The 144,179-nt window shown below is 40.0% G+C and overlaps 2 protein-coding genes across 2 annotated transcripts; one reads left to right on the plus strand and one right to left on the minus strand.

Moving 5' to 3' along the window:
* Positions 1-1,543: 1,543 nt before the first annotated feature.
* Positions 1,544-42,906, plus strand: ik (IK cytokine). The gene is made up of 20 exons (XM_051680593.1): positions 1,544-1,698; positions 5,184-5,250; positions 6,145-6,237; positions 6,386-6,445; positions 7,414-7,581; positions 8,168-8,282; positions 12,786-12,856; positions 12,930-12,976; positions 16,674-16,837; positions 19,424-19,532; positions 30,122-30,161; positions 30,255-30,438; positions 30,593-30,611; positions 33,927-34,004; positions 36,120-36,201; positions 39,597-39,654; positions 39,753-39,841; positions 39,926-40,034; positions 40,590-40,624; positions 42,270-42,906. Exons 1-20 carry the CDS (start codon positions 1,683-1,685, stop codon positions 42,295-42,297), a joined length of 1,632 nt encoding a protein of 543 aa, XP_051536553.1. The 5' UTR covers positions 1,544-1,682; the 3' UTR covers positions 42,298-42,906.
* A 688-nt stretch (positions 42,907-43,594) lies between these two features.
* Positions 43,595-113,130, minus strand: LOC127430648 (arf-GAP with Rho-GAP domain, ANK repeat and PH domain-containing protein 1). The gene is made up of 23 exons (XM_051680573.1): positions 113,091-113,130; positions 112,343-112,431; positions 112,182-112,243; positions 105,346-105,625; positions 105,086-105,196; positions 103,845-103,970; positions 99,584-99,644; positions 97,891-98,005; positions 96,935-97,092; positions 87,949-88,055; positions 87,532-87,817; positions 84,170-84,352; positions 83,912-84,086; positions 78,453-78,497; positions 76,837-76,960; positions 76,325-76,424; positions 76,038-76,230; positions 75,903-75,948; positions 74,234-74,382; positions 73,885-74,094; positions 47,559-47,664; positions 46,054-46,201; positions 43,595-43,696 (listed from the first exon to the last, which is right to left on the minus strand). Exons 2-23 carry the CDS (start codon positions 112,429-112,431, stop codon positions 43,655-43,657), a joined length of 2,916 nt encoding a protein of 971 aa, XP_051536533.1. The 5' UTR covers positions 113,091-113,130; the 3' UTR covers positions 43,595-43,654.
* Positions 113,131-144,179: the final 31,049 nt, after the last annotated feature.

A 144,179-nucleotide genomic window follows, 5' to 3' on the forward strand; every position in this document is an offset into this window, starting at 1 on the left:
TTTCTTTCTGAAATTGTAGCACAATATTTTATGATGTCTGTATAGGGCCCCAACAATGAGTCCGGCCCTGACCACATGGTTGTTTATTAAACAACTTTTGGAGCAGTAAGTGTGCGGCTCTCTTTTTTTCTGTTGATCAACTGAAGCCTTATGTAACAATTCAAACATGGCAAAGGAGGAAGCTGGGACCAGTGACCAGCACGTAGACATTTAATAAACAATCTTCAGTGTGTAACAAAACAAAAAAAACACTCACTGCTTTTCAACCAGCTACGTCTGAACATAAAAAGACACACACAAACAGGCTTCATGCATCTCTCTCTCTATAGAGAGATGCATCGCATCTCTCTTTGCCGCTATCTCCTCTCCTTAAATATTCCCGCCGCCCCTCACTGGAACGTGAGACCAGTGCCACACAGGTGGAACTCATTCACCACTTATCTTCCCGGCCTCGCTCTGCCCAGACACCGCTCGGCCCTGCCCTGCTCGCCAAACATTATATCAAGCAAGAATAAGAAAAATTCAAAATGGGAAAATTTGTGTCCTCAGTTCCCAATCAATTGCTGAGTGATGTTAAAAGGAAAGGGGATGAAACTGTGGTACACAAGCTCTTGTCCCAATATTCTGAGATTTGTAGCAGGGATCAAACTGTATTTTAACAGTGATGTTGATTAGTTAAAACATACATTATCTTTTCTTTGTGCTATTTTTTTTTAAATTTTATTTAATGCAAGTAAAAAAGCATGTGTTTTTTACATTTTACAAATTTTCAACATTTTTGTAAATGAGGTTTGCATTTTAGTAACTGTCACTATTATTACAGGCATTATTTTCAACCCCAATTCTGAAAAAGTTGGGACAGTATGGAAAATGCTAATAAAAACAAAAAGGTGTGATTTGTACATCCTGTTCACCCTGTGCTTGAAAGCAAAATACATTATTTGATGTTTTACCCTGTGAATTTAATTGTTGTTTAATACACTCATTTCAAATCACATGTTTGCAGCACGTCCAAAGAAACAACCATTTATTTTAATAACAATCACCTTTGACTTGCTCTCGTGGCCTAAAGACAAATAATGTTATGGCATGATTTTCAGTGACGTTTTTCCAATGTAACTGCTCAATGAAGACTAAGACATTACAGCATAGTTTTCTGTAAATCTGCTTTGAAACGATGTGTATTGTGAAAAGCGTAGCAAACTAAAATGACTTGGATTTATTGCAAATCATGCTATAATGTATTTGTCTTTAAGCCCCCCATGAGCAAGCCAAAGGCGACTGTGGCATGGAATAAAAACTCCATTAGATGTTATTTAGTGGTGGGAAAAAAAACCTTGGGCAAAACCTAAGTTGGAATATTGACTTGAAATATTATCTCTCTTCTGTTCTATAAACTATATGTTTGTATTTTTTCACAATAAAAAAGGCAAATAAAATGCTTGGTACTGTTTTAGGGCGACTTGATATGGAATGTAAAATCTGTTTCTTCTTAAAGTAGAACTCAGAAAAATCTATTCTCATCCAGCTCGACAGGTGGCGGTAAAGTGCTTGGACTCAAGTTAGCGAGAGACAAGTGGAGCGGAAGTGACGTCCGCAGATGCGCTCTCACTCTGTATTGAACCCTTGGTGATAAAGAGCGTCATTCAGTTGTGTTTAAGAGCGATTTGTTAGATCCCATCATGCCTGAGCGCGAATGTAAGTATTGAATACTCTTTATTAACTATGAGTTCAATGTACGAATGAAAAAGTCTCTTAATATGTTAAAATATGCGCTTTTTGTCGCGAGCGAAGCGACCCGCCTGTAATGAGAAATGATTCTATCTAAACTGCATTTTGTTCGACAAATATAAGATATATAAATGTACAAATATAAAGTACTCAAGAACAGTCATTTGTTCATGTCCCTGACATAACTCAGACTGAAACGCATGAACGCATGCAAATGCTAAACTTCTGCATTCAAACGCAAGCGTTTACAAATGTGCAAAGTCGGGAAATATGTATGTGCAGAAATAATCGTTTGGATGATATAACATACTCTAAATTCTCTTAAAAGATGACTTCGCAGGGCACTTCTAAGAGAGAACAACAACGATAGCGTGCCAGTATTCTGCCTAACATCTTTTTCAATTAACATTTTTTGTTGATTCGTACATATAACAAAGAAAAAACACAGCATATCAACATTTAAAGCTAGGGTGTGCAATCTTTTCCAGAAACATTTTTTGTTATACTGGTTGAAAGTCTCTTCACATCCTGATAGCAATCAATAATTTAAGTGGTCTAAATGTTAAAATATATATATATATATATATATATATATATATATATATATATATATATATATATATCTTTTGTGGAAGGGACAGGACTAAAAAATTATCGACCAGTCATTGCATTCGGTCCAAATGTAATGATAGGGTATCCTTCCTATCTGTCAATCTATATTTGCATACAGCCGCGTAACTTGTTCGCGCAGAAAATCACACGTCATCAGCGCGGGTTCCTTGACGCTGTGCAAAGCAAGCATCGAATCCACCAAAACATCTCTCCTCCTGGCACTTATGCTGCGTTCCATTTGTCTCGGAAATTTAGACTCTGCTCTGTGTGTGTGTGTGTGTGTTCATGTATGATAGAGGAGGCGTGGCTTTGGAGACACCTCTGAAGCGAGGGCGGGCTCTATGCTTTCAAAGCTAGATTGCTAACTGCTAGCCTCTCTGGATTACACACCCTACCTTTAACATTTAACCCCCACTATTACCCCTCCCCAATCACCAATCCCAACCTAACCCCCAACGAACACCCCTGTGGTCACAAATAAGAATACACACACACACACACACACACACAAAAAATGAAAATATAATAATCATGTATAATTAAAACTAAATTTCTCTCTCCACAGCTCCTACCCAAGAGTCCCCCAAAAACACGAAATAATTGCCCCATTTCCTATCAAACAAATCCTGAACCACCCAGCCTTCTGCTTGACACCTCCTCGAAAGCCACCACCCTCCCCATCTCCGCACACCACAACGGAAATGAGGGTGCTCTATCCAACTTGCATCCCCTTAAAATAATCTGCCTGCCAATCATAATACTGGTCAGAACTCAATTATCCCTGAAATTTATGATCGCCCAAAACACAGAGTCCAGGTAAAAATTTAATTTAAGTGCCCAAAAATCACATAAAACTCTGAACCTTCAACCAATATTCTTGGACCTTAACACACCACCAAAAAACATGGGTTGTGTCTCCATCTTCTGATTGGCATCGCCAGCAGGTGGGTGTGTCTTAACCAAGCCTATACAATCTAGAGGGGGTCCAATAGAATCGATGTAAAATCTTGAATTGCATAAGGTGCACCCTTGCATCTCTAGATGCAGATTTGAGAACCCTCGCCCACACTCCCTCCTCCAATACCAAGTTTAAATCTTTCTCCCATAATCTCTTGATAAGAAGTTAAAGCTCCATCCCCCAGACTCTGATTTAGCAGGGAGTAATACACTGATGCCTCATGACCTTTTCCAAAAGCAGTAATCACCTCTCCCAGAACTGAGATCTGGGAATTCCAAAATGTTGAACCAAATTTTCAAAAGAGCTCATCACTCCACTCTCATATAGGTCACATAGTGTTGTAACCCCCCTCACAATCCACTCTGACCAGCAGAAAGGGGACTTATTAATACATAATTTAGGGTTCAGCCATATGCTTGAGGCAACATTTAAATAAATGTCCAAATTAAACACTGTGGACACTTCTGTCCATACAGAGTGCAAATGCGAGATAACGGGGTTTAACTTCTCCGATTAGTTTGATAGAAAGGCTTTGTAATGGCAAAATAGGGGCAAGAACTTCCTGTTCAATACAAAACCAGTGTCATTTATACACTGTCATTTTTAGTTATACAGATCACATCATTTGAAGCTATAAAGGGTTTACTTTTATTTCAGAGCCAAAGATTCGGATTTAGACCAATTGACTCTGTATCCTGAGAACTTAGAAAAGGAATTAATAATACTGTGGAGGCAAGGTATAGATCTAATGAGGTAGGTTACAAATAATAAAATATCATTTGCGTAAAGCAAAAGCTTATGCGCCATACCTCCCACCACCACCCCTGGAAAATCGTCTTCCCTCCCTCGTGTAACACAAGATCTTTATTGGATGATCTCAGAAATTTGGCCCCAATTTCTGCCTGTCTCCCTCAGCGGATCTCCGAGCTGGAAATCTGTGAGCCCGCTCGAAACTTCGACATTGTTTGCCGCTGCTGTGAAATGAAACCACTATAAAAAAATCTCCATAGAGCCAGCAGAACTTAGTCACTAGCCCTTCATTAAGCTTAACAACAAGCAAGCTAATCAGGCGTTTGCTCAAAATATGCAGAAATGCCCCCAAAATTAAATATTTGAATTGCTCCTGCTTGAGTTGTTTTTTCATATTGATAACATAACATAGTCAATCCTCTGTGGTCACCGGAGGCGCCAGCGCAATCACCTGACTTTTTCCGTGATAACAGCAGAAAGAAATACTCCGTCATTTTTGGTCATACAGATAAGAGTAAGACATCATTTGAAGCTATAAAGGGTTTACTTTTATTTGTGTACATTACACTCACAATAACAGCAAAATGTTGTGGTTTTGTAAAATACAGAAATCATACAGGATGCACTTTCTGCCATGAACTTCTGTCTGGAGCGCGTCACGAAAATGAACCAAAACTCAGCGTATACTTGCCTCGCAGACATGAGAAATATGTGTATTGAAAGCTTGAATTGTCTACTTTTAAATGAATCAATTTAAATCGAAAACAAATATTCAGCTTGAGCACTTGTCTTTTAATGTCTCCAGAGCCTGAGGATTTTGAATTCTTTGACATGTTTTCTTCCTAGAACAGTTATGTATCAGGGTGTATCAAATCTCACCGGTTTATATCATTAAAAGTATCAAAACTAGCAAAGTGCACAGAGCTCGCCATTCACACGTCCGAACCTCGCATGGTGTCACGTGACTCCTGCCTAATATCGTCTTTTGTGTCCCATGGCAGAAAGTTAGTTGATGAATGATGAAAGAATTGTAATTTTGAGTGAACCAACCCTTTCATGTAGTGTGTGGCACAGAGGAGAACATCAGGATATATTGGAGATTTATGGCTCAGATATATTGTGTCTTTTTCAGCTGATGTGTACTCGAATCCTCTGGCTCCAGACGGCCATGAGGTGGAGGACCATCGGTCAGCGCTGCAGTAAGTTATCTTCACCTTCATTTCATATTAAAATTGGTATTAATTCACTTCTGTCCACATACAAATTGCTGAATAAAATAAGAATTATTTTTTTGTGGTAATGATTAACATTACGCAACAAATGCTGTCGATTGAGCTCAACTTGTTGAATCATAAATTTCCTTTAACTTTAACATGGAATACAATAAAATACATTTTTTATATTTACAAAGACCATACTCATTTTGTAAAATACACACACACACACACTAAAATAATGAAAAAAAACACTACCAGACAAAAGGTTGTCCACTCATTCCTTATGAGTTCTATTTTTCCCACATCTTAGAATAATAGTACAGCAATTAAAACCAATAAATAACATGAACGGAAGTGTGGACATTATGCAGTGACCAAAATAATGCTAAAGAATCAAAACTCATATTTTAGATTTGTTCCTTATCTAGATTAAGGTTTACGGCATTCTCTTTAGCAACACAGTAAGGCAGTGTTCCCGGAGGCAACATTTATATTTGTCTATAAACTAAAGTGAAGAATCTAAGCAGAAGCCTTTTGATCAAAGCTTTTAAGTTCATAAAACATCAATTCAGTCAAGTGTGTCCAATCGTGCCCAATGTGTGAAAAGTTTAATCTATTTGCAAAGAATACAGTATTTTGTTGCTAAACAGAATCTTTAACATAAATTGAAATTTAAGTTAAACTCTTTAAATGTTATCTAATAATTTACATTGTCACTCATTGTAATGTCAGTGATGTTACCACATTGTAAATATACGTACAGGACGATGTGAGGAACTTGTTTCGACATGTTTGCGAGTTCTTGAAGGGCTATGCTGTTTTGTCAATGGTGTTACCCTCTTAATGAGTTATGTCTTATCTGTTTTTGATACTCAGATCCAAGCTGACCAATGATGACTTCAGGAAGCTTCTGATGACCCCTAGAGCCACCCCGTCCTCAGCGCCACCCTCCAAATCACGACATCATGAGTACACTCATTTACATTTGGCAGCATTTTATTCAGATCAGTCTTTATTCAAGTGTTGTTCGAGTTTCTCATTGATATGTGGAGTGTATGTGTGCAGCTTATGTCTGACCTGTCTCATTAAATCAGTTTTCATGTGATTAATTTTTTAGGATGCCACGGGAATATAATGAGGATGAGGATCCTGCAGCGCGAAGACGGAAAAAGAAAAGGTTCGTTGAGGAACTGTCATTTAACAGTGAATAAAGCATCACTTTGTCTAAGGCACTTTGATTTCTGCAATGCGAAAAACTTGGACAGAATTACAGAATTTTGTCCTAAAAATGTGTATGAGAGAGTGAGCGCACTGTCAGCTAAGTAAAAGTGGGAAAACGACACCTTTCAATGCAAAAATAAATTATGCACTACTTTTAAAAGTAATGTTCCCAAACTCTGAAAATAAATAATTTAGCTGTTTCCCCAGACTTGCAGTTGTCCATAAATTTTTATTTATTTATTTATTTATTTTTATTCAGTTAAATGCATTAGGGAGTTTTTATTATGATATAATTGTATAAGTCCATGAGTCAAATTTCACTTATGCATTACAATATTTTTTGCCAACACTATTGTTTTATTATTTTCTTTGTTTCAAACTTTTTCTATTTAAACTATATTGAATGTACTAAATATTAAATCATTCTTCAAAGGCAAAACATTAGAGCATGATTTCCATAAAGTTTTCAGTGAAGCTGACTGTTCACTGGGGACTTCACAACTTTTATACATTGTGCTTTGAACATTGTGTATTGAGAAAGCACAATAAAAATAAACATGACTTGTATGATTTGACATGCAGACCGTTCCAATGGTCTTCATTGCATTTTATTGAATATATATATATATATTAGATATATAATCTACCCAATTCTATCGAAAGGCAAATGGAAATTGTCATTGTATGAAACATTTTTAAACTTTACTGGTGTAATATTAGTTTGTCCCATATGTTTTCTGCACTAAAAGTATCTGTTTGTACTAAAACATTTGCTTACTGTCCTTCTTGTTAGTTTCCAGTAAGAAGTTCACAATGTATAAAATTCCAAATGTCAGTCATAAGATAGATGTTAAATGACAAAATATAATACAGAATGTAAAAGACCATGTTTTTTTTTTTTTTTTTTTTAACTTCTCTGTGAAGTTACTACGCTAAACTGCGGCAGCAGGAGATGGAGAGAGAGCGTGAGTTGGCAGAAAAATATCGTGATCGTGCTCGAGAGAGACGTGATGGCGTTAATAAAGATTATGAGGAGACGGAGCTCATTAGCACCACTGCCAACTACAGAGCCGTGGGGCCCACCGCAGAAGCGTGAGTTTCCATGCATTTATTTGACATATTCTGCACGACATACATGCAGCACAATGGCTTACAAAATGTGATTTTATTTCTATTTTCTATTATGAATTTACAATCATAATTTGTAAGTTTTTCTTTTGAGTGTAGATATGACCAGACTGTTCACACAAGATGCTGTATTGGTCATTCCAAACTTACTCATAAGTTTTTATTGAAAGGTGAAGTGCCACCAACATGTGATTTTTGTCAGACACTGTCTATAAAACACATTTTACTGGAATGTCCTACTTTTAATGCCACTAAGCAATATTTTTACTCAAAAGTTTTTTAGTGGATGTTTTCAAAAATGTCTCACCAGGGAAAAAAAAAAATAAATAAAATAAAATAAAAAAAATTCAGATATTGAAATGAAAGGTAGTATATAATGTTCATTGTGTATATTACTGTATTATATACTGTACTGTGTATATTACCTTTTAAAACTACCTTGATCTTGCCATGAAAATAGCCAGTGATGCTGCTATGGCAATAAAAATAAATAAATAAATAAATACAATTATTATTGTAATCTGTGACTTTTTTTTTTTTTTTGGTGTAGGGACAAATCTGCGGCGGAGAAGAGGCGTCAGTTGATCCAGGAGTCCAAGTTCTTGGGTGGTGATATGGAGCACACTCACTTGGTGAAGGGTTTGGATTTTGCACTGCTGCAGAAGGTAAGACACCATGACTGCTATCTAATACATTTGTAGGAGTCAAGTTTCTGTTAATTTAATAAAAAAATTATGCATTTAATTATGCCCCTCACCTCTACTTTAATTCAGTAATAAGGTTTTTACAGTTTAACAGTTCAGTACCATCAAAAGAGTTCTAATGTAGTAGTTCACCCAAAAATGAGAACTGACAAACTTTTGGATATTGGTTCATATGTCTCTCATCGCAAACCAGACTTTGAGTTCCTCAATGCCGTTGCTTTACAAACACTGCATCGGAACCCTTTGTCCAACCGCAACCTCGAAAGCTGAAAAAGTGTAGGAGGGCGGCGTCCTCGTCAGACTGAGACGCCGCGTTAGCCGGTCCCCGCTCCACAACATTTTACTGCCGAATGTTGAGTCATTGGACAACAAACTTTGCGAGCTAAGGGCACAAATCTCCTTCCAACGAGAGACTCCGGAATGCCTTGGATGTCGGATGATCACGTGGACTGGATGTTCTGGTCCGCCTCTGATGACGACATTGAGGTTTACATAGATTCTGTAATGTGTTTCATTTGGAAGTGCATAGAAGACATGGTGCCAACCAAAACAATACAGATCTACCTTAACAGAAGACCGTGGATTAACAGCGATATCCGTGCAGCATTAAATGCGCGGACCTCAGCTTTTAATTCCAGGAGCAAGGAGGAGTAAAAACAAGCCAGTTATTCCCTCTGAGAACAGGTATAACCATCAGAGCAGCAAAACATCAGTACAGGGACAAAGTGGAGTTACAGTTTAACACCAGCGATACTAGAAGCTTGTGGCAGGGAATCAATAACATCACAGACTTTAAGAATAGACACTCCCAAAAAAATCACCACCGCCGCCTCTTCTGGATGAGCTTAACACCTTCTACACTCGCTTTGAGGTGAACAACTCCTGCGGCCGACACAGCAGATGTTATTCACTTACTGTCTTTGTAGCGGATGTAACCTGATTACCCAACAAGGCCGCGGGTCCAGACAGCATCCCAAGTCGCGTCCTCGGAGCATGCACGGGCCAACTAGCAGGTGTTTTCACAGACATTTTCATGATCAATATTTCTGTTTCAGGGCTCCAGACTGCAAAAAATAATTGATTGCGACAATTTAAAATCTAGTCGCCATTGGCGACAGTCGGGTTGTGTGCGTTCATATGCGGTTTCGTCAGATATCATCTTGTGAGTTATTGAATACATCTTTAGAGTGCGCATCACCAGTGACACGTGCCGCTTTTCACATGTTCTGTTTCTGATGTGTCCCTATACCGCATACAACAACAACAAACCCAGTGCGAGAGTGTCATGAACAAATGACTCTTTTGAACCGGATCTTTTTCATGAATCACCCTCAGGAGCTCAGGTTAGCACTTTTAATCCGATTCACTTTTTCAGCGAATCAGCCGCCAGTGGAGGGATGGAGTCCGGTGCTCTTAAGCAGGTCAGGTCTACCCCAAAAACTCTTTCAATTGTCTATAAATCTTATGCTATTCTCTGGACACCACTCTGACATCCAGTCATTCAGTGACACTAATCTACTATAAACCTCATCACCACGATGAGCAGGGAGGGGGGCCAGAGCACATTACAGTGTCTGACATCCTTTTTGCAAGTTCACACACCTCATTAACATTATCTCTAGTGATCTCCGACTGGCAAAGCATCATTATCACTAGAGCATCATTACATCATTAGTGCTGACATGAATAACAATTTTAGAAAATCTACATTTATCGTTAGACAGCACTTGCAAAATTGATCTGAGGCCAGACGCCCAAGCCCCCGAAATGCATTTAACAATAGTGGCTGGAGTCTCTGTTTCCACGTTCCATACAATAGAATCATCTATTACTAAGGCTCTTTCTACATGATTCTCAGTAGTTGCATCACTGTGTGGGGAGAATCGATTGGAAACCCTAACAGGAACAGGAGAGTGGTGTCGCTTTGCTGAGTGAGTGTGACGCCAAGACGTCACCCAAATGCCCTGCTGCAGGGGCTCTAGAGCCAGAACCAAAAGTGTGTGTTGCTTGTTGTACTACCCGCATCCGAAACAGTATCTACTGGTTTCTCTTTCTCACTGACCTCTAATACCATTCGGATACGTGTCTCTAACTCATTAAACTTCTCCGTCAGCCTGACTAATTCCTTACACTTATCACATGTGAATCCCTCACTGCTGATGGAAGAAGCTATCATAAACGTGATATGCAGTGCAGGAAGAAATAACATGAGCGGATGCCATGACTTACCGCAATTGTTTGTTGTTGTTGGTTGTTCCTGAGGGGTGAAGGTTTGAGATCGATGTGAATCCCTCACGCAATTATTTGTTGTTATGGTTGTTCTTGATACGCGGTGCTTTGAGATCAATGCAATAATCCGTGTAACACAGAGGAGAAAAATGGGTAAGTGCTGTAAAATGCACGGTTTAATCGCTAAAAATATAGAAAGCGTATGCACATGGAAAATGCACGCAGTTGAATCGAGATAAGAGAATAATGCGGGGGAAACCCGATGCATACTGAAAAATGGCAGATGTTAAGGATTAAAAGCTGAAAACATATAGATAAGCGACGCTAACAGGCTACAAACACAGACTCGAGCTAGGCGCCAGCAGTAACAGGTAAAATACACACGGATGAAACAGTAGAAAAGCGGGAGAAAAAACCCCGAAACGCAGTAAAATGTGAAGGGATAAAACAGTGAACGTATGAGAATAAGCAATGCTAAGCAGGCTAGCAGGCTACAAACACTCGTGCAGCGTGCCGTCAACTACAGGAAGTCCCGTGACGAAAGCGAGTACAGACAAGTTCAGCGAGCGTCTACGAACATCCCAGCACATCATTGGAGGTGTCCCTCCAGGACATCTATACCAGGCGATGTGTAAGGAAAGCACGGAGAATCATCAGAGACTCCAGCCATCAGAGCCTGCACCAGCAGTTCAGGCCATCAGACTGCTGAACTGCTAACAACATACCTGAACACTTAACACAGGACCTTAGCACTAATTTCACTGGACTCTGTGTGTGTGTGTGTGTGTGTGTGTGTGTGTGTGTGTGTGTGTGTGTGTGTGTGTGTGTGTGTGTGTGTGTGTGTGTATTTATTTATTTATTTATATATATATATATATATGTGTGTGTGTGTGTGTGTGTGTGTGATTATTTATTTATTTATTTATTTATTTATTTATTTATATATGTGTGTGTGTGTGTGTGTGTGTGTGTGTGTGTAATATATATATATAATCACATATCTCATCTATCATTATTTTTAATTTTTGGGATTTTTTTTTTTTTTCCCCTTTTTCACCCAATTTGGAATTGCCCAATTCCCAATGCGCTTTTAAGTCCTAGTGGTCGCATAGTGATTCACCTCAATCCGGGTGGCGGAGGATGAATTCCAGCTGCTTTCACGTCTGAGACCTTCAACCAGCGCATCTTATCACGTGGCTTGTTGAGCGCATTGCCACGGAGACAGCACGTGTGGAGGCTTCATGCCATCCACGCACAACTCGCCACGCGCCCCACCGAGAACGAACCACATTATAGCGACCATGATGAGGTTACCCCATGTGACTCTAGCCTCCCTAGCAACCGGGCCAATTTGGTTGTTTAGGAGACCTGGCTGGAGTCACTCAGCACGCCCTGGGATTCGAACTAGCGAACTCCAGGGGTGGTAGCCAGCATCTTTTACCACTGAGCTACCCAGGCCCCACATCTATAACTATTAATATCTACCCTTTCACGCACATCTAAGAATTAATGGTAACACAATGGTATATGCCACACATCACTGCACGTTATGTATACTGCGCTTAATTCAATTGTGCCTCCTAACTGTTCAGTTTGTATATTGTGTATTGTATAACATGCAAACTGTGTAAACATCTGCGTTTGTTATTCTGTATAGTGTTATTGTTATTCTGAATATTGCTAATTATCATTTTGTATATTGTTATTCTGAACATTGGTATATTGTTATTCTGTACATTGTTGTTCTGTTGAGCGTACTTATACTTACTGTATTTACATGTATGGCTGCAATGTCTGGACCACACAAGCTTTTCACACATCATTTCACTTGTGTAATGGTGTTGTGACAATAAAAGTGAGTTGAGTTGATATCATCCTTTTTGAACACCCTTGGATGGAAACACAGCTTTATTTGCACATTGTTTTTGCGATTTAAAATGTTTTTTTGCATTTAATTAAATTTGCAACTTGAGTGGAAAGATAGCTAATAAGAATCTTGATGTCGTTCACAGAGGGTTGTGTTTTCATGAGAAAACGTGTGCTGTGTACAATGCATGTTTTCGCATCAGCACTCGCGACTGTGAAAAAGCTTCTCTAAAGGGAAGAGAACATGACCCATGGCATCAAGAAAAAGTAGTGTGGTGTTGTGGCAAAGATGTAATTGATAGACCTATCAATAACACCATGACACGGTTGCATTTTTAACTTCATGTAGTTCACTGTTTTTATTTTCAGGTCAGAGCTGAAATCACTAGTAAGGAGAGAGAAGAGGAAGACATGATTGAAAAAGTGCAAAAAGAAGTCAAGTAAGTTTCAGTATAACCTCGTCTCTTCATTCAGCTCAGTTCAGCGTGTCTTTAACATGTTTGTGTTTGACAGGAAAGATGAAGATCCAGAGCAGAAGATTGAGTTCAAGACTCGTCTGGGTGAGTTCATTGATTATCAACACTTTGAGAATTTTTCCCATTTTATGAGAGCACTAAAGGGCACTTATTATTGGGGCGAGGGTGATTGGGATTGAGACACGTCCATTCTGGTCTCATGAAATGTACATGAACATTTGCAAGACAGAAATTGCATGCTTCATTACACGTTTGGCTGTGAAATGTCCAGCTGGGGGTCCCAAAACTAAGCGAATTGAGGTTGTAACTAGAAGATGTTTTAAGGGTGAATTTTAGATGGAAGTTTTAATGAGTAAAATGTATGTCCCTAACCTAAAACTTTTCCCTAAACCTAACAAATAGTGTCCTGAAAGATAAATGAGAATTTAACAAAACGGACATCCTTACCCTTAACCAACACCTAACCCTAACTGAAAATGTTTTAAAATGCAAATTCGAAATGGGGAAAAAAAACAAAACAAAAAAAAAACATTTACGGAAGCAACCATGTCAAATGTGTGTATATATAGTAACATTCATTTTAAGAGACCATGTTGGACACGTCACGGGTCTTATTCAAACCTGTGAGGATCAGCATGTCAAGAGAATATGCTAGTTCTGCCAGGATTTCGCATCACCTGTTCTTGATTACTGATGCCCAAATTTGGCTGAATTTGCTGCGGCTTTCAACTGATGTTATTTGCTGTGTTTTTGTTGTTTTGCACAGACAAAAACATACAAATAATTGTAGTTCAATTGTCATTTGTTTTGTCAAATGTTGTACAGAGAGCGAAATTCTGATTTTAGATGTTGTGTAATCCGGCCTTAAAGCGCTTCATCTGAGCATCTAGAATACTGGACAATAGGCATCATGTCCTGGACTTGGTCATTTCAACCAAAATACTGGATAATCCTGACTAATACAGGAAAGTTGGCATCCCTGTGTTGAGATGATAGAATGTTGGCTGTGCAGTTGAATGTGTCTTGACTACATCAATATTTTGAGCATTTGTTTTGCTGCTGTCAAACATGGAGTAAATGGATTACCTCAGATTCACGATTTATGCAAAAAAAATTCAAACTATTGTGAATAACGTGGAGTGGTTGAATTTGCATGAGTCCTTGTGATTGTAAGATCACAAAATCGTGGAGAGACTGATCTGCACTATCTGCTGCAACACAGCTCTGACAAATCGTTAGAAGGTTAATGATGACATTGATTGCTCGGAAAGTGAAAGGTGAAGTTTGTAATCTGTCAGCAGTGCCAGTCTGACATAGCAACTTCTAGATCAACCAATGGCAAAAGTCAAAACTGAAAATTCATTAATATTTCATGGTGGGTTAATGTCTCGACAATGTCCTGCCTGCTGCATTCTCTATAAGCAATTTTTACCCAAACAACCTTCCCTCAGAACAACTTCACTCACTCAAACTTCACAGCTGCTTCTGCTTCACATGCACACTTTGTTGAGAACGCACAAGACGGAGGCTCCTGATTTTTGCCGACAGGACTTCATTCAAGACAGGTTTATTATAATTCATGAAGACAAATAAAACGGTTGGATATTAACTGGGTTTGCTGACAGGTTAAAAATTGCCATTTTGTTAAGGGGCAATTCCAGCATTACTGACGTGATATTAGCAGTGAAATTGCCAGTATGTCAAATCATTTGTATGTATAATCATAAAACCCTGCAGACAGAGTCCAGACCATTGATCTATAATAAATATATATAATCAACATTAGAATATGTTCAGTCTAGACAAGTTTTTTAGGTCAGAAAATGAACTGAGTTTCGGATGTAAAAAAAAAAAAAAAAATGGAATTGAGTTTTTGGGAGACATCTCTCTGTAAAAATTGTGAATTTAAATAAACAATCCAGAAATGATACTAGCCACATGATGAAGAGGGGTGGCACTCCTAATGACATGCAATATAACATTTTTGTTTATTGTCACATTCATACATTTTCACATTATTGTGGAAAAACCAGCAATAAAAACAGCACTTACAGTTCATGTTGAGGGAAAATGTTGACATCCAAGATATTGGTATGCTAGCCATTATGGAGCAGTATAGGTTGAATTAAAATTGAAACCGCAATATTCCCTTGCGTAATTGGTAATCAATTATTACTAAACCGCCTTTCAAACCGTCTGCATTAACTGCTTTGGTCAGTGATGCACAAGCTAGTGGCGCCATCTAGCGGCTGTGTGCGGGAAAACACTGAGCAGAGCATCCTATGAGATTATCCAGTGTTTGTCATATATCAATCCAAATCATGAAGTTGTCAAAATGATCCATTACCAAATGTTGGCTGTAGATTTCATAACTTCTGCACTCTATTTAGGTGGTTTTGTGCCTATATAATGCCTATGCTTATATAAATATAGTATGTGTTTGTCAAGAATTAATGGCAAAACTTTACAATAAAGTTCTATTTGTTAACCTCCATTAATTCATTTTAAGGTTAATGATTTATGTGTTGAACTAACAATGAGCATATATATTTTTACGACATTTATTAATGTTTGTTGATGTTGGTTAATGAATATACAATTGTTCATGTTAGTTGTGCATTAATGTTAATATATACAACTTTTTATAAAAAAAAAAAAAAAAATGTAATATGTTGAAATTAACATTTAACCAAGATTTATAAATGCTGTAGTAGTTTAAATTGTTAGTTCATGTTAACTAATGTTGATAACGGGTTGGGGGGTATTTATCTGGCACAAAAACAATGGACATCTCAATAAGGGTGACATTAAACAATTAGGGTGCCAAAAATAAATTGTAAAAAAAAAAGATAACTCAAATGTTTACTAAATACATCTTTTACATCATTGCTCATTTTTGAGCCACAGGTTTTCTTGGGGTTTTCCTATGGGTTCTTATAATGTCAGTGTTGGATTTATGAGTAAAATAAGGTCTGTGGTAGACATTACTCGAAGATCATTGGTCTTTTTGTTTTACAACATAAATTACATAGCCATACACCAAATGTGAATTTTGAAGCCTCCTTGTTTTTATATATATATATATATATATATATATATATATATATATATATATATATATATATATATATATATATATTAGCTAACAAGTTGCTAAATAAGGACCACAACAGTGTTTTGTTTGTCAGGCACGTTCACTCACATGCTCGTGGTAGTTGTAGTCCTTTTTTTAATATATAAACACAGTGGCTTTAAAATTCATGTTTGAGGTATGACTGTGTGTAATTGATGTTGTAGAACAAAACGCATCTTCAAGTAATGTACCTTATTTTATTGTCTATTTTTCTTAGATGGACCAACCCTGTTATAAAAACCCATAGGAAATTACAGAGAGAACCTGTGGTGAATTAGCTAAGAATTGATTAACTGATTCACTAAAATTAATTGGACTTCCCAATGCTATGTGTAAGTGAATTATTTAAAAATTTACATTAACTGCCCAAAGAAGCCAATTCGCTGTCTGTTTTGGACCTCCAATGATAAGAGAGAGGACGGTTTTAGGTAAGCATGTTTGATTACTGCTTCGATTTACTTGCATTTATTTCTGCGTGCCCAATACAATCTAACAAACAGTCATGTAGCTTTAGTAGTAATGTTGTACCATTAGCTGTTGTTAAAAGTAGCTTGTTATTTGAAAAGCAACACTATTGTGAAAATAGCTGAACTACTGTGACTTTGCTAGACTTGCTTGAGTTTTTACCAGGATTATTTTGCTCTTTAGGAAGGAACATTTACCGCATCCTGTTCAAAGGTCGTCAGATGGAGCGAAACGAGCTGTTCCTACCAGGTCGTATGGCGTATGTGGTGGATCTTGAGGATGAGTATGCAGACACGGACATCCCAACCACCCTCATCCGCAGCAAAGCTGACTGCCCCACCATGGAGGTACAAACTCACAACACACTTTAAACTGTTATCACAGAGTTATATTCAGAATGGAATACTAATGTTTTGCTTAAGCAGTATTTGTTTAAATAGTATATGAAACAAAAAAGCAGACTGCAATAACCATAGCAAACAGAGAATTTGATTATTTACATACTGTTTTTGTCATTTCTGTGCCACTACTCTTCATCAAACGGAACTGCAAAATGGATTACCGTTTTCAGGGTTGCTAACCTTGGGCCACGTTCACGGTAGCAGAATATGGTTGTCAGTCCTGTATTTGAGTGCTTAATACGGTTATGTTCACACACCGTTCGGTTATTTACGAGAGTGACAACCACGTTCTACAACCGAACTGACAGCCGCAAATTTTCTCCACCGCATTTTCGGTAAACCTGTATTGTGTGACTTGACAACTAGTTGTTAGTCACGTCATATAATGAGAGAGCCACACTTCACTGTACACGCTATGGCTGCACAATATAAAGAATTTATTGGAATATCGCAAATGTACGTATCACGATATGTATATCACAAGGGCTTGCGATAACAGCATGAGTTTAATACGTTGAAAAGTAACCTTTATGGCGATGCAGAGAACAGAATGGGCGCGCGATTGTCACTTGGTGTGTACGTGTAGTGTTCGTGCAGTGTGCATATGAGCAGACAGTACAACATTTGTGCAGATAATGAGACCAAACGGCGGGTTGAAACTCAAACTTGGCTTGTTTAATGGCCACTTTAGATATATGGATTGTCCCTTGAAATCATTCCTCTCAGTGCAGCTGCAGCGTCGACTGAGAACAGGTACTTTAAACCAACGCGACTGTCTACGGCAAGCGCTTCTTGACAGCAATTTTCAAAATAAAAGTCCCACAATGAATGAAATAAATACGAACATGAATTACAGTGTAAAAATTAAATAATTCATAACCCAGACTATTTTAGGATATCCCATAATATGGTGAAATTAACTTTTATATTCATATGCTTTTTAAAAATAAAATACAAATATTTCAATATGAATTTTAATATCGGCTATATAGCTAATGGTAAAACTATATATTATACAGTCTAAATACTATTCGGAACAAAAGACAAGTATTTTTGTGATCACTGGGATAGAAAGAAATTTCTTTTTATTTGGGTGGTGGGGGTTATGATGTTCCGTGCACTCCGATGACGTCATTATAGGAATATCGTATCACATATTGAATATTGCATTATCCAACAACTTATCACATTTTTTCTCCATATCGTGCAGCCCTAGTACATGCACATGTCTCGTGTGTTTTATGTGGGGATTTGTTTACTCACGGAGATGGAGAAATGAGCTGTGTGTCACCTAAAGATACAACCACTGTCTACCACCAGAGCTGTGCAACACAAAAGCTGTGCTCTGTACTCTGTTAAAAATCATTCAAAACCGCTCTCGGTTAATTATGATCTGATGGATGAACTCGTGTTAGATTCTGACATTGCTCCGTCTGAGTTCTGAACACTGGCTGGAATAAGGCAAAACATTTTGCGCTGTATCTGACAGGGTCTTGACACTGATGTACACAACAGAACACAAGTGATTAAGCAGGGGGTGTCATGACCCTTTTATAATAATAGAAAGTAGCTGCCTTGAGGGGTTGCGAATATGGCCGCTAAATGACCTGACAACTGTAGCGAGTGTGTCAAAATGAAAACAAGGCCAAACACATTTTAGGAAATTTAGAAATTTTGACAGGACACTATAAGGTCCAAAAAAGGATGTGGACGTGCTAGAAAAAGACATGGTCACCCTAGGAAAGAGGGCACACACACTTGCGTCTCACTACTGGTGTTTCTTCTTCATGTCCAGTAGATGGCTAGCTCCTTTGAAATAGTCACATTATCAAGTGAAGGAAGAAATTTGACTCGTGCAGAACCTTGCTGCTTTCGACTGGTCCAGTCAAGAATGTCAGTTTTAGAGCCATCAAGCATCATGTTGGAATATATCCTATGAGCAGATTTGTAGCTGTGTTTTATTGATTTTTACATTTAAATAATATTGTACATGAAGTTGTGGTGGGACCAAATGCGTGAGTGTTTGCAAGTCTGCTGTTTTCAGTCCGGTTCCCTCAAACACCCAACCTGAACATTGGTTGGACAAACAGGTAGGTATTCCTGCCCTATACTGATAGCATTAGATGAGCTGCTATTGTCTGTGTATCCAAACAAACAGGAGAATGTTTTGAGAGCGATTTTACAATGTTACAAATGGCTCACTTGTCTCTCCACATTAAACCGGGAGACAACTAAGTTTTAAAATGTCACAAAACTACATCAATCAACATCTAGATATGAATTTGGGTTCTTTTATCCCACTGAAAATCAAGCCAAGTTCTTGACCGAGAAGGTCAAGTTCAGGGCAGTATTCTCTGGTTTTGTACTGCACAGTTTGGCAAATGTAGTAAGTAATTAGTAGGTATCTTGCATACAGAATATATGGTATACCGCAAAAATTAAGAGTGGTATGCATTCTGAACAAAGCTGTTTTAACTCTCCCTTACCATAAGTGTCCTGCGTTGAAACTCTGTGGTGTGATTTGTTCCTCAGGCTCAGACGACGCTCACCACCAATGACATCGTCATCAGCAAACTGACGCAGATCCTGTCATATCTGAGGCAGGGCACACGCAACAAAAAACTCAAGAAGAAGGACAAAGGTAGTTGCTTAACTGACGTCTAATGCTGCGTTCATATGTGTTAAAGGAATACTCGGATTGCCTTTGTTTTATGTAAGATTTTGAAACAATTTAGTATGAGATATACACAAAAACAGAAGAAATCAAATACTTTTTCACAGCACTGTACAGTAGATTGGTTTGATGTTCGGATCTTTCAAGTTAATTAATAATACTTTAAAAATGCAATTCATACAAAACAATTACTTAATTACACCTCTACTATTATTTGCTTACGCTTATGTTGGTTGAACAATATTACCAGTCGAGAATAAAAATGAAATAAATGCCACATCCTAGGTTAAGTGAACAAAATATTATTACACTTATGACTTGTCAGTGTTAACAACATGTCAGTGAATGCCTTTTACATGCACTTTAAAAGTCTTATTTCAGTCATATTAAAGCAATAATGTTTTTTTTATTTTTTTTTTTATAAATGTCATGGAAATGCGTTAGTCCTACTGAAATCGTACCAGTCCAGTTTTGCTAAATCAAACTAAAAGACCTAGATAATGTGATTGTAGATCGGTTCCATCTAGCATGTATACACATCAGTCGGTCCACAATAGGCCTCGTTTTATCCGCATGCTCCGAAAAACAGAGGTGCCACGCTACATGTATTTAACACAGAAGTCAATCACAACACAAAGGAGAGAGGAAGTAGAGCAACAACAAAACAGAAGTGTCCTTTTTCCTTCAAATACTTTACCATACACTGCGAGAGCTGAAAGGTGTGGGGCTCAAAAATAATGTTTATTCAGAACTCACCTTTTACAGGGCTCCAGACTTAAAAAATAAAAAATAAAAATAAATAAAAAGAGAAGACTTTGGAGCCACTGGCTCCTAAACTGAAACATTTAGGAGCCAAATGGCTGTTTTTAGTTGCCAAATCACAGAATTGCTCAAGTTTGATTGTTGTTACAATACAAGATAGAAAGCCGGAGAAAAATATGAACAGTTTGTTTTGCTGTTACGTGCCATTGTGTTACCACAATAATAGACCATTTAAACGTTCTGTGTATCAGAGCCATGGCAGATGCATATGAGCTCAAAATGTTGAATTACTCACCTGTTTCACTCTTCCTCTCTCTCCTCAACAGTTCCCTGTAACTTTTAACTGTCTTGCCTAATGATAAAAGGGCAAATATCAATAAAACTTCTATCAGATACCGTCTGCAAATATGCTGATACTTCATTTAAACAGATGTAACTCACGAGCCTTACTAAAATCCAGCGTTTTCTTCCTGTCGAGTGCTCAAATAATATCTTTCTCTGAAGCGTCTATCAGCCAGGATCAAAAGTCAATTCCTCTGGTTTACGAACGTTGCATGATGGTCAGTCCGTGACAATCCAGGCCGGCAATTCGGGCCATGTAAGCTTTTAAGTGTGTGTGCGAGCAACTTCAAAGTAAAAACACTTATTGTGCGCTGAGTAAATGTCATGTTCACTGTGCACTGTATGTATAATTGGTTTGATTCGGTCTTTTGAGAAAATACAATTACTAATGCGAAAATGCCATCCATGGTTGCTAGATGATTGTGTGCACTGTTATTTCCTTTTTTTAAATTTTTAAAAAAGAAATTTTATCCCCTTTTCTCCCAGTTTGGAATGCCCAATTCCCACTACTTGGTAGGTCCTCGTGGTCCGCGTCAATACTCGCGGAGCAACCCAGGCCACCGTTATTTCCTTTTTTCTAATATCTTCTAAAATTGGATGACTAAACAGAAATAAATTACTATCTACCATTTAAAAATGTATCTTATTTTATTTTTTTTAAAGATTGTTTTTACAAAGTTAAAGTTGTGAGTGAAATTGAGTAAATATAGTGCTAAAGATTTATTTTTTTTTAAGCAATTTTATGTATACATATGTTATTTACTATATTAAATTGTGTGATTATTTATTTATATATATATATATATATATATATATATATATATATATATATATATATATATATATATATATATATATATATATCGGCATTATATTGGCAACTGTGCTCTTTAGATATCGGCATCGGCCATTTAAAAAAAAACTCATGTCGGTCGACCACTAATAAATATACACATGGCGGCCAAAAGTTTGGAATAATGTACAGATTTTGCTCTTATGGAAAGAAATTGGTACTTTTATTCACCAAAGTGGCATTCAGCTGATCACAATGTATAGTCAGGACATTAATAACATGAAAAATTACTATTACAATTTGAAAAAAATGTTCAGAACTTCTTAAACTACTTCAAAGAGTTCTCATCAAAAAATCCTCCACGTGCAGCAATGACAGCTTTGCAGATCCTTGGCATTCTAGCTGTCAGTTTGTCCAGATGCTCGGGTGACTTTTCACCCCACGCTTCCTGTATCACTCGCCATAGATGTGGCTGTCTTGTCGGGCACTTCTCACGCACCTTACAGTCTAGCTGATCCCACAAAAGCTCAATGGGGTTAAGATCCATAACACTCTTTTCCAATTATCTGTTGTCCAATTTCTGTGTTTCTTTGCCCACTCTAACCTTTTCTCTCTTTTTTTTCTGTTTGAAAAGTGGCTTTTTCATAGCAATTCTTCCCGTAAGGCCTGCACCCCTGAGTCTTCTCTTTACTGTTGTACATGAAACTGGTGTTGAGCGGGTAGAATTCAATGAAGCTGTCAGCTGAGGACATGTGAGGCGTCTATTTCTCAAACTAGAGACTCTGATGAACTTATCCTCTTGTTTAGTTGTACATCTGGCCTTCCACATGTCTTTCTGTCTTTGTTAGAGCTAGTTGTCCTTTGTCTTTGAAGACTGTAGTGTACACCTTTGTCTGAAATCTTCATTTTTTTGGCAATTTCAAGCATTGTATAGCCTTCATTCCTCAAAACAATGATTGACTGACAAGTTTCTAGAGAAATCTGTTTCTTTTTTTTTGCCATTTTTGTCCTAATATTGACCTTATGACATGCCAGTCTATTGCATATTGTGGCAACTCAAAAACAAAGGCAAAGACAATGTTAAGCTTCATTTAACAAACCAAATAGCTTTCAACTGTGTTTGATATAATGGCAAGTGATTTTCTAGTACCAAATTAGCAATTTAGCATGATTACTCAAGGTGTTGGAGTGATGGCTGCTGGAAATGGGACTTGTCTAGATTTGATCAAAAATGACTTTTTTCAAATAGTGATGGTGCTGTTTTTTTACATCAGTAATGCCCTGACTATACTTTTTGATCAGTTGAATGCCACTTTGGTGAATTAAAGCACCAATTTCCTTCCAAAATGGCAAAATCTGTACATTATTCCGAACTTTTGGCCGCCAGTGTATATATTTTAGATTTAGTGATTTCATTTGTATGCTCGCTTAACGTAGGCATAGGACGCCACACATATTTAATAGAACAGACTCTAAAATAATAATAAAAAAAAAACATTTTCAATCTCCACGATGCACATCATCACATATTTGAACGTGATATATCATGCCATGATAAACACCCCTAGTAAACATTTTACAGTAACTTCATCTGATATAGAAAATCTGTGTGCACCGCGATTGGTACACACGAGTAATGTTCGATTCACTAAAGCATGACAACCAATATAAGAAGCTTCAACACTACCATAAAACATATACAAGCATTTAAGCAGGTAAACAACTTGGCCAAACAGTTTAAGCTGTTACAAATCCATTAGGGGAGTGATATTATTTTATTTATTTTTATTCCCGCATGATTGATTACAGCAGTGGGCGATCATGTGCTTGGCAATCAAAGTGCTACTGAGGCAGATTGCTTGATTGGTTACAGCCATGGCTAATACCGTGCTTGGCTACAGCATAGTGACTTTGCGTCTGACAGGTATGCAGCGTGAAGGGCTCTGAAGAAGCAGTGCTCATGAAACTTCTCATTCAGTCTATTATTAGGCCATTATTGTTGTCTTTTCTGATTTAAAAAAAAATAATAATAAATAAAAATCTTGCTCAGCAGTTTAAATACTAATTATAAATCTGCTTTGTTCTTATAAATCTGCTTTGTTCTTATAATTCTTAAACATTCTACTGAAGTCAGTAGATTTGTAGACATGCACATTTTAATAAGAGAAAGGTAAAGATGTTCTTGAAACTCATTATTATTAGACTATTGTCTTTTGGATGAAAAGTCATGCTTAGCAGTTCACAAACTAAATTAAAATTATAGATCCTCTTTGTTATTATAATGTTTAAACACTATAAAGTCTCTTAGTAGATTTTGGTTGTAAACGAGTCAAAATACCACAACAAAATACCCCTTATTTTTGCAGCTAATTCTGCACAGTTATGCTAAAATTGCTGGAATTGGTGCTTTTCAGCTTATTCGTAAAAAAAAAAAAAAAAAATCCCAGAAAGCACGTTCGTGGACCAGTGATTGCCTCTCCTTTTTCGCTCCTCATGAGTTTACATCCCCAGCACACAAGCCGACTGCCACCAATGGCGACTTGATTTTAAATTATTGTCGCAGTCATTTATTAAATGCAACCATTTTAGTCTCAGCCTGGAGCTCTGTTTTAAGTCATTTATTTTGGAAATTCTTTTTGAATCGATCTTACAGCATGGCTACTATGATCTCCCTTCAAAGTGCCCACTGGAGGCTAATTTATCTCATTTGTAATGCAGGGACACATGGCGAATGCTAGAAATTTTCATTTTTGGACATTGTAGTTTGTAAATCATTCACACCTGTGATACATTGATGTGCCTCTAATTACTATTCTTTTGTCCATTTGACTAATCCTCCAATCTGTCTGCCATATTAACACTCATAGAAATGTATATCACCCAACGTCAATCTTTTCCGTAGCAATAAATGTATTTTCTTAAACAAGTATAAAAAAAAGATCTTGCGTTGATTATTAATATTTTCACACATTGCATTATAAAATAAAATAAGAGGAAAACAGATGCATACTATGGCAAAGGTTAGCATGCTAGAATTAGCAATATGAACACAGGATGTAAACATTACAAATTACACATTATCTATTGCACGTATCTTTCAAGTATCAAGTTGTAATAAGGGCTTCTTTTACTGATCTCGTGTGGATTCCATTCATAGAATGAAGCAGAAAGAATTATTTTTTTGAATATGCAGTCACAATAAACACAATGGATAACATACATCTGATCTGCACCAAAATCAACACATAAAGAATGTAAGAAATGCACGTGGCTATAAAGTTTTCCATGTTGTTGTGATTGTTGTGTGGGTCTTGCTGTAGCTTACTTCGTTGCACTACTATTACGCAAAAGGTCAACTGGAAAATGTCTACGTCACTTCCTCAGCTGACGTCCTTCACCTATTCAGTTGTGCATAGTGTCATTTATACTTGGACGGAGAGGTGAAGACTGCAGCTTGACAATGCAAAAACCTGCAGAAGTTTGATTATAACTGCCCATGTAAACTTAATCAGTGAAATATCTAATTAAAGGTGCAAGATGCCTCTGTGGCTTAGCATGGCAATACAAACCACCAGCTTCTGTGGGTTATTATATTCAATTCATTGTAGGTAAATTTCTGCTATATAAAATACAGTATTACTGTACTATAACTAAAATGGACATAACCAAACATTAATGTAGAAAAATATGACGTTCAATTCTGATGACATTTAGGAGTACTATTTTTGTGTTTTCATAAGTATGTGAAGCATTCATGTAACTGTTGCCAAAAGCTTTTCTAAAAGACGTAGAGGCCGTTCGGACTGAACACGTTCTTGTGCAAAAAAATAAATACAAATAAATAAATAAACAAGATACAGTGCTGCAAACAGAGCACAACATAGGGGTCTTGAGATGCATGTTTAACAGTTGAAGTGCTTGACAAAATAACTTTTTGACACTGAAAACAGCTACTGTATACATGGCGCAATGGTCAAAGATGTCCGTCTAGCACATTTACATAGGAAAACAACTGAGACAGCATGTGCAGATGCAAAAACACAGAGGCACAAAGCACCAGTTGAAGTACCTTAAAGTGACCTCTGGAAAAAGTAGTCTCTTGTTTCAAATCATTGTCAGTAAATATCCACTTCATCCCGCAATGTTCTTCGAAATCCTGATACTGTTTTACTAAGTGAGAAACCGCTGCAGATGATTCGGTGAGATAGCGATCTGAACAAATCAAAATGTATCTTACACATTGGGCTAATTTACTGAAAATAATAGACTCAAAAGAATGATTCGTTCCTGAATTCGGCATCACTAATTTTAATTTCACACAGCCGACACAGAAATATGGGAAACCATCAAGAAATCAAGCCATCAAAAAATGTTTTTCAGACAAGTCCGAGTGCTCATGGTAAATGGTATAGGCCATTTCAAGGACTTGAACATTTCTTGCTAGTAGTTAAACTCATTCAAAAAAACAGCGGGCGGCACTTCATTCATAGTGACTTTGACACGATTAATGTTACTAACTTTAGAACGACTGTCATATGATTATTAAAATGTGGACCATATTGTTTGATGGCTGGATGATCTCTGGATGCCTGGAACTAACAGAAATTAAAGTGTTTAGATCTCCGAAAAAGCAAGCACAAATGGACGCATTGAAGCTTTGGACACTGCAGTGAAGCAAGAGCTGGATACATGCACTAATAACAACTGTAACAAATTTTATCTCTGGTAGGTGAATGACATTTGTGCAAAATAATTATACGTTTGAGAGGTAGAGTTCTAAAAGTGACTAGATTGCCCTCATTATAATGAATGAAGCGGTGTAAGTAATTTAAATTTACATTTGGTCATTTAGCAGATGCTTTGTTACAAAACAACTTACAAATGAGGAACATAAGCAGTTTGTCAAACAAGTCAACAATAACTGCAGTATCAAACTGCTAAGTTCTCAGAATAGCTGGAGAAGTACATAAGCTAGCGCAGAAGCAAGAGACAAAGTATTTTTATAATTAAAGAAATCCTAACCTTGTCTGCAGGTCATGCATACAGCTTTATTGAACGGCTTCATTAACTATAGTAGGAGCTATCCAATATTCCTGATCTTTCCGCTGAAGAAATAATTGTGAACTTCTAAACTGTGATACAATTTCATCGCCTCTCTCACGTAGATGTTTGTTACCAACAACACATCTGGATAAGTCATTTCAGGTAAACGTTTGATGTTCTTTGAGAAAATATGTTGACTCAGACTTTTTTAAAGGATCCCGTTATGATACCGAAAATGATTCAGGGTCAGTAGCGTTCTAATTCCTTTGTTATTGTTTACATACTTATAATAATTACATATAGTCCACACTTGTTCGAGTCTGAATCAAGACGTCCAAATGCTCCTGAGTCCGTTAAAGTTTGTTTATTGACTTTTCAGCATTATTACAGGTTCTTCAAGACGTTAGTCAATGAAGAACACTGAATTATTTTGCTGTTACAATAAAATGTTAAAACTAATTAAACCACAATTTAAATTTTTTTTAAAAACATACAATATTAAGATATACAAATTACTAATCTAACACCCCATTTTACAAAGGTGATTTCTAAAATCCACAATCATTTAGAAGTCTGCACATATAGGGAATGGGTGATCTCTGATATCTCTCAGTTCGACATCTTGGAATTGTCAGTTTGAGTTCCTTGTCTGGTGATCTGTAAGCTCCTCTCTAAGGGGGTGGGGGGGGGGGTAGCCATTCTCTGAAACTAGACTTAAATAGCTTTCTAGCAAAGTCAAGACTGTTAAATTCGTCTCACTGCTAGGGTGCACAGTCCAAGGAGACAGAGCATCTGAGTACCCTAAATACCTTTTGACCAAGTAAAATTTTACAGACCCGTTTCTGCACACTTTACAGCCTTTTAACTTGATCTGCAGTCAAAGAACTGTCCCAAACAGGAACTGCATACTCCAGCACAGGGCACATATATCCTAGATGGTAGATGGTAACCAGTTCAGGGTCTCGGACACCACATTTCTTTAACCGACGGAGAACAAAAAGCTTTTTGTTGGCCGAGGTCAACATGTGATTCACTTGACTATCCCATCTCAAATCGCTCTGGATGGTGACCCCCAGAACTTTAACAATGTCACGTACTTCCAAGACGTTCAGTTCAATAAATAGTAATGGCCAAACCGGTACCTGTCTCATACTAGTGACATGTAAAACCTTGCATTTCTTTGGGTTGAGTTTCATTTTGTGCTCCTATACCCAAACATCAAGACCATTCAATGTCTGTTGGAGGGTACAGGGTAGTTGAGGATTCCACCTCTGAGCCATAGTCATCATCCACATATTTCCAGTGGTCTATTTCATCCTGGAGTGCACTGTTGATCAGTGCTAGGAAGATTATGTAATATAGTTCCCTGTGTGACTCCACATGAGGGGTATTCCCAATCAGAAAAATATCCCTGATAACGCACTTTCTGACGATGGTTGGTCATAAAACTACAAATCCATGGAATAAGGCAAGGTCTTACTCCAAGATCAAGAAGGTAGTGTACTGCTACCGTATGGTCTACAGCATCAATTGCCTTGGCAAAATCAGTTGTGATTTAATGTGCACACTGAACACGACACATCGCTGGCCTTATACACAAAATCCATTATACTGACTAGATTGTGTGTTGTGGAATGGTTTTGTCGACTGCCAAACTGCATAGGATCTAGATTTGGTGTAATATCATTCAAGATCCACTGCGCAGCAAATTTCTCAAACATTTTTGAAAGCTGAGATGTTAGTGAAATTGGCCTCAATTCCTCAATATTCGGGGGGGAAAGATTTTGGTATGAGAACGACAGTAGCCTCTTTCCATTGTCTAGGAACAACCCCTTCCACAAAAATGCTGTTGATGATGTCACAAATAGGATTGCTGATTTCACATGCAAACTCCTTCAATATTCTTGGGAATCATATCTGGGCCAGGGGATTTTTAGCAATTAATAGAAGACAATCTGCTGTATACATCCCAGACTGGAATAGTGACAATGGAAAGGACGGAAGACAAGAAGGTAAATCTGTACATTTAATGGGCGGAAAAGACTGGTACACTTTAACAAACTTTGTGTTAATTACATTAGCAATTGTCACAAAGTCCTGAGGATCAATTCCTGGAACATCAATTTGATCCGCCTTTTCAACTGATTTACATATCGATTAAATTCTACCGTGCCAAGCTCTAGGATTCCCTTTTGTCATGCCTTCCACTTTTGATTTGTAAAAGTACTTTTTTGCCACATATATTTCCCTTTGGACCTTGTTTCTATAAAACTTGGTCAGGACACTTGATTTTCCAGCCTTAAAGGCTTTTTGTCTCTTTGGATTAAGCGCTTAATCTTAGGAGTGATCCATGGTTTATCTGAAGGATAGATTTTTACTGTCTTCATAGGGAAATGTTTATCAGTTTCAGGCACAATAGTATTATAAAAGACATTGGCTTTTTCATGGTACCGATTGCTTAATTTACGTCCTGCCATGAATGAGTAGTAATCTATCGACCAAACCCATTCAGGCTAGACTCACTCATAGGTCGTACTACCCTCTTATTGCACTGGGGTGGTCTTAATTGTGCTTTAAGGGCTCCAAAGGACACAATTATGGTCACTTGAACTAACTGGGGTGGGGGGGAGAATTTCAGGTTTCATCTACACTGATTTTATATTGGTGATAATCATGTCAAGAATCGCTTCATCTCTAGTGTGTTTTGGACTACTTGGCAGAGTTTATCTAAACAGATATCATGGACTCTGAGATGATGATTAAAATCTCCAAGTATAATAAGTCCAATATCTTGGTACATAGTACGAAGCAGATCAGATGAGGCTATTAAATGCTCAATGAGTTCATCCTGATGTAATGACTGTGGCGGTGATTACACCACACACACACACAGCAATAGCTGATATATGCCGCAGAAGTCTCAGAGGTCTCACCTTCACCCACAAACATTCAAGATGGTCTGGAACACTAATACAAGTTAAAGGATATGATGGGACACTTCGTGTGGTTCGGCATTTAGAAAATAAAGTGTATCTATCGATACCCAATAATTCCTCAGGCATGTGGGGAGTAAACCAAGACTCTGAAATTGCAGCCACATCCACATGGTTTTTCATCAAGATGACTTGAAACTCATCAGTCTTATTTACAAGAGATCTGGGATTCGTCATCATAAAAGTTGGTAGCATAGCATGATTAGATGGTCTTTTATGCTCTACCATAACTTTAATCAGGCTAGGTTCTGGTTTGTCCCCATTCCTCAATCCAACCAATTGTGGTCTAATGCAGTCAAGTCTTCTGCCATCAACATCTTGCGCAAAATATTCTTACACCCTCTGCATCCTCTTTTTCTGGTTGGTATCTGTGCTACTACTATTCTATTTAAGATCTTTCTAAGCCAAGGGCTTGGTAGTGGAGCAGATTGCTTGAGCCTTTTCAAAAATTCCATAGAATACTTCAAGACAGCTTCCATTTCTCCTGTTATCGAAAAGATTACCCCAAACTGAGACCAAGACCATAACAATATTGTCTCAAGACTGAGACTGAGACCAAAACAGAGTACTACCACACTGCTGTGCAGTATAAGACTAATCTGGAATGTGTTCTCTGTGTTCAGGGCGTTTGGATGAGAAGAAAGCCCCAGATGCAGACCTGAAGTGAGTTTATACATGATCAGTTATTTAATGATCAGTTATTTAACCGTTTTATCTCAATGGAGCTTCTAAACAGTCTTGAATGTGTATCTGCAGCATTTTTGATGACATCGGAGACTACATCCCCTCTACCTCCAAAAGTAGCAGAGACAAAGAGAAGGAGCGCTACCGTGAAAAAGAGAGGGAGAGAGAGAAGGATCGTGAGCGGGAGAAGGAGAGAGAGAGAGATGAAGAGAAAAGACGACACAATTACTTTGAGAAGCCTCAAGCTGATGAGGAGGTCAGCTAATCATTTGTGTCCACCTTTAAAGAAAACATTCACATCTACTCAAACTATTTATGCACATCTATAAATGTGAAGCTATGAAGATCTATAAGGAGTAAATCTGTAAATGTCACTTTAATGTGTGATGATTTTTTATTTTTTTTCTTAGGCCATGGACATTGATAAAGGTATGTGTTCACAATCACATTTTGGTTTAAATATGGTTGAATTCAGTAACTTCAGTGTTTTGTGAGAACAAAAGTCTCAAGCATACAATACTCACCCTGTTTAAAGCTCCAGTCTTTATTCATTGTAATTGCATGAAAATGAGCTATATGAGCAGTGTTACTCAAAAAAGGTCATTTACTACAGATTACTAGGGCTATCGATTTAACTTGTTAATTCTGTGTGATTAATTTATATAAAAAATATCTATGTAAATAAATGTCTCCAGACCGTAATAAGGAAAATTCTTACTAGGGATGCACCAATATGGAAATTTTGGCCGATACAATAACCGATAATTCAGTGTATTTGGAGGCCGATAACTGATATATTTGCCGATAAATCTGTATCTGGATATAAATCTACATTTTGTGTCTGATTACAAAAACAAAAGCCTTACCTTATAAAGCCACATTAGAAACACTTCTAATGAAATCAATCATGTAAAGTGGATTTTTATTTTAAAACTTCAATTGCAGAAATCAAGGAATCTGCAAGAAACATCTAAAACTTTTAAATAATTTACCAAATGTAGCCTAATTTGAACCAGTTAAATAAAGACATTTTACATTCCTATGGCCAAATTCCTTTTATTTAAAAAGAGCATAATGACTCTGCAATTTAAAATTACTTTGACGAGTGAGCTACTTTTATAAATGCAGTGCAATGCACTTGATTCAAACCTGTGAAAAGATCAAACTAAGGAATGCAAACAGGTCTCAAACTCACTGTAAACACAACAATATGCTTTAACATACAAAACAAACAAAATGCATGTGACAAATAAATACTGTATAATGGAGTGTTTACTCAGATCCTGTATGATCCTTTAAAACAAAGCCAGAAGACACCAATCAAAACCCACATGGCGAGTAGCATGTGCCTGAAAAAGCCATAATTTATTGGTTTTAATATATATCGGCCAAATGTTCTTATCTGACTGATAACCAATAACTTAAAAATTCACATTTATCGGCCGATACCGATATGGCCGCAGATATATTGTGCATCCCTAATTCCTACCATCAGAGCAATTGAAGCTTGAAGTACCACCCGTTTTCTCCTGGGGACAGTAAGTGAAACTCCAGCTGTTTGGTAGTGATGGGAAGATCGTATCATTTTACTGACTTGAATCTCTGAGTCTCGTTCAGCAAAATGAACAAATCTTTATTCAAGTAATTCCGTTCATTTGAGCAGAATTAAATAAAAATGCTACATTTTCAATAGCCAAATCCCCCCCAACACGTCTACTTATGCAAACTTTGATTATAGTCCCAATAAGGAAAAATTGATAATGCAGCCAAGGACAAATTATGAGAAACAGAAATGATTAGTTCACCTCTGGAATCTTGTCAGAGTCGTTCATTCTTTTGTCACGTGACAGCCGTATGTGCATAGCGTATTCGGCTGTCACGTGACAAAAGAACGAACGACTCAGACCAGAAGACTCGAGAGGTGAACTAATCATTTCTGTTTCCTGTGTGAGCAATGCATAGCGTATACAGTTTTCACGTAACAAACGAACGGAGGTTGCGCAATGCACGTGCACGGCCAACACAAAATGACCGAATCACTCTGAGACTGCTCGTTCTTCGAATCGTTCATGAACGACCCATCACTACTGTTTAGGCAACACACATCTTATACAGAGAACAAACCACACTTGCCCATAGCAGACAGCACAAGATGAGTCTCGTTCTTGGATTCAAACATTTTAATTGATTGACAGCCCAACAAATGACTAATTACCACTCTAAAATTGTTATCAGATCACTGACTTGATTGCTTCATCAAAGTAATCGCATTACTAATTACTTAAGTTACTTTCTAAAATACTTCTCAAAGAAAATCTTTTGCTTTTCCACTCAACTAATTCAGCAGTGTCTATTGTCCTCATTAGGTGGCACACAACCTTTAGACTCTACTGAAACGCAAACAGTTGTACAACCCCAATTCCGGAAACGTTGGATATATGGATAAATGCTCCTTTAATGCTAAACAAAAAGGAGTGATGCACGCTCCAAAAAAGTTGGGACATTCAAGTGTTTATCACTGTGTAAAATCACATTGTAATAACACATTAAGCTTTTGGGCTCTGAAGACACAAGTTTAAGCTTAGCAGGCAGAATTTTCCACCATTCAGGTCTTTAGCTGCTCAATTGTATGGAGCCTTCATTGACGTATTTTTCATAATGCACCACACATTCTCAATTGGTGACTGCTGGCAGGCAGAGGGTCAAAATCCTGGCAGCAGCATTCTGAATAAGCTGCAGGTGTCTAATGGTCTTGATTGGATATAAAACCTCTAATTCTCGTTATAGTTTTGAAATAATAGTAGGGTGATTTAGCTATTGCTTTGAAATTACTACTGATACTAGGGTCTGACTCCAAAGTGACACCAAGATTCCTAACTTGATTTTTTTTGTCTTTAGACCCTGGAATCAAGGTATGTATTCACCTTGGGAATTTTGTCTTTTTCAAATACAATGACCTCTATCTTGTCTTTGTTTAACTGAAGGAAGTTTCAGCACATCCAACTGTTAATTTTGTCAGTGCACTGGCACAGAGAGTCTATGGGGTTATAGTCATATGGCGATAGGGCTAGGTAAATCTGGGAGTCGTCTGCATAGCTATGGTACCCTGTTTAGTTATTTTTCATAATTTGGCCTTGTCGGAGCATATGCAGGTTGAACAGGAGCAGTGCAAGAATTGAGCCTTGTGGGACTCCACGCGTCATGGAGACCCACTCAGATTCATAGTTGCCCATGTTCACATAGTAACCCCTCCCTTGTAGATATTACCTGAACCACCTGAGGATTGTCCAAGAGAGCCCAACCAAGTTTTCCAGTCTGTCTATGAGAATGTTGGGGTCAACAGTGTCAAAGGCAGCACTGAGATTTAGTAATACCAGCACTGATATTTTGCCTGAATCGGTGTTTAGAGTTAGGGTTAATATATCATTAAGTATCTTGATGAGCGTCGTCTCTGTGCTGTGATGCTGCCGGAAACCAGACTAGAAATTGTCCAAGTAGCCGTATGAGTTTAAGAATTTGTTCAGCCGATTGAAAACAACCTTTCAATGATCTTGCCAATGAAAGTAAGATTTGAGATTAGTTTGTTATTGTTTAATATTGTGTTATTCATGTTACTCTTTTAGGAGGGGCTTAATAACTGCAGTTTTCAGGGACATTGGAAAAGTGCCTGAAAGGAGTGCGGCATTTACTATTTCTAAGAGATCGGTTTATAGACACTTATGCTGTATCTCCGTTTTCTTTCAGGTCCAGGCTCCATGAAGGACCAGATCAAGTTGATCAATGAGAAGTTTGCTGGAACCGCTCAGTGGCAGGGACAGGAACCATATCCTTCACATGACTGCTCATGGCAGCATTCACAACTGTGTTCAAAATATCAATACGACGATACATAGTCACATTCTCCTTTACTATGCGCATAACGATTAGGGGTGTAACAGTTCTCGGTAAAAAACTGAACCATATGGTTTGCCACCCACAGTTCGGTAAGCATTTGCACCGCGGTTCATCTCAAGTTTAATGACGCATCTGAATCATACATACATAAAGTGCCAAATAGACATGTGCACGTATAATCTCTGCTGATGCACCTGTATCGCTCTGTGGATGGAAACGCTCCACCTGTTTTTCACCTGGGTCAAATTACTACAGAGAGATGCTGTCCTATTAACTGTTAGTATGTTAAATCAGTTGATGACATCACAGTTCTGCACACGTTATTATGTAGTTGAAAATGGCAAGCGGAGAACACAAGCTGCAAGATAGAGAAGCCCCTGCGTCATTCAAGTCTCCTGTCTGGGAACTTTGTCATTTTAGCAATCACAACAGCGATGCTCAAAAAACATGACAAAACAGGCACTGTTTTAAGACGTTGCTTGACACGCATGCTGTATACTGGTAATACGATATTTGATTAGCTATTTATGCTGCCATAACCCGGGGATAGAATGCGAGCGGCACGCACAGAGCCTCAGTTGAGACCTAAACTGCACACACTGCCTTCCGTCTTTAAGCAGGCACTTGGTGCTAGTTAGGACAGACATGAAACGGTAACTAAAGCACTTGGGGTTGCCCTTCTCTTTTGATGAAAATGTGGGATTTCCATGTATGATTAAAATACTTAAGTCACGTTACGACATCCATTCTCGCATTCATTTTAATAGCAAGTGTACTTTTTCTATAGTGATGAATGTTGAATAAACATTGAGTTGAATTTGAAATGCGCTTTGAATGTAGCATAATCATTCAGTTATTAAATTAAAATGTTGATTTAGAAATTTTATTTATTTATTTTTTTTTATAGTTAAGGACCCTAGCGATAAATAACCATGGTTTTATTGTAGTAATATTGTAGTAACCATGACTGTAATAAGGACTGTTGTTACCATGGTTTTCTTTGCAGAAATAATGGTTTTGTTACTATTAACCATGGTTTTACTATAGTAATATTGTAGTAGCCATTACTGAAGTAACAATGACTGCTGTAACCATTATTTGTTTGGCAGAAATCAGTTTTTATATAATTAACCATTGTTTTACAATAGTAATACTGTAGTTTCCATATAGTAAATATGTTTTTACTATAGTATTGTAACCATGACAGTAATCATGTTAATTTTGTGGTTACTGTGATTTTTACTACAAATACCATGGTTAAACTATGGTTAACGTTGTTTAACCATGATGATTTGTAGTGACCAAATCCATGACCCTAAAACCATGATACAAACTGAACCATGAGAAATGTGAACCTTTACACCCCTAGTATCGATGCAGCTGTTTTCATATCGATATTAGGCAGCACTTTGAAAGTTTGAGAGTAGCCGCATCTATCACGCATCGCAAATTGGTTGTTTCAATTACTTAAACTGTATTAGACCACCTAATTTAAACCAAATGACAGATTCTTGCTATTGCCAGCTAAACTACCATCTAAAATATGTGCATTATGGCATTTTGCCAAAACCTGGCAGACTGGAGTTAGGCATTACTCATGCGATCTGAAATCTTGCAAAACTATAGCACTGGAGTAACACAACGAACCTCCATCTTCCAGTATGTCAAGATAAAGCTGGCTATTTGCAGTTCTTTTACTCACAACCAGGGTATGAAATTAATAGCCGGCAAATTTTGAAGAACAGACGAAAGAAAAGTCTTCAATGTGCATGTCTGATTCGCTGTTTGTTGAGGGGTTGAGAGGTGGATACATCAGTATTCCACAACAGATGGAATAATATAACTTATGATCAGTGGCTACTGATATCCATCTATACACCACCCGTAGTGTCTCAACTACTGCCTTGCATACCTGTAGAGTTTGCATTATGGTTATGTTGCCCATGGAGTCATGTGCCCTTAGCATCCTGATAGTAATTGTCCTGCAATTGTGAAGTGTTCCTGTGACACTGCAGATGTAGTTTTTGTCTTTAACTTTGAGCACTGGAAACAGACGTGAGGAAAAGAAACATCTTGGAGATTTCTTTGGGATGTCAAACAGTTATGCTGAATGCTACCCTGCCACGTGAGTTACACTATATTTGTGCCTATCAGGGCCTGAAATTTAGTGCAGGATTGCAAGTATTGCACACAATATTAATAATTCTCGCAAGTTCCATGTTCAAAATGTGGTGAATTCCCATGCACATTTATTCACTTTAACATGTAGGAATTCGTAAATGAATCCACACAGATGAACAAACTAAATGAGTACTGGTAATTCTGTTTCTATGAGACCGTTATTAAAAGAAGTCTGCTCTCTTTCATGAGTTGGATTGAGCAGCTCTTCAAATGCTTGAGTTAAATGTGGCCACGCTGTGAGGGGAGCCTTAAGACACTGTAAGAAAGCTGTCCAGTAATCTGGAAGAAAATTTGCCATTGGTTCCCTCTGAATTTTCCTATGGGTTTTTATAACAGCAGTTTTAGATTTTGAAGATATGTTTTGTTCTACATAACATAAATGCATACTTTCATCTCTCAAATGTGAATTTTAAAGCCATATTGAATAGCATACTTTTTTTAAACACGCAGTGGCTTCAAAATTAATTTTGAGGTATGAAAGTGTGCAACTTATGTTGTAGAACTTGACGGTTGAGCGTGACGGCTGAGCAATCTAGTTTTACTGCTTGATACAGTACCACTTGCTCATAAAACAGAGATCCATCTGACGTATACAGGTATTTTCTCTGCCTTGCGAATCATTTTAATAATAAAATGTAAGGATATATAAACAATCATTATTACATTTATTTAAATAATATATATACTTATCTGTATGTGTGTATATACAGTTGAAGTCAGAAGTTTATATGCACCTTTGCCAAATACATTTAAACTCAGCTTTCACAATTCCTGACATTTAATCGTAGAAAACATTCCCTGTCTTTGGTCAGTTAGGATCACTACTTTTATTTTAATAATGTGAAATGTCAGAATAATAGTAGAGAGAATTATTTATTTCAGCTTTTATTTCTTTCATCACATTCCCAGTGGGTAAGGAGTTTACATACACTTTGTTAGTATTTGGTAGCATTGCCTTTAAATTGTTTAACTTGGGTCAAATGTTTTTGGTAGCCTTCCACAACCTTCATGCAATAAGTTGCTGGAATTTTGGCCCATTCCTCCAGACAGAACTGGTGTAACTGAGTTAGGTTTGTAGGCCTCCTTGCTTGCACACGCTTTTTCAGTTCTGCCCACAAATTGTCTTATCGGATTGAGGTCAGGGCTTTGTGATGGCCACTCCAATACCTTGACTTTGTTGTCCTTAAGCCATTTTGCCACAACTTTGGAGGTATGCTTGGGGTCATTGTCCATTTGGAAGACCCATTTGCGAACAAGCTTTAACTTCCTGGCTGATGTCTTGAGATGTTGCTTCAATATATCCACATAATTTTCCTTCCTCATGATGCCATCTATTTTGTGAAGTGCACCAGTCCCTCCTGCAGTAAAGCACCCCCACAACATGATGCTGCCACCCCCATGCTTCACAGTTGGGATGGTGTTCTTCGGCTTGCAAACCTCACCCTTTTTCCTCCAAACATAATGATGGTCATTATGGCCATACAGTTAAATTTTTGTTTCATTAGACCTGAAGAAAATTCTCCAAAAAGTAAGATCTTGGTCCCCATGTGTACTTGCAAACTGTAGCCTTTTTTTTAAATTTTTTTTTTATGGCGGTTTGAGCAGTGGATTCTTCCTTGCTGAGCAGCCTTTAAGGTTATGTTGATATATGACTTGTTTTACTGTGGATATAGATACTTTTCTACCTGTTTCCTCCAGCATCTTCACAAGGTCCTTTGCTGTTGTTCTGAGATTGATTTGCACAGAATGTTTTTCCTTCCTGAGCGGTATGATGGCTGCGTGGTCCCATGGTGTTTATACTTGCGTACTATTGTTTGTACAGATGAACGTGGTACCTTCAGGCGTTTGGAAATTGCTCCCAAGGATGAACCAGACTTTGAGGTCCACAATTTTTTCTGAGGTCTTGGCTTATGTTTTTTAATTTTCCCATGATGTCAAGTAATGAGGCACTGAGTTTGAAGGTAGGCCTTAAAAGACATCCACAGGTACACCTCCAATTCAGTACACCTCCTATCAGAAGCTAATTGTCCAAAGGCTTGACATCATTTTCTGGAATTTTCCAAGCTGCTTAAAGGCGTTAACTTGGGTGTTTGTAAACTTCTGATCCACTGGAATTGTGATATAGTCAATTAAAAGTAAACAATCTGTCTGCAAACAATTGTTGGAAAAATTACTTGTGTCATACACAAAGTAAATGTCCTAAACGACTTGCCAAAACTATAGTTTGCTAATATTAAATCTGCGGAGTGGTTAAAAAATGAGTTTTAATTACTTTAACCCAAGTGTATGTAAACTTCTGACTTTAAGTGTGTGTGTATGTCCTACCTATGTACCTATTATAATCAAGTATAATACATCAAAATGATTTAGCAGCAAGGTCCCCACTCTCAGGATTATCTGATTTTTAATATCTGCACAAGTATAACACATGATTGCTTTCTCTTGCTGAGAAACAAATTACTAAAGAGAAGGGCCTTAATATAGGCTATATGCGTAAAACTGGAGGCAAGTATTTAGAGATTTGTTTGCATTACAAAGTAAAAATTTCTGTGAAAGTATAAAACTTTTTATCACCAATTTCAATCAACTTTTTGCCTTTAATTCAAATGGTTCTGTCGTGTGAAACATTTATTTTTAAAAGTACAAATATTTCTTGTCTTTTATTTAATTTGAGTTAATAAATGGTGCATGCAGAATAATTATAAAGTAATTAGCAATATGCTGTTTAAAATAGTTTTACATGGGGTATAAATTGGGAATATATTCCCAAGTTGACATTCTGTTATTCAAAAAAAAAAGAAAAAAAGAAAAAGAAGTCTCTGTTTCTCAGGTTAAATCAAAGTTCTCTTCAGTCATGTACAGTTAAAGTATGTTTCATCAAGAAGTTCATAATTTATTTCTAATTTAGAATATAATTTAGATACAACTCTTAGTACTCAAATCACAGAGTCCTGATAGCCTTAGAAACAATGAATGTGTTAAGCTGAAATGTCTTTTATAATATTATTGTAGGGTCACTTATTTATTCAGTTTCTAATGAGAGTTCTTTCAGAGAAGCACAAATGAGGTATGTTATAATTCGATCTGGGATAGGTTTGGCAAATGCAGCCTGGATCGTTTTTTTAGAATGGTACACTTGGCTTTACTCAAAGACCTTGAGAGTGTGCCTTTAAAGAGCGTTGTGCAGAAGGATTTGTCTTGCCATGTATTGTTCATTTCCAACTGTGGGCACACGCTCCCCCATTTAGAATGATCAGAATTATGTGCAATTATTAGTGAATGTGACCGATTAAGAATTTGGACTTTGGCAGAAAACAATCTTTATTTGATGTTTTGTAGAATGGATGATCTTGCTGTGGACAGTGATGAAGAGGTGGACTACAGCAAGATGGACCAAGTGAGTGTTACTTTCTCTGGATCAGTGAATTAATTTTAGTTGTAATGGAGTTGTTTCTCTGATCAGTCATATGCACGAGCATGTCTGCCTGTGTGTAGGGTAATAAGAAGGGTCCTCTGGGCCGCTGGGACTTTGACACTCAAGAGGAGTACAGCGACTACATGAACAACAAGGAGGCGCTGCCAAAGTAACACAAACACACACTCTGCGTTCATCAATGTGTGTTTGTTTTGAGTGATGATTGATTCTAATCATTGTTTTTTGTTTGTAGGGCTGCCTTCCAGTACGGTATCAAAATGTCAGAAGGCAGAAAGACTCGACGCTTTAAAGAGACCAATGAGAAGGCCGAATTAGACCGTCAATGGAAGAAAATCAGCGCTGTGAGTTCATGATCTGTTATTATTCATTATGCAAGATATAATGTCCAGCCAGCTGGTTATCACATCTGTTTGTGTTTATATTTGCGAAAATGACCATCTGACTGTCAATTATCCTGCTGATTACAAGAGTTCCTGCCATATAAATAAAGTAATGGAAATTTACTTTGGACTTTTAGTTGAATTTATATTATTAGTTTACTTATAGAGGATGCATGAAGGCGGAAAGATAACTTGCAGTACCCAGATGACCGGTATGATATCACTTTATCCCCAAATGTGTGGTTATGCAGAAATATCTGAATGCTAGATGGCACGATTTGATGAGTCAGAATCGGGTGTTCTAGAGAGTCATGTAGTAAAAATAGATGATTCTACTCATGCTAAAAATGGTTGAATAATACCCTTTACAAACAATGATTAATAGAAGCTGCAAATAGTGTTTGCCATCGGTGACTTTTTAGTTCATAAACAGTAATTTTATCACACAAGAATGTGCAGGAAATGTTCAGCTATATGAACGTTCTCCAGGACTAACATGCCTTCATTATGTTTCAGATCATTGAGAAGAGGAAGAAGATGGAGGCAGATGGGTGAGTCTCAGCATTTACTCGCTCTCCAAGCTAGTCGTTATGGTGGCGCAGTGCTGCCACAAACTTTTTCACTCAGTCATAAAAACGTTTTTGTTATAGTTATATTTTCTAATAATAACGAGATGGTTATGTCGTAAAAATGATTTTTTTTTTTCGTAATAATCAAAATAAGTTATTACACTTAGTGGCGAATAAAATGTCAACCAAAAACAGTATTTTATTATTGTCATTACATTGCCATTGTAGTTTTATTTGTTTAAATGCCCGATAAAACATTAAATTACATTATATATTTATATATTTGTTGTTTAAAGAATAAATAACGTTAGACCAGTGCTCGAACGATGAACAATCTCTCATGAACATGTTTAATATATTTTTCATAGGCCTATGCTATCATGATCCGTTTGATAAGTGACCGATGAAACTCTTGCATTCTTTTCTAATTGTCATTACAATAGCTGCTTTTACAATTTTACACTATCATAGCTTTTTTTTTTAAAGATCAATTTGTGTTAGCCCGACATAGGTTTATGTATGAATGTTTGGCAAAACTCCCAAGGGTAACACTTAGTCTATTTATATATTATTATAATTTGATTAATTATATTAAATTCAATATAAAATGTATATTATATTCTCGTTCTTTTTGCCAATACTCCAAAATGTCTTTGCCTGCAGTTTACACGAACATGGTTAAAAAAAAAAAATCCTTGTCCAGCATTATTTTTGAATATTTTCTTCTAAAACCTTGCGATTCCAGAGAAAGATCCCCAAATCCATGCTGACTTTAAAAAATGTTACAAAATAAAAAAAAATGTATGTGTAGGATTTATTTACCGCCGAGTATCCTACACTTTATTTTAAGTACAGGTGGGCTGGGACATAAAAAGTGACACGTAGTCTGTTAATTGTCAGATGCTCAAAACATCTTGCTAAAATGACAGATTTTGTCATTTTTCTGACATAACAGTCTCATCACAAGAAATTATGGCTTTTTTTTTTTTTTTTTTACAAAACATTATGCCTTGAGAAAAGATAAATAAATAAAAATAAGTACCTGGCAGTATTGTGCCACCGTAAGTTGTCATACCAGTTTTTAAAATACTTCATTATTCTGGGGTGTTTCGTCTTTAGAACGCTTTAACACAAGTGTGATGAGTGTGATAATGCTTCTATTCAACAGTTCAACAAATAAGTAAATATTGAATAACGTGCCTTTTAGACAAAAATTGACGTCAATTTTTACATTTCTTCTCTGCCAGCAACAAAAGTAGATAATCATAGTGCAATTATTAAAATAATTGTTAGTTTCAGCCCTACATTCCATATTAAAAAACATAGCTAAAATAATAATATACAAATGAAACGTTGTGCCTGTTCAAAATCAATTCCAACCATCATCATGTTGGATCAAATGATCAAAGATGTGGGATCCTGGGAAATCACAGCACTATTCTTCAAACTGTCTGTTTGGACCATTATATACTTGTACTAGCCCACACAGTTATTTAATTTCTTAATTGGACTAGATTAATTTACACAGTTTAAGACTAATCATGATTAGAAGTCAGTTTGCTGTTATGAACTGAAATTACTGTAGTCATTGAAAGTAGACTGGTGACTTTTTTTTTTTTTCTTACAGGGTGGATGTCAAACGGCCAAAATATTAAAGCTCAATTTCATCATTACGCTGCATGTATATGATGTGTATTGTGTGTGTGTGTGTGTGTGTGTATATATATATAAAACAGTAATGAGTTATCGTATTAGTTATGAGTCATAGTATTGTGATTGCATTTGATTGATTGAAATACTTTATTAAACAGAGTCTTTGTTTTTTTCATGGTAAAATGTGACATCAGGCTGTGGCTTGTACACTAATTTGAAAGCCCAAAATAACCCCATTGTCTGTTTCTGTTCCATCTGAACTGTGGCTTTATTTCATTTTATATTCTCTAAATAACCAAAAAAGTATTACTGGTACCATATTCTTTTAGTATTCAAAGAGCTCTTGTATGTATAATCGGTGATTCCAGGCCAGGAGTATTTCTTTGAAATATGGTGATTTTGTTTGCTTTGCTTATTAGAAACAGAAACATTCAACTTGTTTAAGTGTTGTGGATTTGTGGCTTGTCTGTGGTATTTCATACTTGAGCTTTGATGATAATTGAATGCCTTTATAAAAGACTGCAAAGTACTTTTGTTAAAGCTAAAGTGTGTGATTTCTGCACCACTAGTGCCACTTAATGTAATTGGAAAAAATAAACATTTTCAAAGAGCTTTCCGAATACGCCCCCATCTGCTGTCGAACAAACAGTGAGTTCTGCCCTCCAAAGTCATGCATTGGTTGAGTCCAGTGTTGTGTGGTGATGGACAGGCCACAAAAACAAACAGGAATTTGTATAGCAACGTAGAGACAGTGTAAATGGCTTTGCCTGTGAAGTTTGCATATTAAGCTGAGACAGGAAAAAGGATTTTAACACCAAAAAGTTACACTTCAGCTTTAAATGTCCCATCTTGATTTATTCTTTCTCAAAGAAAATTTCTCCGTTATTTCCATTTAAACTCACAACTTGTAAATAGACAAACAGGTTGAGGATTCTTTTTTTATGGGCAGAGGAAGTTGTGTTTAGAGTAATATGTTAGCAATGATCAAATTTTAAACTAAGTAATAATATATTAATGATAATATTATATGATATGCAGTATGACTTATGGAAAGAACACATTTCTTGGTTGTGTCGAGGAAGGGGTTCGTGAGCCTTACTGATGGTGCTGTGGGGGTACATGATAGAATAAAATGTTGGGAAGCACTTAAAGATTATATCTGCTCTTAAAGCAGTCATTTTCGATAACAAACTCAATTAACAAAAATACTTCTAATAAAGATTAATATTAGTGTTAACAGGCCATTTGCAAGTTATCAGTTTATAGGGAGGGCTGCTGAAACATCTGGTTCAGCTGTGATGTGTAACACTAATGAACTCTGATCCATCCATTAGACTGTGCAGAGAGATGGCGAGTTCTTCACAATACGGTGATGATTGCTCCGTCTCTCTCCTCATGACCCTGTACACAGTATCAGATAAAATGTATTTCCAATGTGACAGAATGAGATGCCTGAGTTTAAACCAAGCATTTTATACATTAAAGGAATGGTTCACCCAAAAATGATAATTCTCTCATCAGTTTCTGACACACTTCATTTTTGAATCCATGTATGTGATACAGAAAAATGTAGAACAGTGAAATTCCTCAACATTATAACTTCTCTGTCTTGCCTGCACTACACACCAGTATGTCACAGAGACAGATGACGTGAGCTCCGCTGTCTTCACTCTCATTGGTAGTTGCTGCTTAATGCTGCTTGTAATTTGCATAAAGTTACATTTTTCTCAACTTTGTTGTGCTGCTCACTGCCAATCTTGTCGGCAGAAGTCACTCTCATTGAAATTGAATGAGATTGTGTCTCTTTGTCACTGGTGGTGTGAGCAAGGCTTAATTGAGATTCAAATCATGATTGTGCCTCGAGACTGTGAGGGCAAGATGTACAGTGAAAAAGGAGTTCAATTTTGATCTGTTCTCCCCCAAAACTGATCAGATGGCTTCAGAAGACATGGATTAAAGGAATAATTCACCCAAAAATGAAAATGTGCTGATAATTTACTCACCTTCAGGCCATCCAAGATGTATCTGAGTTTCTTTCTTCATCAAAACAGAATTTAAGACTTTTAGGATTTCATTTCAGGCCTCCTCCTCTAAACAATGCAAGTGAATGTCCTCCATTTTTTGATGGTCTAAAATGCATATTTAGGGTGCATCAAAATAATAAATGACTCCAGCTGACAAAGTTCTTCTGAACGCAAACTATTGATCATTTTTAGAAACAAAACAATATGTATATACTTTTTAACTGTAAATGTTCACTTCCATACATCTCTGTGATGTGTGCTCATGAGAGGGATGAAGTAAGCTCGTTGGTAAGGTCACGTGTCAAGTGGAGGAGGAGTCAGGAAGCGCCTCATTGTTTACAAGAGAAACTTGCACCGTTCACAAATCAAAACAGTCCAAAACAATTTCAAAACAATATAAAATAAAACAAATAATAATTTCCAAATAATAAAAAAACAATGTAAACAATGACGTGCTTCCTGACTCCATGTGACGCATGACCTTTCCAACAAGCTTATGTCTTCCCTCACATGAGCGTCACAGAGATGTACGGAAGCAAACATTTGTAGTTAAAAAATTTAAGTATTGTTTTGTTTCTAAAAATAATCAATCGTTTGGGTTCAGAAGACTTTTATTTGTCGACTGGAGTGGTGTGGATTATTTTGATGCACCCTAAATATGCATTTTGGACTGTCAAAAAATGGAGGACATTCAATTGCATTGTTTAAAGGAGGAGGCCTGAAATGAAATCCTAAAAGTATTAAATCCTGTTTTGATGAAGAAAGAAACTCAGATACATCTTGGATGGCCTGAGGGTGAGTAAATTATCAGCAAATTTTCATTTTTGGGTGAACTATTCCTTTAAACCACTACAGTCTAATGGATTACTTTTATGCTGCCTTTGTGCTTGTTTTGCATTGTGTGCTTTGAAATATTGGTCACCATTCACCATTTGAATTGTATATCTTCATTTGTGTTCCATTGAGTAAAGAAAGTCATACGAGTTTAAGACAACTTAAGGGTGAGTAAATGATGAGAATTAAGTGCCATGCACACTTCATACAGAATGAAAGAACAAATGGGTGACATCATTTAGAACAAAATCTGGTGTTTTTGTGTTCATTTCGGTTGTTTAAAACTGCTTGCCAGCATGAACTTTCAGGATAGCTCCGTACCAGCTGCTAAACACCTTCTTACTGCCATTGGCCTGGTGTGACCTGGAGCTCCACCTACTTAGAGGCCGACAACTAATTACTGTTCAGTCAGTTAAGATCAACTACACATCTGCTCAGTGAGATTTACATCCCTTTTCATTATTCTTTTGTTCTGTATTCTGCCCATTAACACTCTTTTACACACCCATATTTGCAGTAGTATCAGTCATCATAAATTACGATAACAGTGTGACATCTGCGCATATTATGTCCATGCATTAGCACCATAAATGCATAAGATTAGCGTTACAAATGACGCGTTTTCTACTGCAAATATATTACTTTAAATCATCGAGTTATTAATACAGCTTTACTGATCTCGTGTGAATTCTACTCAGGAATGAGTCATGAAGTCAATGATAACATATGTTTTACATGTAGTCTTGAGCATCCTCAAATGTACATCTAAACGCCGCCTCCAGCGGTGTGGCCAGTGTCTGAATGTTGGCAAACATTCAGACACGAAGAAGCACTTCACTGAGAATGTGCCAGTGCCTTTATCATTTTGGGTGAACTATTTCACTTAAGATGACTGCTCACCGTGAAGATGTGTGTGTGATGTATGATCAGCTCTCTGGTGAGGTGTACCATGGTTGTGTTCATGGCGAGCTCCTGAAACAGTGTGGCCACAAACACCACAGCCAGATTATAACCAGTCATGAGGTTGATCTCACTGTGCAGCTGGACACTGAGAGCATAAAAACACAGATTCAGAAGAGCTGTTTCACAACTGAAGATGTCATATACACCCAACTTAACTCTGATATTTTCATTCACAGTTCATTTCCTGTTAAAAGTTTGACAACATTATTTAGTCTTTGGTTAGCTTAAACATCCAGGCAACTGTAGAAAGCAAAAGTGGCTTCCTTTATTATTTGGGGCTATGCAAAAACAATTGAAAAAAATCCCCAATATCCAGTTGAAATTTGAGGAACATACAACTGTTTAAAGTAACTAACTATAATAGTTCACCCAGAAATAAAAATTCTCTCATAATCTTCTTGCTGTATGGCTTTCTCTCTTCTGCAGAACACAAACCAAGATATTTTTTGGACCCCACTGACATATTGTATGGTCAGAAACATCTCACATACATATCCAAAATATCTTTGTTTGTGTTCCTCAGAAGTAAGAGAGTCAGACAGCTTTGGAATTACATGAGAGTGAGTAAATGATGAGAGAATTTAAATTTCTGTAACTATAATCACATTTTGCAGTAGCAGGACAGAAGTTCATCTGTGTTTAAAATAGCATAGTTTTGAAATGCTCACAAAACAATACACCTACAAACATACTCGAAACTAGATGACTGTGCAAAAATACTCTGGTGCTGGTGCAGTTTCACATAGAGACGGAGAGTTTTTCCAAATACAGAAATGCATTTCGTCAGGGGGGTTGCTCACTGTCTAAAACTTAGAAAAACCCTGGACTACATGTCTTCACATTTATTTTGAATGCAGTAAGTGACTTGTTCAGTATAAATCGGCTGTTCTGTTTGAATTGCCTACTAAGTCAAATATTATTTGCTGTATGTGGACCAATAATTTAAGCTGTAAAGATGCATATTGCATGTCTGGTGGTTTTCATTTTTATGTCATATTTCTCAGGTTGATGAATATACATCTTCACACGTTTAACACTGAAAAGCAGTCACATGTCTAGCAAAATCATACAGGCATATTAAACCAATTTAAAACTGGTTTTGTCAATAGTTTAATAGTTTATAATTAACATGATCAAACACTAACATATTATAAAACTGCAGCGCTGCTCAGTATTCACCATTAAAAGCTGCTGCTCTGAAGAAGCCAGAAGTACGTTTGCCTATGGTGTGATGTCAAAAAAAATATATTTTTTTTTTAAATGCTCTAATAAACATTCACAGGAGTGAAAAGTGTCACAGCTAGCCCCGGTCAACCCTATATAGATATCTTTTTTTGTTTTTGTTTTTTTTAATGGTATCAGATGGAAGCACACAGAATATCGTATGGTGAAATCCAGCTTGATTGAAATGTTGTACTGTGATATTGAGTTGGTTGTCATACGTGTGTAGGTGTCCACAAAGAGCTGCTAGTGTCACACGATTATCAGGTGGAAGTTGATTCACCAGTCTGTGGTATGTCCTGTGCCTGTCCATTTCATCTGGCAGAGCTGAAGAGAAATATGAAGAACAATTACCTGCCAGTCTATTTATTTTATATAAATTATATTTTATAAATGTATGACAATTTCTGCATGTCATGTGGCGTGTTCCAACACGAAGCAGCAAGTCTAATGTCACACTTATTTCTAAAGTCAGAAGATGCACCGTGCCGAGGGTTTCTTCCAAGTTAAAACTAATGATATGGTAATTCAAAATGTTCGTTATAAATTAAGTGAATAATCTTTTTTATTTACAATGTGACCTTGTCCTTGAGCATGTCACCTGTGAGGCAATATTAACAAACAGCTCACACCACACACAAATGTTAAATAATGAAATATTTACAGCCAAATCGGCTGATGATGATGATTCGTAAACACCTGAAGATGTGTTCACTAAACTATCAGCTGTCAGTGCCACATTAAGCTCATTTTAAAACATTAAAGGAATAGTTCACCCAAAAAATTAAACTTTAAATCTTACATTTAAAAAAATCATTTTGATTCTGGTTTTAAATTTACAGTAAACTTAGATTAACTAAAATCTTCATTCTGGGTTAAATGCCCCAGAGAAAAAGAAAAGGAAGGGGAAAACAAAACAAAAAAGGGCAGGTGATTATTTAATGAGAAACACAAATTTGTGTTCAGAGACCTATTGATGTTACTGTATCAACAAAGGCAAGAATGAGATTACAGAGTTTACAGAAAGAGTCGACAGAATCTCTTATGGTGTGGTCGAAGTGAAGAAAGGACATTAGGGGTGTATATATGGAGCATGTCACTGTCTTAGAAATATGCCTGCCATAAAACAAGGACAGAGTTAATGCACAAAAGAACATAGACATAAATTGTCCATATTTCTATTCTTCTAATGCACTGCATACTGTAGAGGCTTTCCTATAAGCCTTTAAACACAGGTGGTAGAGGTGTTCTTTATGCGTATAGAAATAAACATGACCACACCACGATGTCTCTGGGTTTGGTGTCCCATTTAATGAAGGTGATGTGTTTTACATACATATAAAATGGTACTGTCCATCGCAATAAATTACTTAAGAAAACAAACAAATTGCATGGCTACCGTAAGAACCGTATTCTCCCGCCAGCTGTACCCAGCTGATGCCCTTATCACCTGACACAAACAGATGACTTGCCCCATAATTTTGATATTGTGATTGGACTGTTTACTAATAAAAGGAGCCATTAAAGTTTTGTAGGTTTGTCCCAAGATATCTTCCTTGTTCGCTTTGGAGTATGGTCTTTTCAATTCCTCTTCAGTGCTCTGCTTCCAGCAGCAGACAGATTTTGCATACAGACCTGTCCAACTGACCTGTTTTTGTTTTAAGCTGTACTGAACGAACAGATCCATTCTTGTCTGGGTATGTCTTGATTACCCTACCCATCAGCCAGTAACTATGAGGAGCTACAGGATCCATGATGGTGACAATGTCTCCCACTGTGAAGCTTCTTCGTGGCTTCATCCATTTCTGTCTTTCCTCACCCATCTTTTCCATAAAAATGTCTGCCAAATACTGCACATGTCTCCACCTTCTCCTGATGTGCAAGTCTCTTTCATGAAAAAGTCCAGGAGTCATAAGTGGTTCAGATTTCAGGAGAAGAATATGGTTAAGAGTAAGTGTCTCAAGATCATAGGCATTATCAGAGGCCTTGGTGATGGGACGGCCATTGAGCATTGCTTCAATCTCACACAAAAGAGTTTGAAAACTCTCATCAGCCAAAGTTTGTTGTCTGATGGTAAAATACAGCACCTTTTGACAAGATGAATAAGCTGCTCCCAAAACTCCATCCAAATGAAACCTAGCAGGATGGTTGAATGTCCACTTTAGACCCTTTGGTAGCAAGGTGTGCTGGATCTTGTTGTGGTCTAATCCAGCTAAAGATTCCCACAGCTCTCATTCGGCTCCAGTAAAGTTTGTACCATTATCAGATCTCAACTGGGAAACTTGATGACACATGAAATGATGGATGTCATTAATGCATGAGTCTCTATCTAGAGTGTAAGCCACCTCAAGGTTAATTAAGCCACAACCTTTCTTGATTTCATTTGGTCCGAAGTAATCAACGCCCACGTTTGTAAATCGTGGCAAATCAGGTAGGACCCTTTCTGCTGACAGGTCAGCTATTTTCTGCTCTCCTGCCCGTCCTTGAAGACGACGACACTGGACACAGTGCCAATTCTGCCTGTTGAAAAATAATCTATGACAGTATCCAGTAACACTTTTGGATGAAATGACAACATATATAATTTCTCCCTGCATGGCCCAATTGTTGATGTGTCTTCCTTAAGATAAGTTGAGAAATGGCTTGTTCTTCTGACAGTATGATTGGACACCTTTCTTCCTCAGGCATAGCAGCCCTGGCAAGTCTCCCTCCTACTTTCAAAAGACCATTTTCCAATAAAGGATCAAGCCTAAAGGTGCTACTACTTCTCTTGATAGTAGCTCCTGTCTTCAATGCAGCAATCTCATCAGGAAATCTCTCTTGTTGGTAATGTTGAATGATGACAGTTTCTGCTCTCATAAGACCATCAGGAGTCAATGACTGGCCACACATTTCAGCCTTTGTCTTCTGTAACACAGCATGAATTTTGTCTGCCTTTATGCCTGGAACATCATTTCCTGCACAAAGAGATGTTTGCAAGGTCTTCCTCTGTCTCTCAAGCTGCATAAGTATCTCCTTGACCTTTAGCATCCATGCCACCAAAATTTTGAGTCTCCCAAAATCAGAAAAGTATTTTAAAAACTGATAGCATTCTCTAAAACAGGCAAAGGCCTTTACAATGCAGTCCTTTTTTATCTCAGGGTCATCCAATAATATGGAAATCTGATCCATGTTCAACCTGGGCCACTCTTCTTCCACTTTTAAGAGAAACTCAGTTCCCTTCAGCCATCTCTTACATGCCAAAAACTCTTCAGCACTCAGACCTGTGGATGCCTCATCAGCTGGATTCAAATTTGTCTTTATGTGCCTCCACTGCACAACATCTGTCGCATCCCTTATAACAGCTACCCTGTTCATCACAATGGTGTGAAACCGATTGGTTTTATTTTGAATATACCTCAGAACAGTCCAAAAAACTGATGAATCCAGATTGATATGCAACTCCTGCTTGAGCATTTTATCCACTTGAAAGGCCAGAACGGCAGCTGTAAGCTTCAACCTAGGAATTGTCGTCTGCTTCAGTGGGGCAACTCTGGATTTTCCCAGCATAAATGCAACACTAACCTTTTTTCTGTTGTTTACCAACCTCAAGTATGACACCGTCCCATTCCCATACTCACTGTTATTTGAGAAATAGACCATTGTTGAGAGAAGACCTGAGGGATATTGTCATCCCAACCAACGTTGCATTTGCACATTTCCTGCAACACCCATTTCACAGACAGAGTATTGGTGAGTGGAAACCCAAGGGATTGTAGATGGAACTTACCACAGACAACATGCCATGACTTGTATGAGGGTGCTCCTTTATGGATAACCTAAAGATGAATGTGTCTGCTTCTGTACACCAGTGCAACCCCAGCGCTCTTTCCACTGGCAGATCATCTTTATCCAAGTTGAGCTCCTTGGTTGCCTTTGATTGATGTTCTTTTGGAATGTTGGACATAACAGAGCAACTATTTCTCATCCACTCTGACAGCTGAAATCCACCCTTGGCACAAGCAACAATGAGATTCTGAACAATATGGATTGCTTCAGCCTCTGCAGGTAGAGATGTTAAACAATCATCCATATAAAAGTTCTGAAGAATGGTGTTCAGAACACTAGAGTCAAAGTGGGCTTGTTGGTCCTGTGCGATCTTCCTCAAGGCATAGTTTTCACAGCTTGGTGAAGACACTGCCCCAAACAGGTGAACCTTCATTCTGTGCTCCACAGGATCTTGTGACATATCACCACCAGGAAACAACAAAAAGTGGAAAAAATCCACATGCCACATCTGGGTGACCTTTACTTGATGAAACATGGCTTGTGCATCCGCTATCACATACTGCATTTTAACTGCAGTACTGATATAGTCCACTGCAGTACAATTGCAGATCAGTGTAGTACTTCTACAGTTCAGTTAAGTATATCTTCCACACTGGTATAACTGCAGTACAATGCAAAATAATAGCAGTTCAGTGTAGTACAATTTCAAATAAATGCAGTAGAGCTGTAGTTTGTGTAGTTTACCTGCAGTTCAGTGCAGTTAAACAGCTGCACTGCAGTACAAATGGAGCTGCAAATGCAGTTTTCACGTTGAACAAAACTACAGTTCTAAAGTGTCTAAACTAGGGCTGTCGAAATGAATGCATGTGATTAATTTACAATGTTTGATGCATTATTTATTTATTTATTTTGAATGCGATTAACCTAATTACCAATTTGACATTAGATTCTGGCTTTCTATTCAGGTCTGTTTGAGAGCTAAACAATGGTTGCAATAGGGTGGAACCTTTGCGATGTAACCGGGGGGCCTTACACAGAGACCCACATATCACAAACAAACACACAGCAGCAATTCAGAATTGGTGATCAAAGTGAAGGAAAAAGGACCTCTTATCTGTATTTTTTTTTTTTGTACAAGACAAATCCAGACACAGCAAACTAAAGCCACACTCATATGACTCGTTGGAGTGAAGTGGCCAGCCTTTCCTCTGCACCTCGTTGTGCTTCCATCTTATTCGGATAGAGTATCATAATGTTGTCAGTATTAGTGCTTAAAAGCAAACAAAGCCCTATTCAGATGGTCATTGTGTAACAGGGTTTAAAATGGGCAAGGAGGTGGTGGGAACCGGCTGAACAGTCAAAGTAATATTTAATGAAACAAAAAGACAAACATAAACACACACGGCAGCTGCGTGTGGCTTTCTCTCTCAAACTGCTGCATCTGGCTCGGCTTTATCCCTCTCCTCGGCTGATTAGCCCGATTGGAGGCCGGCCGTGCGCACTTAAGGATTTTGCTTAACTCTAAGTAGAGTGAACACGGTGCACTTTGCTCATGCTTTCATTTCTCACATGCTGAGATGAGAGAACATCATCAGTTGCACGTACGCGCTCTCTCTCTCTCTCTCCAGCAATCAAACACAGACACAAGTGCGTACAGAGAGAGAGAGAGAGGAAAGCCGCACATATACCACGTAAAGAAAATGTGGAAAATTTTGGGAAAAGTAAGGTTAGCGCTACCTCTTTTTTTTCTACTTAAGAGCTCCCACTCATTGTGGTGGAGCAGGGACACAACTTTATTAATGTGAATAATTTCCAACATTTCTACACATGCACATTACCATAGACCTTGATAAATAGTAACCGTACGGCACTTGGCAGAGGTCAAAAATAACTTTTGGTTTGATTCCTGCTTTTAAACTGAGAGAAGTGGATTCAGATGGAAATTTAATTACCACATGACTTTGGAGGTGTTTTTAAAAAAACAGTATGTACTTCGGCCGGGAATTTTCTCATGGGTGGAGTGAGAAAAACACAGACATTTTGGATTTGGATGGCAATAAAATCACTGACTAGCCCCAGTAAATGCTGGAATTACAATACATCCCCATGTAAAACAATTAGCGTCCCAATATGGGGCTCAAGACTCAGCACTTCACATGTGGAGTTCAAAGCGGCGCGAATCATGTGAATGCAACTTTGCGATTGTGGTAGCAAAGTGGACAGCCACAGCCTGTCGGAAGATTAATATTGTGAAGGATGAGGGTTTAAGATATTTAATGTGCATTGCAATGAATATTCAACCTATGTGGACAAGTTCTTTTAATTTGTGTACCTCTAACTTATACTTTGGGAATGTTTTATGTTACTTGGTGCTATTTTAGTGTGTTTCTATCTTTATACTGTGAAAGGCTTTGTTTGGAAAATATTAATAAAACACTGTTGCATATTGTTTTCTTTTCTATTTTAGTAGGAACTAAATGCATTTTGACAGGAAAAGAAGTATATATAGTCATATTTCAGCATTTAAAAAATCTGTGATTAACTATGAACATCATACGATAAATTGCAATAAAATATTTTAATCAAACGACAGCGCTAATGTTTATACATTAGAAATTTTTTCATGTTTATTTTATACTTTATATTTGTTAGTGAATGTTTAATTTGAAATTTTGCGTTGCTGATGCACAGATGTCTTAATGGCCAGGCACATTTTTAAAAGCTTTTAAACCTTTTTAAACATTTGAATGTCAATAAATTGCTGACTGTTAATAACCTGCATTATGTTTGCAGTCTTTTTAAAGAATTTAGGGAAGTACAGAAAATATATTAAGTGTAGGAGTGCAGAGTGCAGTTCTAGAGAACAACAGCAGAACTGCAGTACAAGTGTGGTAATTTGGACAGAGTATACATGCAGTTTCCAGTACTGTACTGCAGTACAAGTGTGGTAATTTGTATGCAGTATTTCTGCAGTTTCCAGTACTACAGTAAGTTTGGTAATTTGGATGGAGCATACATGCAGTTTCTAGTACTGCAGTACAAGAGTGGTCATTTGGATGCAGTATTTCTGCAGTTTCCAGTACTGCAGTACAAGTGTGTTAATTTGAATGCAGTATTCCTGCAGTTCCCCATCTGTCACTCACTCAACGTTGTGTCGATGTAGTGACACTAGGGGTCACTCTTGGGAGCCCGAAACACCTCTGGTCTTTGAAAAAAGGCCAATGAAAATTGGCGAGTGGTATTTGCATGCCACTCCCCCGAACATACGGGTATCAAACGAGCTGGTATGCAACCACTCATTCAGATTTTCTCTTCGGAGCCGAACGGTCGATGCTCACTGAGCTGAATTCCCACGGCTGTTCATTCACCTCTGCTGGATCTGACGGCGCATTTCAGTGGCTTCTCCCCCCTCTGCACTGGTGCACTGCAGAGAACGCCCCTGGGTGCTTCGGCAGAAATAAAAGTGTATATTCTAAAAAAAAGAGTATATTTCTCTAAAAGAGCGGAACACACGGAACGTCTTTTTAAAGATGCCCTTCCGTTTGTGTGTTATTCCTGGTTGCAGTCATTATCTCTTGCCTGTCTTTCGTGTCTGGGGTGCTGCCCACACGGAGATAGCATTCGTGGATGGGTCATGTGGACGCGTGGCTTGCGCTTTCCAACCCGTTGCGATGGCTGGTCCGGACCGTCCGACTCGGCTATGCGATTCAGTTCGCCAGGCGTTTGCCCAGGTTCAGCGGCTTCCACTTCACCTTGGTGAAGGGCGAGAACGCCGCTACCTTGCGCGCGGAAATCGCTACCCTCCTACGGAAGGATGTGATAGAGCTTGTCCCTCCAGCCAAGATGAAGAAGGGGTTTTACAGCCCCTACTTCATTGTACCCAAGAAAGGTGGTGGGTTGCGGCCAATCTTGGACCTGCGTATACTGAACCGGGCTTTACACAGACTCTCGTTCAAGATGCTGATGCAAAAACGCATTCTAGCGAGCGTCTGGCATCAAGATTGGTTCGCGGCAGTAGACCTGAAGGACACGTACTTCCACGTCTTGATTCTACCTCGACACAGACCCTTCCTGCGGTTTGCATTCGAGGGTCGGGCGTATCAGTACAAGGTCCTCCCTTTCGGCCTGTCCTTGGCCCCTCGCATCTTCACGAAGGTCGCAGAGGCAGCCCTTGCTCCGTTAAGGGAAGTGGGCATTCACATCCTCAACTATCTCGATGACTGGATAATCCTAGCTCACTCTCGGGATCTGTTGTGTGCGCACAGGGACGTGGTGCTCTCGCACCTCAGCCGACTAGGGCTTCGGGTCAACTGGGAAAAGAGCAAGCTCCTCCCGGTTCAGAGCATCACTTTTCTCGGCTTGGAGTTAGACTCAGTCTCAATGACGGTGTGCCTCACGAACGAGCGCGCACAGTTGGTTTGAATGCATTCAGACAGAAGACAGCGGTTCCACTGAAACTGTTTCAGAGGCTCCTGGGGCATATGGCATCCTCAGCAGTGGCCACTCCGCTCGGGTTGATGCACATGAGACTGCTTCAGCACTGGCTCCAGACTCGAGTCCCGAGATGGGCATGGTGCCGCGAGACACATCACGTGGCCATCACGCCGGTCTGTCGCCGCCTCTTCAGCCCTTGGACCGACCTCACATTTCTACGGGCAGGCATTCCCCTAGAGCAGGTCTCCAGGCACATCGTGTTTACGACAGACGCCTCCAAAATGGGCTGGGGCGCTGTATGCAACGGGCACACAGCCGCCGGCTCCTGGATGGGCCCGCGGCTACGTTGGCACAACTGCCTTGAGATGTTGGCAATTCTGCTCACCCTGCAGAGGTTTCGGCCATTGATCCAGGGCAAGCATGTGTCAGTTCGGACAGACAACACGGCAATGGTGGCATACATAAACCGTTAAGGCGGTTTACGCTCCCGTTGTATGTCACAACTCGCCTGCCGTCTCCTCCTCTGGAGTCAGCAGCACCTCAAGTCGCTGCGAACCACTCACATCCCGGGCGACCTCAACACTGCAGTGGATGCGCTGTCATGACAGGTTACCCTCAGGGGAGAGTGGAGACTCCACCCTCATGTGGTCCAGCTGATTTGGAGTCGATTCGGGCAGGCACAGGTAGACCTGTTTGCTTCCCGAGAATCCTCCCACTGCCCGCTCTGTTACGCCCTGACCGAGGCACCTCCGGTATAGACACGCTGGCACACAGCTAGCCCCCTGGACTATGCAAATATGCATTACCCCCAGTGAGCCTACTTGCACAGACCCTGTGCAAGGTCAGGGAGGACGAGGAGCAGGTCATCCTGGTAGCACCCTACTGGCCCACCCAGACATGGTTCTCGAACCTCACGCTCCTCGCGACAGCCCACCCCCCCGGCAAATTCCCCTGAGGAAGGACCTTCTTTCTCAGGGAAGGGGCACCATCTGGAACCCGCAACCAGACCTCTGGAATCTCCATGTCTGGCCCCTGGATGGGACGCGGAAGACTTAAGTGGCCCACGGGGGTAGACACGGTCACTCAGGCTAGGGCCTCCTCTATGAGGTGCCTGTATGCCTTGAAGTGGCATCTGTTTGCTAAGTGGTGTTCTTCCTGACGCGAAGACCCCCAGAGTCGGATCGGTGCTTTCCTTCCTTCAGGAGAGGTTGGAAGGGCAGCTGTCCCCCTCCACCTTGAAGGTGTATGTAGCTGCTATAGCGGCACACCACGACACAGTGGATGGTAAGTCCTTAGGGAAGCACGACCTGATCATCAGGTTACGGAGAGGCACCAGGAGATTGAATCCCTTCAGACCACGCCTCATTCCCTCATGGGACCTCTCTGTAGTTCTTCAGGGTCTACAGGGAGCCCCCTTTGAGCCCCTGCAGCTGAGCTTAAGGCACTCTCTTTAAAGTCTGCCCTCCTGACTGCACTCACTTCCATCAAGAGGGTAGGAGACCTGCAAGCGTTCTCTGTCAGCGAAACGTGTCTGGAGTTCGGTCCGGGCTACTCTCATGTGATCCTAAGACCCCGACCGGGCTATGTGCCCAAGGTTCCCACGAACCCTTTTAGGGATCAGGTGGTGAACCTGTAAGCGCTGCTCCAGGAGGAGGCAGACCCAGCCCTGATGTTGCTGTGTCCGGTGCGTGCTTTACGCATCTATTTGGATAGCATGCAGAGCTTTAGAGTCTCTGAGCAGCTCTTTGTCTGCTTTGGTGGACAGCGGAAAGGAAGCACTGTCTCCAAGCAGAGGATCGCCCACTGGCTCAATGATGCCATAGCAATGGCATATCACACTCAGGACGTGCCACCCCCGGCAGGGCTACAAGCCCATTCTACCAGGAGTGTGGCGGCCTCCTAGGCCTTGACCAGTGGCGCCTCTCTAACACACATTTGCAAGGTTCTACAATCTCCGGGTGGAACCGGTTTCATCCCGTCTAGTGGCAGGCACTTTTACCTCCCCTGAGCTGAAGATGTGCGCTGTTGACTCCCAGTAGTGTTCACAAACTGTGTTCCCTGGATGACTTCCTCCGAGCCCTGTGGCAGAGGAGTTTGCGGAGAAACTCACTGCCGGCTCAGTACATGTGCTAACTAAGCCCTGTACTGGGGTAGGTGCTCTGCATGTGTTGGTTCCCCATAGATAACCCCATGCGACGTATATCTTCCGCTAATTCGTTTCCCTGTTGGTAAACTGCGTCTTCCTTGGGCAGAGGCCCCTTCCTTTTTGCAGAAACTCCTCCCCTGTAGGGTAGGACCTACCATGGGACTTCTCCACATGACATACTTCCGACAAAGCTCGCCAAGACCATGTGACATATTTCCACTCAAAATACCCCCCCTCTCTCTGAGCGGGGTGTGGTCTCCATGGTATCTTCCCCTTGGGAGTGACACCACCCCCCCCCACGTAGACCTGGTGGCCCCAGTCGGTTAACAAATTTCACTCTTTTTTGTGGAGAGAAAAAAAAAGAGAGGATAAGAGGCTACGACTGGGCAAGCCTGTCTCTAACTTTTGGGCAGTCGACTTGTCCCCGAAGGGCCGTTCGACACTCATAACAGCGTTGGGGGAGGTTACATGTCGGCCTGGTGCACTGGCTACGAGGCACACAGTGGTCTGCCCGTCACACACCGCCAGTTCACGTAACACAGTTCAGCCAGTTGTGGTGTTTCGTATAGGGACCCCTAGTGTCACTACATCGACACAACGTAGAGTGAGTGACAGATAGAGAACGTCCTGGTTACTTGCATAACCTCCGTTCCCTCCTGCCACAATGCTGGACTACCCGCTGAAATGGCCGGGACCTTGTCTCGGCTCCTCGGCATAAAACCTGAATGAGTGGTTGCATACCAGCTCCTTTTATACCCGTATGTTCGGGGGAGTGGTATGCAAATACCACTTGCCAATTTTCATTGGCTTTTTTTCAAAGACCAGAGGTGTTTCGGGCTCCCAAGGGTGACCCCTAGTGTCACTACATCGACACAATGTCTCATTCCCTCCATCAGGGAACGGAGGTTATGCAAGTTACCAGGACATTTTCAGTACTGCAGTACAAGTGTGGTAATTTGGATGCGCTATTCCTGCAGTTTTCAGTACTGCAGTACAAATGTGGTAATTTGGACGCAGAATTCCTGCAGTTTCCAGTACTACAGTAATACTGCGTCCAATTTACCACACTTGTACTACAGTTAAAAAAACTGCAGTTATTTTTGTAAGGGTAGGCTCCTGTCTAAACCTTGTGAGAACTCCCATTAGAGAATTGGTGAGGTAAGGACCCTGCAGCAACTGGCAATTAAGGGAAGTCCCTTTATACACTGCACCACAGTCAAACACTACTCGAAGTGTTCTCTTTTTGGGGTGATATACACCATGATGTGGTATATATCAAATGTTATCATCTGATCAATTCAACTGATGAGGGGGTACCACCTCTGCATATCCTTTGTCAATAACTTCAGACAGGAAAGAGGTGTACTCTTCTTGATATTCTCTGTTCTTCTTAAACTTCTTTTGCAAAATCAAGACATGCTTTTCTGGAATGCTACGATTGTTTGGCATGATGACATCAGGAGACTTAAAGGGCAGGTACTACACAGTAATGACCATCTTCAAACTGGATTGAATTTTCCATTATTTAAATGAATCATCTCTTGACATACTCGCATCATCATCCAATAACTTCTCATTAAAATCCTGGTTATACTGGGCAAACAATAGATCTTCTAGCCTGCCAATGGAGATCCTATTGGCCATGACTACAGGATGGCCAATCTTACCTTTGTCACATTTACCACCTCTTAGTGGTCCATTCACGTCTCACCCCAATAGGGTCCTCACAGCACAGGGTCCCCCCACCTTGGCTGTTAATTATTTCCCATGGTTCCATAAGATGGAAACTAAACTTCTGCCTTAATACTGGGAATTTTGATACCCTCCAGATATGGCCATCCCTTCAAATAAGAGTGAGAATGTTGTTCTTGCTCACAGGCATTGACCTTTGAGTATACAGCTCTTGTAAGTTGATTAAATCTTGTCCATCAAAGCTTGAAATTTGAAAACTTCCAAGCATATCCACCAACCACTCTTGGCACAGTGAATGGAGCAGTATGCTGCTTTTTGTTCCTGAAAGATTCAGTTTGCTCATAAGATGTTCTGTACAGAAACTGGCAGAACTTCCAGGATCTTGCTCCCTGGCTCTGCCTTGACTTGTACTGGAATTATAGACAGCACACACTCATTCCCAACCCCAGTTTGGCCACAAGCTTGCAGGTTAAGAGCGTTTTTCATTAAAAAAAGGCAATGATGATTATAGTCATGTGACGCCATGCGAGGATCGGACGTGTGAACGCCGAGCTCTGTGCACTTTGCCAATTTTAACACTTTTAATGACATAAACCAGTGATATTCGATACACTCTGTTCCATAACTGTTCTAGGGGGACAATATGTCAAAGAATTCAAAATCCTCGGGCTCTAGAGACATTAAAAGACTTACGTGCTCAAACTGACACCCCCGAGCAGGCCCCGAGTCAGGGAGTCGATTTGGTCAGAGATGAGAGAAATTCGGCGAGAGATGTTGAACATGTTGGCAATGCTGATGAAGGTCATTACTGCCATGGAGACAAAATTCTCTGAGGTGGTTACAAAAGTGGGGGATGTCAAGAAACAGATCGATTATCTGGAGTCATCAGAGAGGGAATTATCTGCTAATCCGCTAGCGACCAAGGCGGATTTGGAGCGTGTCTGGGAGAAGTCGGAGGACATGGAGAACCATAGCCGGTGGAATAATGTCCATATTGTCAGAATTCTTGAGGCTGAAGAGGGTCAGGATATGGTGAAATTCCTGGATGGGCTCTTTCCGAATCTGCTTGACATAACAGGCCATAAGCTGGAAATCGAGCAAGCTCACAGGGTTCCACAGGGAGGCAGGCCCAATCAATTCTGGCCACATTTCTGAGATCATCCGATAAAGATCTTGTTTTACATGAGTCGAGGAGTAAAGGAAGGCTTTCTTGGAAAAACCACAGCATTTTCTTTTTCCCAGACTTTGCACATTCGACAGAAGAAACATGATCGATTCAAGGAATGCAAGAAACTTTTACATCAATGGAAGTTCGCTTTTGCGCTGATGTTCCCGGCCAAATTGAGATTAGTTGCTAAGGATGGCCATAAAACATTCACATGCCCACAGCAAGTGATGTCCTTCATAAAGTCAATGGAGTGAGTAAGTTATCTTGTGGTACTCATGTTGAAGCCGAGAGGACCGACTAACTGAACATTCAGTTGACTGTTCGAGGAAACTGAGTGCCTTTTTTTTCTTTTTGTGCTGATTCTGCCTAGCAGCTGGAGTTTGTTTTGTGGAGTAACACTTCTTCGGGACAGTTTTGTGGATGAATCTGCACGCTCTTTGTGTTTATTCCACCTATTGGCTGGAGTTTGTTTTATAGATTATCTTTTGTTGTGTAATTCTCTCTCACAAAATTTTTACAAAAACACTGGACTTGAGCCATCCGATGGCAAAGTTGTTGCGGGGGCTCTCGTAGGCATACATGGACTGTTTGAGTTTAGAAGGATGGATGCCAGTTGACGCTGTCGTGTGTGGGGTTAATGCGCACGTTTTTCTTTTTTCTGTTTGTTTGGTTCTGGGGGAAGTTCAGGGTTTGATTGTTGCACTAATGTTGGAATGTGGTCTTTATAATTTTGTTTTTGATACACAATCTATTTTTTCTTATATGCCAAAATGTCAAATGTAAATATGAGTGGATTGTCTCTCTCCACGTGGAATGTGAATGGGTTGGGGCACCCCATAAAAAAAAGGAAGTTTATTTCTCCTCTGAAGCATAAGAAATATGATATAGTGTTTCTCTTTCCTCGCAGGAAGCTGAAAAATTTGGGAAGATATGGGGTGGACATGTTTTCTTTAGTGCTGGCTCAAGTAAGAGCAGGGGAGTCATTACACTGATAAGTAAACATCTACAGTTGTGCTCAAAAGTTTGCATACCCTGGCAGAAATTGTGAAATTTTGGCATTGATTTTGAAAATATGACTAATCATGCAAAAAAACTGTCTTTTATTTAAGGATAGTGATCATATGAAGCCATTTATCATCACATAGTTGTTTGGCTCCTTTTTAAATCATAATGATAACAGAAATCACCCAAATCGCCCTGATCAAAAGTTTACATACCCTTGAATGTTTGGCCTTGTTAAAGACACACAAGGTGACACACACAGGTTTAAATGGCAATTAAAGGTTAATTTCCCACACCTGTGGCTTTTAAAATTGCAATTAGTGTCTGTGTATAAATAGTCAATGAGTTTGTTAGCTCTCACGTGGATGTACTGAGCAGGCTAGATACTGAGCCATGGGGAGCAGAAAAGAACTGTCAAAAGACCTGCGTAACAAGGTAATGGAACTTTATAAAGATGGAAAAGGAATTAAAAAGATATTCAAAGCCTTGAAAATGCCAGCCAATACTGTTCAATCACTTATTAAGAAGTTGACAATTCGGGGATCTCTTGATACCAAGCAAAGGTCAGGTAGACCAAGAAAGATTTCAGCCACAACTGCCAGAAGAATTGTTCGGGATACAAAGAAAAACCCACAGGAAACCTCAGGAGAAATACTGGCTGGTCTGGAAAAAAACAGTGTGGTTGTTTCAAGGAAAATCCTGAATTCCTACAAATGTTAAAGTCTGAAATCAATGTTGATATGGAGACCAACTGGTCCTCAGTATCTTCTGTGGGCGTGGCTTGGGAGGCACTTACCGGATCATACAATATGCCTCATTCACCAAAAAATCCACAGCACAAGAAATCGTGGAATTGGAAGGGAATATTAAAAGTGCAGAGGCAGAACTGAAGTGCTGAATGTCATCTAATGGCCTCAGAGAATTTACCCGATTGAAATACAGATATAAAACTATTTTGTCGTGGAAGGTAGAGTTTTGGCTATTCAAAGCAAGACAGTCATACTTTGAGTCAGAGGACAAGGCAGGAAAACTTCTGACTAGATATATTAAACAGAGAGAGTCTTTTTCTACTATTCCCTCTGTGAAATCTGCTGGTGGTGAAATATTTCCCTCAGCCATTGATATAAATAATGCTTTTAAAGAATTCTTGATCTCAATAGTTCCATGTCTTCGTCTACTGATTAGGATATTAGAAACTTTGTGGAACCATTAGAACTTCCTAAACTGACGGCTGAACAAAAAAAATTCTCTTGATTCTGAGATAACCTTGGAGAAGCTTGGTGAGGTAATTAGGCCTAGTAGGCAAGGCTTCGGGGCCAGATTGCTTTGCCGCTGAGTTTTTTTTTAGATCTTATGCTACATAATTGGCTCCACTTTTGCTAGAAGTTTATACGAAATCATTGTAGGTGCTACTGGTTGTTTAAATCAGTTTTACTATCAGAAATAATCAATAATTAATGTTATTAATTATGGAATAATCAAATAACAATTAAATAACTAAATAGTAATTAAATAGAATTTAACTCATTAAACTATTGTCCAGAAATAATCAATAATTAATTTTTATTAATTATGGAATAATCAAATAACAATTAAATAACTAAATAGTAATTAAATAGAATTTAATTCATTAAACTCTATTTTTGGGGCACCACTCTTTGAAAAGAGAAAAATGATAGCAAGTTACTGATTGAGTCTCATAAAACAAAATCTACCCTGTAGGTTGAGCATCTTAATTATTAATCAAAATAATCAAAAAAGGGAAAAACTAGTTAAATTATTGGTATACAATCTAATAGTAATCTAGTTACAGTTAGTTTCTAACACCAATAACATAATGGTACTCTGAGGTAACTTGGGAGTTCTTCACGTGGCAGAGGTTGGCTTCAACACAATATTCAAACAAAAAACAAACAGGAGTACTTATTATAATATAACAAGATTTATTATAATCAAGCAGTAGTGAACACAGCCAATACTATCCAAATATAATCCAAAAATAAAATCAAGGAAATCCTAAACTAACAGTGGAGCTATATGCTAGTGTGTGTGCGTGTGTATGTGTGTGTGTGTCCAGGTGTGGTAACAAAGGAATCAAAATGGAGGATCAGGTTCAAAATGGAGGGTTAAATCCAAAATGGAGCTGATACCACGTGCGGGTGGAAATGAGCGGACACACCAAGGAACTGACGAAACAGGTGGGAGAATTTGGTTCACCAGCCAGTGAACACAGCCAATTCTATCCGAATATAATCCAAAAATAAATCAAGGAAATCCTAAACAAACAGTGGAGCTATATGCTAGTGTGTGTGTGTGTGTGTGTGTGTGTGTGTGTGTGTGTGTGTGTGTGTCCAGGTGTGGTAACAAAGGAATCAAAATGGAGGATCAGGTTCAAAATGGAGGGTTAACTCCAAAATGGAGCTGATACCACATGCGGGTGGAAATGAGCGGACACACAAAGGAACTGACGAAACAGGCGGGAGAATTTGGTTCACCAGCCTGAGTCGAACACAAACCGAGGCGCCGCTCACTCAATAAATATCAGTGAGAGAGAGAGAATGAGAGCGAGAGAGAGGAAAAATGCATGCAGTTTAGTTAAGGGTAACCGCTCGTAACAGCGGGACTGAATTAATCACTCAAACAAATCACTCAACAAAACAAATGTAAAACCAAAAGAAACTAAAACAAATCTCCCAACTCGAAGCAGCTAGCAGAGTTTAACATACAAATATACTCAAAACATCAGCATTTAGAATCAAATATATGATTTAGTTGCACAAGAAAAATCACAGTTTCTAAACTAAATCTGCCCAGATATCAAGCCTTCCTTGGGAAATCCTATGTGATTTCAGTAGGGTTGTCCGTTGGAATTCCTGTTGCATTGAGCGGTCAGGAGAAACGGTCTGGATGGTTCCTTGTCTTACGCTCGTCAGCGAAAAGACGCGTCTCTGCTTTATACGGATCCAGCGATGGAGAAGAATGCAGAAGTAGTCAATGTTGAATGAAAAAGAGGGAGAAGGGAAACTGGTCGCCTTTCCGTTTTTCTAAATAAATTCACTGTTTGTTTTACAGTGAAACTGAACCGGTTGATATAAGTATACTATAAGACTTGAACAAAGCTAAGTTAATCTTACTCTACCGTGGCCAAATGGTGAGGTTAGAAAAACGTGGTCTCTTTGTTCTCAGTCCAAACGGAGGGAAAACTCCTTCAGTACGTGCACAGTACAGATGTCCCTTAACAGCCAGACAGAGCTTAGCACAGAGAGGCCGAACTTCATCTGTCCGTGGGTTTTGTTGACGAGATGACGTCATCGGTCGTAGGCCGCTTGACCAATGGCATTTGAGACTGGGTCCATGGGCGGGACTTCGCATCCAGTTGTGAATTTGTGAAGGATCCTGGGAAACTGAGTTCAATGTCTCTCCTTCTGATCATAGAACAAAGGGCCATGCGGTCTCTGCTGCCATTTTAAGTGGGCCAAGGCCCTACATCATTAAAGAATGGAAAGCTTCCACCAACCATGACACAAGCCCGGATCAGTATGATTCTTAAAAAGGACAAAGATCCAAGCAAGTGTAAGAGTTACCGTCCAATTTCCCTGATCCAGCTAGATGTTAAAATATTGTCAAAAATATTGGCTAACCGATTATGACATCTAGATCAGTTGGGGTTTATTTAGGGCCGTAGCTCTTCTGATAACATTAGGCGTTTCATCAATATCATGTGGCGAATCAATATCACTTCTGAAGTGGCGAATGATCAGACTCCAGTCGCTGCCATCTCACTTGACGCTGAAAAGGCATTTGATATGGTGGAATGGGATTATCTTTTTAAGATTTTGGAAATGTTTTCAGCAGGATTGCCCTCTTTCCCCATTAGTGTTCTGTCTTACCCTGGAACCATTAGCAGCCACGATAAGAAAGGAGGATGATTTTCCAGGGGTGGTGGCGCATAAGCTTTTGCTTAACGCAAATTATATTTTATTATTCATCTCCGACCCTACTAGATCTATGCCTTGCCTCCACAGAATTACTGATTCCTTTTCTAAATTCTCAGGACATAGAGTTAATTGGTCTAAATCTGAAGCTTTGGATCTGACAGCGTACTGCCCAGTAACGGCTTGTCAGCCGAGCACCTTCCAGTTTATTAAGTATTTGGGTATTTTATTCCCAGTAAATTTGTGTAATTTAGTTAGAGTTAATTTTGACCCTTTAATAAAAAGGTTTTCGAGCGATGTGGGCAGGTGGGCTTCATTATATTTATCTATGATTGGGAAGGTTAATATTAAAATTAATTGTATTCCAAAATTCAACTACCTGCTACAGTCTCTATGTATAGATGTCCCCCTCTCTTATTTCAAGCAATTTGATAGCATAGCGAAGTCCTTCATTTGGAATGGTAAACGTCCCAGATTACATTTCAGTAAGTTGCATAGGCCGATTGACAAAGGTGGGCTAGGCCTACCCAAGATTCATCTCAGACATTTGACTCATAGGTCGCTTCCACCTGAGAGAGTCCCTCCCTGGTTTTGTATTAATAAGTCCCCTTTCTGCTGGACAGTGGATTGTGAGGGAGGTTAATATGCTCGGTGACCTATATGAGAGTGGAGTGTTGAGATCCTGTGAAAATTTGGTTCAACATTTTGGGATTCCCAGGTCTCAATTCTTTAGGTATTTACAGCTACACCATCTGCTTTGTACTATTTTTGGGAGTAGCATACACCCCCTAAAGTGGCAGATACTCTGGAAGTGTTGATTACAGCTTTTGGAAAAGGCCATGAGGCATCAATCTTAAATCACCTGCTAATTCAGAGTCTGGGGGTGGAGCTTTAATTTTTCTCAAGAGATTATGGGAGAAAGATTTAAACTTGGTATTGGAGAAGGGAGTGTGGGCTAGGATTCTAAAAAAATGTCAAGTCTGCATCTAGAGTTGCAAAGGTACATCCTTATGCAATTCAATATTTATCATAGATTCTATTGGATCCCCTCTAGATTGTACAGGCTTGGTCTTAAAGACACACCCACCTGCTGGCGATGCCAATCGGATGTTTTTTGGTGGTGTGTTAAGATCCAAGAATTCTGGTTGAGGGTTCAGAGTTTTATGTGTGACATATTGGGCACTCAAATTTCATTTTGCCCCAGACTTTGTATTTTACACGATGGCGTGGTCATTAGTATAGGGGATAAATACATGAGGAATTGGGTCTTAGCCAGTGTCATGACCGGTAGACAGATCATTCTGAGGGGATGGAAGTTGAGTGGTGTGCCCTCATTTCAGGAGTGGTACATGGAGATTGGCAGGGTGGCATTTGAGGAGATGTCAGATAGAAGGCTAGGCAACCTGGGGATGTTTAATATGAAGTGGGGCAGCTATCTGACCTTTTTGGAAGGCTCTCAGGGAGGGGCAATGGAGAGGGATTTATAGTTTAAATGTGTGTGATTATTATTATTTTTTTTCATATATATATATATATATACACACACACACACACACACACAGTACTGTGCAAAAGTTTTAGGCACTTGGGAAACATTTTGCATAGTGAGGATGTCTTCAAAAATAATGCCATAAATAGTTTTCATTTATCAATTAATGTCCAGTAAACATAAAAAAGCTAAATCAATATTTGGTGTGACCACCTTTGCCTTCAAAACAGCACCAGTTCTTCTAGATACACCTGGATATAGTTCCCTATCTGTCACTCACTCGACGTTGTGTCGATGTAGTGACACTAGGGGTCACTCTTGGGAGCCCGAAACACCTCTGGTCTTTGATAAAAGGCCAATGAAATTTGCATACCGCTCCCCCGGACATACGGGTATAAAAGGAGCTGGTATGCAACCTCTCAATCAGATTTTCTCTTCGGAGCTGAACGGTTGATGTTCATTGAGCTGACTGTTCATTCACCTCTGCTGGATCTGATGGTGCATTTCAGCAGCTTCTCCCTCCTCTGCACTGGTGTACTGCAGAGAATGCCCCTTGGCGCTTCGGCAGAAATAAAAGAGTAGATTTCTCTAAAAGAGCGGCACACACGGAACGTCTTTATAAAGATGCGTCTTTTTAAAGATGCCTTTCCGTTTATGTGTTATTCCTGGTTGCGGTCGTTATCTCTCAACTTCTGATGGTCATGATCGCTGTCTTTTATGTCTGGGCGCGACCCACACGGAGACAGCGTTCGTGGATGGATCATGTACTCATTGCGAGAACATGACCATGGCAACGTTGCGGTCATGGCTTGCTTTCGTAAGAAGACAGGGCCAGGGATATACCTGTATGTCTGGGGGAGTGGTATGCAAATACCACTCGCCAATTTTCATTGGCCTTTTATCAAAGACCAGAGGTGTTTCGGGCTCCCAAGAGTGACCCCTAGTGTCACTACATCGACACAACGTCTCGTTCCCTCAGATAATTTTTACCTGCTGTTCAATAAATCTCACCAAGTCGGGAAACATGGCCATGCAGCCAAGTTGCTCCTGTAGCTCGCAAGCAGCAGCCCTCCATTTTCCCCTAAACTTGTATGGCAACTTTATCTCAACGAATCGTAGGTTAGAAGGAACATTCATCTCTTCCATATGCTGTAAATCTTCCATTACATTGCAACAGCTTCTCAGAAATATTGAAAAAGACTGTAAGGCATCCACATCTTCAGACTTTATCATAGGCCAGGTTATAGCCTTCTCAATATATGCTGCAGCAACTTTAATTTCACAACCAAAGTTCTCCTTCAGCAAATTCTTTGCTCGATCATATCCCTGGGCAGCTCTCATATTGTGACAACTACGGACTAGTTCTCTTGACTGTCCCCTGGTATATTGTTCCAGATAATAAAGTCATTCTTGTTTGTCGTGGTTTTCCTTTCAATAGTTTGTTCAAAAGCTTTAATGAAGGAGCCATACTGCAATGGGTCTCCATCAAACTCTAATATAATCCGAACTGGAAGAGAAACCAAAGCCTGTTGTTGAAGTATTGTCAGAGCTGTAATGTTGTTTGTTTGCTGCACTATATCATGCAGTGTAGGCTATTGTATATGAACAGGAAGAGTATTTTGAAGAGGCAGCACTTGTTGGGTACAATTTTTACCATCTCCATTCATTTCAGACCTACATGATGGAATTTGCTGCTTTGAAGATGGAGGATTGCAGGGGTTTAAAACTTGTGCTTATGATATATTCTATTTTTCCTTAGTACATACCATTGTTAAGTGAGAATTATCCTGTTGAGAGATTACATTTTGTTGTTGTGGAAGTTCCCTTGTATCCACATTTTAATTTGATGTACATACTTTCACATAGTATACATTCATAGGATCCTCTTCATCACTTATGCCATCCACACTTCCTTCACTTAATTCCAGCTGTCATGTATTCCCTGTGTTTTTGCTTAGAATTTATTTTGAAATTCTTTAGTTCCCCGTTCCTGTTTCCTGTTCATTTTGTAGTCCTTTGTAGTTTCTTTTCATGATTGATTTTCCCCTGATTGTTTTCCCCAGGTGTTCCTCATTTCCTTGTTTGCCCATTTATATTTAAGCCCTTGTTTCCCCTGGTTTCTTTGTTGTGTTGTCACATTCTGTGCCTGGTTTCCCGTGTGTTGTTTCGTTTTATTCTGAGTACTTTGTTTATCTTTGGTTTCCATTAAAAGTTGCATCTAGATCCTCATTCCTCGCCTGACCAAGGAATGGATCTAGTGGCTGTCAGAATTCTACTCCTTCAATAAGGGAAGAGCTGGCAAATGAAGTGCACTATCCAGACCGCTCTCTGGTGGTTTTCTTCTGGGCCGGTCTGAATAGTGCACTGAGGGAACTGATGCCTCCGGCTGATCCTCACTGGACACTCGCCGAATATGTGGAGAAGGCTCTGGAAATTTGCGGTTCCCATTATACAGTGGATTATGGCGGGAACCTTGGGCCAAAACCTTCGTCTACGGCCCCTGTCTCGAAGCCTTCCACGGTTCCTGTCTCCAAGTTGTATGATCTGCCACTGATGTTGGTGCATAGGTCCATGGAGACCCTACCTCAAAAATTGTCTGCACCCACGGCCAACGAGCCAGCGCCCACGCCTGCCATGGCCAACAAGCCAGCGCCCACGCCTGCCACGGCCAACAAGCTAGAAGCCTCGTCCGTCCCAGAGCCTGCGTTGCCAGCCTCGTCCGTCCCAGAGCCTGCGTTGCCAGCCTCATCCATCCCAGAGCCAGCATTGTCAGCTTCGGCCATCCGGAGGAGGAGAAGGAGAAGAAAAGTTTCTGTTCCCAAGTCTCTTCCCATGTACACGACCACGGAGGTCGTTCCCGAGTCTCCGCCCATGCCCACAACCATAGAGGTTGTTCCCGAGTCTCCGCCCATGCCCACGACCACAGAGGTCATTAGAAGGGGGGCTCTGTCACGTATTCCCTGTGTTTTTGCATAGACTTATTTTGAAATTCTTGTTTAGTTCCCCGTTCCTGTTTCCTGTTAATTTTGTAGTCCTTTGTAACTGCAAAGGCGGAAAACAATCAGGGGAAAACCAATCATGAAAAGAAACTTCTTTTCATGATTGGTTTTCCCCAGGTGTTCCTCGTTTCCTTGATTGCCCATTTGTATTTAAGCCCTTGTTTCCCCTGGTTTCTTTGTCAGTCTTCACATGTGTTGTCATGTTCTGTGCCTGGTTTCCCGTGTTTTGTTTCATTTTATTCTGAGTACTTTTGTTTATCTTTGGTTTCCATTAAAAGCTGCATTTAGATCCTCATTCCTCGCCTGCCTCCTCACACCAGCGAAGACCATTTTGCATTTGATGCAGCTAATTTTGCTTCCATATGTAGTTGTTCCTTTTTTCTCCTTAGTTTTTCCTTCTCATTTTGGAGTTTTTCCTCAGCCTCATGAGCATGCATTTTTTTTTTTAAGGCTGCTACAGATTGCAAGAGAGCTGCCTTTTCAGTTTTAGCTTTGAGACAAGCAGAAGTAGTGCTACTACCTTTGGAACCAGAAAAAGTAAGTGCTTTGTGTTTGGATTTTTTTTTAGATGTTGAATACACTGTCATCAGGATTTATATCCATGTTTGTTACAGACATGCATCTTCATCCTCATAACAATGGAAAACTCCAGCAACTGATAACCATTGTTTAACATCAGTGATAAACTCATGATTTTCCTTCATTTTGCATGAGAGCCACCTTTTTTGTTTTTCATACACACTCTGAAGCATTGTCATTTCCAGCAGTGAATTATGGATTTCAATGGCATCTTCAAACAGTTTATCAAAACTCCTTAAATACTTTTGCACATCAAAATCTGTTTCCTTTATTTTCCCAGAAAGATCATTATCCTTTTGTTTGTTTTTGACTTGACTGAGTTTAGATTTGCATTTCTTTTGCAAATTTTCCACAAACAATGAAATGCCCTTGTCAGTCATTTTTCTCATTCTTTTCTCTGATTCAACCACAGTGTTACTTTCAATAGCATCATGATCAGGCACAACAGTTACTTCAATCACATCAGCATCATAATTTGCAGTTGGGAAATCATCATTAATTTTCTTCACAATGCTCATTTTTGCAAACACAAGTGCGTTTCCACTCAATGTGTAAAACGTCATACAATAACATGGAACAAATTGAAATCAGCTTCAACACAAAGAAATGCAGCAAGCCAGAAGCACAGTAGATGTAGGGCTACATACTACAAGCCAGGCCGTGAACATGAACTCCACCGCTTTATCATAGATCCATGTCACACAATGCGGTACACGGCAGTCAAAGAAAGAGTTTCACTCATCTGCATTTCCTGGGATTTCTAAGGCTTTTCCACATTTCTTTCAAAGCTTGTATTTTCTGAATTCCGTAAAAAAATGCCAGAACTCCACAACACATCAGGTAAGCAATCCACACTCCAGTAGCAGTTACTCACTCGGCAATATGCGCAAGTCGGCATCCTTTTCTATTGACAGAATTTCCCAATCCGTTCCATTGTGATGAACAATATCCTATTCCTTCCAACAATATCTTCTCCACCGGGAAGGTTCTTACTTTGTTGTAGAGGCTTTCCTATAAGCCTTTAAGCACAAGTAGTAGAGGTGTTCTTTAAGCATATAGAAATAAACAACGTCCACATCACGGTGTCTCTTTGGGTTTGGTGTCCCATTTAATGAAGATGATGTGTTTTACATAAAAAAGGGTATTGTCCATCGCAATAAATTATTGAAGAAAACAAACAAATTGCATGGCTACGGAAAGAACCGTATTCTCCCACCACCTGTACCCGTCTAATTTCTCCCAGCTAATGCCCTTTTCACCTGACACAAACAGGTGACTTGCTCCTGAATACCCAACCCACCACCAGTGTACATTGCCCTAGTGGCTCAGTCTATTCATATAGCACATTTACAACTTTATATCAACATTCAACAACATGAGTTTGCATCTACAATACACCAGTTAGTGTCTGGAGAGTTACACCATGCATTTAATTTCTGGATATTAGCCGACCAGTTAAAATAACATATTTGGTAGAGCAAGGCCAGCATCTTGCTTGGTCGTCTGAGGAATTATCTTTTGCACCTGTGGTGGCTTACCAGCCCAAATGTTGGATGATATAATAGCATTAAATGACCTAAAAAAAAAGATTTTGGAAGAAAAAGGGGGAGAGTCTGAAATAAAAACTGAATTTGCGGTAAAATGACTAAATTTTAGCAATTCATGGGATTACTATAGTCAAGAATTCTGTATATTTAACTAGAGGTAACAAAACAAAGCAAAAAAAAAAATTATCAAAGTGAGAATAAACATGATGGATACTTAAGAAAAATTAAAAGTCTTTGGAGGTCAAAACAAACAAAACAAAACAAAACAAAAAAAACGCCAGGGGTGCATAAGGGATGAGAAAGTCCTAGACATTTAAGTAGGAGCAGTTTATAGTTTGGATTAATTTTAAAATTGAGATACCCTTCTAATAATAGACGGTGAGTGTGAGTAAATTTGGCAGATGGGAGAAAAGCGTATTTATAAAATTTCACAGTTGTGTGCTTAAACTCTGACTAATACAACAGGTATTTGATACAAGATGCCACAGACCTTCCGGGTCAGAAAAAAACTTAATGTGGGATGTCCTTTTATGTACTAAGGTAGCAGCACCTCTGGCTTTGCTATTAAAGTTCGAATGAAAAACTTGTCTAACCCATGGTTTACACAGCATGACATGATCATTTATTTGAAGGTGTATCTCCTGTAAGAAAGCAATGTCAGGAGATAAGCTTTTCAGGTGTGAAAACAACAGCATTTGATCTGGCCTCCTAGTTTAAAAATAAATTAACAGAATGTCCTGAAAGCCCCCCTGTAATCACAATGGGACCAGTCATTTATGATATAAGAAAAAAAGTCAAATTGTTTCATTGTTCATGGTCGTTGTTTTCTGCCATAGGGACAGCAGTCGTTTCATCAGCCTGTAGATAAGCCACTGTCAAGGGTAAAGTAGTACTGCATTAGCAACCGAATTTGGAAACAGAAAGGGACGATTGCATTGGTGTATTTGGTTGATGGTTAGCTGAAACTTTTTCATTATCCAGAGGACATACTACACACAAATAAAGAAAAGTCTAAAACAGCAATATAACAGTCTGCATTTACGATGTGTACACAGGAAGGTTTGGCCACAGCAGTTCAAAATACAAACTCTAAACTGAGTTTCAGATCAGAGAATTGTGGCCAACAAAGCGCGCAAGCTCTGCAGCGATTGCCCACTCCCATTACACACTGCAAATGATGCAAATGAGTTGGTCTCCCTACACTCTCAAACTAAATATACACGCATATACAGTCTCTAAATACTTTGCGATAAACTTAAAATATTCTGTACTTTTAATCAACAACCTTATATCAGTGTTTTTATAGGTTTTATATTTTTTTCATTTTTTAATATTTGATTATATATTTATTATATTTTATTAATATTTCATTCACAGTGGTTCATGGGATTGTAGTTCTACAACAAATTGTTTTTGCCTTTAAATCAAAGTTTGTAATTTTGTGATTCACCTCAGAGCTGGTTAGTTTGGGCTCACGGAACTTTTTATGAAGGATTCTGTGAAATCCCTATGGAAGAAATGAATGGCGAATATACTTCCAGAATCAAGACAGCTGAAAAAGTGTGCGGGCACTGTTGCATTCTATTTAATCCTTATTGGTTTAAGCCAGAATTTATAAAATTATCACATAAAGAAATTAAGAACTCTAAAAGTCTATCAAATGAGATAACATAGCAAAGAATATGGCAAAAAATAATATAGAGTATAAAGCTACATTTCTGTTTTTTAAAGAAAGTTTTAGATCTTGAGGTGCAGTGCTAAAGCAGTGTTTGTTACAAACAAAAGTACCTGCAGCTTTTAGCCAGTGCTGTTTGTGTGCTTGTGGGATGAGTTCAACGGTCTCCCGGAGGATCTGTTTCAGAGCTCCCGCTACATCCAGGATGGAGAGTTCATCTTTATCCAGAAGTGTTTCTCTGGGAGAAACATGCAGGGCCTCCACTAGCTTACTGATCTGAGGAGCAATACCACAGCGCCGATACAAACCCTCCACATTTAACCCTGATGCAAACAAAAAGTGCATATGACGTTTCCATCTGGAATTGTAAGATTGGGGAGGCTGGGAGCAACCTTCCCAAAAAAGTTATTCTTTACCCTTTACACCCTTTTACAACCTGTAAAACTGCAGTCGGTCACTCACCGTACTGTGTGATGTGAGACATACACCTGTCTATAGCACATGGCACAGAGGCGTGCTGCTGTCCGTCTGTCGTCGAGCATGTGACCCTCTGTACAAGCTCATATAACCTCAGACAGCTGTACTGCAGCTCAAACTGCATATGTAGCGTCCTGCACAAAATGCTGTCAGTTCATTCCTGTGTCTGGTACACTAAAATATTAATTCTTGCCTCTTGTCTCAAAAGTCATCTGAGCTGCCTATTTGAAATGCAACATTGTTTTGCATCATGGCCATCATTAAAACTGTGTTTCATCTACAGTATATTGAGGAAACATGGAATATTATCAAGAAACATGGAATTAGCTTTCATTATTATGAAACCAACATAATGATACTCCGGACCATAAGTCCATTAATGACACTAAAGACTGGTTGGCCCGTAAATTCCTTCTATTAATTTATGGTCAAAACAGAGGTATTATTTATTGGACCAAAAACCTCTTAACATAAAATGATAGAATGGCACTGTTTAACTGGTATTAAAGGAATTGTTCACCCAAAAATACTAATTCGATACTCCAAAAAGCACATAAAAGCAGCACAAAAGTAATCCATAAAACTCCAGTGGTTTAATCCATATCTTCAGAAGTGATATGATAGGTGTGGGTGAGAAAAAGATGAATATTTAAGCCCTTTTTTACTATAAATTCTCCTCCCTGCCAGGAGGTGGCGATATGCACAAAGAAAGGGGAATTGACAAAAACAAAAGAAGAATGTGAACGTCAAAGTGGCGATTTATAGTAAAAAAAAAATGTAAATAAAAAAAAAAAAGGACTTAAATATTGATCTGTTTCTCACAAATACTTATCACTTCTGAAGACATGGATTAAAACACTGGAGTCGTATGGATTACTTTTATGCTGCCTTTATGTGCTTTTAGAGCTTCAAAATTTTGGTCACCATTCACTTGGTGAACGGATTGGGAAATTGAATGGACTTACAGAGCTGAAATATTCTTCTAAAAATCTTCATTTGTGTTCTGCAGAAGAAAGTCATACACATCTGGGATGGCATGAGGGTGAATAAATGATGAGAGAATTTTTACTTTTGGGTGAACTATCCCTTTAACATTAAACAGTTAAGCTATTACTATTGCATCACAATACAGTAAGGTCATACTAAGGTTCTCCCACATATTTAGCTATTAACCTCACTGCGCTTATGTCTGTCATTGGTAAAAGTAGCAGAGACAAGAAATAGACAAGAAATGCAGTTTTATACCATCATGCTTTTAACATATCTTCTCATTAATTTTGGCATTTCTACAACTGAACCACTGGAGTGGAAACCACCTACACCTGTCTCTATCTCAGGACAGCCTGCCAGAGGTTTTCAGAACCTGTGTCAGCTCCAGCTTTGGGTCCAGCTCCCACTGATATGTGTTGCTGAACGGCAAATTCTAACTGCAGCCTGTGTCAGCCAGACAGTGAGGACTCTTTGTTGACCACTGCCGGCATCGCTTCAAAAACTACTATCATTATCCTTTCAATTTAATAATTATATGCTCACACATATGCCCCAAAATGATGTACACCTATGATGCACAAAAATTCTGCACATGACTGTGATGGCCAAAAATGCTCACTAGGTTTTAATACCCATCCCATAAGTGTTAAAAAGAGGTACTGACCTCTCAGAAACCTGCAGCACTATGGCGTTCTCAGACTGCTGCAGATCTAGAGAAAAGAAACCTTCATTTATTCATGAATATTAACGCAGTTACAGTAGCTGCCAAAGTGGCTGTGATAAGTGCTGTTATACTGACAGCAGCGTGTGTGAGCATTGAGCTGCAGTTTGTCTCTGGAGATGTGCGGCTGTGTGTATATGATCATTTCTCCGGTCTGTAGTGTACACCACACTTCAGCACACTGCAGCGCAGCACCCTCACGTATAGATGCTCTAGATACAGCAAACACGCCCAGAAGATCTTCATCCACAACGACTCCTCCCAGCACAATCTACACAGCACATTCACAAATAAAGACATGAACTGGAAAAATCAGTCCTCTGATGCCATTGGTTAAGGTTTTATGCATGAGAGCATGTCATTACCTTCATGATGTGCAGCATGTGAGTAAGGAGCACATCCCGTCTATCTGCAGAGCAGATCAGTCTGTCTGTCAGCGTTAACATCTCAAACTCATGAATTTGCCTGTAAATGACATTAAAATGGATATGTATTTGAAGTACACCTACAATATGTGCGCACAGAACCCAAAGCACATTTACTATATACTGTATTTGCCAATGTTGTGAGGTTAGTGCCATCAAATCTTGAAAGATATTCATAGTTTGATGCACCAAAAGATAGACTATAAGATATTGTGGTATCAACTCTTTCAGATTTACTCATTCCAAAACATCATGCAAAAACAAAATGATCTGAAGCTAGTCACTTTAGACACTTTAGATCTGTAGTTAGGTCAGGTGGTCTCTTTCTGCCTAGGTGGGTGGTTTTTGTCCAGAATAAGCTACAAATTGACCAGACCTTATGCTGATGGCTACGTAATTTCTGTAGTACACAGCTATGAAATAACATACAGTATATTGTGTGACTTTCTTACCCTGCAGAGCAGTCAAACACTGAGATGACCTCTGTTAAATCTAGAACATCGCAGGCAGCTGACTCATTTTCCTGCGAGAACAAGAACCGCTCCTCATCCAGTTTACCATGCAGTTCCTCTACACCTGCAGAAAAAAGGACACAAACCACAAATGATATAACTGCTGCATTATTTCATGTATAATTTAGGTAGCGTCATAACATAGTGTCAATAGTTACTCTTTTCTAAATATTCTTAAAGTGTGGATAAACTTATTTATCTGTTAAAGGTGCATGCAGTATATTTTTAGCTGGCTCTAACTTGTCCCGTCAGTCCCAGTAGTACTTGTGGTTCTGGACTCTTTACTGACACCTATCGTCCTGGATACTGGACGTTTTTTCACTAAGTGCTGCCACTTCACAGTTTGTCTGTTTTTCTTTACCTTAAGCTTAAAGTATACTTTGGTCAAACACGAATGCTGAGCGTCCACGTACAGGATGCATGACGCAAATCTTGTCATCAGCAGAGCGCGCGAGCACAGAACGCACGCAGCATGATTTTTCTAATCGTGCGTCTTTAAACATGCAGAATGCACATGCATCTGGAATTATTTGCATTAATTAATGGGTCCACAAGGTGGCAACACTCAAGCCATTGTTGTCACTAAGAAGCGCTACAAGAAGATGTAATCGCCGGTAAACAACAGGAGACGAATGTAAAACAACAACAGTGGATGTGCACATCAAGAACGTACCTGTAATTGAATAGCTCGAGTCTGAAGGACTATAAAGACATCTTTATGGGTCTAAACTCCTGAAGAGATATAGTCCAGTATCTCATAGCAGTCGTAGCCAAGCACCTGTGTATGCATGCACAGTCATATGGAGTATACTTAGACAGGCTCGCATTTGACTCTACGCAGAAGCTGAGAGTTCGCGTCAAAATCAAAGTATACTTTGGGCTTTTTACTACACACATCCGTACAATGGACATTCTTGGATTCAATCCAAAAAATGTGTGCGTTGTTGCATAGCTACTGGACTGTGACTCCAGCTCTCTGCCGACTGTGACTGTTATATGCTCGCGCTTGATATTGCACCATATATCCGTGATCTGTGGCGTGAGAGCTGCAGGTGGTAGCGGTTTGTTTCATCACTCCAGCAGGGACCTCTTGTTTGGAAATTTTATCTCTCCACATGCACTCATTCTGTTTGGACTGTCTGGTGGATCACACTAATGATCAATACCACCATCACTCTGGTCTATACTGTTGACTTGTGCTCCATTGTTGTCTTCAGTTATTGTGTTTGTTGTTATTTTGTTTGGTTTGCTTATTTTGTTTACATGTACTGTTATGTTGGAGCATTTACCAGGCAGCGCCCATGAAGGGACAACCCGCTCCATGTGAAATTAAGCTTTTATTAGGTTACTGACATGACTGGAGTCTTCACCTAATGTGAGTGTACATCATTTTCAACATGTTTCTAAAAAGTTTCTCTCATGTCTTTATGTGTAAAACTTTTTTTAATTAGCAAAAACTTACTGAGTGCACCTTTAATAATATAATTTGAAAGTGAACAAACAGACAGGGCAAGCATGTGTTAGGAAAATGAAGCATGTGTGTGCTGTATTCTCACCCATTAGTTCTTCTGAATGTCTCATTTGGTCAAAGTCAGGTGCCTCTTTAAAACAGAGTAACATTTGAAAGACTAATCTTCAATTCATTAAAAAAAATTACACTTGTTTTAGATAATGAGAAAAAGTATGAATCTCACAAAACCTGTCAGGAACACGGCAAAGTTATATTATAGTCTAAAATGAAAGGAAAAAATAAATTATTTTGCATAAATAAAATCTTTTTAATGGGCCATTACTGTAAATTTTTGAATTGTGATTATAATTTTAATTTTCAAGCACCTTTCCTCCATACTTCTAATTATTAATTATACAATTCTTGCTAAGACATCCGTTCATAACCTGTTAGTTTGTTTTTTGTAACTACTCAATGGCAACATACATACTTTAATATTGTATTATTTATTATTTAAATCAGCATACTTTACAATTAAAATATTATCCTTTTTCTCTTCATAATAGTAAAGAGTATGGGGGGGGGGGGGCTTAATATTAAAATGCAAAGAAATTTTATATATATATATATATATATATATATATATATATATATATATTACTATTATTATATAATTAATGATACATTAATGATCTCTTTTTTTTAAATTTTGGTGTGAAAATGGCCTAGATATAACCTTGACATGTTTTGTAAGATTCACTCGATTGCTTTAGTTGCCTCTTCATGGTTAAATGTGAAAGATCTGTATAAATAAACATTTCATAGTATTATGAATTGAAGAAAAAAACAAACAAAAAAGTCAAAAATCACACTTTGTAGCATTAGAACCAGGTTGGCAAATAAACAAGTTGGCTGATATAACCTTTTCCCTGTTCAGGGGGTGTATTACAGAAAACTTCCTATCTTAAGATCTGGTGTGTTAAGTAAGGATTTTTCACAAATTCACGTTTCAGAAGCAAATCCTAACTGCAGTTAAGATAACACTCTTAAGAAATGCTATTCTGTAATAGCTTTTGTCCTAAATGAGATCCTTACTGAAATTGCCATGGTAACCAAGCAGATAAGATGGGATTCGTCATGGTTACTTGTGTAACCTCCGTTCCCTGATGGAGGGAACGAGACGTTGTGTCGATATAGTGACACTAGGGGTCACTCTTGGGAGCCCGAGACACCTCTGGTCTTTGATAAAAGGCCAGTGAAAATTGGCGAGTGGTATTTGCATGCCACTCCCCAGGACATACGGGTATTGAAGGAGCTGGTATGCAACCACTCATTCAAGTTTTATGCTGAGGAGCTGATATAAGGTCCGGCCATTTCAGCTGGTAGTTCAGCGTTGTGGCAGGAGGGACACAACCTCTCGTTCCCTCCATCAGGGAATGGAGGTTACACAAGTAACCATGACGTTCCCTATCTGTCACTCACTCGACGTTGTGTCAATGTAGTGACACTAGGGGTCCCTATACGAAATGCCACAATTGGCTAAACTGTGTTGCGTGAACTGGCAGTGTGTGGTGGGCAGACTACTGTGTGCCTCATAGCCAGCACACCAGGTCGTTACGTAACCTCCCTCAACATATTTATGAGTGTCGAACGGCCCTTTTTGGGGACAAGTCGACTACCCAAAAGATAGAGACAGGCTTAACCCAGTCGTGGCCTCTTTTCCCCTTATTTTTTTCCCACTCCCTAAAAAAGAAGGGGGATTATCCGACTGGGCCGCCAGGTTTAGTCGGGGGGTGTCCCTCCCAAGGGGAAGACACCGCAGAGACCACACCTCGCCCAAAGAGAGGGGGGGATATTTAAGTGGAAAAATACGTCACATGGTCTTTCCAACCATGTGGGGAGTCTTCAAGGTAGATCCTGCCCAATGGGGGAGGAGTTACAACAAACATGGAGACTGGGGCAGAGGGGCTCTGCCCAAGGAAGATACAGTTTGCCAATAGGGAAACGAATTAGCAGAAGATATATAATCGGACGGGGTTAGCCTTACAGGGAACCGCCACATGCGGAGCACCTACCTCAGAACAGGGCTCTTAGCGCGTGTACTGGGCCGGCAGCGAGTCTCTCCGAAAACTCGACTGTCATAGGGCTCGGAGGAAGTCAACCAGGGAACAAAGTTTGTGAACACTACTGGGAATTAATGGCGCATGTCTTCAGCTCCAAGGGAGGTGGAAAGTGCTATGTGCAAGCGATACACCCGGCCAGCTATCCCGGGCTTATCCGCTTGTGTTGCGTGCCACTACCTGGGACGAAACCGGTTCCACCCGGAGGTTGTAGAACCTTGCACAGGTGTTTGGTGTTGCCCAGCCCACTGCTCTGCAAATGTCTGTTAGAGAGGCACCCCTGGCCAGGGCCCAGGGAGCTGCTACACCCCTGGTAGAATGGGCTTGTAGCCCTACTGGGGGCGGCCTGTCCTAGGCGACATATGCCATAGTTATGGCATCAATGAGCCAGTGGGCGATCCTCTGCTTGGAGACACCGCTTCCTTTCCGCTGTGCACCAAAGCAGACAAAGAGCTGCTCAGAGATTCTAAAGCTCTGCGTGCGATACAAATAGATGCGTAAAGCGCGCACCGGACACAGCGACGACAGGGCTGGGTCTGCCTCCTCCTGGGGCAGCACTTGCAGGTTCACCACCTGGTCCCTAAAGGGGTGGTGGGAACCTTGGGCACATAGCCCGGTCAGGGCTCAGGATCACGTGAGAGTAACCTGGACCGAACTCCAGGCACATTTCGCTGACAGAGAATGCTTGCAGGTCACCTACCCTCTTGATGGAAGTGAGCGCAGTCAGGAGGGCAGTCTTCAAAGAGAGTGTCTTAAGCTTGGCTGACTGCAAAGGCTCAAAGGGGGCTCTCTGTAGACCCTGAAGAACTACAGAGAGGTCCGATGAGGGAACGAGGCACGGTCTGGAGGGATTCAGCCTTCTGGCGCCTTTTAGGAACCTGATGATCAGGTCGTGCTTCCCTAAGGACTTACCGTTGACTGCGTCGTGGTGTGCTGCTATGGCGGCAATGTACACCTTCAAAGTGGAAGGGGACAGCCTCCCTTCCAACCTCTCCTGCAGGAAGGAAAGCACTGATCCGACTGCGCATCTCTGGGGGTCTTCCCGACGGGAAGAACACCACTTAGCGAACAGACGCCACTTAAAGGCATACAGGCGCCTCGTAGAGGGGGCCCTAGCCTGAGTGATTGTGTCTACCACCGAGCAGGTGGTAGACCACTTAGGTCTTCCGCGTCCCATCCAGGGGCCAGACATGGAGATTCCAGAGGTCTGGGCGCGGGTGCCAGATGGTGCCCCGTCCCTGAGAAAGAAGATCCTTCCTCAGGGGAATTCACCAGGGGGGAGCTGTCGCGAGGAGCGTGAGGTCCGAGCACCACATCTGGGTGGGCCAGTAGGGTGCTACCAGGATGACCTGCTCCTCGTCCTTCCTGACCTTGCACAGGGTCTGTGCAAGTAGGCTCACTGGGGGAAACGCATATTTACGTATGCCAGGGGGCCAGCTGTGTGCCAGCGCGTCTATGCCGAGGGGGGCCTCGGTCAGGGCGTACCAGAGCAGGCAGTGGGGAGGATTCTTGGGAGGCAAACAGGTGCACCTGTGCCTGTCGAATCGACTCCAAATCAGCTGGACCACCTGAGGGTGGAGTCTCCACTCTCCCCTGAGGGTAACCTGTCGTGACAGCGCGTCCGCTGTAGTGTTGAGGTTGCCCGGGATGTGAGTGGCTTGCAGCGACTTGAAGTGCTGCTGACTCCAGAGGAGGAGACGGCGGGTGAGTTGTGACATACAACGAGAGCGCAGACCACCTTGGCGCCTTGCTACCGTCGTCGTGTTGTCTGTCTGAACTAACACATGCTTGCCCTGGATCAACGGCCAAAACCTCCGCAGGGTGAGCAGAATTACCAACAACTCGAGGCAGTTGATGTGCCAATGCAGTCGTGGACCCGTCCAGAGGCCGGCGGCTCCATGCCCGTTGCAAACAGTGCCCCAGCCCGTTTTGGAGGCATCTGTCATGACCACAATGCACCTGGAGACCAGTTCTAAAGGAACACCTGCTCGTAGAAACGAGAGGTCGCTCCAAGGGCTGAAAAGACGGTGACAGACCGGCGTGATGTGTCCCGTGGCGCCATGCCCATCTCGGAACTCGAGTCTGGAGCCTCATATGCATCAACCCGAGAGGGGTGGCCACCGCCGAGGACGCCATATGCCCCAGAAGCCTCTGAAAAAGTTTCAGTGGAACCGCTGTTCTCTGTTTGAATGCCTTAAAACAAGCCAGCACCGACTGGGCGCGCTCATTCGTAAGGTGCCATCAAGGAGACTGAGTCCAACTCCAAACCGAGAAAAGAGACGCTCTGAACCGGGAGGAGCTTGCTCTTTTCCCAGTTGACCCGAAGCTCTAGTTGGCTGAGGTGTGAGAGCACCAGGTCCCTGTGTGCCCACAACATGTCTTGAGAGTGAGCTAGGATTAGCCAGTTGTCGAGATAGTTGAGAATGCGACCAGGAACCAATCACCGAGCCGTGAGGGTTCAGGGAAGAGCAGAGGGTTCCACTCTAGCTGACGCTCGCAGCTGCCCGGGAAAGCATGTCATCATCTCCGTGTCAGCCTGTGACTGCGCAATCATCCCCGAAGGGAGGAGCCCAGCTGAGGCTTCCGACTGGACGAGACCGCTCTCCGATGCTGCGCTCGAGAGCTCATCACTTTCGCGGGCTCTGAATAAGAGGTCGAACTCGCCGTGAGACAAGCCGGCGGACTCATCCGGAAGCCTGATCGGGCCAGACGAGCGTGCTGGGGAATGGGAGATCCGCGGGGGGATACCCGGCGGAGGCAGTCCCATTGGGGTCCCCAAATCACCCCCAGTGCTAGCCGCGCTGGCCTCATACCCGTGGGTAAAAGGACCGAGGCGGGGAGCCGCAACGTTGCCATGGACATATCCTCGCAATGAGAACATGACCATCCACGAACGCTGTCTCCGCATGAGCAGTGCCCAGACACGAAAGACAGTGATCGTGACCGTCAGAAGGCGAGAGATAACGAGCGCAACCAGGAATAACACACAATCGGAAAAGCGTCTTTAGAAAGATGCGTCTTTAAAAAGACGTTCCGTGTGTGTCGCTCTTTTAGAGAAATATACTCTTTTAGAGAAATATACTCTTTTATTTCTGCCGAAGCGCCCAGGGGCATTCTCTGCAGTGCACCAGTGCAGAGGGGGGAGAAGCCACTGAAATGCGCCGTCAGATCCGGCAGAGGTGAATGAACAGTAGTATTCAGCTCCTCAGCATAAAACCTGAATGAGTGGTTGCATACCAGCTCCTTTTATACCCGTATGTCCGGGGGAGTGGCATGCAAATACCACTCGCCAATTTTCATTGGCCTTTTATCAAAGACCAGAGGTGTCTTGGGCTCCCAAGAGAGACCCCTAGTGTCACTACATCGACACAACGTGGAGTGAGTGACAGATAGGGAACCAAAGTTAGGATCTTTCTTTAATATGCCCCCTGGACTCTAAACGTACCCACAAACTCATTATGTCTGAGCAGCTCTGTCTGCAGGGCCTGTCCAGAACTTTCGGCCACACTGATTGCGGAGGGATACTCAGGATCTGTCACGCTGCACAAAACCCTTGCTCCTGAACACAGCAGAGACAGAGTCTCCTCCACATTAGGACCACACACAACCTCACGTAACCTCTGTAGAGAATACAATGATTACCATCACACAAACCTGGCCACAGTATAGGTTTAAAGTTCATAAAAGGACATTATTCCTAAACCTGGTCGAGCAGTTTCTGGTTTGTGGCAAGCGGGTGAACTTTGCAGTAAAGTCCTTTGCAGTATTTGGTAAGTATGAATTCTGCCCTCTGATCTGTTGAAACATCAGGTCCGATCTGCTCCACCGCAGGGATGTTGTGGCCCCACACACTGTTGGCGGCTTTATTTCCATACAGCACAAACAACTAAGAAATAACATGAAACATTTGTATCTGAGTAGTTAACAAATATTTATTTTCAATTTATGGGAAATATTAGCCTATCAATAATAAAAAAAAACAGCATATGTTTAGGGATGGGCAGTATATTGACTTTTTAAGGTATATTGATATATTTTCAAATGAGATATGGGATGAGACAATACCGTTTATATCGATATAGTTTGATGTTGCTTTGCATAACCCATTTCTTCCGTAAAGCCGTGCCGTGTTTGCATCTACACTCCTTCTGCATTTGCGCGCAAACCCCATCCCCACTCTCCCTCTGCGTCTGCGCGCAAACCCCACCCCCACTCTCCTTCTGCGTTTGCGTGCAAACTCCGCCCCCACTCTCCCTCTGCATCTGTGCGCAAACCCCACCCCCACTCTCCCCCTGCGTCTGTGCGAAAACCCCACCCCCACACTCTGCACGCTGTTTGACTGACAGGCGGTTTGTGTGTGTGAGGCACATTTTACATGCATGTGTGCTCCGAGAATGCTCGTGCCTAAACGGTCAAATACATTTTAAAATTCCGTCTTGATGAGATGTTCATGTAAACACAGAGAGTTATGTTTAAAGTGAACGTAAACAATGGGGGAAAAGCTGATTTGTATCGAAATGTAAGACTTGTAAGTTTAAATGTAACCTAATAGTCTAGTGTATCCTTAATATGAAACAAACACTAATAACAAGAAAATGACAAAACAACTCACTGCTCTTGGCTGGATACCTTTATTTGTATAACTCTAGTCTAATTATTCATACAGGGAAGACCAGTAATAGTTTGTCAAATTCATTCTGAAGGTTTAATTGTTCTATAGTGTGTCTCCCCCCCCCCCCCATTCATTGCTTTTCTATTGTTAGTTTTTTTACTGACTGTTTACTACTCTTAAATAATAACCTGAGAACTTTATTTTATAATTAAGAAATTAGTTAGTGTTAGGCTATTATTTCTTGTGGTATTGAAGCTGGTATCAAAAATCATCACATTTCACTAAACACTACTGATATTTTGGTATTGTGATAAATTTATATATTGTGTATGGTAGATCTTGCTGCAATAACATGATGGAAAAGTAGATATTATTCCATAGAAGTGTGAGCACCCCTGCTGTAAATGATGGCGATGGAGGCTTTCCTTTATTTGACTACCATGCGTACGTTACATAAAATAACCTCCTCTACCCAGCCCAGGGTTCCAGACTAAAAAAATGACTTAGGAGCCATTGGCTCCTAAACTGAAACATTAAGGAGCCAAATGGCTGTTTTTAGTAGCCAAATCACAGAATTGTTGGCTTTAGATTGCTGTTCAGAAACAAGATAGAAAGCAGAAGAAAAGTCAGCTGATAACCCATTAATCTAAGCTTTAATAAACAGTAAATATTTGAGAAGATAAGTTTGCATTCCCTTTTGTCTCATAAACGTTCACACCCCTTTCATAATTTATATAAATGTAAGAGATCAAATATATATATATTTTTTTATTTAGTACTGCTCTTCAGAATCTATAATTACAGATATTTACATAAAGTATAGTATGCATATAGTAGTGTGTTGTATTCTTGAGTATCAATGAATGTTTGCACCTTGTGTAATAGTTGTGTACATGTCCCTCAATTGTTCTAAGTGTCAAAAGTGTCAAAAGCTTGATATATATATTGTAAGATATGTGTATGTGTGTATGTATATATACACATACACATATACATACATACACTGTCGGCCAAAAGTTTGGAATAATGTACAGATTTTGCTTTTTCGGAAGGAAATTGGTAATTTATTTCACCAAAGTGGCATTCAACTGATCACAAAGTACAGTCAGGACATTACTGATGTAAAAACAGCAACATCACTATTTAAAAAAAGTCATTTTTGATCAAATCTAGACAGGCCCCATTTCCAGCAGCCATCACTCCAACACCTTATTCTTGAGCAAACATGCTAAATTGCTAATTTGGTACTAGAAAATCACTTGCCATTATATCAAACACAGTTGAAAGCTATTTGGTTCATTAAATGAAGCTTAACATTGTCTTTGTGTCTGTTTTTGAGTTGCCACAGTATGCAATAGACTGGTATGTCTTAAGGTCAATATTAGGTCAAAAATGGCAAAAAAGAAACAGCTTTCTCTAGAAACTCGTCAGTCAATCATTGTTTTGAGGAATGAAGGCTATACAATGCTTGAAATTACCAAAAAACTAAAGATTTCATACAAAGGTGTACACTAAAGTCTTCAAAGACAAAGGACAACTGGCTCTAACAAGGACAGAAAGAAATGTGGAAGGCCCAGATACAACTAAACAAGAGGATAAGTACATCAGAGTCTCTAGTTTCAGAAATAAACACCTCACATGTCCTCAGCTGACAGCTTCATTGAATTCTAACACCAGTTTCATGTAGAACAGTAAAGAGAATACTCAGGGGTGCAGGCCATACGGGAAGAATTGCTATGAAAAAGCCACTTTTGAAACAGAAAAACAAAAAGAAATGGTTAGAGTGGGCAAAGAAACAGAAATTGGATAACAGATAATTGGAAAATAATGTTATGGATCTTAACCCCATTGAGCTTTTGTGGGATCAGCTAGACTGTAAGGTGTGTAAGAAGTGCCCGACAAGACAGCCACATCTATGGCAAGTGCTACAGGAAGCGTGTGGTGAAATGTCACCTGAGTATCTGGACAAACTGACAGCTAGAATGCCAAGGATCTACAAAACTGTCATTGCTGCACGTGGAGGATTTTTTTATGAGAACTCTTTGAAGTAGTTTACATTTTTTTTCAAATTGTAATAGTAATTTTTCATGTAATGTCCTGACTATACATTGTGATCAGTTGAATGCCACTTTGGTGAATAAAAACACCAATTTCTTTCCATAAGAGCAAAATCTGTACATTATTACAAACATTTGGCCGCCAGTGTATATTACATTTTTATATTTATTTCATGTTTATTGCTAGAAAATAACAAAATAACATAAATCAGGGTTTTAAACTGTATTCAGACATGCCCCAAATTATGCTAGCAGAGTTACAAAAAGATGAGAAACTCATTAAATTATTTTGTTTCCTATTCATGGAGTGTTATTAAGTGTTACTGAGCATTATATGTCATGCCTGCAGAGAGTGAGTCTAGTCATTTATTGGTGTTGCAGCATGACAAATCTCACCTGAAGTAAAGGTGCTGTCCAAACCTTATTATCTAGTTTCAGACTTCGCACTTTGGACCTGTTACTGCCCAGGGATCGATGAGCACTCGCGCACGCCTCACAAATGACAACCAGCAGGTTCACTGACGCCCACTCCGGATTAGCAGCACCACAGTCAGCACAAACTTTATTCCAGGGGCTCGACCAAAGCCGATGTGCCACCTCGCTGCATGACAGAGCGCTGCGGATCACCTCATTCAGACAGTCCAGCCACATGTTTGCCTCCTTAGCCGAGTCTGCAGAGAAACTGAACAAACATGTTCGGTTACTTTTTGACCAACAGTAACCAAAGCATGTAGGGAACAGAAATGTGGCCAGTTAAGAGACTTTTTGCTTGTAAGATTTGTAAGATAAGATTGATTTAAAGAAGACACTCACTTGAAGGTTCTGTATGGAGTGATGAGGCTGAAGCTGTGGTGACCGGTAGGCTTCACAGATGCAATATTCATAGACACACACGTCATGCCAAGCCCTAAGCTGAAGTCCTGTTAATTCCAACGAGTTCAATTAGAAAACATCCCATAGCAAAATATAAGTTATATATCACAGTCTAGCAGTAGAAATGTGCAGTACATGTACAAAACGTACAAATCTCCCTCTCCCTTTAATTTACATTTACATTTATTCATTTGGCAGACGCTTTTATCCAAAGGGACTTACAAAAGAGGAAAACATAAGCGAATCATCTTAAGGAGACAGTGGTATGAAAAGTGCTATATTACAAAAGTTTCACTAGCATCATAATAGTATTCAAAACAGAATAAAGTGCAACAGGAATTTTTATTTTATTTTATTTATTTTTTTAATGACTGGTTAAGTGCTCATGGAAAAGATGTGTTTTTAGTTGTTTTTTGAAGATGGAGAGTGAGTCAGCTTCACAGATGGAGTTGGGAAGGTCGTTCCACCAACACTGTATGATGAAGCTGAAAGTCCGGGAAAGTGTTTTGGTGCCTCTTTGTGTTGGTACAACAAGGCGATGTTCCTTAGCCAACTGCAGACTTCTAGTGAGCGCATAGCTCTACATAAATTATTTTAGGTATGCTGGAGCAGACCCAGTGACTGTTCTGTATGCCAGCATCAGAGCCGTGAATTTGATACGTGCATCAACCGGCAGCCAGTGGAGAGAGACAAGGAGTGGTGTAACGTGCTCTCTTTGGTTCATTAAAGACCAGATGTGCTGCTGCATTCTGGATCATTTGCAGGGTCTAATTGCACATGCAGGGATGCCTGCAATGAGAGCGTTACAGTAGTCCAGTCTAGTTATGACAAGTGACTGAACAAGAAGTTGTGTGGCATGTTCAGAAGGGAAGGGTCTTATCTTCCTGATATTGTAGAGTGTAAATCTACATGATCTTACGGTCTTTGAGATGTGGTCTGTGAAATTTAGATTCCTATATTTCTGACTGATTTGGAAGGCGTTACTTTAGTTGCACCCAGCTGCATGGTGATGTTGTGTTCAACTGCAGGGTTGGCTGGAAAGACAAAGAGTTCAGTCTTGGCTGGGTTAAGTTGCAGGTGGTGCTCCTTCATCCAGGCCAAGATGTCTGCCAGGGAGGCAGAAATTCGAGCAGTCACTGTGGTGTCGTTGGGCTGGAAAGACAAGTAGAGTTGTGTGTCATCAGCGTAGCAGTGGTAAGAGAAACCATGTGCCTGAATGATGGGTCCCAGTGATGTTGTGTATATAGAGAAGAAAAGTGGCCCAAGCACTGATCCCTGAGGTACCCCAGTAAGTAGCTGATGTGGCTTGGATACCTCACCTCTCCAGGATACCTTGAAGGACCTACCTGAGAGATAGGAATTAAACCAGTCAAGCACAGTTCCTGTGATGCCCAGCGAGGAGATATTTGTTTCAGTCTGTTCCTCACACAAAGCTATCATGTGTCTTCAGAAGACTTGGAATAAAGAACACAAGTCATATGGTCTGCTTTTATGATACTTTTATGAAGGGGTGTCAATTGCGAATGGTAGGGCCATAGCCTGGCTTAAGGCCACCGGAGCAACGGCGAAGAGCTGGCAGACATTTCCCAGATTTTCCCAGCATCGCATACCTTGCATACCTTTCTCCTGCGACAATTCTTCCGGCATTCCTCCTCCACCTTTATTTCACATTTTATTTGACATTACCTTAGTGTAAATTCACTAACACGTATTACCTCTCTTCATGTAGTCCAGGATGAAATAATAGATATATACAGTATAATCATAGAGAAATCACAAATATAATGTGTATGTACTGTACGTATATTTACACACACACACACACACACACACATAAATATATATATATATATAATATATATATATATATATATATATATATATATATATATATATATATATAAGGATTTATATTCATGTTTATTCAAACTTGAGGGGGGATGCACAAGTGATTAATCCTAAAGATAAATCACAGAAAACAATTGTGTACAAGTATATAAACTCAAAAGGCCCTATTTTAAGAGTGTTATGCCCTAAGCGCAGCGCTATGCAATACATCATATGCACAAAGTCAGTGCATGGCCATAAAGTCTAGGCATGCAAAGCGCTAATAGGCTGGGTCAAGTGCAATTTAATATGGAGGTTCTTCTGTGGTTATTGCGTCTACATCCAGTTATATATTCCATTCTCTGTCAAACAATGTCGATATTATAAATGAAGACAACCTATTTATAAGAATTTGGAAGTGTAAATGGGCTGTATGTAATGCTTCCCCTGCTCTGTGACTTTTTTGTTTTGTTGACTGTGCTGCTCTGGACCGCGATATTTGTATTGTATATGGCAGAGGCTATTTAGTTAATAGCAACCAATAGTAACCAAAAGCATCTTCTTTGCAATAAGGTCAAATAGTGTAAGATGCTATTTGCAACCCTAATTAAATACTAGCATACAGAATAGCGGCATCACTGCAGCGTGTTAATTGTGTTTATTTAGGGCGTACTCACACTAGGCCCGGTTGCCTTGTACCGTGCCAAGCAAGATTGTCCCCCCTCCCCACTCCCCCACTGGTCTGCACTCACATAGCACTTAACGTTCTGGGCAGGGTTGCACCAGCTGTGTGTAAGTTCTCACGTAAGTTAGGATGTAAAGTTCACACTAAGGGCTTAGTAACTACTAGTTAGTTTGTAACTAAGTCAGTGCTTAATTTGGTTGCACCACCTGTTCTTCAGGCAAGACTTAACTAGTAGGTCGTAAGCTCTCCGTAAAGAAATGCGAAACCACGTAATATGATGTTTACTTGTATTTATCCAATAAGCAGCCTTCAAATTTGTACACAGAAGTGTTAAAAAGCCATGAACTTCAATGCAAACCTTGTTTGCTCATGTAACTGTCAGCTGTAACAAATTATATCTTCATTAAAATACGCTACGTAATAAAAGTAGATTTGATAAATATATTTGCCCTGTGTAAATAACAATATATAGGAACTGTATCTAAAATAAATAGGGGGTGATAAATAAATACTAATACAACATGCTGGAAAAATAGACATTTATTCATTTTAATATCCTATATATATTTTGAATGTGTTGAAACTTGACACTGGGTGGCACCCTGAAAACTGCACCGTTAGATCGCTTTAATGCTGAAGAGATGCTTAAAAGTACGTTTTTTTTCTCTCTCTCGTAAATGTAAACGAGTGTAAATGTCAACATCATACTGTATGTCGAAATGATTGATGCCTGTCATGCAAAACATGAGCTCATTGATGTCATAAAATATCAGTCTGATTTTTTATTCCATCCATTACTCCTGGTCGGAGGATTCCATAAATATTTAGTTTATACGTAGGGTTACATCCTACCTAAGTTTAATGGTGTAACGCTCACATATTTAGTAGTGCATAAATTGTGACTTAGTGCCCATTTATGCCACAAATAGGCTAAACTTTAACTTACGCACAGCTGGTGCAACCGGCCCCTGGGCCTGAGCACACTTACGTCATTACGTTGCGACTTTTTGTTTTGAAGAAAACAGGAAGAAAAGCGCTCTCGCACAGCACAATGGAGTCCATCATTTAATGTTACTTACTTTGTGGCTTATTTGGAGTCGTTTGTGGCACGGTGACTCATGGCCCTCTCACATGCCTAATTGTCGACAGTGTAGGATTATCCACGAACGAAGCCATCAAATGAACACAACACCACATTCCACAGATCAGAGAGATCCCCCACCAAGCCATTAGAGAGTCAAAAAATGAATCCATGGCACCTAAATTGCTGAAGGAGACCGTCTCCACCATTCTTGCTTAATCTCAAACTAGGGTTTGTAATGACAGCGCTAACCCATATGGACAACCCTTCTTTGTTCCACAAACTTAAACCCTCTGTAAGACCAAGTAAGACCTTGTGACCTTAAATGCATAAATCTGCGGCCATATCAGGAAACGGAGACTCGTGAAGGAATCCATGAACGTTGTACCTTCACTGAGTTAACCCTCTTAAATATACAGAATGCATTTAAACCTACAATGTACACCATACCTAGCCTTGCTAGATAATTCTGCAAATTACTTTGACCTGTGATTACTTTCATAACTGACAAATTAATGATTATAGCCTGAAGTACCTTTTAAAATATGTGTAGTGATTTGTAATCACTTCTAACTAACAAATCAATAAGTATAATTGTTAATCTTGTATTATTCATCTCATTCTACTAAGAATGATAACTAACCTGATAATATACCCTGACAATCAGGTTTCTCATAACGTGTAATGTTTTATCCATGTTGTAAAACCAATTAATTAACCAGTATGATTGGTAATCAGGGATTTTCATGTTTTGTTACTTACACGTGTAATACCCATGAAAGTATGTCACAGTTAGTATGTAAATGCTTGCTTGTTTATGTAGAGAATGTTGATGACAACGAATATCATGTCTCTTGCAACGTTTTCAAGATATAAAAGTTCATGATTAAACAGTCACTATTTTGAGCAGGAATCTACCACACAAAGGATCGTAAATCAACTGTGAAGAGGACAGACCAGTCGACCATGTGACTCTGAAAAGCCACTTCTGATCGGGTCAGGAGGCCTTTAGGGTGCGGCCAATTTCAGTTCAAAAGTTCCTAAACAGGAAGAACACACTCTCTTACTTCTTCGCTGCTTCTTCTCTATACTTTGGCCTCTCTTGTCCTTCTTCCTCTTCTGCTCTTCAGTGCTTGCTGCTTCCAGATCCTCCGTGCCATGTAGAGTCCGAGTAAGACCTCGGGCCACAAAGTTCCAAGGAAGCCTCTCACTCTCTGCTCTACGATCCAGACACCCAACAGGAGTCACGAGTCCTTCTTGCAGAAGGCCTCATTCATCTAGACAATAACTATCCAATCATAACCGAGGTTCAAAACATCGACGGAACGAACTTTTGACAAAGAGCCAAAGAACCAAGAGACACAAGGAAACGCAATGACACGCAAGTACATCAACAGACTTTTGCTCAAAGTGCTGGTGTATTAGTTAAATACTTTGGGTAATCCGAATGCAAATCGAAGTAGACTCAAAGAAGAATAAATGGTTCTTAAGGCATTGTCAGCAGACTCCATAAAGTTCATTTCCTCTGTATTGATCATTCTGTCACTTTACTCACCAACCTGTTTCATGTTGTATGTGTTAGATTAGTTTTATGTTTAGAATAGCAATAAAGTTTGTCTGTATTCAAAGATAATTTGACTGTGATATATTATGATAAATAATCCCATCCCTGTTTTCAAAAGATTTCACTTCAAAGCTATAACTAAATATGTGTAATATTATTTTCAATAAGCCATGAGAATAATATTACTCCAATAAGTGAATTAATTATAATTCGCTTATTAAAGCTAATTCCTTACAATAGAAAATTACGATTTTAATGGTGGAAAATTTTATTCAGACAAATAATCCAGTTATTTGTCATTTATCTAATTTATAATGGTTGTCGAACGCGACTAATTCCATTATAAATTTCCTTACATAATAATGTAGGAAAAGGACATTTTAACTTAATTCCTAGCTCACACATACTAAATTTCCTTACATATAATGGTGGGGGTACGCGGGCATTTTAACCTATCCCGTGTACATTTATACTACCAAAATTCCTACAACAGCATCATACCACTGGAATTTAACCTTGTGTCCGATGAGCTGCCAGATTTACCTTCAGTTACTGAACCCGCAGTTTTTTCAGCTTGTCATGACATTGCTCAGTGGTTCTTTGGTACCCTCAAGCACGAAGAAATTCGTGAATTTTACCAAATATCTCGGAGTTCTTGTGTGTTGTATCCAGTTGTTCCTGTATACTCTTGTCGGCCCAAATTTCCAGTAAACACTGCACCTCTGCCGTAGACCAAAGTGATCCTTTTGTCACCATGTTTGTTAAATGGAACAGTCGCATTACTGACGTCATGTTTCGAGTTCCGTGCTCGGCCACAGTTAGCGATCACACTAGATGCGTACCGTGCCTGAGCCCACCTCTTCAAACAGGCCAAGGCACGGTTCAGCGATCACACTAGTCAAACGAACTAGACTTTGGGGGTCAAACGTGCTCGGGCACAGTACAGATTGCCTAGTGTGAGTACAGCCATAGAGTCCCACAAACACCCTACACCAACCCCTACCTCTAAACCTAACCTTCCCTTAGAAAAAATTAACCATGGTTTTACTACAGTAACCATAGTATCACCATGGTATTTTGTAGTAAAATCTTAGTAACCACAAAATTAAATATGTTTACTATATTAACACTGTATGTAGTAACACCATGGTTAGTTTCATTAAAACTATGGCTTCTGCCAAAAAATATATTCAGTAAACATTCAGTGCACAAATTAAAATCATGTTATGTCTTAGTGTAATTATTAAACCACAAAGGATGCGATTTAGTGAGATAAACATGGTTAGCATGTTCTGAGTGCTTCAGATGTGAGCGCTTGTGAATGTGTGGAGTTGGTGTAATGTCAACGCCGGCTGCTTTTAGAGCTCTGTTGCTCACACACGGAAAACAGCATCATGATCCATTTTAATAGATGACAGCGAGCAGAGTAGTCGTGTAGGCCAGTATTGTTGAAAAGCCACTTATGAACACTACGAAATGTATTCATTGATACAAACAGTAGTGAAATTCATTAATATGTGTATTGAAAAGCTTTCATTGATATCATACATTGATTTAAACATTTGTATAATTCATTTATGTGTATTATAGAATAGATTCTTACAAACACTAGTAAAATTAAGGTATTTATATTCAAAACGGACTCTGTGGACACTGGCTAAACTAAATGTACACATTTGTAGCAGAAAGAGTCTTACAATCATTATTTCAACACTTCTCATATACACTTATGAAACTGTCTCTCACTCACTACTGAAATCTCTGTCAAACAGACATATGAAAATGTATTGCATTAACTGCTCATACTGATCTAACAAGATATTGTGATGATATTGTCATATTGTCTCACATCCTCTCAATAAGTTCTGTAAGAGCCAGTTTCACAGGTTGATGAGAGACAACCTGAGCTTTTTTCACTGGAAAATGAAGCCGTGTCCCCACTACCTGTTGAATGTGCAGGGGTCTGTCGAAGTTAGCTGAATAGCAGGTCCCGGTTAGCCCAAGCTAAGCTACCCTAATACCGTAGCAACTACCCGGAACACTCTAGCGACCACCTAGCAACCACCGAGCATCACCCTAGCAATCACCCAGAACACTTTAGCAATGGTCTATATTCATTTGATTAAAGTTCTAATTAATTCACTTATTTAGACAATTTATATGATTAAATTGAAATAAACTGTTGATATGGAATAAAACATTTTTTTTAAATAAAATAAAAAAAATTTACCATAGTCAAAAACATGGTAATTTACTCGGATGAAACCTTTCTCTCAACTCCCCGACATTCACAGTGACCAAATCAATGTGAGGAAATCAACCTTTATTCATTTTTATGTTTTATTATATGTAATATTAAAGGAAAGATTAAGAGTGGAGACTAGTGATGGGTCATTCATGAACGATTCAATCATTTTGAATGAATCTTTTATGTGACTCAGAAGAACGAGTAGTCTCAGAGAGTGATTCGTTCATTTTGTGTTGGCCGCTCATGTGCATTACGCAACCTCCGTTCGCTTGTTACGTGAAAACCGCATAGGCGCTGTACAGGAAACAGGAGTGATTAGTTCACCTTTCAAGTCTCGAGAGGTGAACTAATCATTTCTGTTCCCTGTGTGAGCAATGCACAGCCTATACGGCTGTTAGAAGAAGATTCAATCCAGAGGTGAACTAATCATTTCTGTTTCTCATAATTTGTCCTTGGCTGCATTATAATTTTTTCCTAATTGGGACTATATTCAAAGTTTGCATTAAGTAGAGGGGGGTATTTGGCTATTGAAATTGTAACATTTTAATTTAATTCTGCTCAAATGAACGAAAAGACTTGATAAAGATTAATTCATTTTGCTGAACGAGACTCAAAGATCCAAGTCAGTAAAATGATCCCATCTTCCCATCACTAATGGAGACAGGAAACAGGATAGGAAAAAGTGGGACAAAAGGCTGAATTGAACCCAGGTCGTCCAGAAGATAAAAGCACATCCACACCATCATGACACACCACTGCACTGACACCTGTGGGTGCAGTTTGTCTTCAATATCTGTGTTTCCATCAGACAATTTGAATGCAAATAGCCGCACTGTGTGGCAGGTGCTATTTACACCTAGTGCAAATATTCAATCTGGTTGTATATACTGTATCTCGGCCTCTCTGAGACTATTGGCACTCATCCTCCTCGACCATGTCTCACCTGCTTAAAATATGCTTTGCTTTTCCCCCATTATTTTGTAATATATATTAGTTATATGTTTCTCTGTTTAATTTCTGTACAGCATCCTTTAGCTTTGGAAAGGCACTATACAAAATAAACTTAGACTTTGTTTACACTTTGCGGTGAGAATAGACATGGTTCTCAAACGTCTTAGCGCAATGACCTATTTCTCAGGAAAATAGCAAATTGTGCCACTTTATTAACATACAATACACCCACAGTTTGTCGCATACACCCACAGATAGATGTTGCAAACACTCCCAGCCACACCCACTTGTGCTCTGCACTGGCATAAAAACTGAGCAGAGAATTGGTGCTCTCATGAAAATTGGATAAGATGTAGTGCACAGTTGCACCTATACTAACTTTACTAAGCGATCTCATCACATGATGTTTCCTTTGGATTCACCTCAAACCCACAGCTGAACCTACTGTTGCAGTTCTAACTGTTAGGACAGATTGTGGTATTTTAATACTATGCTATCTTAATGCCTCCATCCCTGGTCTTTTAAAATTGTTCTTGAAAGGTTAATGAGAAAGTAAACAATAATCCACACCTCTTTACTCCTGTAAATCCAAAGGTTGTGTCCACAGCTAGCAGCATACATCTTTTTCCGTGGGTCTTTCATGGTAAGGGGCCCGTGTTGTTTGGGTGGAGCAGCTGGTTCCCCCCCACGAGAAGCAAGGAGAGACGCAACCCAGCCCTCCTGCACAGCTATGACAAAAACACATTCACAGGACACAGATGAAGTGGGAGCCAAAGGGTGTCCATTTTTCAAGATATAAGCTCGAATTCTTTATGCTCATATTAATCAAAGTAAACCGAATATTAACTCTCAAGAAATTATTTGTTTCTGTAGCACACAGCAGAAAATAAATCTGTTGGAAAGTTTATATTACAAAATAAAGTTTATGTTGAAGGGTCATTATTTGAAACATGTGCCTTTTTCATTTTTGGAAAGGAGATTTTAAAAGTAAAATTCTGTAAGATTTTAACCATTCTAACAGACATAAGGTATTAATAATATAGTAATATGTTCAGATAACATGTTTTAGCTATGTCTTCAGAAAGGCAACAGGTTTAACAATTCACAATCAATACATTTAGATTTATATAACTACATATTCAGGATTTAAAACTATATATTCAGATTTACAAATATACATTCAAATGTCTAAATATATAATGTCTAAGTATATTTGGATATTAAAAACCATATATTCAGATAACACCCCCAGCGATAATATTTCAACCCTGTTATACACATACGATTTACACATAAAACAAGTGAAAAAAAAATAAAAATAAAAAATAAAAATGTGCCAATGGATACAAAATATATTATATACAGTATTCAAGATAGATTCTCTGAAAACAAATAAATATTTAATGTAATTTTGCTTCTGAACAGAATTCTTGAAATCCTGTTTTAAGGGTGTTTTCACTGGAAAACAAGACACGTACTGATTAAAAACAGAATTCAGTGCATTATGATCTCATATTAAAACTTACTGTGATCCATGAAGTCTAAGTGTTTCTTCCTGAAGTAGATGGAAAAATGTCCATGATCCTGCTTGCGTACATCAGTGATGCTCGTAACATGAAATACATATTCTGTGAACTTGTCCTGTGTCACATTGTAAATTGTGTACATATATACTGTAGGTGTTAGTATACTAAACCATGGAAATTTGTGATAAATTATTAAATATTGAATATATAGTGCCATCAGGGGCATAGCAGTCATTTTAAAAGTGTGGGGGGAGGGGGACACACAACTGTCAGTAGGTGGCTTGCACAGACCCAACACTTACAGTGTAGTATTAATATTTTACAGTATATATTAATATATAAGCATTATATAAGTATTAAATTGATATATAAGTATTATATACTTGTATTTGTAGTATTTTAATATTCAAGTATTGCAAAGTAATTGCAAAATTTAGCTAAATTAGCTGCAAAAATAAAGGGCATCCTGTGGAGCACTTGCTTCTGTTTCACACATGACAATAAAAAACTGAGCACAAGCTGGTCCTGAATAAATGATTTAATAAATTACAATAATGTAAATTGTGCATGTGCACAATTTAATTTTTACTCTGTGCTTGTGCATTGTGGGATTTAAATTTATCCAAGTGACTCAAGTGTTTTGACTACGTTCACAAAAATTCATTAAAATCCATTTAATGATTCGTTCAATGAACATTTCTGGTGATGCCACCGGTTGAGGTCTTGTGTGAAATTAGTTAGTCACTGAATTAACGATCAAAGAAAATTGTACTCCTTTAAAATTTGTATGTCTACAGATCTACAAAGAGACTTTAGTAGAGGTTTTATGCATTATAAGAACAAAGCAAATCTATCACTTCCCTACATTTTATGAGCTGCTTAGCATGACTTTAATCAAAAGACAACAATAATAGTCTTATAATAATTGTTTCAATAATGTCTGTACGTTTTCATGTATAAAAAATGTGTCTACATATCAATTCACTTCAGTAAAATGCATGTGTTCTAAGAACACAGCAGATCTATCTTTTTTCCTACAGTTTGTTGACAGCACACCATCATAGAGGTAAAAAGCAGGAGCTGATATTAAAAATAGCTTTACCTATTTAACACTGATCTAGTAATCTGCTTAAACTGGCAAAAAGAACCAATCAAACTATTACCTCACAAACATAATAATAATAAAAAAAACTTAATTTAATGAAGACTCAGGTGCTGATATAAATTCCACTTATGTGTGCTTAAAAGAAGGATTGTCATTTGTTTTTGATTCTGCAGTGAATTTCACGTAACAATAGAACGATCTCGTTTGTGTTCCTCATCTCTAGATTATTCATTTAGATAAACATCAGTGTCGATAAAAACATGGATAAATGAGCATTGCTGAAAGCAACTTTGTAGAAATGAATGGAGCCATGTTGATTAGACTGTCTGACTGACGGCCTATTATGTAAGGGTTGTTTTCTGCTCATGAAACTCACCTGTATTTGGCTAGATGTTTGCTCAATCAGCCCAAAGTAACAAAACACAAAGAATACTGTATACAAATCCACCATTTGGACTCTGGGTATGGGTTTAGCTTGAAAAAGAGCAGAGAACCAAATCACCTTTTTAAAGAGTGCGGGGGACATGTCTCTCACGTCACCCACGGCTGCTATGCCCCTGAGTGCCATTATGCAACGTCATAACTCACTGTGCGTTTTTTCCACAGTGACATGAGCTGTCCATCTAGTGTTGCCCAGAGGACATTGTGCCTACAAGAAAATAATGCTGCTTACAAAGTCTTATGAAATAGAAACACAAATCGAAAACTCATTTCACTTGTTTGCACTCCATTGTTGTGGTTTTACTTTTCTCTGTGATCTTAAAATATGCCTTCATAGAATTACTTACAGTTTTTAAGGTAAAACGTCCTGGTTACCTTCGTAACCTCCGTTCCCTGATGGAGGGAACGAGACGTTGTGTCGATGTAATGACACTAGGGGTCACTCTTGGGAGCCCCAAACACCTCTGCTTTTTAAAAAATGGCCAATGGGAATTGGCGAGTGGAATTTGCATGCCACTCCCCCGGACATACGGGTATAAAAGGAGCTGGTATGTGACCACTCATTCAGGTTTTGTGCTGAGGAGCCAAGACAAGGTCCCGGCCATTTCAGCGGGTAGTTCAGTGTTGTGGCAAGAGGGACACAACGTCTCGTTCCCTCCATCAGGGAACGGAGGTTACGAAAGTAACCAGAACGTTCCCTATCTGTCACTCACTCGACGTTGTGTCGATGTAGTGACACTAGGGTCCCTATACAAAACGGCACAACTAGCTGAACTGTGTTATGTGGACTGGCGGTGCAAGACGGGCAGACCGCTGTGTGCCTTGTAGCCAGTGCACCAGGCCGACACGTATCCTCCCCCAACGCTCTTATGAGCGTCGAACGGTCCTTCGGGAACAAGTCGACTGCCCAACAAATAGGGACAGGCTAGCCCAGCCGTGGCCTCTTTTCCTCTTTTTTCTCCCCAAAAAGAGTGGAATTTGTTAACCGACTGGGGGCCATAAATGTCTATGTCGGGGGGGTGTCACTCCCAAGGGGAAGACAACGTGGAGACCACACCCCGTCCAGAGAAGGGGAGGGGGGGGGGGGTATTTTGAGTGGAAATACGTTACATGGTCTTACCGATTCTTGTCGGAATGTGGATGTGGAGAAGTCACATGGTAGGTCCTACCCAGGATGTTGAGGTCGCCCAGGATGTAATTGGCTCGTAGCGACTTGAGGGGCTGCTGACTCCAGAGGAGGAGATGGCGGGCGAGTTGTGACATGCAACAGGAGCGTAGACCACCTTGATTGTTGATGTATGCTACCATTGCCATGTTGTCCATCCGGACCAACACGTGCTTGCCCTGGATCAACGGCCGGAACCTCCGCAGGGCAAGCAGTACTGCCAACAACTCGAGACAGTTGATGTGCCAACACAGCCACGGGCTAGTCCAGGAGCCGGAGGCTGTGTGCCCGTTGCATACGGTGCCCCAGCCCATCTTGGAGGCGTCCGTCATAACCACGACGCGCCTGGAGACCAGCTCTAGGGGAACCCCTGCCCGTAGAAGGTCGGTCCAAGGGCTGAACAGGCGGCGATAGATCGGCGTGATGACCATGCAATGTGTCCCGCGGTGCCATGCCCATCTCGGGACTCGAGTCTGAAGCCAGTGCTGAAGCGGTCTCATATGCATCAACCTGAGTGGTGTGGCAACCGCAGAGGACGCCATATGCCCCAGGACCCTCTGAAAAAGTTTCAGTGGAACCGCTGTCTTCTGTCTGAATGCCTTCAGCACTGACTGTCCGTGCTCATTCATGAGGTGCACTGTCATCGAGACTGAGTCCAACTCCAAGCCGAGAAAAGAGATGCTCTGAACCGGGGAGAGCTTTCTCTTTTCCCAGTTGACCCGAAGCCCTAGACGGCTGAGGTGCCCGAGCACCAGGTCCCTGTGTGCGCACAGTAACTCTCGAGAGTGAGCTAGGATCAGCCAGTCGTCAAGGTAGTTGAGTATGTGGACGCCCACTTCCCTTAGCGGGGGGACAAGGACAGGCCGAAGGGGAGGACCTTGTACTGGTATGCCTGGCCCTCGAAAGCAAACCGCAGAAAGGGTCTGTGTCGAGGTAAAACCGAGACGTGGAAGTACGCGTCCTTCAGGTCTACCGCCGCAAACCAATCTTGACGCTCGCTAAAATGCGTTTTTGCGTCAGAATCTTGAACAGGAGTCTGTGTAAGGCCCGGTTCAGAACTCGCAGGTCCAAGATTGGCCGCAACGCAACACCTTTCTTCGGTACGATGAAGTAAGGGCTGTAAAACCCTTTCTTCATCTCGGCTGGAGGGACAGGCTCTATCGCGCCCTTGCGCAGAAGGGTCGCGATCTCCGCACACAAGGTAGCAGCGCTCTCACCCTTCACCGAGGTGAAGCAGATTCCGCTGAACCTGGGTGGGCGCCTGGTGAACTGAATCACGTAGCTGAGTCGGACGGTCCGGGTCAGCCATCGTGACGGGTTGGAAAGCGCAAGCCACGCATCCAAACTCCGGGCGAGGGGGACCAAGGGGCTAATCACGTCGTACGTACCGGCGGGTGGGGCCTCGCGGTGGGGCGGAGCCTGAGGCGCCACATTGTGGGGGCTCGAGCTCCGTGGCCATGCTGAGTCCAGGGACTTACCTGCACTTACCTGGCTCCTGATACCCACCATAAGATTGGTGGAGGAGATGGGAGGAGGAACATCATCCCCGCAGTCCATCGGAGCCAACCCGGTATGGGCGTGTTTGTGCCACAGCTGGGCATGCAGAGGTGGGGGGTCCGCCGTTGGAGTGCCAAACCTGCCAAAATGGGACAGTGGATGGCAGTCGTGACGACGGCCGTGCACACCTGACATGTGACCCAGAGAACAAGGAAACCACTCTTTTGTTGAAGTTTTGGGTACTGCAGCCTCTTGGGCATGCGGCGAAAATGAAACAAAAGATTCTCCTCCCGGCCCTCCACCGGGGGATGGAGTGGTCTGTCTACCAGCTCCACAGAAGTGGATCTCCTCATCCTTGGGTCACCAGTGGTGTCTGCTTACTGCGGTGGGCTCCACGCCGGGGCCGGGCCGTTGGGGCGGGCTGCAGCGGAGCCAGTGCTGTTGCTGCAGGAGGACGCCCTTGGTGATGAGCAGACGGGGTGCTGTATAGCCTCCGTCTGCTTCTTCACCGCCGAGAACTGCAGGGCGAAGTCCTCGACGGTGTCGCCGAACAGGCTGACCTGGGAAATGGGGGTGTCAAGGAACCGTGCCTTGTCAGCCTTTCTCATCTCGACCAGGTTTAGCCATAGGTGGCGCTCCTGGGCCACCAGGGTGGACATCGCCTGCCTGAGAGACCGCGCCGTGATCTTCGTCGAGTAGAGTCCTCAACGTCAGGCTGGATAGCCCGCTCTCCGATGCTGCAATCGAGAGCTCATCCATTTCGCGAGCGCCGAAATGAGATCGCGAATTCGCCCTGAGACGAACCGGCAGTCTCATCCCAGCGGGGCAAATGAGCATTCTGGGGAATGGGAGGTCCGTGGGGAGTTATCCGGCGGAGTGGCTCCCATTGGGGTCCCCAAATCGCCCTCAGTGCTAACCGACGTGGCCTCAAACCCGTAGGTAGAAGGACCGAGGCGAGGAGCCGCTGGGGTGGTCTTTCCTTCTAATGAAGGAAAAACCACGACCACAACGTTGCTATGGTCACGCTCTTGTAGTGAGAACATGACCTGTACACGAACGCTGTCTCCGCGTGGGCAGCGCCCAAGCACGTAAGACCGTGATCGTCGCTATCGGAAGCGGAGAGGTAACGACCGCAACCAGGAAATACACAAACGGAGAGGCATCTTTATAAAGACGCTCTCCGTTAATGCCACTCTTTTAAGACGGGAAAATATACTCTTTTAGTAGGAAGAATATACTCTTTTGGCTGCTGAAGCACCCAGAGGCATTCTCTGCACTTCACCAGTGCAAGAGGGGGAGAAGTCGCTGTAATGCGCCGTAAATCCAACAGCTTTTCGAGGTGAATGGATCGGCAGAGTAATTCAGCTCGCTGAACACAACCGCTTGGCTCCGAAGAGAAAATCTGAATGAGTGGTTGCATACCAGCTCCTTTTATACCCGTATGTCCAGGGGAGTGGCATGCAAATTCCACTCGCTAATTCCCACTGATCTTTTTTCAAAAAGCAGAGGTGTTTGGGGCTCCCAAGCGTGACCCTTAGTGTCACTACATTGACACAACGTCGAGTGAGTGACAGATAGGGAAATGAGGTTTTGATTTTTATGTAGATACTTAATTGCTAATATTTCATAATATTTAACATTAAATTGAGCTATTGAATACTTACTTATACAGTTAGATAATTGTGATAATTTTTCAAATACATTCAATTCAATACGTGCTATGAAGGATTGTATAGAGTTAGTTACTTGCGTCCCTTCCATACATCAAGCCAGCTGGCTCGCACCACCACACTTTCACTGTGAAGCGCGCTGGTTCTCTGGCCAGGCTTTGCTAATGTCTGCTTCTTCCTGCTTACGCGAATCGTAGCAGCACTGCAGACCAACAGTTCAAAATATTTTATGATTTTTAAAGGACTATAAAAAGTTTATACAGATTTATCACACTTTACAATGAAGAGGTAACTAATACAATCGGGTGAATCTCAAACTGTTAGGAAATGTCCAGGTCATACTTGACCTCACAATCAGAAGCGCATTTCTCCAATTTGTCATGAATTAACTGCAACTGAATTAACAAATGAACAGCATTCTCATTACAGTAATATGAATAAAATAATGCTAAAATATGTACATTTTAAAATACAGTTGTAAGCATATATCATAGTAGTATCTGTTGTACTGATTTTAGTCATTTTTGCTGACACGAAGATTGTATGTTTTACAGTAATGAGAAAGATGTGTTTTACAGTACAATAATAAGAATTTGGAGGAACAAACTGCTTAATTGTTATAACATTTACATTACAGCACAAAAATAGACTTCATTTTCTTAAAGGGATAGTTTACCCAAAAATGAAAATTCTCTCATCATTTACTCACCCTCATGCATCCCAGATGTGTTTGATTTGTAAGATTTTTAGAAGAATATTTCAGTTCTGTAGGTCTATTTAATGCATTTGAATGGGAACCTAAATTTTGATGCCCCAAAAAACACATAGAGGCAGCATAAAAGTAATCCATAAGGCTCCAGTGGTTAAATCTATGTCTTCAGAAGCTATATGATAAGTGTGAATGAGAAAAAGATCAATATTTAAGTCTTTTTCTGCTATAAATTCTACTCTCTGCCAAAAACATACGAAGAAAAATGTGAACATGAAAGTGGGGATTAAAAGTAAAAAAGGACTTAAATATTGATCTGTTTCTTGCACACACTTATAGCTTCTGAAGACAGATTTAACCACTGGAGTCGTATGGATTAATTTTATGCAGCTTTTATGTGCTTTTGGAGCTTCAAAATGTAGGTACCCATTCACTTGCATTGTAAGGACATACAGAGCTGAGATATTCTTCTAAAAATCTTTGTGTTCAGCAGACGAAAGAAAGTCATACACATCTGGGATGGCATTTCTTGTGAAATATAATCCGGACATTTCTTCATGAGAGTCACCCAATCAGCAGACTTATTTTGTAGGGTAATTGTACTATACCGTGGTTTCTTGGGTTGGTTAAGTTTGTTCTGCACAAAGTTCTGTGAATTAAGAACTTGATCTCCATTGGTGACAGGACCTGTTTGAACATCAATCACCTGATCTATGGAACTGGAAAGAAGATGAATATGAAGTGCAAGTGTGCAATGTGTAAGAGTGTTGCAAAGAATTTCTAAATTTTGCCTAATCATGTTTTTCTTGGAATATGCTGTTTTTATTTAATAAAAGCAGTTGAGAGTGAAACAGAAATGATATACCACCTTGCTCTGTCAGAATTATTATGCACTTCATTGACAGCATTATGTGATTTTGGTGAGTCTGGTGTCACAATAGAATCATCAGAAGATTCAGAATCAGCGTCTCTCACGGATTCCAGAAATGAACCAGGACTGACAACAGTGGAGAGTGGCCATGAAAATCTCTCAGATGTTTCACTACAGTTGGTTTCAACTGCTTTTTGAAGACCAGGTGGAGTAGAGATGTTATTTAGTTGACAAGATGGATCATTCAAACTAACCTCATGTTCTTCATCGGTTTCCACTGAAGAAAGTAATAATGACATCAGTTCAGCACCTTGCGCATATGCTAATAAAGGTCTTTTTTGTGGTTATGTGCAATAGAAAGTAATTAATTACAGTACTATTATTAATTTTAATCATAAGTAATATTTATTGTACTGCCTTTGATTCATGCTAATTTACATTTCATTATAAAATATTATGATAAATGAATGTATTATTTAATAATTAATTCTCATAAATATGTAGCAGCATAAATAGCCCAACTAGCAGCAGTCTTATCATACTTTACTTTTGAATATGACTGTTGCTCTTTTATGTGAATTTGTTTATGTATGGGTGAATCTCACAAAACCTGCCAAGACATGTTCGGGTCATATTTTACCTTCTGTGTAAAGAAAATGTCACATTTTTTCCCCCAATTTTGTAATTACCATAATGTAAAAATAATAATAATAATTGAAATCACTGTAAATGATTTTTGTTGTTTTAACAGTATTATTACTGTATTTTTCACCGTGCCTTACTGTAGAATCTGTTTACAGCATGTTACTGACAAACTGAGCTGCATTCTTAAGGAAAAAATGAGTGGGAAAATAATTACAGTAATATACTGTTAAATTGTATGAGATTTGGCCCAATATCAAACCTGTACATACAAAATTTAGAGGGAAAATGTGTGGAATTATTCAGTGATCTATGTATTATCAAAAAGACAAAACCCAGGAGATGTCTTCTCTGCACTGGACTTACTCATACACTCGCATAAAAAAGTAGAACTGTATGTGAATGCACCTGGCAACCTATGAACGTTGAGCCTGCATTCGACATCACTTCAGCCTTGAGAGGAGCAAAAGCAAAGCAATCTCTTTTCGTCTGAACCAGGTGAGCATCAAAAATCACACAAAACATCTTTTAGCAGTTTATAATAATTTTTTCAAAAATTCATCCCTCATCAGTGAAGATCTGCATGCAATTTTTGACAAGTAGCTTTGTAACGATAAAGTTTACGTTCTCAAAAAGATACTAGTATTAATTATAATGGCCATTCTGTTTAGTATTGAACTAAGCACTTACAAGTTTTGAAGAACTATATGTAACCAAATTACCTTGTCTGTGAACAAATGTTGTTTTTACACCATTTGCGCGGTGCGTAGAATGTGCGCAACTCATTGGACACCCCATTTTTTTTTTTTTTTCACTGCAGAGTTATACAGGCCACTTTATTTGACCTTTATTTGATTATCACATGTTAATGTTTTGCTCTGAATTTTATTCAAGATGTGTGCAAGTAACTTCTATCTCAGTCCTTTCAGAATGATGCACAACCTTGGTTGTTGAGAGTGTATCCCTTGTAGCTTAAATTTCATGTTGATATCAAAACAAGACTGAAGTTACATGATATTAATTTATTTTTGTATATTTGTTCTCTAGGTCTGGACAGGCAAAGAATGAGAGAGTGTTCTTTCTGTCATTTGGACATCTGGTGAACTTAATATTGAAGTTTTTGAATGGACTTTTATGTGTGTAGTCATAATTTACCTTTATGAGTAATATTTATGTGATAATTGAGTTGTCATTTTCTAATAAATGTTCTGTTTGCAAAAAGGCCTCAATTGTTTCATTCTTTTTTTAACTTGTAATAGATAGAAGTAAGTTACTCTTAACTCTGTAATCTAAAACTGTGCTTAATTTGGTTAGTTCTACGGTATGGAGGCTTCCGGTTTGGACAGCAACATATGAAGATGTGTTTGCTCCTTACTGAACTGTACCCATTTAATTAAATATAAACACATACTTGACCAGATTAAGGTGATTTCTCATAATTAAAAGAGGAGGGACTGATTTAAGAAATGTTTGAAACAACAACTGACCAAAAACTGAGGTTTACAGAACATGCCTGGTCCACGCAGCAAACAAGATGAGGTTGCGGAGAGTGTGATGGCGAATACAGCGGAAAACAGAATGGAGATTAACCAAGAACTGATTCTCAATGCGATAAGGATGTTGAAAACGGAACAGCTTTTGAAAACAGATGAAAAAGTAGAGGTCCAAGCCACAGAGATTAAAACGCAGTGAGAAGAATTGAGGGCAGAATATAGAAATGTGATGGACTTGACAAATGCGAGATGCGAAATTCGGACGACGTGAGCACTCTACAGCGGGAGGTGGCAAAGCTAAAACAGGACGTCGCTACATTGGAATTAAAGAATGAGGATTTTGAGGCTAGATCTCGCCGCTGCAATCTGCGCTTAACAAGAGTGAAGGAGAGATGAGAGGAGGGGAAACATGTCCCTGACTTTGTATCTAAGATGCTTAAGGGTTCCAGCTAGATAAGGCCCCAGTGTTAGACCAGATACATAGGACCTTGAGATTGAGACCAGGATATAATCCACCAGCTAGGGCATTGATAGTGAAATGTCATTACTATCAGGATAGGGAGCTATTGCTTAAGAAAGCTACGCAGAGAAGGGAGATTGTCACCCCGGATGGAGACACAATAGGCATCCAACCTGATTACACTTAAAAGGTCATAAGACCACGAACAGCCTTCAATGAGGTACGGGGTTTGCTCAGGTGCTGCGAAGGGGTACGCTATGGCCTGTTCCACCCTGCTGAGTTGAGAATCACCACGAAGGATGGTGTGAGATGGAGCTTTTAAAGATCCCAAGCAAGCTATGGACTTTGTAAGAGACACTCTGAAGCCATAACATGAACAGACACAAAATAAATTATAACCAGCAGCATATCGTTCAATAAGGTATGTTGAATCAGACCTATGCTGTTTGGACTATATGTTTGGTCACTTGTTACTGGTTATGATACTCAATATCTGGAGAAAACTAAGTCTGGGGAGTGTAATTCAGCTTGATGTGTAAATGAGTTTGTGCAAACTTATTGTATGGTATATGCATGGAAATATAGGGACCCGACATCTAGACAATATTCATATTTCTCCTCAGCCCATCAGATTCAAGAATTGACTTCATCTCCATAGACAAGAGAATGTTACCTTTGTTGAGCTCCTGTGAGTACACAGGTATAGTCATTTCAGACCATAGTCCTGTAGTAATGACTCTTTGCTTTCCGGACAGCATAGATTACTTCCTTGAAACAAACCAGACACCAGGTATGACTAATTGTAACCTATAGGAGGCGATGAAGGCCTTTTTAAGGGGCCAGATAATCTCATCTTGTGTGAATGTGAGGAGCCGGTATTTCAAGGATAAATTATATAGACCAGGAACATTCACGGTCTCCCACCACTACCCTATATAAGGAGAGAGGAGTTTCACAGTCAGAATTGGATACCTTAACCACGGAGACAGTTGTTGTTATATTTGAGATCTAAACAGCAAAAATATGAGTATGGAGAAAGGGGTAGCAAGTTACTCTCCCATCAATAGAGGCATACAACCGAAGCTGGTTATATAGCAGAAATTCAGACATCACATGGAGTAACCACAGATCAGTCAAACATTAACAATCAGTTAAAAAAAAATTTATGAGGAGCTATACACATCAGAGCCTTGTGACAGAGTGGATATAGATCAATTTAATAATTTAGACATACCTACTATCAGTGAACAGGATAAAGCCAGCCTTGAACAATCAATATCAACAGTGGAGACTGAGCAAGCATTTAAACAAATGAAAGGTAGGAAAACGATTTATAACTGAATTCTATAAAAAGTTTTTACATAAACTAACTCCAAACTTGAAAGAAATATTCTCAGAAATAATGGAGCAGAAACTATTGCTGCCAACCATGACACAGGCTATAATCACAGTCATACATAAAAAAGGTAAAGATTAAGGTAAAGGTAAAGACTGGACAGCAGCTTTCGAGTAATCTGCGAAGGCTATTTAACATGCTTTACTCGCCAGGCGGAACACGCCTACCGGAAGTGTTATTGTCGCTCGATGGGCATGAAGCTTTCAACAGCATTGAATATGATTATTTATTCACAGCGCTTTATACGTTTGTTTTTGGACCTATTTTTTTGTACTTGGATCAGTATACACAATGCTCTAACCAAAAGCATATTATTCCCAATTTATAATAAGGCAGGGGAGTTAAACCTTGAGAAGTTCCCATTTATAGTAACTTGTGACTCTTTCACATATCTATGGTTCTCTGTGAGGAGTAAGTTCAGTGTTGTTTGAATACAATTTTACTGTGATGATCGATGGTCCTTACTACCCATTTCATTGGTAGGCAGAATAAATACCGTTAAGATGACCATTTTATCCAGGTTTTTATTTCTGTTCCAAAATGTTCCGTTGTTTATCCCAAAATCTTTCTTTAAGGGATTACTTTCATATGTAATAAAATCACTCCAAGAATTAGAAAAGCATATTTAGAAAGACAGGTAGATGTAGGGGGACTGGCATTGCCCAGTTTCATGTATTATTACTGGTCTTGTAACACTGATAAGCTCATTCACTGGGCAGCGCATTTCTATCAGGGGAATGGACCTGTGTGGGTGGAGATGGAACAGTCATCTTGTAGCCCAGCCTCTTTACTGTCAATGCTCTGTCCCCCGTTACAGCTCAACAGGAAATACTTGCCAGACAATCCATTGGTGACCAGTTCATTAAAAATATGGGCTCAGTTCAGGTCACATTTTAAGCAAAAACATGCGCTCTCTTTGCTACCCATTGTATCGAATGTTTTGTTCCCACTGTCTTTAATTGATCATGCTTTTCAGATATGGTTTAGAAAGGGATTTAGATGTATAAGAGATTTTTTTTTTTTTTTCAGAATAAAACAGCTTTATTCCTTTTGAACATATGGTTACATCTGACATACCTAAATCTCACTTTTATAGGTATTTGCAAGTACGAAGCCTAGTTAAAAAACACTTCAATTCCCTTTCGATCCCCCCAGTCCATAGTTGGATTGAGGAGTTCTTGGACTGGGACATGTCTAATTAAGGCCAGATATCTAGAGTGTACAGTATGATTCAAAAAGTGGCCTCTCCATCTTTAGATCTACTCAGGGAACAATGGGAGAAAGACTTGGGAAGTGTCATCTCAGAGGAAGTCTGGCAGTCAACAATTATACAAATCCATTCAACATCTATATGTGTCAGACACGGGTTATTGCAGTTTAAGATAATCCATAGACTCCACTTTTCTAAATGTAAACTTGTCAGGATGTTGCCAGAAATAGACTCAACATGTTCCCGATGTCACAGAGACGAGGCCACCCTGTATCATATGTTTTGGATGTGCCCAAGGTTAGGACCGTTCTGGTCTGCTGTATTTGAAACATTTTCATATGTCTGTCAAAAGGTGATACAACTTGACCCAGTAGTGGCAATATTTAGGGTGACCCCAGAGAATCTTTTACTGCCAAAAGCTCAATCTGATGCACTAACTTTTTCCTCTTTGCTGGCCCGATGGCTTATACTGTTACAATGGAAGTCAAACACACTGCCAACACACACCAAGTGGGTAGAGATTGCAATGGCTTACCTAAAATTAGAGAAACTGAAATTTTCTACCCAAAGCTCAACTATCTATCTATATCTATCTATCTATCTATATATACATATATACATATATATATATATATATATATATATATATATAAATAGATATATCTATATATATATATATATATATATATATATATATATATATATATATATATAGATATATATATAGATATATAAAGATTTGAATAGTAGTTCTACTGTATGGACATTGCAATTTAATATAACATACAATTACTGTAATTTTACTGTACAGCTAATATACTGTATTTTAATAAACATCATACAAACAACTACCGTAATTAATTTGACAGTACAGCACATACTGTAAATCATTATACAGAGTGCTGTAACATATTGTAGATAGTTTTACAGCAATTTTACTGTGGTATGGAATACAGCAACTTGCTGGCTATTTGTTGCCAGTAAGTTACTGTTGATTTTACATCAAATTTTTTACAGTGATGTGAAAAAATTATCTATAATTTAAATTGTAAAGCATTTATACATCATAGTAATATTTGTTCTACTACCTTTTTAATTTATTTTTAAAAATGTAACAAATACTTTTTGATTGTTGTCAACTCATTAATTCCAGCTGGTCATAATCTCCAATTAAGTACCTATAAAATGGGTGAAGAATTGCTTTTGTTTGAGTATTGAAGAAAGCGATGTGCTGAAACCTTTACTCCTGTTGGTCTGGCTTTTAATTCACCTGCACTTTGCAATTTTTCACCTTGCAAATGTAAAACTTAATAAATAATGTAGTTTTGCAAGACCATTTTTCTAGCCTTAATTCAGTGTGCAGACAACTGTCTGTGAGATTCACCGACATAAGTAGATCATACAGTATGTAGATGATAGATCATAAGTAGATCTGCCATTTGGTGGGTTAAAATCTCTGCTGCAGTACTATATACATATACATTATTACCATTCAAATATAAATAATCTCTCAAAGAAGAATTTTAAACCTGTATCCTTCAATGGGCAGTCAAGACATTTAGAAAGATTGACTGAATCTGAAACATATAACTGCTATTTTTTGTGATTCTGAAAATATATAATAAAAAGTACCTTCAGAGTTCTTCTCTGTAACAACCTGAATGTGTGGACAAGCCAACTGACCAACACCATCACTGTAAGATAGTTGAGCATCGTCAGCTTGTTTGTGAAAAATAGGATTAAATAAAGATATCAAAGACAATATTTCAACACTACAGACTACACCCGCTCACCTGTCACTAGATGGTTGCTTTCTTACTCCTACTCCAAACAAATATCTTGCTCTTGGTTTTGGCACAGGTATGATATCAGACATAGACATCTGCGGCAGTGTAAGTTTAACATATAATTGTAACTATTTTATGAATGCTAAAAATGTCAAGAATGAGAACATCAAGATCATACAATTCACTACCTTTAAACATCAGGAAATATGACGTATTTACAGTAACTGAAATTTTCCACTTATCAACACAAAGTACCCTACAATGTCAGAAGTGCAAAATCATCAAGACATTTAAAATTGGAGTTCATATTAGTGGGGACCACCAGTTTAGCAGCAATTGCAGTTTTTTTTCTGAATCAACCTGAATACTTTAGGTTACACCAACAAACTAATTTTAAGATCAGGAGGATATAGCAGCTTAAGGGAGAAATTGCAGGTTAACGTTGTTTTGTTTTGCTTTTTTACAGTGAGTTACATTGTAATCAGTCCTTAGAATCTTCTTCAGATTGTTGAATCTCAAACTTTGGACAAACATGATATTATTATTTATATAGTAGAGATAATTGCCCCTAGTGTTGTTGGATTGAAGAATGCTCTTGTCCTAGATTGTATTTTATTTTAGTTGTATCAAAGAAAGATATTAATTAACAAATTAATTTACTGTTTTTCATTTGTAAATAATTATGAGTGGATAATTCTCTTAATTAAATGTCAATAATTCAAGTTATCACATAACAAAAAAAGATTTAACTTACCTTCTTGGTGTGTTGCTGTTCTTTATGTGAGACAGTGTTTTGTGTTGCAAGTCTTACCGGTTTCTCTACTCACATTGCCCAGGTGGGTTGGGCTATAGTCAGGTGAACTTAAACCTACTACTGTGGCTGTACACATGACATGATCTCCTGCTGATAAAGTAAATGCTGTGCAGCTCAAATTAGCAAAAAAATGATTTTATCTAATTTATGGAATGAGTACTCTAAAATGAATTAGAGCTTCTTACATCTACATTGTAAAAAGTTGTAACCTGCTATTTCTGCTTTATCTAACCCATAAAAATACTTTCACTGGTGTAAACTAATGGTAGAACCTTGTGTGCTGTGCAGTGATCTGTTTTAAAATCTCAGTATGCCAATTAGTACTGAAGAGTTTAAGCTTTGATGCAGTGACAGAAAATATGGATAGGCTAAAGTTTTCTCTAGATAGTGTTGCCCCTACGGTTGCCACTTTTGAAGTTTTAAAATAAGGGACACTTAAATGTGTGTGTGGGTGAGTGGGGGGGGGTCTGTCATGGCCCCTAACCACATCCTCCACAGTTTTACCAATAAATGCGTTGAGTTAACATGCGTTATTAATAAAAATTGTATATCCTTTCTTATATGCTAAAATTAGAACTTTCCTGACCCTTGACTTATATATATTTAAAAAATACATCTTTTATATGTTAAAAATATATTTATTTGAATTTTTTCGATTATTTGTCTTCATCTTATGTATACATTTTGGATGGTTTATACATATTTTTTCATTTTTTTATAATTATTATTATTTTATTTTTTTTCCCTTCACCTGTACTTGTCTTTATGATTGTATTCATACATTGTTTGATCTTATTGAACATTTATATAGAAAAAACTCCACAGTTTTACCACCATTTGTGGACTTTTCAGACGGTCCCTTACCACACCCTCCACAGTATTAGCACGTTTTAGCACAATGTGTGGACTTTTCAGACGATCCTTTACCCACTTGTAGGCAAAATTTCCAACTTGTATCAATTGGCGATCTGGAACGATTTCACCGTGACGCCATCTGACCAGCTTAAATACGGGACAAATTGCATCCCGTATTGATTCAAAACGGGACGCATAATTTTATCTTTAAATTCGGGACGATCCCGTATTTACACAGGATGGGTGGCAACCCTAGTTGCCCCCCTTTGTTTAAAGAAAGTTAAAGAGGAAAGCCCCGCACTGTGGTACATCAGTCACACTCATCCAAGAGCAGTGTCAGAAATTAACATTTACATTAGCAATATTTGCCCCATGGATTTGATTTTTGGGGCCATTTCTTTTTTCTTTTACCTTCTTACCCTAAAAATTAAATCAACATCAATTCATATTTTGTCATATTATGTATAACTAAGACTATAATAGAATATTAAGAACTACATTAGATGTAAAAAAACAAAAAAGACAAATTCACTACAAAGGCATTTTTTGCCCCCACATTTTGAATTTCGGGGGTATTTTTGCTTGCATTTTTTCAGAGGAAAAACTGGCAGCTGGCAGCAGGAAGGACCGATGCCAGCCAGAAGTAGCTGCCAAAATAACCGGAAGTGGGAGGGGCTTGTCTTTGGCAGCAGCCAATCACTCGCATGCTTGAGGGGAGTAAAATGTGTGAGATAGAGGAGCTGCAATTATGGGTGCTGCAACTTTAAAGAAAAAGGGACCGAGGTCATCTGACCCAGCTGGTTTTCTAGGATTAAGTAAAGCCAGCTTCCTCCTTCATAATAAAAGCACTAATGTTATATTTGCTGAAAGCACTAGCAAAAAGTTAACTATGGAAGGATTTTCAGGACTATTTTCAAAACAAATTGAATTTGCAATTGCTTTTTCTATTTGTGGCCGCATAAATTGTGACAATCCAAATGCAATTGCAAATCGCATATTACCGTTTGCATACAAACGTACAACGTCTACCAAATTTCAATTGGAAAAGCAAAGTCCATTTGCAATTGCATTTCACATGTCTTACGAGTTATGACCCTGTCATATCGAAAAAGCAATACTAATTACCCCGTTTGCTATTTAACTTCCTCGGCGTCCCGTACGAAGCCTGCCAAATTTCAAAAGGAATCGCAATACCCTTTGCACTTGCATTTCCGATGCCTTACAGAGACAGACACCTGCCAATCAGTTTTGGGGGTGGGAGTTTATACTGTGGGGCGTGTTTGCAATTGGAAGTGACATCAGTCAAAATCGACTGCATTTTACAGCTCCTGCCATCTTGCAGTCAACGGCCAAGAAGGAGATATGCGTTTGTGTATTTAAACTTTTCATTAAGGATGGGAAATTAAGCTGCGTGAAGGTTCTCTGAAAACAATACACACTAGTGATGACAACTTCCAGGCGTCTATCGAGTATGCAGAGCAATTTCCAATGAAGCCCCGTATCGAAGCATGGATTGGATTAAGTGATGAGCTGTTTCCTTACAAAAGTAGTGTATTCAGTATCATGAAGCATCTTCTCCATATCCATTAAAAAAGAACGTCTTCTTGTCTCTTCGCTGGCGTACCGCCCATAGAATGTCTGTGGGACCGCAGTGTTCTAAATGTCTTTTGGATGAATGATTATTTTTTGCCCATCACATTGTTGACAGTTTTTAGCTACTTGCTATTATCATAAACATATAAATTCATTGTTGCATTGCATATGGGTCGTTTATTAATCAGATCTTGGTTAAGTTAATGTCATCATGTATGCCAATAAAAGCCTAATTTTGGTGAATAATATGATTAACCAAGTTCTTTAAGTTGTTGTAGTGTACTGTTTCAATCTTAATCTTAATTGTGTAATGAAACACAGCATATACAGACTTTCTGTAAGCATAGTTCATAATGTTGACAAATATATGCGGATGCCACCCTTTTGTGTAGTTTTCAACACATATTAAAATGCATAAATACATTTGACAGTAATACAAGACCAACAACAGAATAAAAATGAACATTAAACATACCAATAATTTACTATACTGCCCTACAAAGCAAATGATACACCAACACTGAAGTATTTACACTAGATTATTAAACGGTCTTAATTTTCCCTGAATCTGAGCATACATCTTTTACAAGAAAGACAGAGTCCCGTTATTTTGGTAATTGCTTAAAATTGACAAAATACTACTGCTTTTTGCCTTTTGGGGGCAGTAAATTTAAGCTTAATTAATCTTAATTATACAGTGAACTAAACCTAAATCAAACACAAAAACATTGTTTTCAATTATCAAAAACATTTTCTTGACATTTGCCTTTCATCACCATTGAATGTCTTTCTCAGACCATAATATATATTCATATTGGGCAGAAATTCTAGTTATGTCGTTTATCATACAAAATAGGAATAGCCTACTCTACCTGTTGTCTGAATGACTGATGACAGAATTTTGTTGTCCATATTTAACCTTATAGTATTTTATTGCTGAATGCAAACATTTCATGGTCAATTTCACATTGTATAATTTCGAATGATATCATTCAGAATGCAAGACTTGTAAAAATATCAACAATGCTAACAATATTAAGTAGAGTCTTTATACATTGAAGAAATATGTTGTAATTATTTTATAAAACGATCTCAACTGCTAACTGAAAAAATGGTCTGTTTGCTGTTGTCATTTGACAATTAAATTACGCTGAGAGTTTAGCGATTGGTTGCTGTCTCTGGCTGCAACCTGAAAATGTACGTAGCTGACTTACTGACTAATCAGTTACTGGCTTAACCGACAGCGTTTTTGAATGAATGGAACTCTCAAGAAAACTGGTCTCAGAACAGTTTGAAAAGCACCTTATTTTCATCCTGCCGCCGTATACAGCCTTCGAAGGTAGCATTTTCCAGTTTTTGAACACAGCCTCTGTTTGGACGCTAATGATTGGTGGCTGCCAGTGGCACGTTCCTCCTACTCTTCCGACAGACACTGGCAAGCACTTCAGACTGCCAGCTGTCGTTTTTTCGCTGAACCCCCTCTCCGCAGATCGCTATGAATGGGATGAACTGATGTAATTGGAGAAACAATCTACACAGTAAACAATTAACCGACACGGACAACAGCACTTTTTGTCACGTACAAATCAAAATAAACTTGACATGCTTGAAACGTGAAATGGTGTGTCAGTAAGTGGTTTTTAGTAAGCACTTGCTCTTGCAGGTGGCAACTCCGTGCCATCATGAAACTTGCGGTGTTTACCAATGAGAAGATGATTAATGATACAAAAATAAGGTGATAATAAAGAATACTAATAGGTGAACAGATAAAATTCAGCAGAGCAGAATGTGTACAGAAAACAACAGATTAAACATTAACCGCTGTGAACTAATAAACATAGATAGCCAATTAAACATTAACCACCGTGAAGGAATCTTGTTGAGTTCAAATCAAATGAAAATTATACCCCAACAAATCATAATCACAAAATTGTACCCCAATATATAATTTCATGATACTGTAAAACTCTGATGCCCTTCACGTCAATTTATTGACGCCAAAGGTTTCTCATTGAAACCAAAGCGCTTGCCAGCCACACCACAAGACAGATGCTAGAGAAAGCTTTTGGTGTCTACATGGTGACGTGCAGGACTCTTGCATAAGCGTTAGTATTTCACGCCTTGGGAGTGAGAGCGGGTGAACAATAGCTGTTTTCCAGGCTTTAGGTAGTAAAATGTGAGAAAGAGAGGAGCTGCAATTATGGGTGCTGCAACTTTAAAGAAAAAGGACCGAGGTCACCTAACCCAGTTGGTTTTCTAGGATTAAGTAAAGCCAGCTCCCTTTGTAACTGAAACCAAGTGACAGGTCACAGGGAGAAAATGGGAGCGGTTGACTAACTATAACAATTTCCATTCTTAGGTCTAGTGTCAAATAAAGAGCCTGATTTAATTAAAAGTTTATTAAAAACACCTATTTACATTCTTTGTGCACAGTCTGTAACAACTGCGCCCTCATAAATGTTGTGGAGTTGGAATTTCAGATTTATCCTCTCTAGTGGTCTTAGTGCAATTATTTTTGTGTTGTCAGAAGGACAACCACTCTGCAGTGTAAAGATGCCTTCAATCTGAAGCAGAGTTAAAGTGATAGTTCACCCAAAAAAGAAAATTCTCTTATCATTTACTCACCCTCATGCCATCCCAGATATGTATGACTTTCTTCAGCAGAACACAAAAGTAGATTTTTAGAAAAATATCTCAGCTCTGTATGTCCACACAATGCAACTGAATGGTGACCAGAACTCAGAAGGTCCAAAAAGCACATAAAGCAAACATAAAAGTAACCCATAAGACTCCAGTGGTTAAATCTATATCTTCAGAAGCAATATAATATGTGTGGGTGATCAAATTAAGTCTTTTTTTTAAACGCTAAATCTCCACTTTAACTTTAACTTTCAGTGAAGTCTTATGGATTACTTCTATGTTTCCTTTATGTGATTTTTGGAGCTACAAAGGTCTGACCAACATTCACTTCCATTATATGAACCTACAGAGCTGAGATATTCTTCTAAAAAAAATAAAAAAATAAATTGTGTTCTGCTGAAGAAATAAAGTCATACACATCTGGGATGGAATGAGGGTGAGTAAATGATGAGAGAATTTGCATTTTTTGGTGAACTATCCCTTTAAGCCTGTCCTGTGCCTGCTCAAAATTCTATGTAAATACACAAAAGCCAGACTAAATTATGTCTACTCTGACCCACCTCAGCCCCTATTGTCAAATGCAGTTCTGATTCTGCTTTGGTTCTGTGTAAATGAAATGCAGCATCAGAGCAGCCTTAAACTTTGTTGTTGTCATAACACAGCATGTATTTCATAATTTACTTTCAAATTTAAATGTAATTTCATGTTCATTCATTTCATATTTCTATATTCATAATTTTATATTTAAAACATTAGTCTCATAACATTATTTATGCATTTGTTATTGCTGTGTAAATGCATTTATGCCTGCTCTGAGCAGTATTAAACAGTCTGTGTAAATACACCTAAATACCACTTCAGATACAGCTTCTGTGCCACATTTGCAGTTTAAAGATGGCTTTAGAGTGAGGTGCCTTACGCCAAAGAGCATTTTTATTAAGTATGTTTTCCAAGTCTCGGATACTTTAAAGCAGGGGCGTCTACAGGTGGGCTAGGGAGGGCGTTGCCCACCCTGAAGGTCCGTATGCCCACCCTTAGATGATCGGATGGACTGCAAAATGAAAGCTGTGCAGTGCGACAGTTTTGATAGTTTAGTTTAATTTCTGGCACTTGGAAAATCCACAAAAGATGCGTATTAAGAGCCTTGCAAGAAAGAACATGTACAATGTGGGGCAGATTCAGTAAGAATGAATTGCGGACAGTAATAGCAGCTTTTTTTGTACATGCTCTCTGAGCTGGTTTAGCGCCCAATTTACTAAAGAAATTATGCAGATCAGGCAACTGCACAAAATAGCTGCTGAGCGCAATTTGCACGTCCCATTCTGATCCTGTAGTCTGATTCTGAGCACAACATAGTCAGTAGAGCATGACGCAGACCACCGTATTTGACACTGTGCCCAGACTGTACAGCATCACGTTGATCCAAATACCTGGGTCATCTCTTAAACAGGCAGATCCAGCGCTTGACGACGCATCTGGATATATGCCAGGTTATATCGCTCTTCTCCATTATTTTATGATTATTTGATTATTTACTGCTGATATGATCGGTTGAAAATTTTCACAAATGTTTCTTTTAAATAAAATGCATTTTACCGCCTACTTTCATTTGGCGGTAATTGTGTAAAAAGGGATAATTTTCAATCTGTTCCGGAGTGGAACCTCAATAAAATGCCCTTGAACGTCTCTGCATTGTTCTGTCTTTTCTGAGCGCTGAAGTAAAGCAATTATTGTTAATTTACACTTTACAAATTGATTCTGTTATTCATTTTTATCTGACTCCAATTTTATATTAATCTAACTCCAATTTAAATTGACCTCTAATTTAGATTACAGCTCTAATTGACTTCTGATCATTCTTTTAATTTGATCTTTTTAAGTTATTGATTACTCTGAATCATCCTAACTTTCATTATCCTTTCATTCGGGTCCTGATTGTCGCTTAGAGTCATATGCCGGCCGATTAATTGCATAGATCTCACGGACAGAAAATCGCCAGCCCGTTCATAGTCAGCGGTTGCAGGGTTTACTAATATCATCTGGTTTGGCTGCCTACTGCTTGCTCATAACCAGATGATATTTTTATTTAGTCACGTTTCATAAAACTTGCTAAGACGGTGATAAGCAGTGACTGGTAGTCTTACGTGGTTTCCTCCTATTCATAAGCTCCAGTAATGATCATTATCTTGGACATAAGTTTGCGGTAACAAAAGGCATCCCTCGAATCTACCGGTGATAAATGATTTCGGATGAATACAGAATAAATAAAAAAGTAACAATTTATTTGCCAGGTAGGATTTAAAACGTAAGTTACAAAATCAATCAAAGCCAATTTCACACATGATCAGAATAAATAAACATTTCTAAAAATAAAAGACAAGTCAAAGAAACATACCTGACAGACCTTATAACTTTGTTACCATTAGTTTTATCAACATGGGAAAGAGACCACTATACCAGTCACACAGAGACCTCTTAAATGATATCAAATACATACAGTTGCATTCTTTGTTTTCATGGTATTTGTTATATTTTTTACATATAAATCTTGTGTCTTTGTATTGGTCCTGAGCTGTTGAAGGGGAGAAGGGGGAGAGATTTCCCCCTTTCTAATTTGCATAGAAAGAAGGCATGTTTGCATGGAAAGGAATGACAATGACCTCCTTTAAATATTGAAGACGCAGCGCTGTTTCAGTGCTGATTGCGCTTGCTAAACGTGATTGCAGGTGGTTAGTGAATAAGGCGCAGGTTTTTGCGCTGAAATATAACGCGCAAAAGTGTCACAGCTGTTTAGTGAATCTGCCCCTGAGTCTTATTTACGTTGCTGTTGTAAAAACTCAACGCTCAAACTTTAGCGCATGGCCATAGACGCACTTTCAGGGTAACATTCCCTCTGCCCTGCACGCTGCAGTTGCATGGCGGCACTTAAGATTCGCAGACCACAATTTTATGTAATGCTGTCACGGATCCTTCTGACCCACCAACCGATTTCACTCAACCCTCTCACTCTCCTGAGTACTGATCACCCATACCTACCTCCAATCATTGCATTAATCAACCCCTCTATATAAACCTCACTCTCCTTCCATTCTATGTCTTGTCTCAATTTCGTTATGCAGCCATCCCACATGAAGTTTTACAGGACCCACGTAGTGACGAATAAAACCTCTTCCTAAGGGCTTGCCAATTATGGAGTGGATTTGAAGCTTGTGTTTGCTGGGTCGTTTTTGAAGCTGGAGTTGGTGACAGAGCACATTGAGATGAAATGTCTCCTCAGAACCTGATCCTGTTGACACCCCCCCCCCCCCCAGCCGCTTGTCTTGGAGGACGGACCGATCTAAACAGTCCGAGAAACATATGACTATGACAAACATAATATAGCATGATATAAACATGATGTACTGTTATAAAAACACAGAGTTGTGAGAATTTTTGTTGAACTGGAGGTGTCAGAATAAACATGGTAAAGGCATACTACCATGCTACTCTTATTACTGAAGTATACAATTGTGAACGCAGCCCATGAAACACGTGTAACCGTTGTCACTTTGTGATATTTGTGTTAATATTTCATTTAATATTTTGAAGTGTGCTTCTTTCGCTTTGGGGGGCAAGAGAGAATCTTAAATAGGCTGTTCTAAAATATTTTACCATATTTTTATCAAATATATGATCTAATTTATTTCTTAAAATTTGATAAGGATAGCAAGTTTTGATTATAACCTGTCTTAAGTATTTGTTAGTGCAGTGTTTATTCTTAAATTCAATTTCACCAACATATAAAGAGGGAAGAATTGCACTAACTTGTGAATAAGAAAGGGAACATCTCATTATCATTTTTATACCAGAAGGTATTGCATTAATAACAGTGAAGAGTTGTTTTGGATGACATGTTTTAAAGTGAAAGCATTGTAATCTAAAGTGTTACCATAATCGCCCATTAAGTCCATCACAGACCAGATATTTCTACTTAACCAATCTTCATAAAATAGAGATTTGTTTCTATATAAACTATACTTGTTTTTACAAATAGGAGTATTGTGGGGTGTAAAATTGTGTGTGTGCCAATTTCCAAAATAATAAGACTTGTTGATGGAAAGCTGATAGTTTCACCGGGAGTTTGGATAAATCATCACACTTGAGAAGAAAGTGTTATTCCACCCAATTTTCGAAACAAAGCTGAAGGAACTGCAAACCAAATGCTATCAACATTATATATAAACACTTACAGCCATTTACACACAAAATATTCATATTCTCGAATTCAATCACATTCAAACCACCTTGTTCGTAAGATTTGATAATATCAGATTTTTTAATATAATGGGTTTTGTGCCTCCAAATAAAGTAATATATTTTCTGATTCATTGTTTTTATAACAGCCGAGGAGGCAGCCAAAGCGAGAGCAGGATAAATCAATCTAGATAAATATCCAACTTTGGTCAGCAAAATTCTCTGAAATATCTCTATGCAACCAGCAATTTAAGATTCCATTGGCTTTTTGTAACTTATTTTACTAATACTAATCTTCAAATCTCTGCTAACTGAAATACACAAGTATTTCACTATATCTTTAACTGGGATGTTATACAGAGAAGTTACTTCATTGTGGTGTAGAGCTCGCACTTGTTCAAATTTAATTGAAGGCCTGATGCCTTAGAGAAGGATTTAACTAGTGAGATAGCCAGAGGGATTTGGTCTTTATTTTGTAAAAATAATGTGGTGTCATCTGCTAACTGACTGATTGCTAAAGTTTTCCATATACATTTAATTTCTTTACCATTAAATCATGACTAACCAAAGTGGACAACAAATCTGCAGCCAAAATAAATAAAAGGGGATAATGGGCAACACTGCCTTATTCCACGACCAATCGAAAATCTTTGTGATGTACCTAAATGGAGAGATACTGAACTGTTCATGTCTTTATAAATCATTCTTATAACACTAACAAATTGTTCACCAAAACCAAAAAGTTCTAAAGTTTTAAAAAGAAAAAACGTGTTCTAACATGTCAAAGGCCTTTTTAAAGTCTAAGAATAAAATAAATCCATCATCCTCTATCAAGTGACTGTACTCCACCAAATCCATAACCAATCCTATATTATTATGAATAGATCTCAATTTAAGGAATCCTGATTGTGACTCATAATATTATTAATTCCATCTTTTAATCTATTTACAAAAATATGTTTGAAAATTGTATAATCGTTGTTGAGCAACGTAATTGGGCGAAGATTATCTACAGCTGCAATCGAAATTATTCAACCCTCCCAAGACAGTAAGGATTTACAAAGGTAAGCTTTTCTGATGACCCAGAATTTTTAAACTTTACATCTATAATAGTTGAGTGACACATTCAAAGTCATAGTGTGAACATATAACCTAATATTTCTAAATAGCAGGATTTTTAAAAAATACAGCCATGTCATAATTATTCAACTCCTATTGCATGTAGCTGTTTCTTAAATATGTAAGGCTACACAAGTAATTGTTTTAAAACAAAATTAAGTCATCAGTCTGCAATGGCATTTATTTAAGTTTTAAAATTTAAGTTTAGGGTTGTAAGCAAAAATGTATTTCTATGCAAAAAGTCTCAAAAGCTAATAGAGGAGATTATAAGAAAGGTCATGGCTAAAAGTACATTTCCAAGGCACTTCAATTTCCAATAGACAAACTTGGCAGCACCATTCATACATTTTTAAATATGGTACAACAGCAACCTTCTTGGGGTGTGGAAGAAAGCAAAACTTCACTAAGGGAAATGTTGACTCCAGCTGACTGAGTATTCAAGAAGTAATTAGGAAAGGCCTGTGGAGTCTGGGAAGAAGAATTTATAGACGTATGACACTAAATTAAAATGAGTTTTAGACCCATGGGTCAGCAGCACGTCTGGAGTAAGATGACAAGGTGATGACAAGAACGACACCATCCCCACAGTCAAGCATGGAGGTGGGTCAGTCCTGTTATGGGGGTGTTTTGTGACTGCAGGAAAAGGCTATCCTGACTATGTGACTGACACCATGGATTCTTTCAGGTATCAGGCCATTTTGGCATGAAACATTTGATGCCTTCAGTGTGTAAATTGAAGCTTGGTGATCACTGGACTTTCCAGCAAGACAATAACACCAAGGATACATCTAAGTTGTCCAAAATCTGGTTCAGGGATAGGTCGTGGAATGTCCTTAAATGGCCCTTTCATTAAAATCCCATTGCAAACCTTTGTTGGGATTTCAAGGAAGCAGTGGCAGCACAGAAACCAAAGAATGTCAATGAGCTGGAAGCTTTTGCTCATGAGAAATGTGTAAAAATTCTAATAGTGAGGTGTCCGAAGCCTGAGAACACTTACCTGAAACATTTATTTGCTGTTATAAAGGATAAAGGATGCTCCACAAATGATTGACATTGGAGATTGAATATTTCTGACATGACATTTGTGGAGAGAATTAGTTATTTTTTATTTTTAAATTTGGGTAAACTGAACTCTTTGTTCTCAAAATCACTCAAATGTGTATTAAAAACTTTCTTTGACTGTTTACTGAGGTTTTAGTTGATGTGTTTTAATTCACATCACCAGAATGTACTGCTGGTCAGGGGGGTTAAATAATTTTGATTTCAACTGTACATATCTTAGGTCTTTATCTGGTTTAGGGATTAAGGTAATCAGGCCCTGACTCATAGTGGGGCCTAAAGACCTATCTTCCATAGTCTCAACAAATGCATTAAATAACAACAATTTCAGATCATTCTTAAATTTGTAAACATTAGCTGTGAGACTGTCAGGACCAGGAGATTTGTTTATCTTAATTTTTTGAACCGCTAAATCAAGTTCTTCAATCCGTAACCCAACATCACAGCAATCTCTCAATTCGTTGTCAATGTGGGGAATTAAATTTATTATTTTTTCAAAAAAATTATTACAATCTATTGGGAGAAGTTAGAAGAATACAAGTTACTGTAGAAGCGATGGATTTCCTTGCTTATTAAATTAGGATCTGTGCTTACAGTATCATTCACATTAATGAAAGAATAGCATTTTTAGATTGTCATCTTTTTTCTAATCTACAAAAGTAAGAAGTACTTTTTTCTTCTATCCATTTAGCTTTTGAACGTACTGTATATATGCACCTTTGGCTTTTGTAAAGATTATCCAATTCTAATTGTAGCAAAAACATTTTTCTTTTTTCAGCATTACTTAATACACTTTTACTACTGTATTTGTAAATCTCATAGATAATGTTATGTTCATGCTGTCTCCTTACTTTAGCAAGTGTTTTGCTATAATTAATAGAAAAATCAAAAATTTTAAATTTAAGATACTCCGATCTGGCTTTATGAGAATTAAAGACATTATTATTCTTAATTTTCTGAATTAAATCGTTTATTCTATCACAGAATCCCTCATTATTAAGTAAATCAGAATTAACCAATATCCAATATCCCTTATTTCATGAAGTGTTATAATTCGGTTTAACTAATAAAGAAATGGCACAGTGATCTGTCAGAGTCACTGCCGAGATCTTTTACAAATAACAATAAATTATCTGAAATAAGCCAATAATCAATTCTTGATTTGCCGGAAGCATTGGGTCTTAACCAAGAAAACTGTCTGAGATCAGGATTAAGATATCTCCACACATCCATCAGTTTAAGATTATTGCAAAAAATGGGTAATTAAGGAGTTTGGTTGGGAGGTATCACTTTTGGGTGGATGTCTATCATGTGTCTCATCTGGTACAACATTAAAGTCCCCACCTACAGCAATATTGTTGGATATAACCTCTTTAAATCAGACATTAAGGAAGAAATCTCAGAAAGCAGATGTTGATTTTGTTTAGCATTATTGTGCCCATATATATTAATCAGAATGAAAAAAATATTTTCAATATCTAAAACCACCACTATCCGATGTCCATTGAGATCAGTTCTAGAAGAAATTATTTTTCCTGGACAGTTATTAAATAAAATTGCAGTTCCTGCCATGGGTCTTCTCAGTTCCTGAGAAGACCCATGGCTAAATAAAACTTTATCTCCCCATTGATTGGACTAAAAAACAGCATCAGTTACATTAGAGTGTGTTTCTTGTAGAAAAGTACAGTAAAAGCCACTACCTTTACAGAATAAGAACATTGCCTTTCTTTTGACCTTGTTTTGAATGCTCCGAACGTTTAATGACATTAATGAAAATGGTAACTTAACTGGAAACGTAAAAGAATAAAGTGTAAAATTAGAAAAAGAACAAGCACTGGTATGAAAAGGAACGAGAGTTTCTCAGGGTTGGGTATCAACAAACCCAGAACATACCTCACAACCCAGTATGTCTCCAAATAATCATATCTCACATCATCCTACCCGTAATCAGTTCAAGTAAAAGATTATGAGTCAATGCGTCTTCCTTCAGTGTAACCAAATGGCCCACGGTAATAAGCCTTTTTCCCTTCTTTATGTGCTTGTTCAGTCAAAGGCCACAGTGCAGCACGGCCATTTTGATCCTCCTTCGTAAGATCCTCCATGAATCTGACTCCATGATCCAGGCAGACTGACGAATTCTTCGTCGATTTCCAAATTTCATCCCTGTATTTCCACATTGTGAATTGCACGATCATGTGCCTTGGTTTCCCTGGTTCCTTCCTGCCGATTTGGCGCACTGTGTCAACAATGTCTTCTACTTTCTGTATCAAGTGCAGTGCAATTTCAGCAATAAGGTCAATCACTTCCCTGCGGGGATCCTCTTCAGGCTTCTCCTTCATGCCGTTGATCCGAAGATTCCATCTTCTTTTATACCGCTCAAGATCAGATGTTCTGCTCTCCAGCTCTTTGTGTGATGTGGTTAAACCCATGAGCGATTTGCTCGTCTCTATGCATTTTTCTTTGCAGTCTTTAATTTCAGCGGAATTGAACTCAACAGCCTTGGAAATCTCTGCAATCATGATACTATTCCTTCGCATTTGATTCACCATTTCTTCTCATTTTTCATCTTGTGAATCAAAATGAACAGTCTGTGAAGTAATGGCTTGCAGCAGAGTTGCATTGGTGATGTCATCGTTGTGAGATCTTAATTTTTTCTCTGGGACGTCTGAAACTGAGGCTGGGGCCATGTGATGAGCCGGAGGAATAATAATCTTTTGGTGAAATGTTTGCTGAGAAAACTTCCGCATTTTGAGGACAAAAACAATCATGCAATGTCTAAAAAGAATTTGGGTGGGTGTAAATGAGAATTTTGTAACTTTCAAATCAAAATTGGGAGATTAACTAGGCAGCTCGGTAAAAGCACACATGCTCAGCCCGCCATCTTAGCCAAGCTCCGTCACTTTGTGAGTCTGGCCAATTGTGAATGAGCTGTCATCATTCAGAGCAACTGCAGCAGCTGTGCCAACCGGCTGCTCTCGAATCACTTTCGAGGTACTTTGATGGCATACATAATGGTGACGCGGAGGTGGCGCCGATTCAAGTCGGACAGAATTTCTAACTGACATGCACTGCTTCAAGTCCAGCGCCGATCGGTCTGCACAGCGCTGCATGAAGTCGAACACACCTAATGACTTCATTTTACCATTCAAGATGCAAATTCTGAGCTGACTGCGCCTGCTTAATCTAGATTGCAAGTGGTTTGTGAAGAAGACGCAGGGTTTTGTTCTAAAATAAAACGCACTAAAATGGCGCAACTGTTTAGTGAATTAACCCCTTTTGTGTTTTGTAATTATAAAGCAGGAAATAAGAAATTAGGACTATATATTTTGTGTTTTACTGGAGTTTTCAAATGGCTATAATATATCTTAAATTAGTAGTAATAAAGTATGTTATTATATCAAAATGTGTTATGGATAATCAAAAGGTGATCATTTTTTTCTCTCCTGTTTGTTTTAGTTGATGATACACTTTGTTATGAAGTTACCAGGCTGCTACAATGAGCACCTCTGAGGAAGAACTAGTCTAACAGTTTGATTAGATATGCCAAAACTGCTGAAGTTAATGGCATTGAATTTTTAAAATAAATTAAAAAGTATTGTTTGAAGCAGGTTATTTGATTAAGTGATTATTTGAATGAGCTACCACTTTGTTGCATGTCATACCACAGTAGCCTAAATAATAAAATAATAATAATAAAAAGTCAAGTCATTTTTATTTGTATAGTAACGTTTCAAAGCAGCTTTACAGAAAATCATGCTTTAACAGAAAATGAAACTGTAATAAATATAAAGTCTTAGAGCCATCATTGTGTAGTTTGATTAAATACGATTGAAAATTGTGTAAAAATTTATAATTAAATAGTTAAATAATAATTGTATTTAGAACCCCTGTTAGCAAGCTGAATGCGACTGTGGCAAGGAACACAAAATTCCATAAGATGTTGGTTGATGGAGAAAAATAACTTTGGGAGAAACCAGGCTCACTGTGGGGGCCAGTTCCTCTCTGGCTATACAGAATATATTGCCAGTATTAGTTATTTATGTGCAGTGCACTGCAAGTCATGGTTGAGTAAAGATAATGTCACAATGAGTAAACTAAGTAAGTGTTAAGGGCCAGTGTTTAAACAAAGATTTTGCATGAACTGTTAGATTAATGACTAATGTCTTTGAAGTTCATCCTGGATTAACTGCAGAAGTTCATATAGATGCATTGTCCTTTGTTAGTTGGCTGATGAAGGCTTTTGTTGGCAATTAAATGATAGTCTATGTATTCCATTTTAAGAGAGTAGTCCATCATTAGACCAAGGTGATGCAGGCAGAGATATGTGAGGTGCATCGCAGTTCAACCGGCAGGTCATATTATGTAATATTAGTGTAGATGCCATTCAATTTATTGCAGGGTTATAGATTATAAGAAATGTTTCTGGTTCCTGCAGACTTTTTAAAAAAGCAGCCTAATTGTGAGTTGAAGGATAAATTAGGTGTATGCCTGGCTAAATAGATGAGTCTTGTGAGTGTGTCTGTGTCCCAGACAGTGTTAGGGAGAGTATTCCATAGTTTAGGAGCCAAATAGGAAAAGGATCTACCTCCTTTTGTGTATTTTGATATTCCAGGAACTAATAACAGGCCAGAATTGTGTGATCGTAATGAACGTGAAGGAATATAGCGTGGTAGAAGGTCACTTAAGTACTGTGGAGCTAGACCATTTAAAGCTTTGTATGTGTAATGAAGCAGGTGAGGAATGAGGATCTAAATGCAGCTTTTTTTTAATAATACAAAGGTAAACCAGGTAACTCAGAACATAATAAAACAAAAACACAGGGAACAAAGCATGGAGCACAGCGCAATACATGTGAAGACTGACCAAGAAACAAGGGGAAAACGTCATGGTTACTTGTGTAACCTCTGTTCCCTGATGGAGGGAACGAGATGTTGTGTCGATGTAGTGACACTAGGGGTCACTCTTGGGAGCCCGAGACACCTCTGGTCTTTGATAAAAGGCCAATGAAAATTGGCGAGTGGTATTTGCATGCCACTCCCCCGGACATACGGGTATAAAAGGAGCTGGTATGCAACCACTCATTCAGGTTTTATGCTGAGGAGCCGATATAAGGTCCGGCCATTTCAGCGGGAATTTCAGCGTTTTGGCAGGAGGGACACAACGTCTCGTTCCCTCCATCAGGGAACGGAGGTTACACAAGTAACCATGACGTTCCCTACCTGTCACTCACTCGATGTTGTGTCGATGTAGTGACACTAGGGGTCCCTATACGAAACGTCACAATTGGCTGAACTGTGTTAAGTGAACTGCCGGTGTGTGGTGGACAGACTACTGTGTGCCTCATAGCCAGCACACCAGGTCGCCACGTTACCTCCCCCAACATAGTTATGAGTGTCGAACGGCCCTTTGGGGACAAGTCGACTACCCAAGAGATAAAGACAGGCTTAACCCAGTCGTGGCTTCTTTCCCCCTTCTCTTTTTTCCACTCCCTAAAAAAGAAGGGGGATTATCCGACTGGGCCGCCAGGTCTAGGTCTTTTGAGGGTGTCTCTCAAAAGGGGAAGACACCGCGGAGACCACACCTCGCCCAAAGATGGGGGGGGGGGGGTATTTAAGTGGAAAAATACATCACATGGTCTTTCCAACCATGTGGGGAGTCTTCAAGGTAGATCCTACCCAATGGGGGAGGAGTTCCTACAAACATGGAGACTGGGGCAGAGGGGCTCTGCCCAAGGAAGACACAGTTTGCCAACAGGGAAACGAATTAGCGGAAGATATATATCGCATGGGGTTAGCCTTACAGGGAACCGCCACATGCGGAGCACCTACCCCAGAACAGGACTCTTAGTTAGCATGTGGACTGGGCTGGCAGCGAGTCTCTCCAATCGACTGCCACAGGGCTCGGAGGAAGTCAACCAGGGAACAAATTTTGTGAACACTACTGGGAATTAATGGCGCATGTCTTCAGCTCAAAAGGAGGTGGAAGGCGCTATGTGCAAGCGATACACCCGGCCGGCTATCCCGGGCTTATCTGCTTGTATTGCGTGCCACTACCTGGGACGAAACCGGTTCCACCTGGAGGTTGTAGAACCTTGCAAAGGTGTTGGGTGTTGCCCAGCCTGCTGCTCTGCAAATGTCTGTTAAAGAGGCACCCCTGGCCAGGGCCCAGGAGACCGCTACACCCCTGATAGAGTGGGCTCCTAGCCCTACTGGGGCGGCATGTCCTGGGTGTGATATGCCATAGTTATGGTGTCAATAAGCCAGTGGGTGATCCTCTGCTTGGGGACAGCGCTTCCTTTCCGCTGTGCACCAAAGCAGACAAAGAGCTGCTCAGAGATCCTAAAGCTCTGCATGCGATCCAAATAGATGTGTAAAGCACACACCGGACACAGCAATGACAGGGCTGGGTCTGCCTCCTCCTGGGGCAGCGCTTGCAGGTTCACCACCTGGCCCCTAAAAGGGGTGGTGGGAACCTTGGGCATATAGCCCGGTCGGGGTCTCAGGATCACGTGAGAGTAACCCGGACCGAACTCCAGGCATGTTTCGCTGACAGAGAACGCTTGCAGGTCTCCTACCCTCTTGATGTGAAGTGAGCGCAGTCAGGAGGGTGGTCTTCAAGGAGAGTGCCTTAAGCTCGGCTGACTGCAAAGGCTAAAAGGGGGCTCTCTGTAGACCCTGGAGAACTACAGAGAGGTCCCATGAGGGAACGAGGCGCGGTCTGGAGGGATTCAGCCTCCTGGCACCTCTCAGGAACCTGATGATCAGGTCGTGCTTCCCTAAGGACTTACCGTCGACTGCATCATGGTGTGCTGCTATGGCGGCAATGTACACCTTCAAGGTGGAAGGGGACAGCCTCCCTTCCAACCTCTCCTGCAGGAAGGAAAGCACTGATCCGACTGCGCATCTCTGGGGGTCTTCCCGTCGGGAAGAACACCACTTAGCGAACAGACGCAACTTAAAGGCATACAGGCACCTCGTAGAGGGGGCCCTCGGCTGAGTGATCATGTCTACTACTGCAGGGGCCAGACATGGAGATTCCAGAGGTCTGGTTGCGGGTGCCAGAGAAGGAAGAAGGTCCTTTCTCAGGGGAATTCGCCGGGGGAGCGTGGAGCGTGAGGATCGTGAGGTCCGAGAACCACATCTGGGTGGGCCAGTAGGGTGCTACCAGGACGACCTGCTCCTCGTCCTCCTTGACCTTGCTCAAGGTCTGTGCATGTAGGCTCACTGGGGGAAACGCATATTTGCGTAGGCCAGGGGGCCAGCTGTGTGCCAGTGCGTCTATGCTAAGGGGAGCTTCGGTGAGGGCGTACCAGAGCGGGCAGTGGAAGGATTCTTGGGAGGCAAACAGGTCCACCTGTGCCTGTCCGAATCAACTCCAAATCAGCTGGACCACCTGAGGGTGGAGTCTCCACTCTCCCCTGAGGGTAACCTGCCGTGACAGCACGTCCACTGTAGTGTTGAGGTTGCCCAGGATGTGAGTGGCTCGCAGCGACTTGAAGTGCTGTTGACTCCAGAGGAGGAGACGGCGGGCGAGTTGTGACATACAACGAGAGCGCAGACCGCCTTGGTGGTTGACATATGCTACCATTGCCGTGTTGTCTGTCCGAACTAACACGTGCTTGCCCTGGATCAACGGCCGAAACCTCCACAGGGCGAGCAGAATTGCCAACAACTTGAGGCAGTTGATGTGCCAATGCAGTCATGGGCCTGTCCACAGCACCTTAGCCTGTTTCGGAGGCATCTGTCGTGACCACGACGCGCCTGGAGACCAGTTCTAGAGGAACAGCTGCCCATAGAAATGAGAGGTCGGTCCAAGGGCTGAAAAGACAGTGACAGACCGGCGTGATGACCACACAATGTGTCCCGTGGTGCCATGCCCATCTCGGGACTCAAGTCTGGAGCCAGTGCTGAAGCGGTTTCATATGCATCAACCCGAGCAGGGTGGCTACCGCCGAGGATGCCATATGCCCTAGGAGCCTCTGAAAAAGTTTTCTGTTTGAACGGTCCAGCACCGACTGGGCGCGCTCGTTCATAAGGCGCGCTGTCAAAGAGACTGAGTCTAGCTCCAAACCGAGAAAAGAGATGCTCTGAATCGGGAGGAGCTTGCTCTTTTCCCAGTTGACCCGAAGCCCGACTAGGCTGAGGTGTGAGAGCACCAAGTCCCTGTGTGCGCATAACATGTCTCGAGAGTGAGCTAGGATTAGCCAGTCGTCGAGATAGTTGAGAATGCGAAAACCCACCTCCCTTAACGGGGCAAGGGCAGCCTCTGCGACCTTCGTGAAGACGCGAGGAGACAGGGACAGGCCGAAAGGGAAGACTTTGTACTGATACGCCTGACCCTCGAATGCGAACCGCAGGAAGGGTCTGTGTCGAGGAAGGATCGAGACGTGGAAGTACGTGTCCTTCAGGTCTACCACCGCGAACCAATCTTGATGCCGGACGCCTGCCAGAATGCGTTTTTGCATCAGCATCTTGAACGGGAGTTTGTGTAAGGCCCGGTTCAGTACTTGCAGGTCCAAGATTGGCCTCAACCCACCACCTTTTTCGGGGCTGTAAAACCCCTTCTTCTTGGCTGGAGGGACAGGTTCTATTGCGCCCTTCCGTAGGAGGGTAGCGATCTCCGTGCGCAAAGTAGCGGGATTTTCGTTCTTGACCAAGGTGAAATGAATACCGCTGAACCTGGGCAGGTGCCTGGCAAACTGAATCGTGTAGCCAAGTTGGACGGTCCGGATCAGCCATCGCGGCGGATTGGAAAGCACAAGCCATGCGTCCAAGTTCCGCGCAAGGGGGACCAAGGGGACAACGTCGTCGGACTTACCGGCAGGTGGGGCCTCGCGGTGGGGTGGAGCTCGAGGTGCCACACCACATCGTGGCCATGCTGAGTCTAGGGACATCGAAGCACTTACCTGGCTCCTTGTGACCACCCCCGGAACAGCCTTGGACGTGGGAGGAAGAGGCCTGTCCTCATAACCCGTGGAGACTGCCACATTGGGGGCGGCTGTGTGCCACAGCTGGGTGCTCTGGGGCGGAAAGACCACCACTGGAGCGCCAGTCCTGCAAGAAAAAACCCGTGGACGGTAGTCGTGATGACTGTCTCCAAACAGAGGCTTGCCCACTGGATCGTGGATGCCATCACTTTGGCATACCAGGCCCAGGGTGTGCCCTCCCCTTTGGGACTACGATCACAGGAGTGTGGCGTCCTCCTGGGCGCTAGCCAATGGCGCCTCTCTAGCAGACATTTGTAGAGCAGCGGGCTGGGCAACACCCAATACCTTTGCGAGGTTTTATAATCTCCAGGTTGAGTCGGTTTCGTCCCATGTGTTGACAAGTATGAACAAGTAAGTATGCGGGCAGCTGGCCGGGTGTACCGCTTGCGCATAGCGCCTTTCCCCTCCCTCAGGGGAAGACATGTGCTTTTTTCCCCATGCGAGTTCACAAGACGATGAAACCTGGATGTCCTTCCTCCTTAGCCCTACAGCAGGCGAATTCAGCAGAGAAATTCGAAGCCAGGCCCAGTACGTGTGCTAGTATGCCCTGTACTGGGGTAGGTGCTCTACATGTGCTGGTTACCTCTGGTAACCCCTTGTGACATATTTTCCACGGTATGGTTTCCCTAAGGGAAAATCTGTGTCTCCTTTCTGCAGGGTCCCTCCCCTCCAGGTAGGACCTACCACGGGGATTCTTCCACATGCGGCTGGTAAGCCCATATGATGTATTCGCCACATGTTAACCTCCCCTTTGGCAGGATGTGGTCTCTGCGGTGTCTTCTCATGTGGGAAGAACACCTTCCCCGATGTGAATACATATGGCCCCAGCTGAAATTTGTTTTCACTTTGTGGGAGAAAAACAAAAGAAAGAGAAAAGGTCAGGGCTGGCGTGGCCTGTTCCCACTGTAGATACGTCTTGTCCCCCCTGGGGTGCGAGGGACAGTGTGACGTTCATGGGGCATTGGGGGAGGCTACGGGACTGGATGCACCTGCGACTAGGCATGCAGCGGCTTGCCTGCACCGCCAGTCCTCGTAGCACAGTTCAGCTGGTTGTGGCATTTCTTATAGGGACCCCTAGTGTCACTACATCGACACGACGTCGAGTGAGTGACAGATAGGGAACGTCTTGGTTACTGTCGTAACCTCCATTCCCTGATGGAGGGATTGTGTCCCTCTTGCCACAACTACCCGCTGAAATGGCCAGGACCCTGTCTCAGCTTCTCAGCGCAAAACCTGAATGAGTGGTTGTGAGCCAGCTCCTTTTATACCCGTATGTCCGGAGGAGTGGCATGTAAATTCCACTCGCCAATTCCCACTGGCCTTTTCTCAAAGATCAGAGGTGTTTGGGGCTCCCAAGAGCAACCCCTAATGTCACTACATCGACACAACGTCTCGTTCCCTCCATCAGCGAACAGAGGTTACAAGACATTCAGTCGAGGCTTTATTCCTAACCAATTTAGCCACAGTACTGAATAAACACCTAGGATTGTTGTGGTTATTTTCTATGAGTTTGCTAAAATATGCTGACCTGGCAATTTTTAGTGCCTGTCTGTAGCTACAGACACTATCCATACTAGCCTTACTGAGTATAGACAAATCTGGAATATTATTAGTGAAGCTATCTTTAGTAGTCGAAAAATAGTTCTACCTGAACAATAGCGTGGTGTAGATTGAGTGACATTAGCTGATTACAGCATACAAGAGACGAGGTAATGAACTGAGGCTCTGTGGCAGAATTTCTATAGTATCAGCATCAACTCCATATGACAAAATTAAATCTAGTGGATGATTATGGCGATGAGTTGGTCCTGTTACATTTTGTATGACTCCAAGAGAGTTGAGAATATAGATAAATGCTAATCCCAATGTATCATTTTCATTCTATGTGAATGCTGAAGATACCAATAATTAAAGCTTTATCCACAGTAACTACTAGATCTGACAGAAAAGCCAGCCTTGTATGCTTCCTGACCTGGGCCCCAGTTAGTCAAATACTATCACTATTAAGACTGAGCCAAATTACTAGAGAGGAGAGAGGCACCTTCCCTGGAGGGATGGAGTCCATCTCTCTTTAGCAGGTCAGGTCTACCCCAAAACTCTTCCAATTGTCTATAAATCCTATGCTATTTTCCGGACAACACTCAGACATCCAGCCATTTAGTGACACTAATCTACTATAAACCTCGTCGCCACGATGAGCATGGAGGGGGCCAGAGCATATTACAGTGTCTGACATTGTTTTTACAAGTTCACACACCTCGCTTGCCATTGCTGCTTAAGAATGTAGATTAGGGGTTGTTCATGTATGCCCTATGTGTTTTGTATTTATTGTCCAAGAGGCTACTGATGGTCTCAGAGTTATCCCCAATGGTTTGGGCTGCTGCTTCGTAAAGTGCTGAGCTTACCAGAGCCCACTTTTTGTCCACTGATTCTTTTGAGCACAAAGATGGTTTCACCTCCTTAAACCTCCCAGCTAGGTCTTGACGAAACTCATCCCTAATTTCGGCCTTTTTCATCTGGGCACAGTAGAGCTTCCTCTTGCCAGACTTTTGCAGTCGTAAAGGTGGACTGACTTTCATATTGAATTTCGCTACAATCATGTGATGATCAGTCCATCACTCTGCATCTCTCATGGCACGTGTTATGAGAACGTCTCTGATGTCACTGCAACGCACTATTATGTAATCAATGAGATGCCAGTGTTTGTAGCGGGGATGCATCCATGAAGTCTTGTACTTGTTCATCTCCTGTAACAGTGTGTTAGTGATGGTCAGGTCATGCTTGGTACAAAGAGTGAGAAGTCTCAAGCCATTTGTGTTGGGCTGGCCAACTTCATGTCCACCAAGCACCCCATTCCATATCCTGTTGTTTGTTCCCTCCCGAGCATTAAAGTCACCAAGCAGGAGGATTTTGTGACTCTTTGGAATTTTTCACAATGTTTCATCCAGTGATTGATAGAAGAAATCCTTGACCCCATTCCCTGAAGGAAGTGTTGGTGTATAAGCACTGAGAATTGTGGCAAAGCACTTCTTGGCTAGGGGGATACGGAGTGTCATCAGTCTTTCACAGATGCCTACTGTTGTTTCAGGAAGTCTTGGGAGGAGAGAGTTTTTGATTGCCAGCCCAACTCCATGGAGATGTTGACCACTGGCAGGGTACCCCTTCCAGAAGAAGGTGTAACTCATTCCTTCCTCTTTTAGAGAGCCTTCTTCATGAAGCCTGGTCTCACTTAGGGCAGCAATGTCAATATTGTACTGTCTCAGCTCAGCTGCAGTCAGAGCTGTTCTTCGATGAGGCCTATCAGATTTGCCATATGAGCCCAGGAGGGTTCTCACTTTCCAGGTTGCTAGTTTTAGTTTTATTGTTTTCTTATTTTGACGCAGGGGAATGTCCTGATAGGTACAGCAACCTATCCAGGATTGGGTTGAGTGGGCAATTTTTAGGCCACCATTTCTAGGCCCTTTCCCATTAGGGGGTGAGCAGTGCAGAACCTTAATAGGGCTGCTCAGACAATTGCCACTCAATTCTGGCTGCTAGCGACCAAATACCCTATGACGCTGGCATGCAGGGGACTGACTAGAGGCTTCCAGTTCATTCTAACCTGCACCCATCACCAGACACCCCATCGCCGCCAGACTTTGCGGGTTGGCTCCAGGTGTTTCACCAGGTTAGAAGTGGATAGCTGCGCAATCCCTAGTAGCACCACTTGACAAGGAAAGGGTGGGCTCCAGTGGCAAGAGATTGGCCCAAGATGACTGGTATCCTCCCCTAGCTGTAGGCAGCTGCCGGTTTCTCAGCTAATCAAGGTCCGCCTTCATGTGGTACCCCACATTGCTTTTCTCTCAGGGTGTGCTCCTCAAGTCTTTAACTTTTTTTTTCTTTCTTTTTCTCCCAATTTGGAATACCCAATTCCCAATGTGCTTTTAAGTCCTCGTGGTCGCGTAGTGATTCGCCTCAGTCCGGGTGGCAGAGGACAAATCCCAGTTGCCTCCGCATCTGAGACCATCAATCTACACATCTTATCACGTGGCTTGTTGAGCGCGTTGCCACGGAGACATAGAGGCTTCACGCCATCCACCACGGCAACCATGCTCAACTCACCATGCGCCCCACTGAGAACGAACCACATTATAGTGACCACGAGGAGGTTACCCCATGTGACTCTACCCTCCCTAGAAACTGGGCCAATTTGGTTGCTTAGGAGACCTGGCTGGAGTCACTCAGCACACCCTGGGATTCAAACTAGCAAACTAGTGAACTCCAGGGGTGGTACCTAGCATCTTTACCACTGAGCTACCCAGGTCCCCTGCTCCCAAAGTCTTTTAACTTCTTAGTATAACCCATAGTATATCCACTGCAACTTGAGGAGGAAAAAAATTGCTTGCCGGTTCCCAGACATGCCATCGCCTGGTCCTCGACCACTCCTCCACCCTCTGGCAGACGACAGCCGCTCCTCCCCGGGTGGACCGGAATACCCCTCCTCGTTCTGGTGGCCGGTAGCGAGCCCCGCTGCCCCTGGCAGCGGCTCCACCACTCCAGGTGGCCAGCAGCGAGCCCCCCTCCCCTCGCAGACGGCTGCCGTTCCTCCACTGCTCCTTTGGGCAGATGGCAGTGGCGAAGACTCCATGACAGCACATCCCTCCACCTTCCTGGGTTTCGGAACCAACATAAGAGGATAAGGATGGGTAAGGAGAAGGCAGGAACTGGACAAACCATAAAAATAAATGTTTAATGAAAACGTAAATAGACACAAACATAAACACACACGGCAGCTGCGTGTGGCTCTCTCTCTCCCAAACTGCCGCATCTGGCTGCATTTATCACTCTCCTCAGCTGATTAGCCCAATTGGGGGCCGGACGTGCGTAGTCACGGTATAGTTTTAATCATTTACAACATTTTACAAACATTTTAGCATTTAATAGGCTACATGCGCATGACATTTTTTTATGTTACAAACAGCAATTAGGCCTATATAAATATGCATGAAAGAAAATTTTACAACTCATATTGTTGTAATTAAGTAATCTTAAAGTTGCGTCGTAATTAAACCAATTCACTGAATTGAGTAATCTTTTAAAAAAGTACATACAGTATTATGACTTCAGAATATATGTGAACTATTTAATTAAACTTAAGGAATATGAACTTAAAAAATGTAGTAGGCTACTGTAGCTAGTAAGCCTATTGGTAGTGTACAGACTAAAGGTTAAATAAAAACAGTTAAGTCAACAAAAGATCTGCTTTCATGTGGTCAAAGTGTGTTTCACATTTCCTTTCTTGAAAACAATCACTTCTCCTCTTCCTCCTGTTTTGATTAGCAGTATGATCTGTGATCTAGGCAGCCAATCAAAATGTACCACCTCATCTCTGATTTGCTGAAATTCTGGCACATTATAATGCTATGCAAGCATTCAAAGCTATGAGCGAATGCAGAGTGGGTAGGCGGAGAGAGCGAGTGAGATCTGCACACACAAAAAACAGTGGAGTTACATACATTTCAGAATTATATGCAAATTCAGATTCAAATAGACTTTTTTCAAGTGCAAAATTGAAATATTGGTATACTTTAACCTTTTTTTTTTATTATTATTTTTTTTAGATATTACAAGAATATTACAGGTACTATACAAGTTAAGCCTAATTGACAGCATTTGTGGCATAATATTGATTACCAAAAAAACATATATTTTGATTAATCTCCCCTTTTCTTTACAAAAAAGCTCAAATATGTTACAGTATATATTCATAATAATATAATATTCATTTTGGTAACCCTGTAATCTTACAAAAACTTTATTGCTCAAGTAATACACAAATTTTAACAGAACATTTTAAGCTTCACATTTCTGCCTCCAAAAATTGGCCCCATTCACTATTGTAAGGGCCTCACTGGAACCTCAATTTTTGCCTTTTTAGAGAAAAGGATGGAGGAGTCGAAATGAATTTTTAAGGTAATCAGCATAATGCCACAAATGCTGCCAATTGAGCATAACTTGAATTGAATCCGGAATACTCCTTTAAGGTAGTTCTCAGAGATATATGTATAATTGAGAAAATTCACAAGTCCTGGGGGAAAAATAAATAAGTAATATAAGGTCCTTGATTCTGTATTGTACTGTGACTTGACTCAACTTGACTACTTGACAGGATTCGACTTGACTTTGCTCGAGGTGAACCACTAACTTGACTTGAGCTTAACTTAGGGTTGCCACATTGGCCCTGTAAAATTCCTGGACACCTGATCAATGGCCGAAAAATGTTTTTCTTGCCATCATGCAAGAAATAAAACATTATTTATGACAGTTTACTCCTTGTTTGATATGGAAATTACTGCATATATAGCATATAGTTCAATCAAACATTAACATCAATGATACATTTTTGTGCCTATTTTTAAAATATGCATTTCAATTTCATAACAAAATTCCAGAAAAATGAACAGTATCATTTTTTACTAAATTAATAAAATCTGAAAATGTTTTTTTATTTTATGTTAATGAAATAATAAAATAAAAAAATAATAAAAATAATTTGAAATGCATAAATCTTAAACATAGGCTTTTATTTTGTGTGTGTGTGTGTGTGTGTGTGTGTGTGTGTGTGTCAAGTAATATGAGCCTAAGAGATCTTACAGAAAAGATCTTACAGAAAAAGTAAGTAGTAAGATTACTGTAAGATCTAGGCTAAAGTAGTTTCTTATTATGTTTATTATTTAGTGTGGATGACATGCAACAAAGTGGTAACTCTTTTCTGATTAAAATTTTGTATTGATTCATACAGATAGCAAAGAAAAGCAAAACAACTATTACCCCTCCCCCTCCCCAATCCCCAACCCTCAACAAACATCCCTGTGGTCACATATAAGTATACACACATACAAACTCCCCCCTTCCCCCCAAAGAAAATACAAAAAATAATCACACAAATAAAACTATGCTTCTCTCTCCACTGGTTCTCCCCGAGAGCCCCCCAAAAACGCCAAATAGCTGCCCCATTTCCCATTAAATAAATCCCAGATCCCCAGCCTTCTATGTGACACCTCCTCGAAAGCCGCCACCCTCCCCATCTCCGCGCACCACTCCCGAAACGAAGGCACTCCAGCTGACTTCCATCCCCTTACAACAATCTGTCTGCCGATCATAACACTGGTCAGGACCCAACTTTTTATGTGTTTATCTCCTATATTGATGACTGCTCCATCGCCTAAAATACAGAGTCTGGGGAAAATGAAATTTTGAGTGCCCAATATATCACACATAAAACTATGAACCAAAATTCTTGGATCTTAACACAACACCAAAAAACATGGGTTGTGTCTCCATCTTCTGATTGGCATCGCCAGCAGGTGGGTGTGTCTTTAAGACCAAGCCTATACAATCTAGAGCGGGTCCAATAGAATCTATGTAAAATCTTGAATTGCATAAGGCGCACCCTTGCATCTCTAGATACAGACTTGATGTTTTTAAGAATCCTATCCCACACTCCCTCCTCCAATCCCAAATTTAAATCTTTCTCCCATAATCTCTTGATAGAAGTTAAAGCTCCGTCCCCCAGACTCTGAATTAGCAGGGAGTAATACACTGTTGCCTCATGTCCTTTTCCAAAAGCAGTAATCACCAATCCCTGAGTATCTGCCACTTTAGGAGGGTGTATGCTACTCCCAAATATAGTACAGAGCAGGTGGCACAGCTGTAAATACCTAAAAAACTGAGATCTGGGAATCCCAAAATGTTGAACCAAATTTTCAAAGGATCTCAACACTCCACTCTCATATAGATCACTGAGTGTATTAACCTCACTCACAATCCACTCTGACCAGCAGAAAGGGGGCTTATTAATACATAATTTTGGGTTCAGCCATATGCTCGAGGCCACATTTAAATAAATGTCCGAATGAAACCCTCTGGACAATTTTGTCCATACCGAGTGCAAATGCGAGATTATGGGGTGTAACATAACTTCTCCGATTAGTTTGACAGAAAGGCTTTGCAAATGGCGAAACAGGGGCAAGAACTTCCTGTTCAATACAGAACCAGGGAGGGGCTCTCTCAGGTGGAAGTGACCAATGAGCCAAATGTCTGAGCCCGAATGCATAATAATAAAAACAAAATCTTATGTAGGCCTAGCCCACCTTTCAACATGACACCTCCTCGGCCTATGCAATTTACTGAAATGTAATCTGGGATGTTTACCATTCCAAATGAAGGATTTAGCTATGTTATCAAATTGCTTGAAATAAGAGAGGGGGATATCTATAGGGAGAGACGATATCTATATGGAGAGACTTCATTTTAATAACATTAACCTTCCCTAAAGGGTCAAAATGAACTAACTAAATCACTCAAATTTGCTGGGAATAAAATACCCAAATACTTAATGCCCTGTTTGGGCCACTGGAAGGCACACGGCAGAAAAGCTGTTGCTGGGCAGTATGCTGTCAGAGATAAAGCTTCGGATTTTGACCAATTAACTCTGTATCCCGAGAACTTAGAAAAGGAATTAATAATTCTGTGGAGGCAAGGCATAGATCTAGTAGGGTCGGAGACGAATAATAAAATATCATCTGCGTAAAGCAAAAGCTTATGTGCCACCACCCCTGGTTCCTGGGCAAGAAAGAACAAAAATGGGGAAAGAGGGCAACTCTGACGCTATCCAGAGTAAAATAGTCTGAAATTAATCCATTTGTTTGTACCGCCACTACCAGGTGTCTATAAAGTAACTTAATCCAACCAATAAAAGTATTCCCGTTCATTTCCAAAATCTTAAAAATATAATCCCATTCTTCCATATCAAACGCCTTTTTAGCGTCAAGTGAGATGGCAGTGACAGAGTCTGATCATTCGCCACTGACCACATGTGAATGTTTTACGGCCATCCTTAGCATCTATTCTCAATTTTTCCGGGAACATCAGTGCAAAAGCGACATTCCGTTGATATAAGAGTTTCTTGCATTCCTTGAATCAATCACGTTTCTCTCTTGTCGAATTCGCAAAGGGAAAAAAAATGCTGTGGTTCTTCCAAAAAAAGCCTTTCTTTACTACTCGCCTCACGTGACACCAGATCTTTATCAGATGATCTCATAAATTTGGCCAGAATTAATCGGGGCCTGTCTCCCTCAGCGGATCGCTGAGCCGGAACTCTGTGAGCTCGCTCAATTTCCAGCTTATGGCTTGTTATGTCAAGCAGATTCGGAAAGAGCCCTTCCAGGAATTTCACCATATCCTGACCCTCTTCGGCTTCTGGAATTCTCACAGACTTCTCCCAGACATGCTCCAAATCCACCTTGGTCGCTAGCGGATTAGCAGCTAATTCCCTCTGCAATGACTCCAGATAATCTATCTGTTTCTCGACATCCTCCACTCCTGTAACCACCTCAGAAAACTTTGTCTCCATGGCAGTGATCGATTGACGTATTACAGCAAGATCCTCCAAGTCAGCAACAACGTTCGTCAGCATTGCCGACATGTTCAATATTTCCTTGCCGAATTTCCCTCATTTCTCCAACCAGATCAGCTCCCTGGCTCAGGGCTTTCTCAGGGGTATCAGCTTGAGCACGTAGGTGTTTTTAATGTCTCCAGAACCCGAGAATTTTGAATTCTTTGACATATTGTCCTCCTAGAACAGTTATGGAACAGAGTGTATCGAATCTCACCGGTTTATGTCATTAAAAGTGTTAAAACTAGCAAAGTGTGCAAAGCTCGCCGTTCACACGTCCAAACCTTGCATGGCGTCACGTGACTCTCCTCAAGTGGTAACTCCTTTAAATAAACACACTCTGCTTCAAGCAGTACTCAGTGTAATTTCTTTCAAAGTTTCAATGCCAAAAACTTTGGCAAGCTTTGGCAAATCTAATAAAAATTCTAATATTTTTTCAACTAGATGTGCTCATTGTAGCAGCCTGGTAATTTCTGAACAAAACTTTACTGATAAACTGATAAAAACTTGTACATCCCTGTCTCATAAGAGTTGCCTATAGCAGCCAGCCAATCAAAATGGATTTCTGCCAGCCGTTGCCATTTTTGCGCCAATATTTGTCCAGGGTATTCTATGAGCATGCTGTTTGAGACTGAGACTAAGCTTTAGCATTGAGCAAATTAAAAATCCTTAAAACTTCCTTGTGTTAATTGTATAGTGTTTTACAAGTTCAGCAACCAAAACAAGAGAGTGCAAAATTAACAGTCCCATATCCATAACACATTTGGATATGATGACATAGCCTACTTTTATTACTATTAATATTCATTTTAAGATTAATTATAGCCATTGCTAAAGCTCAAAGACAGCAAAGAATATGCATTTTCTTTTTTCCTTTGTAATAAACACTAATTTAATCAATGTAACCTTTTTAAGAAATGTTTTAATTACCATTCATTATACTGGTTTAAGAGTAGACCTCTGAAAACCCCTTATCTGTCAACCACTAATATGAATATCCTATTAGGAAAACATTGCATGTTCTCAGAAATGTTGAATTCAGTGTTTCTGAACTTACCATTCATCCTCTATAAGTCAAGAATCTAGACAGAGTACTCACAGACTTGCA

Source organism: Myxocyprinus asiaticus, chromosome 40 (genome assembly GCF_019703515.2).
Source record: "Myxocyprinus asiaticus isolate MX2 ecotype Aquarium Trade chromosome 40, UBuf_Myxa_2, whole genome shotgun sequence".
Classification (NCBI taxonomy): Eukaryota; Metazoa; Chordata; class Actinopteri; order Cypriniformes; family Catostomidae; genus Myxocyprinus; species Myxocyprinus asiaticus.

Coding starts and splice junctions, on each gene's coding strand:
- ik (XM_051680593.1), top strand. Junction 5,251..6,144: donor GACCATCGGTCAGCGCTGCA/GTAAGTTATCTT, acceptor TTTGATACTCAG/ATCCAAGCTGACCAATGATG. Junction 12,977..16,673: donor TGAGTTCAAGACTCGTCTGG/GTGAGTTCATTG, acceptor TTTGCTCTTTAG/GAAGGAACATTTACCGCATC.
- LOC127430648 (XM_051680573.1), bottom strand. CDS start 112,431: ATGTCTATGTCTGATATCATACCTGTGCCAAAACCAAGAGCAAGATAT. Junction 105,626..112,181: donor TACAGAGAAGAACTCTGAAG/GTACTTTTTATT, acceptor TACTTTCTTCAG/TGGAAACCGATGAAGAACAT. Junction 98,006..99,583: donor CACTGTGGAAAAAACGCACA/GTGAGTTATGAC, acceptor AATGTGACACAG/GACAAGTTCACAGAATATGT.